The sequence below is a fragment of the Populus alba genome, chromosome 17 (genome assembly GCF_005239225.2).
Source record: "Populus alba chromosome 17, ASM523922v2, whole genome shotgun sequence".
NCBI lineage: Eukaryota > Viridiplantae > Streptophyta > Magnoliopsida > Malpighiales > Salicaceae > Populus > Populus alba.
In genome coordinates, this window is record NC_133300.1 from 14,699,548 (window position 1) to 14,840,113 (window position 140,566).

A 140,566-nucleotide genomic window follows, 5' to 3' on the forward strand; every position below is an offset into this window, starting at 1 on the left:
TAATTTTTTTAAATAAAAAAATATAATTTTACATTTTTCATTTATTGATTCTTTGAATAAAATATTGGGATTTTGATACATAGTAACTTTTTTAAAAAAAATTTATTTAAAAGTATATTAAAATAATTTTTCAAAAAAATTTTGTATTGGTATATCAAAATCATTAAAAATATGAAAAAATATGTCAATAAAAGTAAAAATTATACCAAACATCTCATAAATTCTTTCCAACTGCTTATACATTTTTTCACGAGCAAACAAAAAATGTTGTTATTGCAATGTCTTCTTACTACTATGATATGAACAATAGGTTACAAAACTACTCAAACAAATTCTATGAAAAATCTAATAAATATATTTATATACTAGAGAAATAAATTGATCTTTGGATTAGGCTCATTTTTTTCCAAGAAATTTTAGAGGCACTGTTTCCACTTAATGTGTTTAGAAGTATAATTGTGGTTGTTTTTTAAAGTGTTTTTATTCAAAAAAATATCAAAATAATATTTTTTTTTTTATTTTTTTAAAATTATTTTTGATATCAGCACATCAAAATGATCTAAAAACATTAAAAATATAATTTAAAATAAAAAAAAAATTAATTTTTTTTCAAAAACACTTTTAAAACTCAAAAATAAACACAAAAAATTAGTAAGGTTTCAAATAAAGTTTAAAACATGTTTTTCTTTAAAATGACATTTTACTTTTTTCCTTAAATATTTTCAAATATATAATAAAAAAATATAGTTCTTAATTAATTAATTTATTTTTAAATTGTAATTGGTATTCATGTTTCACTTTAATATAATTTAGTTTGATAGCGTTGAGTTGACTAAATTTTCTAAATATATGATGAATTTTTATCGAATCTTGATTTAAAATATATATATATATATATATTCTGTAACTTTTACTTGACGTCATCGGGACCCTCTCACTATTCCCTTTGTCCGCTGCCAAACAACGAGATCTGACCGCTGACGTTGACCAGTGACCTTCCCATTAATTTTTAGGAAAACTGTTGTCCTCAACTTATTAGATATATTTTAATTAGCTCCATATACTAGCTGTTCCTCACCCATCCATTTAAGTCTGGTAGAAATTTATTTTATTTAAAAATATATTAAAATATTTATTTTATTTTTAAATTTTAATTTTTATGATCTTAAACCTTCAATTTTGATCTATACATGTTCTAAAGTTATTCTAAATTTGCTACTAAGTGTATTAAGAGAAAATAAAAGTTTTTTAGATAATTGTTATTTGGTTATAAAATAATTATTAGAATTAAGAATAAAATAGAGTAGATAAGATTTAACAGATTAGAAGGGAAGGAATGAAGGGCACGTGACCTCCTCGTGTGATTATGGATGGAGAAAAAAAATTAAGAACGGGGCTTTTCCAGGAGAATGTGCTTTGTAACAATTGTTATGAAGAGCAATTGTTCATCTTCACTATAGACAGCAAACACTTGCGGTATTCACAAAGAACTCTATACAATCTTCTTTTGTTTTCTTCTCGTCTTGTAGCTTGTTTCATCCATGACAGTAACCTTTGAAGCCAGATCAAGTCGTTTCATCGAATACCATCACCTATAGGACCCAACCAAGAGACATTGTCAAGTCAAAATTGAAAAGATTTTGGGAAAAAAACCACAATATTAAACTTCAATTTTCTTTTTTCATGTTAATAAAAGCATGCACCAATCATTTTCATAGTTAAATGTTGAAGTTGCATGCAAGTAGTTATGGTGAAGCCGGAAAGTGTCCAAATAATGCTTTCAAAATGGATTCACCAAGAGAGTGCAGCTTATATGGCTGATTTGATGTTCCAGACTAATCTCTGAATATTCAACTTCGTATCGGACATGGTGGTATCTTCAGATAGAATCAATGAAACATTTTTTGACCATCCAGTAATCCATGGATTCCAAGCATAAACAAATACAAGCAGTAAACAAGATGGACATTTCAGCCAAACTATCGAGACTTAATGGCTTCAGTGGACATGATAAGTGATCACTCAAAGTAAAATCATGTGAGAAATGAATCTTCTTTAAATTGTGGCTTCTCGAGGCCCCATGGCTGGCAAACCAACTTGTGGCACAGCTGCCTTTCATGGCTCGTAAGCAATTTGTAAGCCCCTTCAGTTTACTAAGGTATGCATTAGAATACATCACATCCTAAATCTCACTTTTGTTAATTAGTTTTTTGCTTTAAAGCATAAACGTTGGCTAACCCCTCACACCCCACAAATTCCTCCCACCTGTTGCTGCCTATGCCACTTGAGCAAAAGGCCAATGGCAAGAAAGAAAATTTCTATTCACCTGTTCTGGCTTGCCTCACATCAAACTGTGTGTAAGCATACGTATATTTGAGGGTAAAAGAAAAAAACAACCTAAAGTTTTTCTCAAAACTTAATGAGCCAAAAGGGACAAAAAACTTAGGTTTTCTGTAAACCTCTCAAGTCTCAACTTCATAAAAATGATTCCAATACCCAGGAGGAGAGGTGAGGCAATATTGAAATATTTCCAGAATTCGGAAATGTACTGATTGGTATATTTTCAGAATGAATACTGAAAATTGAATGAGCAAGTTTGAAGAAAATAAAGCAACAATAGTTACCTTTCCACAGACTGGGCAGCTATCACTTCTTTCCATCCACTCATAAATGCAACCAAGGTGGAAATGGTGAGAGCATTTTGTCATTATCTTTGGATTCTCAGGAGTATATTCTGCATGTGTAAAGTAAGTGGGTAAAAACAATGACATTGTTAATACACCTAGTCCATAAGAGCAAAATTTCAAGCATCTTTAAAACATTAACAAAAAGGAGTCACTCCCCATCAGCACGCAGGCTTTGATCCAAGATTTCACTTTTTTGCCATTGATGGCCAAGGTTGCATGTTTGTAGAAGCAGCTTCTTAACTACCAGACTTTTGCTTCTAAGGTTGGATCCAATTTTTTTTCTGAGAGTAGGACTAGTTGGAAATCTACAGTGATAAAAAAAAAATTGTCACATGCTCATAGCTCCCCCTTTTTTCTGAAGTTCATAGCATCTTCCAACATGGTTTTAACAGAATTTCAAACTTCCAAATTACGAGAGTTTGCTTCTAAGGTTGGAACCAATTGAGGTGGAAGGTAAACATGGAATGGAAGAACAGCTACAAAATGGTGGAACAAAATTCTGACATGCTCAAAGCTTCCATCTTTTTTGGTTCAGACTCGTACCATCTCCCACTATAGTTTTGATAAAATCAGCTAAAAATGGAGATAGCTAGCTTAGCTTTTAAACTAGAAAGACTAGCCAATGTCTTTTACCACTAAAAGCAGCTTTGGTATAGGGTGTTGGGAAGGTGGGGTTCTCAATATGGCTATATGGTAATAATATCACTATTTAAATGATGGATGCTATTCCCACCTAAGACAGAGATATCGAAAGACAAACAAGTAAAAAGAATACAAGGTGGGTTGCCTTGTGCTAGGAGATGTATGAAATACTTATTCAACAAGCTAGCAAGAAAGGAGAGAAAAAAAATTGTTCAAGAAATGTTAGACTAACAATATCAACAGAAACATAGTTATCATAGAATGTAATAATGGATGCAACACCTATTAAAGCTAAATCAAGAATTATACCATCAAGACATGTAGGACAGACATCCTCTTCTTCCGAGGAAGAATAAACATATCCAATTCCAACTGTTGCTCTTGCTGATGAGAGCTTTAATGAGGATCTAGAACGCTGTTCCTTGCCTCCTTCACAAGCAGATGCATTCCATTTGTCTCCTGTGCTGAAGGATTCAGAATCAGCATCATTATCACTTCTCAAGGGTTCTGATTCCTCGTGTGAATGGCTGGAACCCTTCTCTCGTCTTGAAACCAGACCATCACGCTGCAAGCGCGAGCATCTGGGGTCAGCATCATAGGGCAAGGGCCGCGGAGGAGATCGGTACATTTCAGCAAGAGAGTTGTCAAGAGATGAAGAAGTCAGAGATGCTGCCCCTTGAATGGATGAAGGGAGAGAATGCACTTGCCCTCTACGAAATATTGAGGTATACTACAAACATTGAGGGAAAAGAAAGAAGAAAGACAATATTTAGAACTCCATTAGAAGGAATATGAACTAATATTGAATTGCATTTCTAATTCCATGCAAATCAACTTGGAAGTTCTGAATAAACACTTTTTCATATAAACATGATACTCGTACAAATAAAATCAAACAAATGCATTGCAATCAAAAATTCACTTTAGCTAAAACTAATGATCTGGAGGACTATCCATGGTAAGAAGCACACCAACCAATATGCTTTCATTTCTTTCCAACTTCTACCACCCATTGCATTACCATGGTGGTAGATACCAATAGCAATATAGAGGAGTCATGTGCTCAAAAGTGGCAGCAACAACGTTACATGTAAAAAAAAATAGTACCTTAACCAGCTAATGTCCTTTAGATCTCTAAGATATCTATGCCTAATCATTAATTTGTCAACCATTAAGAACCAACATTCAAGAGCAAAACAATGCAGATGCCTTTCATCTTTAGGCATCATTCTTTCCTTCACACTCTTTCACTCATCCATTTTATACCTCACAGGTTAAACAACAAACCCAGTCAACAGCCATAAAAAATATAGTAATATATGATACACCGCATACGACCTCTAATCCTATTGCCATGAGGAAATGCAGGAGGGGAAGCATACCACATGTAGGAAATTCTGGGCAAAGCAGCCGAGGCACAAGCAGTTTCTATATACAGAAGTCTCAGGATTCATATAATCCTCAAAATCATCAACATGCAAACAGCAACAAACAGAACCCATTGTGTCAGTTCCAATCTCACTCGCTACAGCAGTTCTCCAATATCACCAACAAAGATTAATGCCACTGGCCATAAGCATCAAGAAGTATTCTCTTGCACATTATATAGAGAATGAGAGAGGACTCTAAGCTCGTAGGAGTTCAATAGCCTCCACGAACCAGTATCCTCATTGTCTTAGTTACCAAATGACAATTGCCTCCTCTTTTTTTCCTTTTGTTGAACAACTCGTGGGGCTTAATACTTTTCTGCCTGTAAATCAGGAGAGAATCATGTTAAAAAGATCGTGTCACTAATAAAAATCAGAAAGATTCACTAAAATGATATCACTAGAGCAAATTGGAGAGCTAAATTAAGCAGTTTGATTTCTTCAATTAATTCAGCTTTACAAACAGATACCCCATCATAGACATTAAAAAAACGACTTTCTCCACGAATAAAAAATGACTTAAATTGATAGCTATATTCAAGTTGTACGAGCATGATCAGTACAAAGAATCTTCAATTAACTACCAGATTAACTAAAAAGGTAATGGTGAAAAAAATTGGTTTGATAAGTTGCTGAGAAAACCGAGGATTGTCAGTCAGGAATTTTCTTTCTTTTTCCAGGAAGAAAAATGGCAATCATTGCTTGCTCTTTACAAAACTTCCTATCAAAATCAGATGAAGGGTTCTTTCCTTTAATAGAAAGAAACAATTTTGAACAATCAAAAACTGAAATTGAGAAACCAAGAGACAGACCTCCACAAACATCCCCCATAAACGATCACCAAGAAAAAAAAAACTTTCTCAATTACGTCCAAAACCCATCAAAAAACCAAGTGAAAACAAAAGGGTCAACACAAAAACAGACATGGATCATTAAAATGAAAGACAACCCGTTGAGATTTTCACATGTTTAAGACAAATTTGACGTCTTAAAAGAAAAAGAAATTGAGAATGATGTAAATAAGAAAGCACCTTGTAAGAGCTGAGACAAGTTGTCGAAAAGAACAGAGAATAGATATATCGATATCAGTTTCGACGAGAAAAGCTATGAATTTGCGGGATTAAAGGTGAGTCTTTGTCTGTCCTCTGTGCGTGGTGGGTGGTGGAATCAATCCACTTCCAGCTTGTTAATTACACAATAATAGTACTTTAACCTATACTAATACAATTTCGTGTCATCTTATCATTTATGATCCTCGTTATGGTTGCTCTTTACTTTATTTTGTCTTTTATTATTTCATGAATTTATTTAATTGTGGGGCATCCTTCTTCTTCTTTTTTACGTTTCCTTTTGGTTTGATCGATACCAAGTATATATTTGGCATTTCGTGAAAAAAAATAGGTTTTAACAGATAATTATAAATTATATTTTTTTTATACTGAAGGTTTTGAGAAAAAAAATTAAATAGAATTCATGTAAAATTATAAAATTATAGTATACATTAATTAATTATATATTCTTAAAATTAAAATTACAGCAAAACACAGTTTTGACTTAACTCAATACACTGTAAAATGAATCCTACGGTTACATGAGATAACTATTATATATTTTTCCTTAAAAAATTATATATTTTTTTTATCTTTTCAAGCATAATAAAATAACTTAATTATTTCTAAAATAAAAAATTAATTATAAAATTAGCAAAAAGGATATAAATGTCTTCATCAGTTCATGTGCAGCAAATGGACAAGTATACCCTTAGAATTAAAATTACAATCGGCATGCTATAATTGATTCATCTATTATGCAAGTATAATAGAATGTGAAATTTTGGACTTGGGTAAGAATCTAATTATGATAATTTGCTGGACCAGCATGCTATAATTAAAGTGTGCTACTTTGTTACTAACTAAGATTCTCTTGCTATAAAGTGGTAGGGATTCACTTGCCTTTTTTCATTAAACAATTGTTACGAGTGGTGCCACCACGAGAGCATCTTGACCTTCCATGACCTATTTAATTTTGTATTGAGTTGTAATATTAAAAATTATGCTTCAAATTTCAAGCCTGACATTTTCCTTATTTTCCTTCCTTGAAATGGATTGGGCATATTTTAAAAAATAATATGTTACTTATTCTAGTATATTTTTTTTAAATAAAAAAAAAAACATTATGCACCATTTTTAATCTTAAACAATCATCAAGAAAAAGATCAAAATCAGTGGGAGGAAATGGAGAAATCCAATTCATTGAAGGGGGTAAGGTTGTTTTCCAGTGTAATTTACTCAGGCTTGGAGTGTGTGGTAGCCATGGTCATAGTCATTAATTAGTCAAACTTGTATGGTTAAATATTCCATCAGACGACACGTATTTTGATCCTTTCCTTTAAAACCTTTTCTTCTTACAGACGATGAGCCATTTCAGTCCGATCGGTGACTTCCCTCCGGTGGGTTCAGTCTACAGAAATACTTGAAGTTTTTGGGGTTGAAGAGGATGAAATAAGGGGAGATATCTGTCTGTAGATATACTCTCTTTAATCACCCAGACTCATTTATACTGTATAGTAGAATAGTATAATGACGTCTTCTCCCTTCCAAGAAAAAATAATATTCTTTCTGGGTAATTTAGTTTTTTTACAAGATTTATTAAATATTAAAGCTTTAATCAGACTAAAATGACCATATTATTCTTTATATCAAAATTTTTGAATTGGCAATAAGAGATATCAAAGTCTTTTCATGTTTTCAAACACAGTGAAATAATAATTTTTCCTTTATAACCAAAAAAATTAAATCATACGTTTTGGGGTCTTTTTACCACAATTTTTTTGTTATTACATGATTTATGAAGGGAATATGATTTTTTTGCAAAGATTAAATATTATTTGAATAAAAAAATATAAAGATGCAATTAGTGCAAGTATCAATATTTGGGTGACACTTGAGCATTTTGGATGACATGAGCAACATCTTTTAATAGCCAAAAATCTCCTTGGACCATGTCATTTGAAATGCCATTACATTTTCTTCCTATAGTGCTCCTCATGTTGGTGTTAGTGGTTTTGTCAATTGACCTTTTTTTCTTCTTTTATGCCTCAAATATTATCGTATAATTTTTTTTTGTTATTAGTATTTCAATTTCAGTTTTTATTTTTTTTATTTAAATTTTTATTCTTGGCCCTTTGTAAATATTTTTTTTTTTTCAATTTTATCATACAATCATAATTTGTAATATATTTTTTCTAATTTGATCATCATTCTTTTGATTTTTCTTGGGATTTTTATTGAATTTAATTTTTTTTCAATTTCACCCATAAATAAAAAAAATTATTTGTATTTTTTATTTCAGTTTTGATTCTCATTCTTTTTTTTTTCTTTTGTTAAATTGATTTTTCTTTTCAATTTCAACATTCAATAAAAGATAAAATTTACTCAGTATTTCAATTTTGATCCTCATTCTTTTAATTCTTTATATTTTTTTTTTTTTAAATCATTTTGTATAATTGAAATTATTTTTCAATTTAATCTTTCAGCATTTGATTGATTAAGAATTAAATTTCATAATTTTTTTAGATATGATACTTCTAGTTTAATGATGTAGGTTACAGGTTTGAAAAGTTAATGAAAATGAATATTGTTTTTTAAAAGAAAATGCTTTATGATTATCATCGCTTTTTTTTTTTTTTATCTACCTATCCTAATTTAATAACCTGTGCTGTGAGTTTAATGAGATAACACGGGTTGACTTGACCTTAATTATTGAGGTTACAAGCTTAATTTGTTAGCTCGAGCTGACTCAAATTAGTTTTTTAGGTATATTTTTTACTCAATTTTGCTTTTCGTATTTAGAGAGGGTCTGGTTCTTTATGATGATCTAGTAGTTATAATAACCAATATTGCAAATTTAACGATGTATTGGTAGATATGGGAGTGAGGCCAAATGCCTTGTATTTTGATTATTTTGATCCCATGAAATTGGGAGTAGAAAATCGATAATGTTTATTGTGTGTTCAGGTGTGGTTGTGGTTGTTTTTTAAAGTGTTTTTTACTTTAGAAAAATAAACCAATAATATTTTTTTTTTATTTTTTAAAATTATTTTTAGATCAACACATCAAAATAATTTGAAAACATTAAAAATATATTAATTTTAAAAAAAAAAAAATAAAATTTTTTAAAATTATTTTTAAAACACAATGCTAAATGCATTTTTAGTGTTCTTCTGCATGGTTTCATAGACAATTCCCCACATTAGCGTATAGTTTGGTTTAGCGTACAATGCTATTTGGGATGAAACAAATTATTTAAATGCATTAAAGTTGGTTTCATGGATTGCCCTAAATCAAACGATGTCGTCTAATAAAAGAGTTAAGAAAGAAGAAATCCTTTCTGGTAATCATCATTGATGTTTGACAGAGCGTCATAAATAGAAGACTTGCCCTAGCCATATATAATTCGATCTCGTCTCCATCGATGACTCCAATCTAAGCAAGAATGTAACTATCACAGTAGTAGGTTTGGAAGGTCAGGTCTGAAAGAAAATTAAGTGACATGTTGCGATGTTGAGTCCGTGAACCTGTTTTTTTATGGAATATTAACTTTTTTATTTTAAATTATTTTTTAATGTTTTTTATTATTTTGATATATTAATATAAAAAATAAATTTTAAAAATAAAAAAATAATATTTTTTTTTAAAAAACAACATAGTATTCTCAATCAGACTGCCTCTGAAAGCTACTCGAGAAAGAACATCAATATATTCATTTGGTCTCTAAAGAAATGTCAACCAGTTAAAGAGATGAAAGGACACTTTACTGAAGAAATGAAACAAGTGATTCGAGAAGAGCTGCGAAAACTAGTGAAGGCAGGATTTATTACAAAAGTAGATTTCCATGTCTAGTTTTGCAACCTGGTTTAGGTCATTAACCAATAAAAATGGTGAATGTGCATCAATTTCATAAACTCAGACAATGCGTATCTCAAGGTTGAATCGCGGCGCTCTAGGATTGACTACTTAGAGCCTTACAAAAAATATTTTGAATTTTTTTAAAAAAAAAAAATTTTTTAAAGTGTTTTTTTTATTGTTTTAATGTATTAATGTCAAAAAAAAATTTAAAAATAAAAAATATTATTTTGATATATTTTCAAGTTAAAAATATTTTAAAAAAAAACCACAACTATAATATTAAATGGACTATTATTGGACACAATCACATGACATGGGATTTTGAGCTTTTTAGAAGTGTTTTCATGGTGTCATCAAATATTGATAACATACTAAAAAATTGATAAATAAAAATAAAAATACTAACAGAATATTTTTATCGGTAAATTACAGTAAATTTTACCGACAGAAATATTCTCTCAGTTATGGGAATTACCGGTGGGAAATTTAAAACAAAGCAAAAAAAATACGATAACATGTCATTTATACCAACGAAATTAATTCCATTGGTAAAATTCATCAGTAAAATTGTTAGTAAATTGTTCACTTCTCCTTAACACTATTTATCATGTCAATTACAAAGAAAATCACCGATGGATTGAAAAGTCATCAGTGTTATTTGGCAGTTTTAAAAATTTTCTAGTAAATTGAAATTTTAAATTAAATATTACAAGCAGAATCACCGACGAATTGAAAAATCATCGGTAATATTTGATAGTTTTTGAAAATTTTTTATTAAATTAAAATTTTAAATTAAATATTACAGACGAAATCATTGACGAAATAGTTAGAATGTTAATATTTAATTATCTTTTGGTAAAACCATAAGGAAAATGCCCCAATAAATAGGAATCCTTATTTGACAACATACGAAGCCTGTTCTTCTTCTTCTTCTTTTTCTTCTCCTTATTCTTCTTCTTCTCCTTATGTAAAAAACATTAACATCTCTTTCTTTTCTTCTCTCCTCAACTCCTCTTTTCCTCCACTCTCATGTACGTCTTCTTTTTTTCTTTTCTTTTCTCTTTTTAGATTTTTTTTAATTAACATATTTTATGAATTTTTTTTTTTCTTAGCTTCACTCGCAACTTCATTAAGGTAACATTTTTCTTTCTTCTTCTTCTTTTTTTGTGTTTTTTCATTATATTTGTTTATTTTTTTTATTTTTTTTTTTTTTTAATAATTATATGAATATTGTTGCAGGATTGTTTTTCATATGAGATCAATGTTGTTGCTTGTTTATTTTTTTGTGTTATTTGTTTGTTGCAATTTTTTTTTAGTTGATTTTCTTCTTCTTCTTCTTTTTATAAGCAACTCAATTCTGAGTATTATGGAGTGCTGATTTATATTAATTTAATTATTTTCTAGCTTTGTTAAATAGGTTTTTTAAAAATATTTTTAAATAATCACCGAATGAAATTGCATGTGATATATTTTTTTTGTTATATGACAATTTTCTCGAGGAAACATCAACAGAATGAAGGGAATTTTTTTGGTGCACATTTTCCATTTTTCATATGTAAAACCATTGATTTTTTATTTTTTATTTTTACAGACAGAAATTAGCGACAAATGATGAATTACCGATGAACAAACATTATTTTGATGAATGTATTCCATCAGATGAATTAGTCAGGTAAAATTTTTATAGATAAAATGGTAATTTCATGCCGACAAAAAAACGTCGGGCAAACTGTTAAATGTTGGAGTGTAAATTAGGATGATGAAGAGAAGACCTCGTTTGCCAATAATCTAGGGACTTGCTGCTATAGATTCATGTTGCTAGTAAAGTTCTAGGGTTTTATCATCATCTAAAAGAAAAATTAAAGTTGCTTGGTGGAGGGGACGATCGAGCTTTCACCCTGATCTAACCTCGTGGACGCAGATTGAACTACACTTGTATAAGCAAGTAGCCTAATAAAGCAACTCAAATACAACCTAGTATCAAAATGTTATAAGATTATTTTTTCTAATCATTAAAATTGAGAATTAATTCAAATAAAAAACAAGAAGTAAATAGAAATTGGATTTCTTAAAATTCTAATTACTCTATTAATTTTTTTGAAGTGATTATTTCATTGGTAGATAATATTTAAAAGGAAATGTACTGCGCGCACCAGTTATTTTCCAAAAAAAAAAATTTTGGTGATTAGCGATGATTATAAAAAGTAAAATTTGAATATCCCGGAGGAAAATCTTGTAATTTTAAAAGAAAATATAAATACAAAACCAAAATTTAACACAATCATTTGTGTAAAAAAAGAATATTTTGATCGATTTAAGTAATAAAAACAAATTACGGACGAACAAATTATTGAAGGAGAATAACATCATTCATATTTAATTTCACTTAAAGTTAATTTCATAATATAATCTTTGTCGTGGATCAGTACAAATTGTAGAGATCAAAGACACAAATAAGATTAATTTACATGATCAAATCAAAACCACTTTCATTTATTATTAAATCGAGGAAAGACACAACATATCCCTTTAGTGTTCTGTACGTTTGGCTTTTGAGAGATAATTGCTCCATAACTGTGTGCAAGGTAAATAAAAAATAAATAAAATTGTAACTAAACTAGAAGCATCGAACACTCGACCTCCCATGCCATATCTAGCTACTTATTTCCAGCATATTTATTTATCAAACAACTCGATGAAGCAAACCACCATACTGCCATTGCCCAAGGTTCACCACTTGACTTTTGCTGGGAAATACTGCAGAAGAAGAAGAAGAAGAAGAAGAAGAAGAAGAAAGGAAGAAATTTAGAGAAAATGATACGTTACGAGGCTAGAAATCATTGATTGAGAAATTGAAGAATGATGCGCACCTTATCGATGAGGGAAAGATAGTATGGCTTTACTTTTTCAACATCAACTGGGACCTTGCTCTTGCTATACAGATCATACTTGCTGTCCAATTATAGTATATAATGTATAAAAAAAAATAGTTTTAGTGATGGAAATCACTTAGAATTAATGTAATTAAAGAAGAAAAAATCGACGAGAAAAAAAGGCAAGAATTTATCATAATTACAAGGAAGGAGAAAGGGAGTCAGAATCTCACTTGAATATCTGAAGCCACTCCAGGTTCTCCACATCCTCCTCATTCATCAGATGCTTGTATGCTCCACATGAGTGTAATGCTACAAAATAAATAATTCAAATGATCAATTATTATATTGATTAAACTAATCATTTATAACAGCATAAAACCCACAACAAAAAATAGGATTTTTAATCGTAGTTCTTACGATAAAATGAGTGGTAGCGGATAACAAACAAGGCAGCAGAAGGCAGGGTCGTGCCATTTTCCTTTGCAACCTACAGTCAACATATATAGATCAATATAGTCTTTAATTAGTATTGTTTTTTAATTGGCAATTTGGCCCTATAAATATGCTTAGAAATTAATTAATTAATCTCTTATCTTAATATATCTTTCACCAAGTACATGTAGTCATCGTGCCCAAATGACATCAACACGTTACTCATTCCACATCCTTCAGAGTAAACTCCGTTCTTGGTGTTGTATTTTGGATTGTTGAAATCTGGGTTTTCCTTGAAAAACTGTCATGTGTAGTTTACTTGTCATTAATCACAAATTTGACTATGTTTATATATATATCTCCTTCGTAATCAGGATTAATTATCAAGTTATATACGTTAATTAGATAATGGAGCCTTTCGACATTAATTTAATACCTGATAATGGACGTTGGATTCATCAAAAGCACAACCAACAGGGAATATATCACCTGCAGATTGAATAATATTGAGATTCATAAGTCAAAAAAGCAAAAATAAATTGAAGGCACTCATATTTTAACAAGTAGCTCACCTACAGCAGACCATTGAGGCAATCCTCCAAATTGAGGAAGTAGCAGGATTTTTCCAAGATCTGCATGTGCAAGCAAATTAATATAGTAATATATATATATATATATATATATACATTTATTGTAATCTAGCACCAGAGGGAAATCATGCGAGGAATTGTGTATTATATACCATGGATAAGTGCAGTCAAGTGCAACCAATCTTCGTCAGGATAGTCTTTTCTGATTGCTTCAGCTGACTGCAGCAAGTGCATGATTTGAGGCTCATCCAAGTCAGGATCACTTTCGTCCACAACGTCATTGAGAAGCTCACAGCATTCCCATATGCTCATCTCTGCCTTGTCCAGTCTGCTATATTCTTCCCTCATCTTCTTGACCTGCATCGATTTCCATTCCAACAGTGCATTTACAACATGGATTATATTTATAAAATGTTCTTATACAGCAGTATATGTCAATATTTTCTCACGTAATCATATGTTTGGTTACTGTGTTGCAGCCTGTATGTTTGTTCAACAATCTGGTGCCTTTCATTCTCTGCATTTTCATAGTCCCTGCAATCACAATCTGTGTAAGATATTCAGGCATGCCCTTTATGAACAAGATCGGAATTAATCAAAACTTTTGAAAATCCAGAAAACATTAGAGCATGTTTTGACCTAAATGATTGACCAAATGCATTACTATCTGGCATCGTGAATCCACCATCAGACACCACCTCATCGGGGTCGAAATGGATTTCCTTCTTCTGTTCTTCTTGCAAGCAAGGGTAACAATCATAATTAGAAGAAGAAATCTTAGCACGCCAAAAGCATCCATGGAGAGGGGAAGAAAAAAAAAACTCAGAAGATAATCAAGGTGGCAGGAAAAAGAAAAGGAGAAGATCGATACATACCAAATAGCTCTATATCCTCAACAGGATTCTCAACAATGACAGTCATCTTTGAAGGATTGAAGCAAGGTTAATTAGGAGACGAGAGAACTGCTGCATGCCTAGGTATAAGAGAGGTGTTCTTTATAAGGGATAATTAAAAAGCCCTTCGCCATAAAATACGAGACTTTGGAGTCCTCATAATTAATTAAAATTCTTGATAAATTTGGATTAATCTTGAATCCCATGTGTGGTCGTGTTGGATTTCTAAATTAGTAAATAAATAACTTGGAATATTAAGCTGTTTGCCTTCATGTTAATGATAATTGCTGACTCAGTCCTACGTGCTCATATCGTTATCTAATTTTGGATTAACTATGGAATTAGGAAAAACTAATTAATCAGGCTTGGAATTTTATCTATTATTTCTGTTGAATATCTCTGAACGATTGAATTCAAACTAATGACTAGATTCCCATGTAATTCTCACGTAAGACATTCCTTCCATGGTTATCTCAAATCTATATAAAAGTGATCAGAAGGAAGGAATTTTTGTATTTACTTCTCTATGATTCTCTTCTGTTTAAAACATTAACACCCTTACATGTTTTATTTATTTTTTAATTATGGATTATTACTGAATCATTAAACATGTTAATTATCATTTAGAAAAAAAATTACCCTCGCAAAATTAAAATAAACTTTTTTGATATTTTTTAAAATTTTTTTTAAAAAAATTTATTTTAATATCAATATATTAGAATAATTTAAAAAAATTAAAAAAACTAAAATTTTTTAAAAAAATATAAAAACAAACATGTTTCATATTTACTTAATTATCATAACACAGTGAAGTGCTCAAAAAAAAGGATATCTTCCGTCGTTTTGTGTTGTTTTGATTGTATATCAAGCTATGAACTTGAAGTCAAAGATCCAAGTAATTTTTTATAAAGATACATAATTCAAACTCTTAAAAGAAAGATGGCACTGTTTCTAGTTTTGATTTCGATATAAACATGATGATAATCTTTTCTATGTTTCATAGAGTTGTACACTCCCTATTCTTCTTACCCAAAAGAAAAATATGTTAGATGGACGGTGCCAAAAGCCACAAGCAACTTATTTTTTTTTAAAATGTGTTCTTCAAAAACTAAGTTCATGGATGTCATGTTGCATAGATTTTACATTTACATGCCAAATTGTCTCCACAAAATTTACTTCAAACACAAACAAATCCCTGCCCCTTTTGCATTTTTTTTTAATTTGATAGTAAAGGGTAATCTTGAATTATTACATTGAGCGTCAGCTGAAATTAAAAAATTTCTTTTTTAATAAAAAAATATTTATTATTTATATTAAAAAATGTACTTTTTGTTTAAAAATATATTAAAATAATATTTTTTTTTATTTTTTTTTAAAAATTATTTTAACATCGACACATAAAAAAATATAAAAATATATATGAAAAATTAAATTATAAAATATAAAAACAAACAAACTAATATCATTTCTCCCTAGAATTTGGGTGTGAAAAAAAAATCATAAAATTGTAAGATCTTACAAATTAGAGTACCATGAAAATAAAAGATACATGGTAATTATAAAAAGCATTCCAATGATAATTACAAAAGAAAAATGTCCTTGCCGGCCACATCCAATTGATCTTCATAACAAAATGAAAAGAACACAATAATAAAAAAAAAGGGAGTAATTCTCACAGATAATTAAACGGACACTTTGTGTATATAACAAGAGAGAAATAAATCATGAGGGAGAAGCTACAAAATAAAATATAAAATTAGTAAAATCAATAGACATTCCTTAAGATTATAAGAGTTAATTAACATGTAATTAATTGGAAATAACAAACCCTAGCCGTTTTCTCTCCCTCTTCTCTCTAATAAAACCTCATCTCCCCGTTCATTTTTTTATTGGAATTTTTAGAAACAAAAAACATGTAAATATAATAATTAGTTGATTACCGTGTTGAAAAAGAGAGAGAAACAAATTTTTTTTTAATTCTGCCATTGTATAGTTCGGTTCATTGGATGCTCGCTCCATTATAATTTAGAAAATTATATTTTATTTTATATTTTAGATCAGCCTAAGAAGATAGGTAAAGATATTTAAAAAAAAAAATTAAATCAAAAATTATAGGAAAAAATTCAATAATTATCAGAGTTTGTTTCTTTTAAATCATAGTTTCAGTTTTATAAATTTTAAAATTACTGAAAATTTAAATAATTATTAATTTTAAAATATATAAAATTAATTAAAATTACATACAAATTACCAACACCAAATTAATAAATAAAAACATTTCAATAATAATTATATAAAAAAAGTCTTAAACAGTACTCAAAAACTGATAATAATACATCAATGATACAAATCACTCCCCACATATCTTAACAGTTACTCAAAAACACCCCCCACCAAATCCAAGTAGAAATGAACTATAGAGCGGGACCTCCATTTTTAAATTCTTCCAATCTAACACCCTAAAATAATTATAAACAAACAAAAAAACCCCGAAGCTCTCTCTCTCTCTCTCTGCAATTCTTTTGGTTTACTTCTCCTGGTTGTCAGATCTAGTTGCGTGTAATTGAAATTAGGGTTTTGTTTCAATTCTCAATTGGAAGAATGCTGCTGTCTTCCTAGTAGAATTTGGTGTTGAAGGTATCGAAATATTGTGTAGAATGCAGGGGTCATCGAGCGCAGTAGCGCAACCAGAGGCCATACTAGAGTGGTTGCACAAGGAGATGGGGTACAGGCCATTAGGGCCACAGAGTGCGGCCACTAGCAAATCTCAATTGCCCTCAATTGATGCCATAAGGAAGATTTGTCGTGGAAATATGATACCCATTTGGGGGTTTCTGATAAAGAGAGTGAAATCGGAGAAAACAGTGGAGAATATAAGGAAGAATATACTGGTACATGGTGGTGGTGGTGGGGAGAGTGGCGGTTTGGTAAATGTTGGGAAAGACGAGGGGAGGAGTAAAGGAGGGAGGAGGAAGGAGAAGGTGGGTGGGGAGGGTGGGGGTGGGTCGAGTACTGCGGAGAGTAGGGAGGTGGCATTGCAAGAGAGGGAAATAGAAGCGAAAGAGGTTGAGAGGTTGAGGAGTATTGTTAGGAGGCAGAGGAAGGATTTGAGGGCTAGAATGATTGAGGTTTCGAGGGAGGAGGCCGAGAGGAAGCGTATGCTTGATGAGCGTGCTAAGAATAGGTTTGTTTAACATGTTTTTTTTTTATGCATACATAGTGAAGAATGCAAGATTTTTGTTTGTTTATCCTGCTCGAAATCACCGTGAAACCTCTCGTTTCTAGATACATGGGCACTGTAAAATTTGTGCTACAAAAATCTATGTTTCAGTTCTGGAAGTAAAAAGTTCAAGAGGGCGTGTTAGCGACAATATCAACTAGGATTACGTGAATTCTGTCGCTATTGATGATTCGTAATTATGTATACCTATATTGACGGTTGGCATCAGTTTATTGTTGTTCCTTTGTTCGTCATACATATTTGGTTGAAGTCTTATATTGAACTGTAGGATTATTAATGCATCATTTTCAGTTGCTTCTTATTGCACTGCTATGGACCATGTTGTTCCTCTGAAATTGAAATATTTCTCACTTCATTCTATAAATTCTTTAGGAGAAATTTGGTGTACTTGGATATAAAGTACATGGCCATTTCAATGACATGACAGTTCTTGGTTGAAAGTAGAAGTCAACATTTTGCTGCTTTGCATAAAGGCCTTTCCTTCCTGATGATAATAGTTTTAAGCGCATTTGTAAAACTTGATATTGAACTTTAATTATTTTGGAAAGGGATAGCAATTCACAGTCTGACATGATTATATTCATTGGAGATCTAATGATGTCTGGATGCTGCAAACCCCGCCTTATGATGAGACAGGACAATTAGGCAGTGACAGTGATTTATTTTGTTTTATTGCGTAACAATGTTAAGAAGGGTTCCTTTTGACAAGGATGTAATCCATCCCAACTCTTGTGATGTGTCCTGTACTAATGTGCGCTCACCTGTGCTGCAGGCACAAGCAGGTCATGCTGGAGGCTTATGACCAACAATGTGATGAGGCAGCAAAAATATTTGCAGAGTACCACAAACGTCTTCATCAATATGTTAATCAAGCAAGGGATGCTCAGAGGTTTAGCGTTGACAGTTCTCTTGAAGAAGTTAGCAGCTTCAGTGCAAACAGTATTAAGGAAGCTGTTTATTCAACTGTTAAGGGAACCAAATCTGCTGATGATGTCATTCTTATTGAAACAACTTGGGAAAGAAATGTCCGGAAGGCATGTGAATCTCTTGCAGTTTATATGGTTGAGAGAATACGCAACTCCTTTCCTGCTTATGAAGGAAGTGGTATTCATTTGAATCCTCAATCAGAAGCAGCCAAGTTGGGCATGGATTTTGATGGAGATATACCTGATGATGTAAGAACTGTTATTGTGAATTGCTTGAAGAACCCTCCTCACTTACTTCGGGCAATTACTGCATACACTTTACGGCTGAAAACGTTGGTTTCTAGAGAAATTGAAAAAATTGATGTTAGAGCTGATGCAGAACTCTTAAGGTATGCTAATATTGTCTTTCCATTTCATGTTGGTTCATGCAAGTACAATTTCTGCTCATTATTTCTTCAGATTGTTGGAGTGTCCATCTACCCTGCTCACACCAAAATTTCTTGTTACTGTAGTTTAATAATTTCTTGGTTGCCGTAATTCGTTTGATCATTGTGTTCGTGTTAAATGTGCACTGATGCATAATTGCTTATAGACTGAATTGGAATTTGGTCTTCTAGTGCATATGATGGAGATAAGACACAATGAATTGCAAGATAAATGTTTTTTTTGTGGCCATTACAAAATTTGCAAAATGGCCTAAGGCCAATCACATGCTTGCTTTGCTCCTTCATATAACCAAAGCTGTACTTTCTTAGTAATGTATGTATGTGTAGCTAGTAGATTGTGAATCGACAAAGGATATTATGTAAGACGTAGTCTGTTTTGGAGTTGTTTCTGACGAGGCATTAGTCAGAATATTGACTTGCTGCATCAAAGTGATTATTTTTATTCTCTTCAAATTGATGAGGGCCATCACACATTCATGTTGCATTTACATGCAAAAGACTATGAGTTTTGTTACATGTAGATGTTATAGTTGATATTTGTTATTGTTGTTTCCATAGTACATGGAAGGTACATTAAAAGAATATGTAATCTGTTTCGTGATGCTTCCTTACTGGATTTCTGTTGTTTATTCCTGTAAATGTCAGTAGTATAAATTTACAGTTGCTTTGTTGACATTAATGTTCCTTTTACTAGATCAATAATTTTAAATTGCTTGATCAGATACAAATATGAAAACAACAGAGTTATGGATGTTTCTTCTACTGACACAAACTCACCGTTGCACCATCAACTTTATGGCAATGGGACAATTGGAATAGACATGCCTTACAAAGGATCTCAAAATCAGCTTCTGGAAAGACAGGTTTTCTTCCTTTGTAGATGGTAGCTTTTGTTACTCAATTTTACCTTTTAGTTTTCATATAAAGCAGTAGCATAAATTTGTTTGATTTTTTTTAACAGGTTAAAATGTTTTATTGATAAAATCTGTTTTCTATAAATTCATCCTTTTTATTTGATTTTTTCGTACCTCCTCTTCTTTCAAGTTATTATTGCATTGTGATTAAGGGGTTTGGGTGCAAAACTGATACCCTTGTAAAAAGATATATAGTGGGCGCTTGAGCATTTAATAGTTTTGTTTTTGCCCTTATTTTATGTTACTGCTTTAATATCTGCTCTCTTGCATCTGGAGCGTTTCATTTGACATTGTTTTGTGTGGTTGTCAACAGAAAGCCCATGTGCAGCAATTTTTAGCCACTGAAGATGCACTTAATAAAGCTGCAGAAGCCAGGGACTTGGGTCAGAATCTCTTAAAACGATTGCATGGAACTGGTGATGTAGTTTCTTCCCACTCAATTGGTATTGGAGTTACAACACAGAACATGGGCAGTCTGCGGCAATTTGAGGTAATTGCTCTCTTTGTTTTGCAGTTAATGGTTACCAAGGTTCCTTAAATCATGCTACGCTGAAATGTTGGATTGCACCCTTGCTTTTGCTACTAGTCTGTTGTCAGTGCTTGGTTATGGAAGTTTGAGTATTTCATCAAGCAGTTCCGTCACTTTGTCCTACAGATTGTGATTTTTAGATATACTTGACATGCAAAAGTGCTGGTTTCCAATTGTACCATATCTAGAACCATTCTTTCTTTCTTGCTCGGAAAATATCACATCAACCATAGTGCTTCTAACTATTGATGCGACAGGTCATTCATGCGCATGAACTTATTTTCTTGAAGGAGACAACATAACAAAGCTTATGCTCAACCCACAAACAATCCATACTGGTTGCACTTGATCTCAGCACCATCACATTGAAGTTCATTTACGTGGTTCTTTAGTGTGATCTCAAGGCATTGACTTCACAGAAGCTTAAAAAACACTAGTTAATGCCGCTGTACCTTCAATTAAACGCGCCATAAATTTACATCCAAGACATCATAATGCAAATGTGCCATATATTTTTATCATCCAATACACTTGTAATTCGTTCATCATGCTAAAGATACATGTTAAAATTGTGGACTCTCCAATATTTTCTGTGCAGCTGGAGGTTTGGGCCAAGGAGAGAGAAGCTGCTGGACTGAGGGCAAGCTTGAATACATTAATGTCTGAAATAGAACGCTTAAATAAATTGTGTGCAGAGAGGAAAGAGGCTGAAGATTCTTTGAGAAAGAAGTGGAAGAAGATTGAAGAGTTTGATGCACGAAGATCTGAACTTGAAGCAATATATACTGCTCTACTGAAGGTTATCATGGAGGTATTTGATCTTGAAATTTTCCGAAGAACTCAAAGCAGTAGTTTGTTACACTATATTAACCATCGCATGACTGTAGTTATTATTAATTCATGAGTCGGAATTAATAATGAAGCCTTGCAGGTCAAATGTTTTTTCACGGAGATCACTACTGCGAGTGTGTGTTTATCTGCATGCTTTTGTAGCATAACTCAATATATCCTTTTTTATGCTGTTATTCAACAATGCCAATAATTTTAATGTCTCAGCCAATTAAGTTTTCAATGTTTCGCAAGAATGGGACTCAATGTATCCCTTTTTTATGCTGTTATTCAACAATGCCAATAATTTTAATGTCTTAGCCAATTAAATTTTCAATTATTCACAAGAATGAGTGAGTGCACTTAAACATATGTAATTGTTTTTGGCTGTCTGTGCAACTCGAGAGTAGAAACTCCTTTTGTATGCTAAAACTCAAATTTGTGGATAATTCCACTGTTTCAGCCAATAAGTTATCCATGTTTAACTAGAAATGGATGTGAGCAGTGGGGATGTGTTACATTTTATTGTTAATTTTTGGGTTGCTTCCATGCCATTTATGTTAACCATTGCATTTCAGCCTATATCAACTCTAAGAAACATGTGGTCATTGGATAAATTAACACTTATAATAATTTCATTTGTCTTTTAGTATGCGGCTGCATTCTGGAAACAGCAACCACTGGTTGCAAGGGAGTATGCATCAACTACTATCATTCCAGCATGTACAATTGTTGCAGAGATTGCAAACAGTGCAAAAGATCTTATTGATAAAGAAGTTAATGCTTTCTTGCGAAGTCCTGATAATAGTCTTTACATGCTTCCTTCAACTCCACAGGTTTATGAAATTGCAGCAACATGTTTTCTGGTATCAAATATTGCAGTAAATTAGCTGTACATTCATGTTAAAATAAAGTTATTTCTTGATTGAACTCTATCAGGCATTGCTGGAGTCCATGGGTTCTAATGGATCTACAGGACCTGAAGCTGTTGCTGCTGCGGAGAAGAATGCTGCTTTATTGACAGCAAGAGCTGGCGCTAGGGATCCATCAGCAATTCCATCAATATGCCGTGTGTCTGCTGCCCTTCAGTATCCTGCTGGTAAGTTCTTACTTGTCTGTAGAAGTTTTGAAGCTTGTCATAGTATATATCCTTTTGGATAGCTTTTGGGCAGGGTGTCAGGTGTGATATCTGATGTTGGGAGTTGGGACACTCGTTTGTCAAGGATCCACTTGAAGGATTCCTGCCGTGCAAAAGATTTTTTTTAAATAAAAATAAAATAGATTCATCTAACAAGTTGGAAGATTTGCATAGACTATCTCTTACTGAAGTAAAAGAGCAATAATTTTGAAGAATCTTTGAATAGTAAAAAATCCATTTGGGTTAAGAGCTGGACATGTCATAGCATGACATAATTGTGCCTTTTCTATGATATCCTAATATCAACTTTTCAAGAAAAAGAAGTTCATAGGGTGTTTTTTGCAGTGAATGTTCATTAAAGCTTGGTTGATTACATTCAAAGTTAAGATTTTTGTCATACTATTCAAGCATAATAATTGTTGAAGTCAAAGATAAATAATTCCATCAAGAATGCATAACAGCAACCATCCTTTGAGCATTAGTTGTTTAAAATAAGAACTATTGTGCCTTGGTCTCTACTATAATGATAAATTGAATGTTTATGTGGATACCCATCATTTAGTTTGAGCACTGGCAATATATTTAGTAGAAATGAGTGTCTGAGTTGATTACTTCTTCCATTTAGTTGCAATCTGGTCTGTTCTACATGCATTTCTGAGTACTGAGCATGCTAAAGGTTGCTTCACATGTTATTTTATGCCCACAATTTTGTCGACTATAACTTGGTTTAACTTTGTAAACTGAAAGGAAATTGGAAATGCATTCAGTGACCTGACATCCCAAGTATGAGCTTTGTTTTATTTCCTTATGTTCAAATCAAATGACTTGCAATGGACAAATAGGTTTGGAGGGTTCAGATGCTGGTTTAGCATCAGTTTTAGAGTCCCTTGAGTTCTGTTTAAAACTTCGTGGTTCTGAGGCAAGTGTGTTGGAGGACTTGGCAAAGGCAATCAATCTGGTCCATATTCGGCATGATCTTGTTGAAAGTGGTCATGCATTGTTGAACCATGCATACCGTTCTCAACAAGAATATGAAAGGTACAGCTGAACTTGTGCATGTTTGTTTTACTGTGATATTGTAGTTATCCAAACGGTCTGCATTTTGAGTAAAGATTTTCTATGCTGTCACTTTTCTTCTTTAATGACAACAAAAGTTTATTCTAAATTGCGCAGTTGTTGACATTGAACTGCTCTATTAGACTTGGACTTCAAAAACCTTTCCCTTAGTTTCTAGTTTCTATCATTTTATGTCAGCTGACTAACTTGTCCTGATTTTTATCCTTGATAAAATTAACTTCTAAGCCATGAATATGTTTTGTGTTCCATGTGCTCATGCTCTGTCCCTCTCTCTCTTTTTCTCTGACCAGGGCTGCAAATGAGCCGAGCCAAGCTGAGATTTGATGTGTTTGAGCTCATCTTGTCTAATTTTAGCAAGGCTCAAGCTCTAGTCATGTTCATGGCTCAATCTCGGCTCGTTTAAAATTTGCTCGGCTCAAGCTCGTCTCAAATTAGGCTTATTTATCTGCTTAATGAGCCTATAAATGAGCTAGGCTTAAACTTTGACATGCTTATAAAATTTTTATATAATTTCTATATCATGAAAGATCTTATAAATATAATTTATTTCATGGATTTTTAAACAAAATATATCTACATTTCTCAACTCCTGCTATAACACACACGTATAATTGATAAATCTTTTTATTCATTTTTTTTTTCATAAAGATAATGTTTTTGATTACTTATTAAATTAGATTATATTATGAAATCTTATACAAGTTGTTTATTGTTTTAAATTTTAACATGCATATAAATGAGCCTATTTTCAAGCTTTTAAACAAACTTGCTTAGAGTCTAATTCACAATTGAGCCTACTCATGAGCCTTAATTAGCTAAGCTTAACTAAGCTCATTTATATAGCGAGCTTTAAAAATAGGCTTGAATAAGCTCATTATACCTAAACAAACAAGTTCAAACCGAGCCCTTAGCAAGCCAAACTTCAAGCGACTTATGTGTGGCTTGGCTCATTTGCATCCCTATTTCTAACACACATACATGCAAACAATCATTTAGATCACATGGACATGCATGTGGTTTCTCTTTACTTTCTTTGGGAAAAGCTAACAGGTGTCCTTTAGGCACTTTTTAAGGTAACTATGATAACTAATGCTACTCTTAATTGTTGTGATGACTGGAAAAATTTAATTTCTGAATTTTTTAGGAATAACCATCACCCAACCTATGAATTATCTGAAATAAGATACCTTTTTTGAATTTGTAACGATATTGGATAAAGAAAAGTTTGAAATTCTAAATTATCTAATTATTACAATTAGATCACTAGTAAATAATCTCTTAAAGGGTGCCTTAAGGACATCTGTTAGCCAGACCCTATTTCCTTTCCTACCATAACTTCTTTTTTTTAACATTACGAGATGTTTCACATTTGCTGGTGTCATGCAGGACAACAAATTTATGCTTGAATTTGGCCACTGAGCAAGACAAGATTGTCTCGGAGAAATGGTTACCTGAGCTTAAGACTACAGTTTTGAATGCCCAAAAGTGTTTGGAAGATTGCAAATACGTGAGAGGTTTGGTGAGTAACAACTGTAGCTGAAAATTAATTGATTTTTCATTGCATTCCCTGCAGGTTGTTCAAGAGAGAGAGTGAGATTTTGGGTTGGGATGAAGATAGTTATGTCTTGAATATCCATTTAATCTCTTGATTCTTGATTTGAAATTGTAGGGACTTTGACTAGAGTATTGATGTCATTTAAGCAAAATTTGAAAATGTCTGCAGAAGCATGTTTGCTTTGTATTGTGTTGTCGCTGTAGCTGTTGAGATTGGTAGGCTCTTTTATTTTGTAATGGGTTAGTGGGACTGCTGAGGTATTTAGTATATATGACTCTCTAATGAAGTGAATTTCTGGAGTTTCTAGCTCACACTTGACCTGTGACCTTGTTGGGATCCCTTAAACATACTTAGATTGTCTTTCATAGTAGCTTTGGGATTGGATGGAGTGTTAATTCGTTGGATGATATCTCATGTCTTTTCATGGTTTTCCCATAGGAGGAACCCCCTTTTTTCTTTCTTTCTTTCGGTTGTTCAGAAAGTTGAGATAGTGAGAAAAGGAGAGTCCTGTGTCATTGCATTAGGAAAAGCACCTGTTCCTGGCCATTTCTTTTGGTGAATCAAATGTGGAAGGCTAAGGTTGCTTCTAAGGGCAAGAAAAAGCTGTTAGTTAGCTGTTTTTAACAAGATAAGATATTGGAGGTGCAGTGGCCATATAAAACATCTCCTTTGGATACTGGTGTTACATGCCTGTTGTGTTGCCACCTTTTCATTGTATTATTTTATTGCGTGAGATATGCAGGTCTTTCTTGCTGGTTTTGGTGGATATAGGAAAGGAATGTGTCAAATATTAAGGATTTACTATTCATTCACATCTTGGGCGTGGGGGGAGGAATTATGAAAGGCTTCTTAGAGATGCCTGGAGTTGACTACTATTTGGCATGTTTGTATAGGAAGGAGTTCCAGGATTTTGAAATCACTATTCATCTCAGTAATTACTTTGGCGTGGAGTCATAATTTTTTTTATGTTGTTTAATTTGCCTACCGAGCTCGTAGGAGAAAATTTTTAGTGAAACATCCCAAGTGATAGGAGAGCACCTTTTATTGATATATTATGCTGTTTTTGAGGATGCTATGGCTCAACTTTGCATATGTTTTTCTTCTCTCTTCATCAAAAGTTCTTTTTGTTTTTTTTTTCCATAAAAAAGGATGCATAAAAGAAGATTAGAACTTGCAAAATATCTATATGATGAAGTTTCCACCAAAGGGTACTATTTTGTTATAAAAGAATCAAAAGTGAGGAGCAGCAGGTATAACAATGTTAAAGTCAAGATAGAGAAAAGTGGATGGACTGGTTTGTGTGTCTATTCACTGGCACTAGTATTTGCTCTATTTCATCTTAAACCTTAAATAAATATGGACAGGGGCAACATTTTTTTTCTCCAAGAGCTAACCAGCTGGACCCTCGAGAGGCAAATTTTAGAAGAGGTTAGGAATCCAGAAATAATTGCCTAACACAATGCTTAGGCAAACATAAATGTTGTTTGTATCTGTATTTTAAATCAAAGGATGAAATTCTTTATTTTGTTCTAAAAGAAGGATCTTGCCCATCAATGATCACTCACAAGGCTGGGTTAACAATTCCGACTTTGCTTAAAAGTGCTTGCTGTGTTTGGACTCAACTGTTGTTTTGTGTCGCAATAAGGTTCATATCCTAATGTCTAGGTTTGTGGTAATGTTTTTTTCTGCCCCTTCCTGTGCAACTTGTCATTCATTCCTATTTTTTCACCCTTTTCTTTTGATACTCATTTTAAAAGTGATAGAAAGAATCAATCAATTCTGTTAATTGTGGTTATCTGTCAAATGTATGCTTTTAACTGCAGAAGTTTGTCGCCTATAATTCCATAATTGTAATTTTGGCTGTTTAATTCTGTTCTAAATCTAGCTATAAATCCTTGACATTGTTCTGCAGCTTGACGAGTGGTGGGAGCAACCAGCGTCTACTGTTGTTGACTGGGTTACAGTTGATGGACAAAATGTTGCTGCTTGGCATAATCACGTCAAGCAACTTCTTGCATTTTACGATAAAGAGCTCTTGTGAATAAGATCAATGTGCATTTTTTCCTTGTTTGGTTGTATTTTTTACCACATGCATGTCAACATGGAAGATCACATTTGGGCCAGTTTGGAGCAGGGATACACTTGGCAATGTGAAGAGATCTTCAGGGATGTCCTTTGATTTTGTTTGCAGGTGTGTGGGTGGTGGTGGTTGGATCTGGTATGCGAGATGAGAGCTTCATACATGGAGGTGGTCAGAGGTAGTCAAGCATCATCGATTTGGAAAACTAATCAAGGGATCCTCCATTGGCTTAGAACATTTTAGGGAGGCGGTAGCGGGTTTCTGTACTGTTTTTTGATTGCGGAATTCTCTTTTTCCCACTAATTTTGTACAGGATGGTTAGTGTATGATAGGGCATCTGTTGTTATTGAGTTATGGGTCGGTTCACTTATTTTCACCGGTGTCTTGCTTGAACACTGCCATTGAAAAAAGTGTTGTAGTGTTGCTATTTGAAGTAAAAGGAAGCTTTTAAGTTTGCAGGCTGATTTGCCTGATGTACTCCAATGTTAATGTTTGTTTCTGTAGACAGCTGTAATTTTATTTGTTTCTGGTTTCATGCGTGATTCTTTCCAATTTAAATTGATGGACTATTAATCGTATCATCTGCCTTGTTTTATTCGGTATATTATCAAAGTATAAACGATGAACAAGCTTGATATATTATTTTAGAAGAAAAACAAAATTTAAAAAGGAAATCGAAAGCTTTTAGAAATAATGGCCATCCTAGTTTTTCTCTCTCCATCAATGCAAATTATTAGACTTTATATAAAGAAATTGTGATTTACTCTTGTTAAATAATTATTTCCCACGATCCACCCAATCCTTGGCGAGCACACAAAATCTTAGCATGCTCACTAGCATCTGTTCATCTTCCTCCATGTGTTTACATGATGAAGAATGCAATGCTGCTTCCAATCTTTTCTCCAAGGATTTACCCAAATAAACTAGGGTTTATCATGGATCATCTATGCAAATGCTTTCGGCCTCAACAGCACTACCAAAGTGTTGGGTAAACCAGATGACAGCTCCCCACCAAGCTACTGTTGGGGTTCGCAAGGTCGAGAAAAATTATAAATCATAATAGGATTTATATATATAATGATCAACTAAATATATAATTAAGGCAAGAGCATCGAACAGAGCTGAAGTTGAAGAAACACTCTTTCGAAACTCGCTCCATAAGATCCCAACAATGAAGCTGCTAAATGCCATACATAAAACCAGATCCATGAAACTTCTCTGCTGTGATTTTGTCAACACGGTTTATCATCTCAGGAGTTAAGTAGTTCTTGTGATCTCCCGTCCCTCCTTGTCTAAAGAAAGAACTGAGTGGAAATTTAAGCCAGCCGACATGGCCATCATCGGACTTATTGGCCTCATAGGTACTCATTTTCTCAAAGCTACAACAGCTAACAATCTCATCCAGAACATCCTCTTCTTTACCAGATCCGTCAAATGGACACCCCAAGAACTCAGCCAGCCTCTTGACATGGGTCTTGGTGTCACTTTTCAGTTCTTCATAAGTGATAAAGAAGACTTTGTTAGGCCTCTCCAAGCTCTCTTTCCAGTAACCTAAAACATGATCATAATAAGGTCCACAGTTGTCAACACCATTACAGAACTTCTCCACTGCATCCTCTAGAGACCATGGATCTTTAACCTCCTTTGATTTTGGATAAAAATGCCACGATGATACCAAGGTGTCCTTCGGATTTCTTGTGATGTAAACAACCCGACAATCTGTTGAATTGACAGTGCCAGAAATGACCTGGTAAGGCAGATGAGTAGCCAAAATCCTGGCTGAGGAATTAGCAGTGCCAGCAAAAGAATCAAAAGACCCTGTTTTTGGCCCGTATAGCTGTATCTCTAGTGTGGGAACAAGCATATGGGGATGGTTGGTGAGGATGGAATCCCTTGAAGAGCGATTGATGATGGAATATAGCAAAGCTTTGAGCCATGTTGTGCCTGTTTTGGGGTAAGAAGCTAAGACTGTGTCGGTGGGGAGGGGCTTGTAGCGATTCAAGACCTGGTGGGCTGCTTCCAGGAACGGCTGCCTGAACCAGAAACCATTCCATTGGCATAGATAGTCATCTCCTCGGAATTTTTCTTTTGGGAGGAAAGAATAATCAATTTTCTCTGGATTGGCACTCTCCATTACTGGTATGGTACAAGGCTTTAGCGGGGTTGATGGGATGGGAGAATTGTGATTGTTTTTTTTGTTAATTGCAACAAATTCTTCTTATTGGAAATTCACAGATGTCTCCATCATCTTTTCAAAGGTTCATGTCTCTAATTTTGGTCACTTTCGTATCTTTTTACTAAAATACTTGGACACATAAATCCTTATACTTCCGATTCATGATTTGTTTCGTCCCTCCTTCCATTTATATGCAGACATGATTGCCATTTAGATCTTGTTTTCCATTGTAGTTCACTCATTTTTTTTTAAATTAATTTTTTCAATATTTTTTTAATATATTTTTAAACAAAAATACTCTTAAAATAATCTGTTGAACATGCTTGAATGAATTATAAATAGAACACAAACAATTATGAACTCGAAGAGGTGTCAGATACTTTAATAAAGGTGTAACTTGACAGCAACATAAAATTTGAAAGACCACTTTAGTAATTTACCTTCTTTTGTAAAGTAACATCAACAAGCTTCTCAGAGTGGATTCCAGCTAATAAAAGTACGGGTATGGATTTCATTTTTATTAGTCACTGTTTGGGATTGACCTAATGTTTTTCAATTCTAATTACAGTACTGTTTCTTTTGATTAATAATTTGAGGAATATCGATCTGTTCTGTTATTGAACACATGTATAGCCGTGTAATGTCGCTATAGCTATATAAGTTGTCGTGGTAAAACATTGTACCTAGCTCTACTAAATACTCCTCTAGCAACTTTTTTTTTTTTTTCAAGTATTGAAAGGAGTATTTTAATCTAAAAACTTAAATTTTTAAGTAAGATTTTATAATATAATTTATATTATTCTCTAACATATCTTTTAAAGTAAAAAAAATTTTAGATTTAAAACTTTCACAGGTCTATACTACTATATATTTAATTTTTTTATTAAATAAATAAGGATGATGAGATTTAAACTCATAACAGCTTGGTTATAAAGCTCTGTTATTATATTAAAGAATCATATTAATTCAAAAATTTAAGTTTTTAGATGAGATTCTATAATATAATTTATATATTATATATATATATATATATTTTGGATTCGAGGAAACTTCACCCTCCCGGAAAGCGCACTTTGTGGGTCCAGATGAGCGAGTAAAAATCCCGGCTGTCCCAGGCTTTTACAAGAAATGTACGTCCTGACTCGAACTCGAGACCTGTTGTGCAGATTTCAAGCTCTTTGTCACCACGCTACACTCTTGGGGACAATTTATATTATTATTTAACATGAAAAAATAAAAATACATGCGTTAGATGAAAAGAAGAGATGGAAGGAGTCGGGGATCATCTGGCTTGTTTAGAGTGTGATAGATGGGTTTGTTTAGAGGAAGGGAGGGGAAATAAAGGGGCCTGTCGGATTTGATCTTGAGAGATAATTATGGGTTGTCGGTTTTTGCTTATGTTATCTATTAATTGTTTTACCCATGAAGATTTTCATGACATATTTTACGTTGTTAATATTAAGAATCAACAAGAGAAATCGATAGTGATTCTTTGAGAAAATATTGATAGAAATCATCTTCCATTAATGGGACTTGGAATTCTCCATTAACTGATCATGGTGGTTTTAACTCTTATGTGAAAAGAAACGATATAATATGAAGTACTTATCGGAAGAGGCTTATTTGCCTTCTCATCGGAATTCTAAAATTCCGATGGAATGCTAATTCATTCCATACATGAAACCTGACTCGTGAAATTTCTCAGCAGTAATGGTGTCAATGCGTTCCACCATTTCGCCGTTCAGATAATTCCTATGATCCCCGACATCTCCTTTCCTAAAGAAGGAACTAAAAGGCAACTTCATCCATTGTGAATGCTCACTGGACTTGTTGACCTCATAGTTGCTCAGTTTCTCAAAGCTACAGCCTGTCACTATCTCTTCCAGGACCTCTTCCTCACCATCACCATTAAAGGGACACCCCAAGAAATCTGCTAGTCTCTTGACATGAGTCCTGGTGTCATCTTTGAGTTCTTCATAAGTAATGAAAAACACCTTCTCTGGCCTCTCCAAGCTCTCCTTCCAGTACCCCAGGACATGATCATAGTAAGGTCCAAAAGGAACCACCCCACTACAAAACTTCTCGACAGCCACCTCCAAAGGCCATGGCTCTTCATAACTCCTAGACTTCAACACAAATTGCCAGAATGATGCGAGGGTGTCCTTGGGGTTTCGAGTAACATAAACCATGCGACAATCTGATGGTTTGACAGTGTCGGCCAAGAGTTGGTGAGGCAGATGAGTTGCCAAAATCCTGGCTGGTGAACTAGTGCTGGCAAAGGTACTAGGAGATTGTTGCTGTGCTCCATATAATTGTACTTCTAATGTTGGTACAAGCATGTGAGGATGAGTGGTTCTCAAACAGGCTCTAGAGGAGCGATTGATGATGGAATATAAGAGAGCTTTGAGCCAAGTTGTTCCAGTTTTTGGGAAAGAACCTAAGATAACATCACTAGGAAGAGGCTTGAAGTTGTCAAGAACCTGTCGAGTTCCTGGCAGGTATTGGAGTCTGAACCAAAAGCCCTTCCATTGATACAGTTGTTCATCTCCGCACCATTTTTCCGCTGGTAGTGATGGATCATAGTCCTCGTTTGAATCTCCATTATTCTCCATCAAAACTACACGAATACTGCAGGATATATTTATATAGTTAGCATAACATTTATTGATTATTAGTTTGTCAAAAAGATTTTGAAGCTAGTAAATACATGAACAAGAATTCACGTTACTGATACAAGAATCTCTCACCAAGAAACAATAAATGGTTTTGCTCTTGAAAGGAGTTTACTGCTCAAACAGATTAGATATGACCCATATATATATATATATATGTTGTCCGCTGATCGGTGGAACAGATACTACCACTCTAATTACAGTGACAGTGAACGGGAGAGGAAAGGAAAATATGGGCATTTATTCCTGGGAATCTAATCTTTGAGAAAAGGTAATGCAAGGTAAAACTATTTTTTGTAGGCAAACAAATACTGGACCTGGTTGATTAGGGCTTAATTTAGAACTCAACAAGTCATGAATCATCGATCGTCGTTTTCATTAGATGCCATGATACTAAATTGAGTAATAAATCTAGAAATAATATTCAATATTGCCTTTTGAGTCGTTTTAAAAGGCATGACTGCAGATCACCATGTTATTCGATATTCTTTGATCTTGGCCATCCAGCAAAGTTGGATGTCAAAAAGATTCTAACAAAGCAAAAAAAAAAAATATATATATATATATGACTGGAACAAGAAACTCTGGAACGATTCCTTTGATGCTGTCAGAGACAATTATCGTCGAAGCTTTTTCTTTGATGCTGTCTTAGGAACTCCCATTCCTTTCATTATGAAGGTTAATTGCGAATTATATAATTAATGACAGAACATAACGTTATTTTTCATGCAATTCGAGAATAACAGGGATTCCTCTTACAACAATATGAGATTAACGAAGATCGATGAAGCGACCTCAATTCACGATTAGTAACGGGATAGGAAGCATTTCACCCCAGTACTCATCTTCTTATTTGGATTCGATTCTCAGAAATGATTGATGGATTCTCTGCATGTTCATGAAGGGATAGGAAGCATTTCACCCCACACATCTTCTTATTTGGATTCGATTCTCAGAAATGATTGATGGATTCTCTGCATGTTCATGCTTCTTTACTTGATTTCATCAATATTTTTTGATAAGCTCACGTACACTCGGCCTTGAGAAACTGGCGAGTGCTCGTCAGGCATTGCCATAGTTTTTGCTTGGAAATAATTAGTTCTTCTAATTAATCGTCATAGACATCTTTAATTTACATAATGAGAAAAAAACTTTAAATTAATTTTAGCTAATTTGATGATAATATACAATGAGTAAAGTACCTGTAAGATGTAAGTCATAAACAGTGACTTCAATAATTGAATAAGGGTGATGAAGGTATTAAATCGTCTAATTTATTGGCAATTCAAAAAACATTAAGATTCAAGTCACTTGTTAATCAAAGATTTCAGAAAAACATATTCTAATAGTCTATGATTAATAATTTATTAATAATTTTTTTACCGATGACATCATTGATAAAAATTATCTAACCGCTTTTCTTTTATCAATAATATCTTATTTCATCACTACATAATCAATAATAAATTCTTGTGAAAAAGGAGTCTGATTGTTATAAATAATAAGGTATTTTTGAAAGTATAATTGTGATTGTTTTTTAAAGTGTTTTTTGCTTTAAAATATATTAAAATAATATTTTTTTTATTTTTAAAATTTATTTAAAAACAATCTAAAATTATAAAAAAAATGAATTTTAGATTAAAAAAAAATTGAATTTTAAAAAATATCTATTTAAACTACAGTTCTAAACGAGCACAAACATGAAGGAAGCCAAAAACACATGACTAAGCACAAGATAAATCGATATAATTATAAATGAACCCGGGAATTATTGCGTCTGATTTTAATGCACCCGTGAAGATAAAGACATGGAGATGACTCTTTTATATAAGAACAATTCTTTCACTCTCACAAGACATTTGTGTCCTGTAGATTTGAGCACGAGTACGATTCTCAAGATCACATGCTCAAGCATTTTAGGCTGTCATTGTCGTAACTGCGCAGTGTATAGTTTTTTATTTAAAATAATATATATTTTTAATTTTTTTTAATTTATTTTTAATTTAAATATATTAAAACACACTAAAATAATTCAAATTTTATAAAAATATAGTTGGATCACGGAAACAAACAGTCTCTACCACTACCGAAGCAAATGTTTGATGGGTGGAGAAGAAACCATCCAACATAAATTTGCTTTTTTTTTTTTTTTTTTTTGTTAATTGTAACGGATCTTGGTTATGTTTTTTATTTTTTTTATTTTTAAAATTAATGTTGAAAATTAATGTTCGGGGTATTTATTAATGTATTTGATATTTTATTTGAATTTTATTGCGATATATAAATTGAGAATTTAGTTATGATCTCCAATATTTATGTGGATTTCTTTACGATAAAGCTTTTGTAATATTGCGTGAATTATTGGTTATATGATTGGTTAATTATTTATTTTGCTGTTAAATATATTTGATTAAATAACTTAATGACTAAGTAAAAGATAGTCTAATTATATTATTTTCTTAGCCATGAATATTTTTTAAGGATGATTATAAAATTCTTTACATATATATATATAAAAAGTTGAGAAGTAGGGATGAATAAAAAAAACCGAAAAATCGATTAAACCTAGTCAAACTAGAAAAAAACTAAGCTTAAACTGGTTTTTTTTAAAAAAAACCAAACCTAACCGAAATCGATCGGTTTGAACTGGTTTGGTTTGGTTTTTGGTTGTTTTTTTTTGTTTTAAATTTCGGTTTGATTGTTTTTTATATATATAAAAACCGAATAAAAAAATGATTATCCCTATTTAAAAATTACCATTTTAAACTAATTAATTTCTTTAATACTTAATTATAAGCTAAAATGAAAAAAAAAATATCTAATTTGTGTTTCAAATATGTCAAATTTGAAGATAATATGGATTAAATGTAGAATAAAATCTTTAATATGTTATTACAACTTATTGACCATAAACCATATAAAATTAGATGATCATAATCAATCATCCCTTGTATACCACTATCAAAATACAACTTAATCTTCATCTCTTTTTCTCTTTATCATAAGTATTTTTATTAGAAAATGAGACAGTTTCAAACGCTAGAAGACTTCTCTATATTTTGCTGGTTGAATTCAAGCTCATGGAGGCCGATAATGTCAAGAACATCCAATCTCGTAAAACGACGTCTGTCCATACATTTTGATGGAAAGGTGAATGGCATTTACTCAACAATATTCAATCTACATCCTCGAATTTGGTGGTATTAGGTAGAGTACTGTATAGGCACGAAATCTGTGTCTACTCTGCATGTCTCGTGAACCAACAGGGACCCAACCATCTATGATTGGTATTTTGAAACCATCCAAGGAACAAACTCAATAAATGCAATAGGGTTAATATTATTTTTTTTAAAATATAAAAAAAATATTACAAGAATAAAAAATATTTTAAGTGTTTTAAGTCTGATAATTATATCAGATCCAAGCAACTTGGATCTAACAATCATACCTAACCCAAAAAACTTGAATATGAAGTATAAAAAGTATTTTAAGTGTTTTAAATTTAACAATTATAACAAATTCAAGCGACTTGAATTTAGTAATCATACCCGACTCAAAAGACTTGGGTCTGGAATCAATATTAGACCCAAGTATGAGAATGTAATAATTAAAATATTATGACTTATAGTTTTTTTATTTTTTATAAGAAAAAACATTTAAATTATCTTAAATAAAAATTAAGTTCAGAAATTATTTATAAATAACAAATTATCACAAAAAATTTAATTTAATGTTTTAGATATAAAAATTCAAATCATAACTTCCTATTAAAATAATTTATTTTTTATATTTATGAATTTGTTATTCATTCAATAGAAATTCTATAACCTCTCTTTTTCTCTTTTTGTTTTTTATAAATTTTTATTTTTTTATATTTTTTTAAATCAAACTCAATGCAAACAAACATTTATTTAATGGGTGGTCCTTTGTGATTCTTCACCGAAACCAACATTATTTTATATTTTTTTTTAACAATACTGGATTATATATTTTAGTTTCATATATAGTCCACAATACACACAAATTTTTTTATTTTTGAAAAACTTGAAATAAATAACTTAGAACTCAACATTTTATTCCATTCTTTCCTTTTTGAATATAACAAATTTATAAAATAAGTTGTACAAACAAAAAATAATTTGCAACTAAATTCTATTATATATGAATGAAAATCCATGCTTGATAAGACAATGTTTGTTTTTGCAGTCCAATTATGTGTTTTTTTAAAAATAAATTTTTTAATCTAAACACTTGAGTTTGGCATGGTTGTTAGGCAGAAGCGCACATGTCTGACAGAACTATGCCAGATCCAAGACGCTTGGACCTGAAATAGTTATCAGAGCCAAGTATCTTGGGTTCGGTGTGGTTGTGGCAACCAAGCCAGACCCAAGACGTTAAAGTGGTAGAGAAGAAGCAATAAATGAGAAGAAAAAAATAACTAAAAAAATATGGTGTGAAAAAATAAAAAGTAAAAAATAAAATTATTATTACAATTCACAATAAAATATCTTTTAATTTATAATAATTTTTCCATATACTATTTAGCTTTTGTTATATGAAGTAAGAAATCAATGAAGAGTAGAGCTAGAGTCTTTCCTTGTCTACCTTCCAATTTACCTTCCTTTTGAGCTGTTAGATGGTAGGATATGTACATACCCTCATTCACTGCTGCTGGTTTGTAGTTGACTGGTTTTTGCATGAATGGCTTTAAGACGCCTGGTGGGTAAGGCCATGAAAGATTGGAAGTTGATAAGACTATATAATATATCTTTATATCTCAAACAACTATAAGGAGACAAAAGACATGGTGTAATACAGAGAACAAGTGTCGATCTTAGCCCAATTGATAAAAAGCAGACTCTTCCAGCTCTTATTCTTCTCTGAATCCGGAGGTCATAGAGAGCGAAGAACACTTAAATGCCTTGGTTTCTCATAATATTCCTTCTTAGTTGCACATTTAATAACCTCTCAGCAGAAGCTAGCCATGGAAGGAAGCTTCCATCTGCAGTTGTTGTTGGCACTGTCTTCTGTGACACATGTTTCCAAGAGGATTTCTCGAGGAACAGTCACTTCATTTCAGGTTCTTTCAGACAACCTCGACTAACATTCATTCAATGGGTTCTGTTTTGCAGTACGATATAGGTATATGTTTTTGTGGGGTATTGTGTGCAGGTGCATCTGTGGCGGTAGAATGCAAAGATGAGGAATCAAGGATAGGTTTTCGAGAAGAAGTGAAAACAGATGAGCATGGGGAATTCAAAGTTCATCTGCCTTTCTCAGTGAGCAAACATGAAAAGAAAATCAAGAGATGTTCAGTGAAGTTGGTGAGCAGCAGCGAGCCTTATTGTGCTGTGGCGTCATCGGCAACTTCATCATCGCTCCATCTCAGGTCAAGAAGGCAAGGAACACATGTATTTTCAGCTGGTTTTTTCACTTTCAAGCCTGAAAAACAGCCAATCTTATGCAATCAAAAACCAAGTATTGAAAATTCCAGGGAATTCAGTTCCAGAGAAGCCTCTCTACCTTCTATTGATAACCCAACATTCCCACCTCCACTTCAAGACCCAGCAACACCTGATCTCCCTCCTTTGAACCAGAACTATCTTCCTCCTCTTCCTGTACTTCCAAAATTGCCACCATTACCACAACTCCCTCCTCTTCCACCTCTTCCAGGACTACCTTTACTTCCACCTATTATTCCAGGAAATACCAAAAAGACCAAAACTTCAGAATCTTTTGAAAGCACAACATTACCAGATCAGAAAGCAGTGCACCATCCTAATCAGTTTTCCTTTCCAACACCTCCACTATTTCCTCCTAACCCATTCCAGCCTCCTCCACTATTTCCTCCTAACCCATTCCAGCCTCCTCCACTATTTCCTCCTAACCCATTCCAGCCTCCTCCATCACCATTGTTTCCATTCCCACCAATCCCTGGCCTAACTCCTCCTCCTTATCCTCCTCCACTATTTCCTCCTAACCCAATCCAGCCTCCTCCATCACCATTGTTTCCATTCCCGCCAATCCCTGGCCTAACTCCTCATCCTCCTCCACCACCACCTCCCTTCTGGCTTATTCCTCCTTTACCTCCTCTCCCTCCTTTACCTCCTCTCATCCCAGGAATCCCCCCAGCCTCTTCATCTTCACAGAAAACTTCTCCTTGACGGAATACTATCTAGCTATATCGCTGTAAAACTTCCAATAATAGTTATGTCTTTTAAACCCAAAATTTACCTGTTCCTTATTATTTTTCTTTCTAGTGGAGTTCTGTTTATTTAGTAGCAAGTATTGTATTTCTCTTCTATTGTCAATAAATGATCACAAAAATTATTGTACTATAATACAATAAGCTTTTTCAATCATCTGCCTCAGCCATGTTTTCTTTACAATGTAAACTTCCATGACATAATCTGAAATGTTTGTCAGAAGAGCTTCTTTGGTTAAATCATTCGCATATTGTAAGTTGTAATCCTTGAACACTGACATAACTATACTTAACCTATTGCCATGACATTAATCAATTTTTTATCCAATATAGGCTGTGTCATCGGATCGGTTTAACAAGTTGCAGGGATATCTGTTTTCAAGACAGAATAGAGAACGCTCCTATTTAACTTTTTTTTAGCAATCTAGTCCTCCATGCGAGAGAAAATTGGCCTAGAGCTATTTTGACCACCTAACCACAGGTGTTCAGGTGAAAAAGTGCATCCTTACATAACCTGAGTAATTTAGCAGGACCCGATGGAAAAATGTTTCAGCATAACAACACTAGAGATGGTTTCAAAGCCAACTCTAATGACCTACTGGCTATGAAGCCAAGTAAAAAATAAAGATAGTTTTATACAAATTCCATCAACTCTGATTTCTCTCCCTGGCCACAGACTTGGTCTGTCTTTTAGCCACAGGCATAGTTTCTTCAGAATTCATTCCAGCCCTGTCCTCTGAGATTGATTTTGTTTTCTTTTCATTTTACGAAATTCGGCCACATTCATTGACGATAGAGTAAAGAGTTAATATCTAGAAAAGAAAAACGAGAGACTTTAAGAATTATAAAACCAAGCTAGAAAACAGTCATGCTATCATAAGGTAATTCGTCAATGAGCTTAATTTGTTAATCTTGAGAACTCTAAATAGCAAAACATTGAGCTTCAAGTTGATAAAACTAAATCCCCCCTCCTCCTTCTCTCTCTGTTTTAATTCACGCTAATAACGGCTACTAGTGGTTCGCTAGGAAAGCTCAAAATGAACTGTAAGAAGTTTAAAGTTCAAAGATGCCAATTGAGCCAATCATTGTTTCCTTTACTCATTGATTCAAAGCTTAAAATATTTCTTTTCCATCTAATGCAAGTGAGATAAGTGCCGTAGCCTCTTCCAACACAGACTCTAGTCTGCTAGTGACAAACCGAGTCTTGCTGAAAGAAATTGAAAAGGGGTCAAATTTTGTGTCTTCTCCTTTGTCATTCCATGTAGTTTTGAGCCTTGTTGCGGCAGGATCAACAGGCAACACCTTAGAGCAGCTTCTTTCTTTTCTGGGGTCAAAAAGCATTGAGGAACTCAATTATCAGTTGTCATCGCATATTGCCAGGCTTATTCTGCCCGTCGAGGAAGGTAATTTGTGAAGTAGCCAGATGCTATTGATTTTTTAGGTTCCAAAGTATTTTATCTTCGTAGGTGTTTAGCTAACACTAATTCATTTGCAGAAAAAAACTGGAAAGAAACGTGCCAGAACATCACACCCAACATTGTTGTTCATTAATGGTGTTTGGGTCGATCAACTTGGCAGATTGAATCCGTCTTTCGAAGGAATTGTAAGAGACGTCTGTAAGAGAGGAATTGTAAGGAATTATGCCATGCTGAATCCGTCTTTAAAGGAGAATGGAATCAAAAGCTTGATGTGTCCAAGACACAGTTTCGAGACTTTCACCTTCTCAATGGGAAAATTGTTCGAGTTCCCTCCATGACTGGTGTTGGATATGAAGAACATATTTGTCGAGCCTTTGAAGGTCACGAAATACTTAAGTTGCCCTACGAAAGTTGTCTAGGCACGAGGCAATTTTCCATGTATTTCTTTCTTCCAGAAAAGAATAACGGCTTGCCAGATCTGGTCAAAATGTTCGAGATTCTAAACCTGCCTTTAATCAAGAATTCGAGCTGAGGAAAGTAGAACTTCCTAAATTCTCTTTCGAGTTTGAGGCCAAAGAAACCATGAAAGAAATGGGACGCGATCGGCCATTCAAACCTGGGGAGCTCACGAAAATGGTGGATTCTCCCGGTAGTGAGGACCTTTGTCTTTATAAATTATTTCAGAAATCACGCATTGAAATAATTTATTGAATTCTCACAAAGCTTGAATCTAAAAAATAAGCAAACCTTCTTCGTTATTTTTTATATTTGAATTTGAAATAATATGGGATTGATTAGGATTTTTTTTTTTAGTTTAAATATTTTTTTTTGTTTTCTGTCATATTTTAATAATAATTTTTTGAAATATTTTTTATTTAAAAATATATTAAAATAATATTTTTAAAAACATTATTTTTAATATCAATATATTAAAATCATCCCAAAATATAAATAAATAATTTAAAATAAAAAAATAAAAATAATAATTAAAAAAAAAGGTTAAAAGGCACAAATCTTTAGCATTAATAGTACTTTAGTTCTTGTTTTAATATATTTTTTCGGTCTTGATTGATTTCTTATATGAGCACGCAATTAATTCCAAAAATAAACAATACTCGGATATTATTGAATTTTTTTTTATATGTCACTAATTAATTCTATTTTTTTTAACAATTCTTACTATCAATTTAGTTGCATGTCTTAGGCCCTTTTTGTTTGCTAGAAAATAGTTTTTTTTGTAAAGTGAATTTCAAGAAAAGTATATTCCGAAAAAGTATTTTTTGATGTTTGCTAGTGTAATATAAAATAAGTTGGAAAATATTTTTTAATGTTTGGTTATGTCATGAAAAAATAACTTATTAATATTTTATTTTTCTCAAGTTTATTAAAATAATGGGAAATAAATTTTGCAAATTAATAAGTTGAATGTCAATGAAATTGAAAAAAAAATATAATTTCATAAATTATCTCAAATAAAATAAATAATAATCAAAATAATAAAGATCAAATCTAATTTTTTTTAAAAAAAATGAAAGATGAAGAAATTAAAATAATAATAATCAACATTTAATACATTATTTCAAATAAAATAAGTAACAATCAAAAGAATAAGAACCAAATTTGATAGATAAAAGATTTCAATAAAAAAATAATAGCAATTTTAAAAATAAGGACCAAAGTTAATATAAAAATAAATTTTTAAGAGATGAAATTAAAAAATAAATATTCAAAACAAAATATATATAGCACTCAAAAGTTTGAGAATTAAATTTGATATAATTAACAAATAATAACATTTCTAAATTTTTCACAACTTTCGGAAAGTGTTTTCCGTCCAAATTTTTCAGGAAAACACTTTCCTGAAAACTAAACCAAATTTTTCTTTTACTGGAAAGTATTTTTCATTGACCAACTTTTATAATGACAAACAAACACAAGAAAGTTTGGAAAGTGTTTCCCGAAAATCACTTTTTGAAAAACAAACAAAGTTAAAAGGAAAAACATTTTTCTGAAAACCAAGTCAAATTTTTCTTTGATTTAAAAGTGTTTTTTATTTACCGGAAAGTGTTTTTTGTTGATTAGAAAATATTTTTTGTTAATCAAATTTTTTAATGACAAACAAACACAAAAAAAAAATTAAAAATTAATTTTTCAAAAATTATTTTATAGGAAAGAAACACCGTCTAAAGATTTTAGTTTACTAGAGCCAAATAATTTCAGCACGCGGCAGTTCAGTGTGATTTTGAGAATTTTTTAATTTTAAATAAAATATTTTAATATATTTTTAAACAAAAACATTTTAAAAATTATTCTCTACCGCAGCATACTCGTACCACCCTCTACAGCCATATAACATAAGGAAAATAAAACCCTAATTATAAAACCAGCCCTAATTATAAAACCAGCCGCTTCAGCTGTCCTCCTAAGCTGTCTCCCTTCCTCAACAAGCACATCTGCCAGGGTTTCTTTCGATCTCCTCTTCCACATGGTACGATATTTACTTCACTTCTCTCATCCTCATTTCATGCTCTCATCCATATGATGTGTTTTTTGTTTTTGTCTGGTTTCATTTGTTTGGGATACAATTGCTTCGTTCATGATGGTTTGTTGATTTTCGACTGAGTGGAGACTCTATCGGTTTGCCTCTCCATTTGGGGCTGTTATTTTAAGTGACCCAGATAGCTTAAAAACTTGCTGGAGTGAAGGAACTTTGGTGCTTTGGTTTTTTATGTTAAATTGAAGTCTTAATATAACTTTATATTTAGGGTTCCTTATAGAAGTAATGATTTGGTGAATGGTGACCAATTTATTGATGATAATTCTGCAATTGATAGTTGCCCCTGAAAGCAACGACTATATGCTTTAAGCTTTATTAAAAGTGCGGCAGTAGAAGTTAAAGATGGACTATGAGAAAATGCAGTGTCCTGGTTAGAAGTTAACCTAGAAACCCTCGCTCACTATTTTCGTTATTTAGACGGATTTTCAATAAGTTCCTGACCATTAAGTAGTTTTTGAGAAGTTGGGATTCTGGTTGTCGCATGGAATAGTTATATTTACTGACTGGACATAGAACAAATATTAGGTCCTGCTGCTTTTCTATGTGTTTTTTGAATTAGTACTGTTGGTGTCTCATTTTTTTTAAAAAAGTTTCTTTTCCCAATTTTCATTTATCAGCTTGTTTTTGTATTGATGACAGGCTCCCAAAAGAGGTGTGAAGGCCCCGCTAGCAGCAAAGAAAAAACCTGTATGCTCTCTGTCTCTCTCTACTGTATGCACACACGCGCACGCACACACAAAATAAGCATGTGTTAGTGAAACAATCAATTCTTGGGAGTTGAAAATGCAGATGCTTATAGATTATGCCCAGTTCTTAGGACTCACATGTGATGGATCATTATTCTGCCCCCTGTCACTTTTGGGCTTTGTGTGCTTTCCTTTTGCAACTAAAGTCTTAGTGCATTTATGTTGATTAACTACAGGAAAAGGTCGTCAATCCTCTGTTTGAGAAGCGACCAAAGCAGTTTGGAATTGGTGGTGCCCTTCCACCCAAGAAAGATTTGACTAGATTTGTCAAGTGGCCACATGTTGTTCGTATTCAGAGGCAAAGAAGGATTCTTAAACAGCGTTTGAAGGTTCCTCCTGCTGTTAACCAGTTCACAAAAACACTTGACAAGAACCTTGGTAAGTTTTTCTTCCCTGTTCTAGAAAAGTTAGCAAACTCTGTTCCCGAGGATCCTGGATGTCCAGGATCACATTTAGCATGCATCGTTCTTATAAACAAGTTACCAAAACTGCAGATGATTTGTCTCCTGTGAATTTGTGGTTTTATTTTCTTCATTTTGTATTACAGCCACACAACTTTTTAAGTTGTTGCTAAAATATAGACCTGAGGACAAGGTTGCTAAGAAGGAAAGGCTTCTTAAAAGAGCACAAGCTGCTGAAGAGGGGAAGACTGTGGAATCAAAGAAGCCTATTGTCGTTAAATATGGTCTTAACCATGTAACCTACCTCATTGAACAGGTACGGATGTTGGTTTCTATGGCATACTTTGTTAAATAATTAGGTAGCAATTTTAGTTTGGATGATCTGGTACTTTGTTTAGGTAGCTTGATTGATCTATATAAGAAGAGTTCACTCATAAATGAGCTATAACCATAATTATCAAAATTGGCCCTACCTAGTGAGTTGACCCTCTAGTACTCAAGGGTTGAGGCTTCACCTCGGCCGGGTTTGCAATTAAACCAAATGAGGAGTCCCAGTCCATTGGTCGAGTCAACTCCTAATTTGTAAAAAAGATTTCAAAACAATGTCTTTTTAGTGCTTCATTAAAAGTAAAAAGAATGACAGATTTGATGCATTATTGTCTAAGGTTATCTTATATTTTTCCTAATACTATACTTGATGCATGTAGAACAAGGCCCAGTTGGTTGTTATAGCTCATGATGTGGATCCAATTGAGCTTGTTGTCTGGTTGCCAGCTTTGTGCCGGAAAATGGAGGTTCCTTATGCAATTGTGAAGGGCAAATCACGTCTTGGAGCGGTAGTTTTTCCTAATCTTGTCCTGTGCATTAAAAGATCTGCTTTTTTTGGAAAACGAACCCTATGGTATCTATATATTTATTTGAATCTTCTATGTTTTTAAAATAGATTGTCCACAAGAAAACAGCATCCGTTTTGTGCCTTACATCAGTGAAGAATGAGGATAAATTGGAGTTTAGCAAGGTTTTGGAGGCAGTCAAGGTAATATTTTTAATGAGCAATGACTACACTATGATAGCATATCATATTATGATTGTGTCCCTGCTCTTCATCCAGAAGTTATCTCTGAAATGTTCTTTTCAAGTCACAACCCTCTCAAAGAAAAAAAAAGTGTTTTTTAATTGGTAATCCTCCTAGAAGATAGCTTTTTGTGATCAGGCTGAGGCAATCCATACTTGATTTCCTCATCCCACAGTGAACTGAGTTTGTCTAACAGTAACGCTTATGATGTTTTTTTTGTGGTTTACTGAATGGAGTGATTTTTTTCCTTGGATTCAATATATGTAATCTTGTTACCTTTTTCTCGAATTTCTGTTTTCTTTGCATATTTCAGTTTTGTTCCCTTAAACTGCAGGCTAACTTCAATGACAAGTTTGATGAGCACCGTAAGAAATGGGGGGGTGGCATCATGGGTTCCAAATCTCTGGCTAAGACCAAAGCTAAGGAGAGAGTCTTAGCCAAGGAGGCTGCACAAAGAATGACATGAGCTTCTTCTAGCAAGCTATTGGACAGAAGTTATAGTCGAGAGGAACTTCCATAGATGCTCTTAAGCTCATGCATTTCCCCTTTGATTGCACTTTATGTTGTGGCAGACAAGTTTTGTATTGATTCGGTAGTAGAAGTATTTTATCATGAGCAATATTTAGGTATTCAATGGAGAGAATGAAAACCAACAACCTCAGTTTCTCGTAAACTGATTGAATTTTTATTTGGTATTTTAGCATTTTGGTTTTGCAGTTCCGGAAAATTTTTGTGGTCGTGGTTCAGGAAGCGCAAGGGCAGTTATTGTCACAGAAAAATAATCGAGTCTGTAACCTTGCCCCTTGAAAACAATGTTTTTGGTTCTGGGACCTCCTCTTTTTCACTGAGAATGCTCTCGTCGAAGAATTTATTTTTCATAACCTGCTATTCGATTTTATGTCATTTATCTAGTAGTCAATATATATAATCATTAGCAAGATATTAGTAGTAATGCATAATTTACTGTGAAGATAATTGTAATTTACTCGTATCAGATGCAGATATACAGCAGGTTTAATTTACTCGTATCAGATCGCAACAGCATGTATCTATATTTCTTTCATGTTTCAAGTATAATCATGAGAAGCCAATAGCTGACATTCGATGCTTTCTCTTGAAGGATAATCAAGTTTCAGATTGAAAAGATCTCATAAAAAAGCTCCTTCCAAAGTAGTGTCAGGGCAATGATACAGCTTTGGTCCTTGCAAATGCATTCTCCTTCAAAGGTGCATGGGATCGAAAACTCAATACATCAAAAACCGAGTACTATACTTCCACTTTCTCAATATATAGATTTTTCGAGTTCTTTCCACGACCAGGAAGGCAAACCAGCGACATCTACAAGGGTCCTTTGACGGCTGTAAGTTCCCCAAATTCCAACCAAAACGGTCAAGACACCAAGCAAAGTCAATCACATTCATAGCTGTTGTTCAAAGGAGCATAGGGTTTCATTGGGGTTCCTTCCTCGTTCCTTTTAATTCCTGCCTTCTGTTTTTATGTTTTTATTGTATATGTGTTTGTTTGTTAGATTGCTTTGTTGCCACGGCCAAACAGAACACTAACTGCATCACAATGTTCATATCAGGCCAGCTCCTATATCATTTGATTTTTAGCTGGGATTAGACAAGGAACCGGATAAAAAAAAAATATTAACATATTCGAGATTAATAATGATATCAAATGATTTCTTATAGCATGGACATTTTTTTGTTAACTTAAAAGAAAAATTCAGTTCTATAAACTAGTGAAGGGCTGAATGAAGTCATTTCATGGGTTGAGACTAAACCAGAGGACTTATCAAAAACCTCCTCCCCAGTCCCCACAAGAGTGTCTGAGCGATGACACAGCTCTTGTCCTTGCAAATGAACTCTACTTTAAAGGAGCATGGGATCGAACATTTGATGCAACAAAAACTGAATACAAAGACTTCCATCTTCTTAACGGACAGATTGCTCAAGTTCCTCTCATGTCCAGCAAAGCATAGCAGACACGTCTTTATGGATGCTTTGATGGTTATAAAATTCTCAAAATTGCCTCACAAAAAGGTCAAGAGTCCACGCAATTCTCAATGTATTTCTCACTTCAGATGCTAGAGATGGCTTGTAAATTCTAATACAAATATTCAGGTCCAGTCCTGAATTCTATGAAAAACACAATTTGCAAGAAGAGGATCTACCGAGCTTCTGGACTCCAAGATTTAAGTTCCCATTCAAGTTTGAAGCCTCGGGTACCATGAAGGAACGGGGAAAGGTGCTGCCATTTAGTCTTGTTGGAGGATTTTCTGAGATGGTTGATTCCCCTGGGTCACTTGTGTTGTCTAAGGTATTTCATGAGTCCTCTACTCAAGTGAATGAGAAAGGAACAGAAGCTGCAGCTAGTACTGCTCCAAGATTTATTAATTATGTGGCAGGCTGCATCCTCCAAACTTCGTAGTAGACCATCCTTTCATGTTCATAATCAAGGATGAGAAATCAGGAATGATTTTATTCATTGTAGCTTTGTTCAACCCTCTCTTGGTTTCTTGAACTTCATCTATGCCAACGCTTAAAAGATCAAAAATCTACTTCAGCGGAAGAACGTGGAAGAAAAAAAAATTCACCAAAGATGAATTTTCTTTTGCAGAGGTTTTCACAGAAGAAGCAATAGTAGGAGGCAGGACAAGAAATACATTTATTAATTTATATGCAATGAATCTCTATAGACATCAAGACATCTTTTTTTCATAGCCCTGTTGCTAAAGGTGACTGGCTTAAACAGCGAGGGTTTTAGATGGATGTTTTCAACTCTTTTTCTGTGCTCAACTGCTTAAAAGATGTGTATATCTCAATTTCTTAGATACTCATTGATAGACAAGAATGTTTTATAGCAGTTCCAGCAGTGCTAAAACATGTGGTTAAATGAGCAGATTCAGATAATAAAAGAAATCTAGGAAAGAAATTTCTACTAAGATCATCCATATTTAGAGTGTGTTTCTTTAAGAGGAAAAGCATGAAAGCGCAGCGCACCTCACAAACAAACATGCTCTTATATGTGCATTTGTCTGCTTTGTTGACACGGCAAAACATCAGGAATTGCATCAACTCGTGCTAACGACTATGTCGTTAAATAAACACACTTTGTAAGCTCCGTTACAATGTACCTACCAATTGTATGTTTAAACATATGTAAAAGAAATTGTTGTTAACTTGATACTTTGGACATAACAATGGAGGGCCAACTACAGATCCCATCAGGAAATGTTGATACTAGCTTCTGCTTGGATATGGCATTCCATATTTTTCTGAAAGAAGCTGACGACTCGTCAAACTTTGTGTTCTCGCCTTTTTCGTTCCATTGTATGTTGAGCCTTGTTGCTGTAGGCTCAAGTGGGTCTACCCTGGAGCAGCTGCTTTCATTTCTAAAACTGAAAAGCCTCGATGAGCTGAAATCTTTGGATTCGCAGGCTATCACTTCTGTATTATTGCCATCAAACTGGAGCGAGGACCAAACCGGAAGTCCAATCGTGTCATTTGTCAATGGTGCTTGGGTTGATCTAAGTTATCGTTTGAAGCCTTACTTTCAGGAGGTGGCGAGAGGCGTTTACTGTGGTACAACCAAAGAGATTGACTTTGTAAATGAGGTAATGTTGCAATCTCTTTCATGCTCCTTTATGCTATTCTAGTATTGATTGTGGTATGTCTTTGATTTCGTCAAACCATTGAAGATCATAAAGAATAGCACTTTGATAGAATTGAAACTTCAGAATCCACATTTTGATAGTGTATCCTTGTGAGACATGGCAATTTTGGATTTCTGGCAACTTAGATGCTAGCTGATTGAAACTTGTATCCATCCAACTGACAAGTTAATTCAGGAGCTTTGTCAAATCTGGAGGTGATTTTACAAAGTTCTAAATTTTGGCCATGGATAGCAACATTTTTCTTTCCGCGGATACTGGCAATTGACACTAGATCATTTTCTTTGAAGGCTAATCAAGTGTTGAATGACATTAATTCGTGGGTGGAGACTGAAACCAGAGGAATCATCAAAAACGTTCTCCCTTCGAAGTGTTTGGGTGATGATACAGCTTTAGTCCTTGCAAATGCACTCTACTTCAAAGGAACATGGGATCGGAAATTCGATGCATCAAAAACTAAATATAATGACTTCCATCTTCTTGGTGGACAGATTGTTCAAGTTCCTTTCATGACCAGCAAGAGATACCAGAGACATCTTTATGGATGCTTCGATGGCTATAAGATTCTCAAAATTCCCTACCAAAATGATCAAGACACCAGGCAATTCTCCATGTACTTCTTTCTTCCAGAAGCAACAGATGACCTGCACAGTCTGATTCAAGTATTCAAATCCAGCCCTGAACTCTATACTATGCAATTCAAGTTACGGGAAGAGGATCTTCCTGAGTTTTGGATTCCAAGATTTAAGTTCTCATTCAAGTTTGAAGCCTCAAAAACTATGAAGGAATTGGGACTGGAACTACCTTTCAAAGCTGTTGGAGAACTGTCGGGGATGGTTGATTCTGCTAAGTCCCTGTTCTTGTCAAATGTATTTCATGCGTCCTGTATTGAGGCTAATGAAGGCACGGAAGCAGCAGCTAGTACTGCTCCAAGATTGATTAGACAAAGTCGCCGGTTGAATCCTCCAAGTTTTGTAGCTGACCATCCTTTCTTATTCTTGATCAGGGAGGAGAAGTCGGGAATGACATTCTTCATCGGAGCTGTGAATTGTGATCAACCCTCTCTTGGTGTCCTGAAATGTAGCCAGGACAACGCTTCAGAAAAGAAGCTTCACCACTCTAAGATGGTAAAAATAGTAGATGGATCTTGCTTTTCTATCAATTGCAGTAAACGGGTATGGCGCAATCTGTGAACTCATTTCAATTTCTGAATGCTGCCAGATGCATTGCCTTGTTGTGGATGGAAATATTACTTTGTTGAACCTCAATTTCTTTGTAGATAATTCAGTAGTCTATGAGAACAGCTTGTCTGATAAACAGGTCACTTGAGCTCTCCATTTTTTGTTTTCAATTATCAGAGGTTTCGGAAATACGAGTCTAGAGGTTCTACATAAAACACAATACATATGAGAAAATGTTCTTTACATCTCATAAACGAAACAACAACAACAACCCAACCTATACTATTTTAAGGTACATGAAAACCCTTTCTAGATTGGTAACATCAAAACTAATGCCATAACAGTCTCTGATATCTTGCCTTCCGCACTTCAATTGTAGAGAATCAACAAATCTTATCGGTACGTTTGATGTGTAGGGAATTCTAATCGGTGATGTTCTGATAGTTATTCATTAGAGGTTAAGTACACTGACACAATATATAACATGGTTTGACAAATCGTTTATATCCACAGGAAAAGTTCATATTATTAGAGATAGATAGAGAAAGAGTTACAACACACATGAAAGAGGAGGATTACTTCACTTAAACTTTACTCACATTGCTTATACACTACTCACAAGGCAGCAGGGCTGCTGCCCTTGGCAGCCACTTTACTTTCTCTCCTCTTCTCTTTTTTGTTCCATTGCACTCTTCGCTCTTTCTCTCAATCTTTGATGCTCTCTCTCGATGCCTATTTATAGGCAAGAATGGTGCCACCAACTCCAACTCTTCTTCAACAATGGTGGCTGTCAAAGTTAGGGTGTTCACAGTCCGGTTTGGTCCGGTTTTAACTCAAAAATACAACCAAACCGAAAAATAATATTCTTTATTAATACAACCCGGACCAAACTGAGAACTGGTTCAAATCAAACTGGTTTTGTTCGGTTCGAGTCGGTTTTTTAGCAAAAAAAACCAAAAAAACCGGATTGTTCTATGGTAACAATGATAACCATTGTTCACTCGCTTCCCCTTCCCCTTCCTCTTCTCCTTTCCCTTCCCCTTCCCCTTCCCCTTCCCCTTTCAGATGATGTTAAGAAATATTTGTATATTAATAATCAAACTATATAATTTTGACACAATAAAATAACTTCTAGAAGTTCTCCTTGCCTATGGGCTTACAATCTGCAGGGAGAGCTTGGATAACAATTGTTCACTTGCTTTTGGGGGAAGGGGAAGGAGAAAGCCCAAAAACTAGGAGAGGAGGCCAATTCATTTGGCTATTCTGTCACTTCAAAAAAGGCAGAAGGAATAGCTGCAAAGGAACTCATTTCATCACTACATTCTATCCCATCTAGTGAATCTCTCTTTCCTTATCATTGGATTGTCGAAGGCAGCCCTTTTCAAGTCCTGGAAAAGGTTATGAAACTGAGGAGGGGAAGGGGAAAAGAAAGGCTAGGAAGGGGAAGAGGGTGGGAAGGGTGGAAAGGAAAAGGGGAGGGGGGTGGCAGCTGGAAAGGAGAAAAGTGATTTAGGGTTAGGGATGGTTTTTTTTATACCTTTTTTTAAACTGGTCCGATTTGGTTCAATTTAAGCTCTTTTAAACAGGAATTGAACCGGACCAGGTGGTTTTTTTTTTGTTTTTTTAATTGGTTTATTCGGTTTTTTTATCGGTTCGGTTTTTTCAGTTAATTTTTTCTCGATTTTTTCAGTTTAATAGGTTGATGTGTTTTTTTGAACACCCCTAATCAAAGCCAATGGACGATGTCGTTCATTAATGGTTGTTGCACATTAATAGCAACAAACCCAACATGATGCTCATCCAGGAATCTATTCCAAAGGATGATATGCCTTGATATGCAAGGGTCCTGAAACTTCTCTGCACTTCCTAAAGGATCTCTAATGTCTGCTGAAGCTCTTCTACTACTAAATCAATACTTCTGTAATCAGTCATAAGAACATATTCCAAAAAGATTAAGAAAAAAGAATGTGTTATCAAAGAACCATCTCGATCCAATAACTTAAGATGTTAAGTGAGATCCCAAGATATGATTTATATTATTTTCCAACATACCCCTTCAAGTGAAGGCCTTTTAGACTCGAAACTTGTATAAACTCGCATTACTTTGTACTTGATTTTTATATAAAAAAATAAGGGTGGTGAGTGATAAGTGTAAAATATACATATGTTTTTATTCCTTTTACACTATGCTTTTTAAGGTATTTTAAATTTTTCTGAGTTGATTGGAAGTTATTTTTATAAGTTTGGCACACAAAAGAGATTTCGTGAATTAATTGCTACAAAATAAGAAATTCTACGTTTTACGTTTTGGACTTAGCTTCTTGTGACAGGTTTTTTTTTTTTTTTTTTTGCCAAGTTAGAATTCCAAAAAGAGAATATGGGCTTAATCTAAGTTGAAGTACACATGTCAAGCTTTCCAAGAAGGTATTATGGGCAAAAATCCGATCTCATTTAGACCTTGAATCAGACCTGAAAACTCAAGTCATAATCCTTTTCGCAGCAGAATTTTCTTTTTTCACACTAAATATTCAAACGAAAATATCTTAAGCTTCTGATATCAAACTCAGGCTATTCAAAAATATAAATTCATCCACACATCAAGTATCACAACTTTCATGAAGGGCTCAAAGTCAAATAAAATCGTTTTGAAGGACAAAATCAGAACACAATTTGGTTGGTTGAAATGGGTCCCTGGTTTGATTTGGAAACTAACAATGTCGAGCATCCCAACATGACTGAGAGTCTGATATAAGAACAGTAGGCCTTAGGACCCGATAAATGTTCAAATCAATCCTTTAACATGTCATGAATGAAAAACTATAGTTGGGATGGTTGAATAGTGCAAGAAACCAAGTCAGAATCAAAGTCTAAATTGCAACAAAGTTGGTATTACAGCAGAATTGTGATAGCAACAGAATCAGTTTTCAACAAAAATTCTGAGAGATTTATCCAACTATAAAGACCAGATAAAGAATGAATGAATTTAGCATCATGAAGACTCCTAATTAGCTTAAGAATATTGAAGATTTCCATAGCAAATAGAGAGGATAAAGAGAACAGAACACAGTTGAAACAGGGGTCAAGAATAATTCATTTCGTCTATGCTTTTGTCAATTTTTCAGCAACTTTAAACTAAACTCATGAATTTAGTTCAAGAGGCATATACACCATCTCTATTAACACACTGTGAGAAGTAACGATGCCATTGTAATTTTTTCAAATTCAATTATTTATTTTTTCTTATTCAGAATTATGTTGTTGATTGTTATTCAAGCTTACTGAAATATTTTGAGATGGCATGTAAGCTTTCTAGTTTCTTTCAATCCGTAATTATTGTTAGGAACTAGAGTAAGAAGCAAAACAATTAATTTGATTACTGCAACTCTCATTTTGATTTATTAAGGAAGAATAAATTAAGTTAAAATTGTCTAGCTTTTGAATATTTGCTTAGAATAAATGCATAGATTTTATTTCTAAGACTACTACCGAATGAATGAAAATTGCTTTCAATATTACTGGTAAGAAATTGATCGGAGAACTTTTTCTAATTAATGTACTTGTAATCTCATCAATTTCCCTCAGTTTTAAGCGATATCGAATTTATTTGCTTAACGTGAAAAAATATTTATTTTACTTTGACGATCAATAGATTTATAGGAATGGATGTGTGGACCCTTGAATTGTTTAACGATATATCAATTTATTATTTTCAGAATTATTGTTTCTTGAATTTTTCATTCAAACCCCTTATTCTTTCTCATTTCAGTATATTATCGGAAGATTAAACGAAATTTCTCTTGGGTTTGACCTGATTTTCACGATCATATTACAAATTTATCTTGTTTGTGATATAGTTAAGTCAAAATTATTTTGGTGGTTCCAACGACTGATCAGTGAGATTTAAACTCGTGACCATAATCATCAAGATTTTGATACTATGTCAAAGAATCATCTCAATTCAATAGTTTAAATTGTTAGTTGAGATCCTAAGATATGATTTATATTATTCTCTAACACGCGCACTAAAAGACAATAAAGATCCTGTAAAGGCTTCATGACATGATAGGTACCAAAACGTGAAGAAATTTGTGTGCAATGCAAAGTTGCAAATGGTTTCCCGAGGGATGTATCAAGATTAATGGCTTATATGTCAGTCCCAATTCTCTACTGCAAGTAGTCTTTTAATTATATGAAGGAAATTTGAATTGGAGAGGGCAGAGTGAGTGGACACAAGGAGCAATTCCACAGAAGTCTGACGATTTTGAGCTCTTGAAAATTGAAATTCTCACAAGAACACCAGAATATTCAAAGTGAAAATTGTTAAAAGTTAACCTCTATCACCTGTAAACGGCTCTTTACTTTCGCCAGGCCTACAACCTTCATTACGTCTTTAATAGTCCGTTTAAAAATGTTGTTTAGACTGTGTGTTTTTTTAATGTTAAAAATTATTTTTTTATATTTTTATATCATTTTTTATGTATTAATTTTAAAAATATTATTTTAATATATTTTTAAATAAAAAATATTTTAAATGATTAACACAATCTTAAACATCCAATAGCGCCACTTCAAAAGGAAACAAGACAAAATTATCCCATTGTCATCCTTCCTAATTGAAAGGAGACTATACTTAAAACTACATGACGAAACAAGAACAGCAACGATATTCTTCCATTGCATAAAATGTTTTAGATATAAATTTGAAAGAATTCTTACTCTTGATTTTTTTTTAAATAGAAATATTTTTTTATATATAGAATATAATTGGGAACTTATGAAACTGGTATAAAAATGATTTGATATAAACGATATTCTTCCATTGCATAAAATCAATAAAAGAAAAACAAAAGATAAAAGTATAGTTTTTAGATCCGGCTCGATCTAACGCTTAGGTTTCGGGTTTTAACCGGGTCACCAAGTTATTCGGGTCAATTTTTTTAAAAAAAAATCAAAATAACATCGTTTTAATTTTTTTAAAAAAAAATTAAATGGATTGCAACCAGGTTAACCTGTTAGATTACACCTAATTTTTTATTTTTTTTTTCTTCAGTTCTATCTGGTTTCAATCTCAAGTCAATTAGGTTTTTAGTCAACCCGTCAAGCCGGGCCGAACCTATCACTGGAAGTTTGGGGCTGCAAAATAAAAACAAGTAGAAAATACGACTAAACTTTGGTAAGCAAACAGCAAAGATGACCCGATTAGAAAAAGAAATTAGGGCTTGGGAGGTCTATGGGCTTACCTTCTTCAGTCCCACATAACATGGAGAAAATAAAAACCCTAATTACCAAGCCAGCCGCTTCCGCTACGCTCCAGAGAGCCCTCACCCTTCCTCCACAAACACATCTGCCAGGGTTCTTCCGATCTCCTCTTCCACATGGTATGATATCCACTTCACTTCTTGCAACCCCATTTCATATTCTCGTCCATATAATGTGTTTTTTTTTTTTACTGTTTGGTTTCTTTTGTTTGGGATATAGTTTGCTATTTTCATGATGGGTCTGTTGATTTCTTAGTGAATGGAGGACTCTATCTGTTTTCTTCTTCATTCGGGATTTTTATTTTAAGTTACCCATATAGCATATACTCTTTATAGTGGCAATGATTTGATGAACGATGACCAATTTATTGATGATAACTTGCAATTGATAGTTGCCCCTGAAAAGCAATGAGTATATGCTTGAAGTTATATTAAAAGTTGAGCAGTAGAAGTTTCAAAGTGGGCTGTGAGAAAATGCATTTTACTGTTTATAAGTTAAGCTAAAAGTCCTAGCTCACTAACTTTGTTATTTAGATGGATTTTCAATAAATTCATTATGTGGTTTTTGAGAAGTTGGAATTATGTATGTGTAGAATAGTTATATTTACAGACACTTGATATATGTTAGGTTCTGCTGCTTTTTTCTGTGTTGTTTGAATTAGTACTTTTAATGCCCCTTATATATTGAAATGGTGTGTCTATGAAATTTTCACTGAAAAGTTTGTGATCTTGGAGTTTCTTTTTCCAGTTTTGATTCACTAGCTTGTTTTTATGTTGACGACAGGCTCCCAAAAGAGGTGTGAAGGCCCCGCTAGCAGCAAAGAAAAAACCTGTATGTCTCTCTCTCTCTCTCTCTGGTATGCGCACACACAAAATAAGCTTGTGTTAGTGAAACAATAAATTCTTGGGAATCAAGGATTCAAATGTGTATAGATTATGCCTACTTCTTAGATCTTGCATGTGATGGATCATAATTCTCCTCCTGTCAAGTTTGGCCTTTGTGTGCTTTCCTTTTTCCACTAAAGTTCTGTGCATTTATGTTGATTAATTACAGGAAAAGGTTGTGAATCCTTTGTTTGAGAAGCGACCAAAGCAGTTTGGAATTGGTGGTGCCCTTCCACCCAAGAAGGATTTGACCAGATTTGTAAAGTGGCCACATGTTGTTCGTATTCAGAGGCAAAGAAGGATTCTGAAACAGCGTTTGAAGGTCCCTCCTGCTGTTAACCAGTTCACAAAAACCCTTGACAAGAACCTTGGTAAGTTTTTCATCCCTATTTTAGAAAAGCTAGCAAACTTTGTACCCAAGGATCATGGATGTGCAAGCTTAAATTTAACATGCGTCATTCCCATCAATGCCTAGCCATAACTGCAGATGATTCGCCCCATGTTAATGCGTGGTTATACTTTCTTCATTTTGTATTACAGCCACACAACTTTTTAAGTTGTTGCTAAAATATAGACCCGAGGACAAGGTTGCTAAGAAGGAAAGGCTTCTTAAAAGAGCACAAGCTGCTGAAGAGGGAAAGATTGTGGAATCAAAGAAGCCTATTGTCGTTAAATATGGTCTTAACCATGTCACTTACCTCATTGAGCAGGTACGGATGTTGGTTTCCATGGCGTTGGTGGTCAACTCTGTAAATTATTTAGGTTGCAATAAGATGATGGATGATTTGGTACCTTGTTTAGCTAGTTTGATCAATCTATGTAGGAGTTCTGTTGTAATTATGGCTGTGTAGGAGAAGATGGCTTTCAATTTGTTTACTTTGACGTTCTCGTCTCCCACTCTTATTCCTCTCATTTCTTTCCATCACTTGGCTGGTTTCTCTGTGTTGCATTTTGTCCCTCTGTTTTTTTTTTTTTTTGGTTGTCATAAGATGTGGATGCTAACAACATGCATGCCAGATTTAATACCTTCTTGTTTAAGGTTATCTTATATTTTTCCTAAGACTCTACTTGATTCATGTAGAACAAGGCCCAGTTGGTGGTCATTGCACATGATGTGGATCCAATTGAGCTTGTTGTCTGGTTGCCAGCATTGTGCCGGAAAATGGAGGTTCCTTATGCAATCGTGAAGGGCAAGTCACGTCTTGGAGCGGTGATTTTTTCTACTCTCATCCTATGCATTAAAAGATCCATTGATTTTTTTGGAAAACAAACCCTATGGTATCAATATAGTTTTTTTTTACTCTTCTATGTTTTAAATCAGATTGTCCACAAGAAAACAGCATCAGTTTTGTGCCTTACATCAGTGAAGAACGAGGATAAATTAGAATTTAGCAAGGTTTTGGAGGCAGTCAAGGTAATATCTATATTCACAAAGATTACAGTGTGATTGCCTTTCATGTTTACTATCTTACACCTGCTCTTTATCTAGGGTATCTCTAAAGTGTTTTTTATTTAGAGTCACAACCCTCTGAAAGAAGTGAATGAGTATCTCAGTTTTTTTGTAATCCTCCTTGGAGTAGCCTTTTGTTATCAGGCTTAGGCAATTGATACTTGATTTGATTATCTGACAGTGAACTGAGTCTGTCCAACAGTCATGCTTTTGATGTTTGTTACTGATTAAAGTGGCTCTTTCTTTGATTTGATATCCTGTAATTTGTTTACCTAATTCTCAAATTTTCTTTCTTTTCATCTTCCACTTTTTATCCCTCCAATTGCAGGCTAACTTCAACGACAAATTTGACGAGCACCGAAAGAAATGGGGTGGTGGCATCATGGGTTCCAAATCTCTGGCTAAGACCAAAGCTAAGGAGAGAGTCTTAGCCAAGGAGGCTGCACAGAGAATGTCATGAGCTTCTTCTAGCAAGCTATTGGAGTTTGGACAGAAGCTTTAGTCGAAAGGAATTTTCTTAGATTATTTTAGCTTTTGCTGTTCCCCTTTGATTTCACTATTGTTTTTGCGATCAAGTTTTGGATTGATTGGGTAGTTGAAATATTTTATCATGGATAACATGCCTGATTTTGATGGAGATTGAAAACCTGCACCTGCATGCTTTTATTTTTTATTTTGTTTTTAAATTTTTTGTTGTGAATAACTTTCCGGAAAATGGGCTGTATGATCCATGCAGCAGTTCAAGGGGCGGTGGTGATTTGTGGAGTATTGGCCACGCTTACCACTCACTGTTGAACAGAAACATCCTTCTGGAATTGATTGATCAAGTACTTTTCCGGTATGTCTTTGGGAACTGTGATGACAGCCAACCTTCTGTTGTGGTAATGGCAACTTTTGGGTAGTGTTTTGTTGTCTTGGAATTAAAAAATAATAATCTTAGAATAAAAGGAAATAAAGTTAATGGTGATAAAAGTTTGTTTGGTTGAAGAAAAATAAATATAAAATAAATTTGTTTTTCAAATAATTTTAGAGAATTTTAATATTTATAAAATAAATAATACAAAGAAGACATAATTTTAGTAGATAATCCTTGTTGTATGGCATCGGCTCTTAACATCACCAAATTAAGATTTAATTAGATTGCATCTAACTAGCTAAGTGCTATCCTTCTAGAATTTTTAGAGAAGAATGTGAACGCGTTGATGTCTATGTTTAATAAAATAAATTGAATAATGTATGAATTGATAAATTGTAAAAAAGTTGTTAAGGCAAACTAAATACTAAAGTAATAAACTTATACCTCTTTTAAAGAGCAAAAGATAAATGCACATGAAGATAATTAATATCTTTATGTATAGTGTCTTTCATTTTTTTTATTTAATTATATGTTAATAAGAATATATTTTTATTATAAGAAAAGCAATAATTTAAATCATGTAGAAAATTGTTATTTTTTAGTATAAATTCTTCTTTTCATATTGATGTATTTCTTTAACCGAAAAACATATCTTTTTTAGCTATGTTGTTTATTGCATAAAACTAAAAGCAATTAAAATAAATATTCAAAAACAATTAATTACTATTTGAAATAATATATATATACACACACACGTACCATTTTCCTTATTGAAGCGTTCCTTTTTTTACCAAACATTTTTTTTATCAAAAGTATTTTTTTAAAATAAAAACTTATCATAATCTTAGAAGCAAGTTTCTATAATAAAAAAATATAAAAATAATAAATTGATAATTTTAAGGCACGTATATTAACAAGTATAAAAATAATAAATTTGAAAAAAAAATTATATAAAACTTTCATAATAAAAAAATAAAAAAAGATTGATATCTCAATCGCATTCAATGTTATGAGTAAAGTTTTTAGAAAATTTTGCATAAACTCACATATAATGGGTTAATAATATTATAAAAGACACTAATATTATTTGAAATATATCATTTTAACAAATCTATTTTAAAAAAAATCTAATTTAATAAGAAAATTGAAGGGATAAAAGTGCATAATTGGGAAAATGGGTTTGTGCTTTCCGCTTATAATTAAAAACCTACGGGTACATTCTTGTACCTTGAAGGCCATGCTTTTGTGCATCTGTTTCTTTAAAACTTTTAAAGATGGGTAGTATATATAACTTAATTGATTAAATTATGAATTATTTTTTTAATAATTATAAATTTGATTTTTTTTAATGTCATTGAAGGTTTGTTGATTTTAAAATTTATGATATTAATCAAGATATATGTAAACTAATTCGAATATTTATATTAATAATAAAAAAAAATAAGTAGCATATCATATGTTCCTATTATTTTTTAAAGTGAACTAACAACATGTCATTGGAATATAGATCAAGTTAGCCATTATAGACTATGTTATTATGACTTTGTAAAAGAAAAGGCATACTAGCTATGTCGAGGGAATATACTTTTAGCTTTAGGATTGGCAAGAAAATATCAAATCCGTTTTGTTTTTTATAAAATATTGTTTTTTTAGTATTTATGAATTCTTAAGTCTATCATAAACTTTAGGTTTTCCATTGCAGTCATATTCCTAACAACATGACAAGTTATTCTCATTTTTTTCAAGGAAAAAAGAACAGAAAAATTGCATGGAATTACATTTACCTTTAAAAGACTGTACTATAAAGAGAATAGAGGTGACAGCGATTATGAGCTGAGCATGATACCTTGCTTTAGTGTCTAAAGGACGAAGGGGTCCAAACTCATCCTCTTACAAAACTTCTCAGGATCTCTCGTAAGTGAAATTTGTCTATTTCGAAGACTCGAGATCTTAATTCAAGTAACAAAAAAAGGAAATTAAGTTAAATTGATTGATGCAAAATGCCGTATTGAAGAGTGGGATCAATTTTTTTTTTTTAATGTAAAACAATAATATCTAGAAAACTTTTTATCATTATTATTATGAAATTCAGGATAATGATTTAAATTTGAAAAATCCTATCTCAATTATTTGTTAAACTTAAATTTTAAATTAAATTATGTGAGAACTGTCTCGATAGGATCTTGTTTAATAAGTTTAAAGAAAAAAATTAACCTAATATTTAAAAATAAAAATAAATAAAACCCGAAAATAAAAAAAGACAAGAGATAACAAGAAAAAAAAAGTCTAAGAACCCACATGAAATAAAAAATTTATATTAAATGATAAAATTATAAAAAAAATTTGATTTTTTTTATCACACGATAAATATTTATATTAAAAAATAAAATTAGTCTCGTTTGGGGTTTGTGATTGCTCCTTTTAATAATGTGTTTTTAAAAAAATTAAATTTATGTTATTATTCTTATAGAAATATAGCAATATCTTAACCCTAAACCAACATTTAATTGGTGGGTTACTCGTTTATGTAATGAAAATGATCATGCTTCAAGTATGGATGAATTCGCAACCTTGCCTCTTGCTGTGATTGAGTTTGTATAAGTAATAGTAGTTTAAAATAATTTTTATTCATAAATATGTTAAAATAAATTTTTTAATTTTTTTTAATATTAATATATAAAAATATTTGAATTTTTTTTTATTTTAAATAAAAAATATATTTAAAATTTCAAGAAACCCGATTTGCACAGCACACCATTAATCAACATATGTTAACCATTGAATTGCAACATGAACTTGGTAACTAAACGATTAAAATATTTCTGAAAGGTGAAATTTAGTCTGTTTTGAATGGGACTACAGTTCTTGGTTGGAACCAAACTACGAACATTGTTTGGATTTTGGAGTAACTCCTCTTGTAATTCTACTTTTTTTTTTTCTTGCAATTGTTTTGATAAATTTATTTATGACCCATGTATAATGTTGTGTAATCTTGTAATCATGTTCACCCCCCTAATATTATATATAAAAAATATTGTAAAAAAATGATTTACCACTATTTTCCTTCCCGTGATAAATGAACAACAATATTTGTTGGTGTGTGTGTATATATATATACTGTTCTAATTACTTGATATTAAATTATATAAGAAGTAAAATTCATATAAATTGTATAAAAAATTACAAAAGAAAATCCCAAGAGTTATTTGAATGTAGTAATCACCTTCCTTTACAATTAAATCACAAAAAATAAATAAAAATAGTCACAACTTTTTTCTTGGATTTTAATTAAGGTGTGTTTAAGGTTTTTAAAAATTTATCCTCATCATAATCTATATATTTATAAAAATAAAATTATTTTTTATGTTGTTTTTAAATTTAGAATCTCAAATTATAGTTTTAAAAACTCGGTTCAACTTAACAAATTGACCTAAAACTCGGGTTCGATTAAAAAAAAAAATAAGAAAATATAAATTAATTTGGGCCATATTTGTTTTCTAGAAAGTAATTTTTGGGAAATCATTTTCCAAACTTTCCTGTGTTTGTTTGTCATTAGAAAAGTTGGTCAACGGAAAACACTTTCCGGTCAATGAAAAATACTTTCTAGTCAACAGAAAACACTTTCCAGTCAATTTCAATTAAAGAAAAATTTAACTTAGTTTACAGGAAATTGTTTTCCCTTTAGTTGTGTTTGTTTTTCGGAAAGTGGTTTCCAGAAAATCACTTTCCAAACTTTCTTGTGTTTGTTTGCCAATAGAAAAGTTGGTAAATGGAAAACACTTTCCAGTAAAAGGAAAATTTGGCTTGGTTTTCTGGAAAGTGTTTTCCTGAAAAATTTGGGGAAAAAACACTTTCCGGAAATTGTGAAAAATTTAGAAATGTCATTATTTGCTGATTATATTAAATTTGATCATCAAACTTTTGATTGCTATATATATTTTATTTTGAATATTTACTTTTCAATTTCATCTCTTAAAATTTTATTTTTATATTAACTTTGGTCCTTAATTTTATAATTGCTATTTGCTTTTTCCTTATCATATTTTTATTGAAAATTTTTATCTATCAAATTTGATCCTCATTCTTTTGATTGTTACTTATTTTATTTGAAATAATTTATGAGATGTTGATTATTATTATTTTAATTTCTTCATCTTTTATGTTTTTTAATTTTTTAGATTTGATCTCTATTATTTTTGATTATTATTTATTTTATTTGAGATAATTTATGAAATTATATTTTTTTTCAATTTCATCCTCATTCAACTTTTTAATTTGTAAGATTTGTTCATCATTATTTTAATAAACTTGAAAAAAATAAAATATTAATAAGTTATTTTCCAGCTCATTTTCCATGATATAACCAAACACTGAAAAATGTTTTCCGACTTATTTTTTATTATACTACCAAATATCGAAAAATACTTTCTCGGAATTCACTTTCCTGAAATTCATTTTTTTTGAAATTCACTTTCCAAAAAGAAATTACTTTCCAGCAAACAAACAGAGCATTGATCAAAAATTCAGTTGCAACTTATTGATTTTTTAATTTTTTTACTTAAATAATATTATTTTAATTTTTTTAAAAAATAACTCAAATAACTTGATGAAAACTCAAAATTCGAATACCGGACGAGCCACCGAGTCTAAAAACGATGCCTAATCTATTGCTTTTAAAAAATCCAAAAAGTAAGAAAGAGAAAGAGAAAGAGAAAGTACCCTACAGAAGAATAACTTTTTTCTTGCTAAGTAAGAAATCCCTAAACACAATACGAAGCATATAACAGCATTTATAAAATTAAAAAATAAATAATAATAAAAAGATTCCACCCTCACACAGCCTTTTACAAAACCCATTTCCTCACTCTTCTCCTCACAAAAAGTTATAAACCTCACTCTTTCTTTCTCCTTTCCTCTTCTCCGAACATCCCAAACGCAAACTCTCTCTCTCTCTCTCTCTCTCTCTCATGCACTGATCTCCATAATTTCTTCACTCTCTGATCATGGAAGCAGACGACTTGTCAGTCCTTCACAAATCACTCTTCGAAGACAAACTCTCTGCCACCGATCTCTTCTTACAAAAACTCCGTTCTGATACTTCCATCAAGTCAGCCCTCCAACGATTCTACTCGATTCTAAAACGCGGCGTTTCACTGATCGATGATGATGCTAATAATAGTGAACGCAAGTTAGGGTTTCAATTATGGACCGATTCGCAAATTCAATCTGTCGTTTCACTCGGTATTGCCATCGTTTCGTCTTCTAGATCTCTGTCAGGTAGTCTTTTTTACTCGATTTCCACTTTTATTTATTGATAATTTCTTTTAATTCATTTTTCTGTATGGTTGAATTTTAATTAGCAGTTCAGTAGTTAACTTGCTAATAATTTCGATTTTCTTTTATTTATTGATAATTTTTTAATTCGCTTTTTTTTTTGTATGGTTGAATTTTAATTAGCAGTTTAGTAGTTAACTTGTTGAGTTCTTTTTTCTTTCTTTTTTTAATTTTATCTAAATATTTTTTTTTTTTGCATAAATAGTAGAGCAAGCAGAGCCGATAGTAGTTGCTGTTGTGAACCAATTGGTGGAATTTGCTGTTTGTTATCTGGAGAAATCTGAGTTCAGTGGCAATGATTTCAGTATCCAGGTATGTGAATTTTCGTCAAGTTATGCTGTGTGCCTTCATTGATTGCGTTTGGTTTATTTCTGTTGTTCTTTTATGTGAACAGAAAATGGAACCATATTACTAAAAAGGAATATCCATATCCAATCATCTTTCTTTGATGATATTGTAATGACCTTATAGTCTTTTGTGAAGTAGGAATTTGACTTCCAGCATACCATTTCTGCTTCTTGAGGAAGTTATCTTGTTCTTGCTATGAGGGCTTAGAGCCTGTTTATTTCTACGTTTCAAAAGCGCTTTTGAAAAAATTAGAATTTTTTTTTATTTTTTTATTAACTTCAAATTAATATGTTTTTAGTGTTTTCAAATCATTTTGTTGTGTTGATGTTAAAAATGATTTTTAAAAAATAAAAAAACATCATTGGCATACATTTTGGCACGAAAAGTTATTTGAAAAACAACCTCAACCACACTGCCAAACAAGCTCGTAGTCTTTTAATATATCAATGTGGTTGCTGTAAGCAAATAGGGAAATGTATTTATATATATATAAAAAGGCTTCTTAGCTCTGGCATTTCATAATCTCTCTTTCCTGACTTTGAATGGTGCATGGTGCATGTTGCTACTCTTTGTTGCCTAGTTTGGAAGTTATTGGTATTTACTGGTGTGTTTGATCACAAGCTGAAGCGATTAACTTTATGTTATATATTAATTGGAATAAAAATGTCATTGAACTTGAACCATGATTTATGATTCGTCTTTTTTTTTGGGTGGTGAGGTATTAACCAGGTGAAAGAATGTCTCTTGTAACCAATTTATTTTCCAAACCCAAGTTTGAAAAAACCCAGGAATGCCAAAAGAACTCAACCAAGTGCTTAGTCAATATGGCTTACAATATTTATATATAGTTTGCTAAAATCCCAAAGATAAAGTTAAAAAAATCTGTTTCGCTAACTGCTTATTGTACTAAATAATTTTGTATTTAGAGGACATCAATAAGAAGAGAAACTAAATTCTTCATTCTAAGTTAATTGTTGTTTAGATCTCACATGGAAAGAGAGATGCTGGTCAATAATCTTTGAAGTAACGGGGAAGAAATTCTATCCCATTCGAAGAGTGATTGGTTTAAGAAATAGTAAAAAATAGGAAGTCCCAAAAAGTCTCGAAAACCTGCACCCAGTTTAAAGAATTACTCAATCCAATGTAGGATATATTGTTGTCTCAAGGGAATTTTTTTTTGAAGAAAAACCAATCATAAAACTAAGTTGCCTCATGGAGAAAGAAGACGTGATGTTGAAGGGGCTCACTTATTATTGGAAATATATAATATTTGGATGGATACAAGCATAAGAAGTATTAGGAAGGGGAATAACAATTATAAATTAAAGGATCATGGATTCTCAATCTCATGAAAGAAATGAAAAGTTCAAATGCCATTCCCATTAAAAACCCATTATAGACACTCCTTGAAAACCGAGAACCAAGACATTTTAAGAAATGCAAGAACTAGCATCACACAACAATTGTTTTGATAGGATGCAAATTTTGAGGATTTGGTGAATTTTTCTCCTTTCAAATACTCTTAACTACGTAAGATACCATATATACTTAAGATTTTTTTTATTCTTGCCTCTCTTGAAACCTATTAAGTACATAAACCGAACTCTCTAACCTTTCTCGTGACAACATACGAGTCTTGGCAAAATCCAAAGGAGTTTGTTCCACGTGTTCTAGTTCATTGGAAAGACAATGTAGAAAGAGAGGACTATCTGAATGCAAGTCTCCTCACTGCGCATGGCAAGAGTTAAAAATCCAGGGATTATCTTTGCAAGATTTTGCACAAGTTCATTAAGCACTTGTTAACTAAGAAATTATAGTGGCCTCCATGTTGTTGATTGCAAGATCTTTATCCATGCTTGAAAGAACACTATATTCTTCAACTTGACTTCATAAGACTGAAATTGTTTTTCAGCTCCCTCCTTGACCATGTGATCTTCAATGTGATCAATAACTTTGTAATTTTTCGTTTACCAAAATCCATCACATAGTCAAGTGATTGTCTATAACTTTGTAATTTTTTAGGAATAGGTCTAGGGTTAGGCCGACCTCAAGATAAGTCTCCAGGCACATTCCCCCCACTTCGCAATTCCTGTTTGCGTCTCCCATTAGCCAAATTAGATCTATTATGGCTTGATCCAAGTGACCAAACCTCTATTTCCAATGATCTAGTTTCTGCTCCTACACGACTCCCCAGAAGGCCTCTACTTCTACATCGTGGAATGGTCCATCAAAGAGGCTAATCTACTTTGATACCAACTAACACCGCTTATAGCGTGGATAAAACTAAGGTTTTCAAGCTCTAAGTTTACAACCCTAACACTTTACAACCCTAACACTTTGATACCAACAAGGTTTATTTATTCATCTTGCTGCATATATACTTATAAAAAGTTATAAACAAAGTTGGAAAAATAATAAAAGATTTCTAATCTAACTATGTAAAAAATCCTAAATCAACCAAGAAAATATAACAAGTCCCAAACAATAACTTCTAGGCCTTGTTGATCTTTGATCATCATGAAATTTAACTCATAAGAGAATAAGGCCTTCAGATTTTTCTTTCAAAATTTTAGCTCGATCTAATGGTCGGATTAAGAATTATGCTTGTTTTACTAAACTATGTCTTGGACTCTTATCAAATTCTTCAAAACCTAGAAATCTTAACAATCAAGGAAATGATAAAATAAACATTGTTATGCCAGGAATAATGAAGAAACTGCCCCATGTCAACATGTGAGAAAATGTTAGCATCTAAAGAGGTAGAAGGTATAGTGTATTCCCCCCTCATTTAGGTTCTGAAAGAAATGGAAACTTCAAGAGCTAAACTCCATCCATATCATAAAGCCAAGGAACCAATCCTCTCCCCTTCAATTGTCAATGCAAAAAATGGATCAAAGATACAGTACCAAGGTTTTATTTTATTGAAGGGGAAAATGAGGAAATCAGCTTTATGAATTTCCAAGGAATTGCATTAGTGGCAGAAGATCCAAGCTTGGCTTCTTAGCTATTCAGATGAAGATTGCACTTAACTTTGGAGAACCTTGTGCCCCAATGCATCGGGCTCTAGAAGAAAACACACAATTTACCCGTAGGAATATTCTTTTGAACAATATCCATACGCTTCTTGATGTATGTTTTCCATACAACTTCAGGCTAACCAACAAAACCCTGTTGTTTGGGTTTTGTAGAACCTTGTCTTGGTGGGAACATTATGGAACCAACCATGGCCTGCTAGTTGAGCTTAATTTGTTGAGATGCTTTCCATGTCATGATTCTTGCAAGCACTATGCAAGGAGTGAGAATGGATCAGCATTCAGGTTGATCTATGCACCAAAGGAGATAGACATGAAATCTAATGCTTTAAATTTACTATAGTTGTTTGCCAAAGGTTTAAGGATTGTCTTTAATGCTGTGTAAGAAAAAGTCCTGCAATAATTAATGCTATGGTGATCCAGACCTAGTTCATAGGGAATATATATAAAAAAACTTTGCAAAAAAGAAATCAAGAAAAACGGAGATATTGAACTGGTTATTCCTAGAATTCCTTTTGGCAAGCATTAGTTCTCCTTGCATCCCTGTCTTGCCACACGTCCGGTGATGGGGAATTCTTGGGTGATATTCAAAGGGAATGGAGGTGCACTTCGAAATATTGTCTGTTTTGTTGCTGTATTTAGTAGGATGATTTATTCTCTGTACTTACTTTGTGACCTTTAGCATTTTCATAAACATATAAAAATTTCCTATTATCAAAGGATAGGATATTGTATGCTTGTCATTTTGTACTCGGTGAATTGGGTGGAGAATCATCTTGCCCATTTTGGCTGAGTCGTTGAAGATATAGATTTATTTTTGTTTTTTCTGTCTCACATGTACTTTAGATATACATTTAGAATGACTATTGATGCTGTAGTGATATTTAGCTATAACACTCTGTATCATCTCTTTTAGATAATTTGTTTGGATGTTGTGTTGTTTGTTTTTCTTTCTTTTTCAGGTAGTGGTTTTGTGTGCGCTCCAGCCTTCCTGCCCCCCTCTTGATTTGTTGTGCTTTTGGGATTCCTTTACCTTTATTACATATAAGCTTCTTTAACTGATGTTTGGTTGATTTGTCTTTTCCAGAACAATATGGCTGTGCTTATGGAGTTGGCATTGGTTGATGGAGTAGATAAAGTCACAAATACATTGCAGTCTTGCTCTGAGAATAGCATTCTGGAATTGCCGATGCTTTCTGGTGATTGTTGTGGTATTGAGTTAGATGATCACATAAAATGTAGTCTTCAAGGTATTCTGAGCTCAATGCAGTTCTATATATATATATATATATTGATTTTGTTTGATGCTTTGATTTTGTACTGAAGACAAGCTCTCTTTTGCTGTTTTCTCTGTTTGAGAAGGAGTTGGTTGCTCAATAGGGGAGAAACCAGTGGACCGGCTGTTAATGAAATTAAAATCCGAGTGCATTCAGCCTGAGTGGCAGGCTTCTGGGATCAGCGGGCATGACAAAGATTTGAACAATTTGATCTTCCTGTCTCAGCACTGGGCTGTTGTTCACGTGGATTGCGTCCGACGTCTAATGTCATGCTGTCACAAACTGATAGAGTTGCCAGATATGCCTGGTGAAAAAATTGCAGGTCCAGATTTCTGCAACAGACTATCCGTTGGTTTGAGGATATTGAAGCTGCTCAGAAATTTGATAAAGGACGTCCCTTACATTGAATATGATGCTTCAATGTTACAAGAGGCTGCTTCATGTGCTGATGCATTCCCTAAATTGTTTAGACTTCAATTTGACTTTGTAAATAGTCACACTGCTGTTGAGGGTAATTTGGAGAGTATTATCCTGTCTCTGTTGGAAGAGTTTCTTCATGTGGTCCAAGTTATTTTCTGCAACACCAGTGCTTTTCAGAATATCCAAGCATGTGTGGTTGCTTCTATATTGGACAACTTGGATTCTTCTATATGGAGAGATGACAAATCTGCTACTACTATAAAGCCTCCTCTGGTATACTTTCCTCGAACTGTCCTTTATGTAATAAATCTTATTCTGGATATCAAGAGACAAGCACATCAGGCTCTTGATTTGAAGGAGTTTGACACGGATCTTGTTGGTAGCTCTGCTGAATTTCTACATGATTGCCCTTCATGCCTTGCTCATTTTGAGCGTGTCCCTTTGCTTAAAAGGTTCACAGCCGATGAATTGTTGAGAATTATATTTTCTCCATCAACTCAGTGGATGGACAATTTGATGGATCTTATTTCTTTTCTTCACTCTGAAGGAGTAAAATTAAGGCCAAAGGTGGAGAGATCTCATTCCAGTTGTTCAAAAGCTAATTGCTCCGCAGAACTGGAAAATGCAGTTTGCCATGAAGATGAAGCCCTTTTTGGGAACCTTTTCTCTGAAGGTGGTCGGTCGGTGGGATCCGTGGATGGGTATGAGCAACCAGTAGCAGCCATCAACTCTTTCTCCAGCAATTGCAATCTGCCAATGCAAGCTGCTACTGAAACATTGAGCTTTCTTAAGGATTCTGTCTTTTTTCATGAATGGTCTCCATCTATTTTTGAGGATGGGTGCAAAAGGCTACAAGAGAACCATATTGATACATTGCTTTCTATACTTAACTGTCAGGGCTGTTGTTTTTTGGAAGATAATTCTTCTGACAGTTGTGCTAATTTGCATGAACAGAGAAAAACGAGGCACATCCATGAACTTTGCTTCGAACTATTGCGGAATCTTCTTACTCACCATGCTTTGTCTGATTCTCTTGAAGAGTACCTTGTTGAGCAAATTCTGAAAGTTGAAAATGATGCATTTGCTTACAATGATCAGACCCTCACCTTACTAGCTCACACTCTTTTCTCCAGAGTGGGTGTGGTTGGTAGCCAGTTGAGGACCAAACTTTATGAAGGCTTTGCAGGTTTCATTGTTGATAAGGCAAAAGTTGTTGGTTCAAAATGTCCTAGCTTTAAGGAACTCATTGCGAATCTTCCATCGGTGTTTCATGTTGAGATTCTTCTAATGGCATTCCACTTATCATCCACAGGGGAAAAGGCAGCCCATGCAAACTTAATATTTTCTTCCCTTCGAGCAGTTGATGCTCCATCTGTGGGTTTTAGTAGCACACAATTGTCATGTTGGGCTCTACTTGTTTCAAGGTTGATCTTGCTGCTTCACCATATGATGTTTTATCCACGTAATTGCCCTTCATCATTTCTTCTTGATTTGCGTTCAAAGTTGAGGGAAGCACCAATTTGTGGTTCACTTCTGCCAAATAGGGTTAATGATCAGTTGTTGTCTTGGGTGTCGATTGCCATGAAGAATTTATTGGGTGCATGTGCTGAGGAAGAGCCTTTTGTCAATACCTTGATCAATCAATTGGTTGACATTTCTGCTCTTCCTCCTTCACTTTGCAGAGATGAGCTGGCCATTGAATCCTTATGCCTGAGTTGGAATGATATATATGCCACCTTCTCATGGATTCTGGGATTCTGGAAAGGTAAAAGAGCTTCATCTGTAGAAGACCTTATAATTGAAAGATACATTTTCTCACTTTGCTCAGATATTCCTGCCATGAGTTCTGCAGCAGACGATCAACTTTCACCTGGGAGTGAGCCTTTAGCTCATGACATATCTAATATGGCATATTTCTTTTGCTTCAGTCGCTCACTTTTGGGCCATGGCAATAATATTGGCAAGGGTTCAAACCTTACAGATGCTGTAGTTGGTGTTCTGCACGAAATCTGTGCCTTGAACATACCCGAGGACATCAAGGAACTAGGATGGGATTTTTTAAGAACTGGGTCATGGTTGTCTCTAGTACTTTCCTTGTTCAATGTTGGCCTCTGCAGATATTGCATGAAGATTAAAGTCCCTGGAGTGGCTCCATTCTGGATTGAAAACACTGCAATTGACAATCAGTTTGTCGCTGTTGCAGAAGGTCTGACTTCCTGCTTAATTGAAGCTGGCCAAGTCTCAATGCTGGTTAGGATGTTATCAACCTTGCTAAACAGATATTTACTGGCCTATCAGAAAGCTTTCCTTGCAATTATTGATAATGACCAGCATGATGTGAAAAGCTTCCCGTCTCTCCTGCTTCTCAAACATTCCAGCTTTGACAAATGCCTGCAGGATGAAGTCTTCAAGAATGGAACCAGTTTTTGCAATCTTGATTATGTTTTTGATCTCCTATCAAAGTTGGATGTGGTTGTCGACAAAAGGGCTCCAAGTATTCAATGTAAGGTGTTTTGGGAGTGTATGCTGCATGGTTTTCCCTCTCATCTTCGAACTCCAAGTGCAGTCTTTCTCTCTTGTACTCTCAGCATAAGAGGCATCATTTTCCTTCTAGATAAGTTGTTCAGAGTAGAAGATCTGAGAGAAAAAGTTAGCCTGGAGACTGAGGTAATGCGCCAGATTCTAGATTCAGTGATGACTGTCAAGTTCGATAGAATCTTTGAGAGCCTTCAAGGGAAATGTGAAGACATTGTTCGTAACCTTGGTACTGGATCAGAACTGTCAGATTATACTGACCTGTATCTGATGAAGCACATGGAAGGGTTTTTAAGAGAAATCAATGGCAGAGGAGTGAGTGACAGCAGTATCTATGAATGGATTATTACTAAGATCATCAATACCGCAGATAGCCTTAAAAAAGATCCTATAAAATCTGTCATCTTCAAGTTTTATCTCGGTGCAGAGGATATGCCTGAAATGCTCAAGGATTTCTGTGGGTTGCAACGTGGTGATTTGTTAGTTCTGATTGATTCACTGGATGATTGTTGCTCTGAATCAGTAAATGGGAAGGTGCTTAGTTTCTTATTTGATATCTTATCTGGAGATTTTTGTCCAGATCTCAAACAGAAGATAAGGGAAAAATTCTTTGGAATGGATTTGCATGATTTGTCAAAATGGTTGGAGAAGCGGTTATTAGGTTGTGTGGTGGAAGCTTCAGAGGGTGGCAACTGTGCAAAAGGGAATTCTGTTTCTTTCAGAGAAACAACCATGAGTTTTATTCTTTCTCTTGTATCCTCACCCTCTGAGGCACATTTGATGGAACACAGTCATTTATTTGAAGCGGTGCTGGCTTCACTTGATACTGCATTTATGCTATTTGATGTTCATATTGCAAAGTCCTACTTCCATTTTGTTATTCAACTATCGAGAGGGGAATATTCAATGAAGCTTCTTTTGAAGAGGACCATAATGCTGATGGAGAAGCTTGCTGGCGATGAACATCTGCTTCCAGGACTGAAATTTCTGTTTGGCTTTCTTGGATCTCTCTTGAGTGATTTTGGATCCACTACGAGCAGTTTGGAGAAGTCTTTAGGCAAGCCTATATTGAGTGGTAGTCTTGGAGCAGGTTCTGTTGCTTTTAAATCACTCGGATCAAGAAAGAATTCTGACACTTTGGTTCTTTCTGCAAATCAAGAAGGGGGATCCTCGGCCCTTGAATGTGATGCAAATTCTGTAGATGATGAGGAGGATGATGGAACATCCGATGGTGAGGTAGCTAGCATAGACAAAGATGAGGAGGAGGACACCAACAGTGAAAGGGCCCTGGCCTCTAAAGTATGTACATTTACATCCAGTGGCAGCAATTTTATGGAACAACACTGGTATTTTTGTTATACTTGTGACCTGACAGGATCAAAAGGCTGTTGTTCTGTCTGTGCAAAAGTTTGTCACCGTGGTCATCGTGTTGTTTATTCTCGCTCAAGTCGTTTTTTCTGTGACTGTGGAGCTGGTGGTGTTAGGGGTAGCAGCTGTCAATGCTTGAAAGCTCGAAAATTCACTGGAAGTGACAGTGCACCTATTCGTAATACAACCAATTTTCAGTCTTTTCTGCCCTTTACTGCAGATGCAGATCATTTGCCAGAGAGTGATTCTGAGCTAGATGAGGATGCAGCTATAGATGCAGATAATTCACTCAGGTTATCTATTCCGAGAGAGCTTCAGGATAGGATGCCGATGCTACTTGAAGAAGTTGATGTTGAAGGTCAGGTGCTTCAAATTTGCTCTTCATTGTTGTCTTCTATAACCAGCAAAAGAGATCCAAATCTGTCTGTGGATAAAAAAGTTATTTTAGGGAAAGACAAGGTGCTTTCATATGGTGTTGAACTGTTGCAGTTGAAGAAGGCATATAAAAGCGGGTCTTTGGACTTGAAAATAAAGGCTGATTATTCAAATGCCAAGGAACTCAGATCACATTTAGCCAGTGGTTCTCTTTTCAAATCTTTGCTCAGTGTCAACAATCGAGGTCGACTTGCTGTTGGAGAAGGTGACAAAGTTGCTATATTTGATGTTGGGCAATTAATTGGACAAGCCACCACTGCACCAGTAACGGCAGATAAGACTAATGTCAAGCCTCTCTCAAGAAATGTTGTTCGCTTTGAAATTGTACATCTTGCTTTCAATTCAGTGGTGGAGAATTATCTTGCTGTGGCAGGATATGAAGATTGCCATGTCCTCACTTTGAATCCTCGTGGTGAAGTAACTGACCGGCTTGCCATTGAACTTGCTCTACAAGGTGCATACATTAGACGGGTTGATTGGGTTCCAGGTTCTCAGGTTAGATTAATGGTGGTAACTAATAGGTTTATTAAAATATATGACCTAGCCCAGGACAACATAAGTCCAGTGCACTATTTCACACTGCCAAATGAGATGATTGTGGATGCAACCCTTATTATGGCTTCTCAGGGAAGGATGTTTCTCATTGTACTCTCAGAACAAGGGAACTTGTTCAGGCTGCAATTATCTGTGGAAGGTAATGTTGGGGCCACGCCATTGAAGGAAATTATTGCAATTCAGGACAGGGAAATCAATGCAAAGGGCTCATCTTTGTACTTCTCTTCTACATATAAGTTACTCATGTTATCCTATCAAGATGGCACTACTTTGATGGGCCGGCTAAGCCCTGATGCAACATCTCTCACTGAAATCTCTTTTGTTTATGAGGATGAACAAGATGGTAGGAAGTCACCAGCAGGTCTGCATCGATGGAAAGAGTTGCTAGTTGGAAGTGGATTATTTGTTTGCTTCTCCAGCATGAAATCAAATGCTGCACTTGCTGTATCTTTGGGGCCTCATGAGCTACATTCCCAGAACATGCGTCATACAGTGGGATCAACCTTGCTTTTAGTTGGATTAACTGCTTATAAGCCATTGTCAAAAGACAAAGTTCACTGTCTTGTTTTACATGATGACGGAAGCCTTCAGATATACTCACATGTCCCTGCAGGAGCTGATATTACTGCAAGTGTGACAGCTGAGAAAGTAAAAAAGTTGGGTTCTGGTATTCTCAATAAAGCTTATGCTGGTGTGAAGCCAGAATTCCCCCTTGATTTCTTTGAGAAAACAGTCTGCATCACAGCAGATGTTAAATTGGGTGGTGATGCCATCAGAAATGGTGATGCTGAAGCAGCCAAGCACACCTTGGCTTCAGAGGATGGCTTTTTAGAAAGCCCCAGTCCTGCAGGATTTAAGGTATTGCTCATGAAGTTATGGTTATTGGATTTAATTACCTTTTTTAGTGGCACCAAATATTTATACCTATGTCCTTATATTTTTCTCTTTTGTTTCCCCCAAATCATGTTTTTGTCTGGACTATTATTTGAAAGTTAGCTTTTAACCATGTAGCAGTGTTGGAAGATTTGATGATATGTTGGTGGGATTTTTTTTTATTGGAATGGACGATATGGTGCTAAAATTTGCTGGGTAATGATGCACATGGGGAATTGGTTTTATCAATAGCAAGTCTAGTTAGCCTTTTAAAGTCAAGATTATAGTGTTGGTGTTCATATTTTGTAATTAGCATTGGATTTTGGACAGCAAATTTTTCAAGTGGTGGCAAATAGCACCTTTTCTAAGTGTACTTTTGTTTTGACATTTTGCTTGACACAACGGCAAGTGTTTGTGATAATGCTGAATGTCACTTGTCAAACAAGGGAAAAGAGAAACTTGATATTACTTTATATGATTATTGATGATTATTCAGAATGGTGTTTCTGTTGAAAGAAGCATATTCCAAGTCTAAAGTGGGATCTATATATTCTGTTACTTGTGCAGACTTAATATTAGCTTGTACTTTTCTTGGTTATCAGCTTTTAAAGTATTATTTCTGTTATAGTTTCTGCTTGGCATCTATATCATATTATTTTTGCAGGTCATTGGTGATCAATGTCACTGCTGTTTATCCTAGTTCACAATTCAAAATTTATAATCATTATTTCTTTTGAAATTTATTTTTTTAGTTTTTTCAGATCTTATAATTGCCATTTTCTTTCATAACATGCTCCTTGTTTTTTCAGTTATCTGTATGCAATTCAAACCCTGATATTGTTATGGTTGGCTTTCGAGTGTATGTGGGGAATACATCAGCGAGTCATATACCCTCTGATATTACCATTTTCCAGAGAGCAATTAAATTAGATGAGGGCATGCGATCCTGGTATGATATACCATTTACTGTTGCCGAATCACTCCTTGCTGATGAAGAATTTACGATCTCTGTTGGGCCAACCTTCAATGGCACTGCACTTCCTAGAATTGACTCGCTTGAAGTATATGGCCGAGCCAAAGATGAATTTGGATGGAAGGAGAAAATGGATGCAGTGCTGGACATGGAAGCTCGTGTGCTTGGCTCCAATTCATTGCTCGCAGGGTCTGGAAAGAAGTGTCGGTCGCTGCAGTCTACTTCTGTTCAAGAGCAGGCTGTATCAGATGGTCTGAAGCTTCTATCAAGAGTATATTCACTGCGTAGATCACAAGAAGATGAAGTAAAACTGGAGCTTAGTGAACTCAAGTGCAAGTCGCTGTTAGAAACTATATTTGAAAGTGACAGAGAACCGTTGTTGCAAGCCGCTGCTTGCTGTGTCTTGCAGGCTGTTTTCCCCAAGAACGAGAGATATTACCAGGTAATCTCATAACTTGATTATTCCATGTAACATTGTTTACACCTTTCCCTCTATTTGTGTGCACACTCCAAGTACTCATGAATATAAATACATCGGTATTAGGTCAAGGATGCGATGCGGCTTCATGGGGTGGTGAAATCAACCTCTGCTCTTTCTTCAAGATTAGGAGTTGGAGGAAATACTGGAGGATGGATTATTGAAGAGTTCACTGCTCAGATGCGTGCTGTATCTAAGATTGCATTGCACCGTCGATCAAATTTAGCCTTTTTTCTGGAGATGAATGGTATCACAAACCCCTTTTTATATCTGTCTGAACCCGTGGCATGCAACCATGGACAAGCATGATGTCATAAATTAGATTCAGACTGCACTTTATACAGATGCTGTACCAATTCCAAATTCGTTCTACCAAGCACCATTAACATTTTTGAAGTGTCATACATGTAACACAACAGTTTTTTACATGCTATTTGACAAACCTAGTTAGCCTGGTATTTGTTCTCAACGGATTTCTTACAAATTCCATGTATATTGTCGTAATTGGTGGGGTTCATTGTTCAAGTTGCATACCCCTGCCAATGAAAATAATGCTTTCTCATATCTAGATTCCACAGGCCTTCTTGTGTTGCATGATCTTTCAATCCCCAGAAAATTTACTTTTCAGTGTTCCTCAAGCCTTGTTCCAGTGGGCTAGGAGAGTGGGTTGTGTGTGCACATAGTAGTGATTGGACGCACTATTACATTATAAATTGATACAAACTACGTTTGCTTTTTGTAACTGTTGTAGGTTCTGAAGTGGTGGATGGGCTTATGCAAGTTCTTTGGGGAATTTTGGACTTGGAGCAGCCTGACACTCAAACTCTGAACAACATTGTTATCTCTTCTGTAGAACTCATTTACTGTTATGCTGAATGTCTGGCTTTACATGGAAAAGACGCAACAGGGCGCTCTGTTGCCCCTGCTGTCCTATTGTTCAAGAAACTTCTGTTCTCCCCCAATGAAGCAGTTCGAACTTCCAGCAGGTTGAAGTTCTTGTTTTTTTTTTTTTGCCCATTTTTTTTATTAAGTTTTATTCTTCAGGTATTCAAGTCATCATGTGTATCTTTTTGTTTGCTTTTCCAGCCTTGCTATATCATCAAGATTGCTCCAGGTTCCATTCCCAAAGCAAACTATGTTAGCAACAGATGATGTTGTGGATAGCATGGTCTCTGCATCTGGACCGGCTGAGACAGCTGGGGGAAATGCACAAGTAATGATTGAAGAAGATTCTATTACGTCATCAGTTCAATATTGTTGTGATGGCTGTTCCACTGTGCCTATTCTCAGGAGAAGATGGCATTGCACTGTTTGTCCTGATTTTGATTTGTGTGAGAATTGCTATCAGGTTCTGGATGCAGATCGGCTTCCTCCACCCCATTCTAGAGATCATCTTATGACTGCTATTCCAATTGAAATGGAGTCTTTGGGAGGAGATGGCAATGAAATACACTTTTCCACTGATGATGCAAGTGACTCGAGCTTGTTGCCAGCCACTACAGATGTAAGCATGCAGAGTTCCACTCCTTCAATTCATGTCTTAGAACCCAATGAATCTGGAGACTTTTCTGCGTCAGTGACTGATACTGTCTCAATTTCTGCTTCAAAACGAGCTGTGAATTCCTTGCTTCTCTCTGAATTTCTTGACCAGCTGAAAGGATGGATGGAGACAACCTCTGGTGTTCGGGCAATCCCTGTCATGCAACTGTTCTATAGATTGTCATCTGCAGCTGGAGGACCTTTTGTGAACAGCTCCAAGCCTGAGACCTTAGATCTAGAGAAACTAATTAGGTGGTTCTTGGATGAAATTGATCTCGACAAGCCTTTTGTTGCCAGAACCCGTTCCACTTTTGGAGAGGTTGCAATCCTTGTCTTCATGTTCTTCACCTTGATGCTTCGGAACTGGCACCAGCCTGGGAGTGATGCCTCTGTTCCGAAATCAAGTGGAAACATAGACACTCATGATAAGAACATTATGCAGGCAGCTCCTGTTGCTTCTCAGTATACCTTGGATGGTCAAGAGAAAAATGACTTTGCATCTCAGCTGCTACAAGCCTGCAGTTCTCTCAGGAACCAAAATTTTGTCAATTATCTTATGGACATACTGCAGCAGCTGGTTCATGTTTTTAAGTCCTCTACTGCTAATTTTGAGGCCACCCATGGTGTGAACACTAGTTCTGGATGTGGGGCTCTATTAACAGTGCGGAGAGATTTACCAGCGGGTAATTTCGCTCCATTCTTCTCGGATTCGTATGCAAAAGCTCACCGTAGTGATATTTTTATGGACTACCATAGGCTATTATTGGAGAATGCTTTTCGATTGGTGTACACCCTGGTTAGACCAGAGAAGCAAGACAAGACTGGTGAGAAGGAGAAGGTTTACAAGATATCATCTGCAAAGGATTTGAAGCTAGATGGATATCAAGATGTCCTTTGCAATTACATCAATAATCCTCATACTGCATTTGTGAGAAGATATGCAAGGAGGCTTTTTCTGCATCTGTGTGGTAGCAAAACCCACTATTACAGTGTTCGAGATTCATGGCAGTTCTCAAGTGAAGTGAAAAAATTCTACAAGCACATAAACAAATCTGGTGGCCTTCAAAGTCCCATCTCTTATGAGCGAAGTGTGAAAATTGTGAAGTGCTTGTCTACAATGGCTGAGGTGGCTGCTGCAAGACCTCGAAATTGGCAGAAGTACTGTTTGAAGCATGGCGATGTTCTATCATTTCTCATGAATGGAGTGTTCTATTTTGGTGAAGAGTTTGTCATTCAGACTCTCAAACTGTTAAATCTGGCCTTTTATTCAGGAAAAGACATGAGCCACTCCTTGCAGAAAGCTGAATCAGGGGACTCTGGAACAAGTACAAATAAATCAGTGGCACAGGCTCTGGATTCTAAGAAGAAGAAGAAGGGTGAAGATGGAACTGAGTCTGGGTTGGAGAAGTCCTTTTTGGATATGGAGGCAGTTGTAGATATCTTTTCTGACAAGGGTGGAGATGTCTTGGGGCAATTTGTTGACTGCTTTTTACTGGAATGGAACACAAGCTCTGTGCGTACAGAGGCTAAGTCTGTTCTTTATGGTGCATGGCATCATGGGAAACAACCATTCAAGGAAAAGATGTTAATGGCCCTCTTGCAGAAGGTAAAAAATCTGCCAATGTATGGTCAGAACATTGTTGAGTTCACTGAACTGGTCACTTGGTTGCTGGGGAAGGCCCCCGATAACAGTTCAAAGCAACAGAGCACTGGACTTATTGACCGATGTTTAACCCCTGATGTCATTAGGTGCATCTTTGAGACACTTCATTCGCAAAATGAGCTCATAGCTAACCATCCAAATTCTCGCATATATAATACTTTAAGTGGTCTGGTAGAATTTGATGGTTACTATCTTGAGAGTGAGCCTTGTGTTGCCTGCAGTTCTCCTGAGGTACCATATAGTAGAATGAAGCTGGAGAGCTTGAAATCTGAAACAAAGTTTACTGATAATCGTATCATAGTTAAATGCACTGGAAGCTACACCATCCAAACTGTGACGATGAATGTTCACGATGCACGCAAGTCTAAATCAGTGAAAGTGTTGAACCTGTACTACAACAATCGGCCTGTGGCTGACTTGTCGGAGTTGAAAAATAATTGGTCCCTGTGGAAGCGTGCAAAGAGCTGTCATCTTGCTTTCAACCAGACTGAATTGAAAGTGGAATTTCCCATTCCAATCACTGCTTGTAACTTCATGATTGAACTGGATTCTTTCTATGAAAATCTTCAGGCTTTATCCCTTGAACCACTGCAATGCCCACGTTGCAGTCGACCTGTCACTGATAAGCATGGAATTTGCGGCAATTGCCATGAAAATGCATATCAGTGCAGGCAATGTCGCAACATAAATTATGAGAATTTGGATTCATTTTTGTGCAATGAGTGTGGATACAGCAAATATGGTCGTTTTGAGTTCAACTTCATGGCAAAGCCAAGTTTTACATTTGATAGCATGGAGAATGATGACGATATGAAGAGGGGGTTGGCAGCCATTGAATTAGAATCAGAAAATGCTCACAGAAGATACCAGCAACTTCTGGGCTTCAAAAAGCCCCTCCTTAAGATTGTTTCAAGCATTGGTGAGAATGAAATGGATTCACAACAGAAGGACTCTGTTCAGCAAATGATGGTATCTCTGCCTGGACCGTCATGTAAGATAAATCGTAAGATTGCTCTTCTTGGTGTCTTGTATGGTGAAAAATGCAAAGCTGCTTTTGACTCTGTCAGCAAAAGTGTTCAGACACTGCAGGGGCTTCGTCGGGTTTTGATGAGTTACCTGCACCAAAAACATTCTGATGGTGCAGTTGCGGCATCAAGGTTTGTGATTTCAAGGTCTCCAAATAATTGCTATGGCTGCGCAACTACATTTGTTACACAGTGTTTGGAGATATTACAGGTGCTATCAAAGCATCCTAATTTGAAGAAACAACTTGTTACAGCTGGCATCTTATCTGAGTTGTTTGAGAATAATATTCATCAAGGTCCAAAAGCAGCTCGTGTCCAAGCTAGAGCTGTACTTTGTGCTTTCTCTGAAGGTGATATCAATGCAGTAACTGAATTAAATAGTTTAATACAGAAGAAAGTCATGTACTGTCTTGAACATCATCGCTCCATGGACATTGCCTTGGCTACTCGTGAAGAGTTGCTATTACTTTCAGAAGTATGTTCACTGGCTGATGAATTTTGGGAATCAAGATTACGTGTTGTTTTCCAGCTGTTATTTTCATCAATTAAATTAGGTGCCAAGCATCCTGCAATAGCTGAGCATATTATTCTCCCTTGTCTGAGAATTATATCTCAGGCTTGTACTCCTCCAAAACCTGATACTGTAGACAAAGAGCAAGGAACAGGGAAGTCTGTTTCTGCAGCACAGCTGAAGGATGAAAATAACTCAAGTGGTTCTGGATCTTTGAGTGGGTTTGTGAGTGGTAACAAGTCTGCACCCGAACATACAGAAAAAAATTGGGATGCTTCTAAAAAGACTCAGGATATTCAGTTACTAAGTTATTCAGAGTGGGAAAAAGGAGCATCATATCTTGATTTTGTCAGAAGGCAGTACAAGGTGTCTCAAGCAGTTAAAGGTTTAGGCCAGAGATCTAGGACCCAGAGAAATGAGTATCTGGCTCTCAAATATGGCCTTAGGTGGAAGCGCCGTGCTAGTAAGACCTCTAAAGGTGGTTTATTTGCGTTTGAGCTGGGTTCCTGGGTGACTGAACTTGTTCTGAGTGCTTGTTCACAATCTATTCGATCAGAGATGTGCATGCTCATTAATTTACTTTGTGCTCAGAGTTCCTCAAGACGATTCCGGCTGTTAAACCTGCTGATGGCTTTGCTACCAGCTACTCTTGCTGCTGGGGAAAGTGCAGCAGAGTACTTTGAATTGCTTTTCAAGATGGTCGATTCTGAAGATGCTCGTCTGTTCTTGACTGTGCGTGGATGTTTAACTAGCATTTGTAAATTGATAACCCAAGAAGTGGGTAATGTTGAATCTCTGGAAAGAAGTTTGCACATAGACATTTCACAGGGATTCATTCTCCACAAGCTCATAGAACTACTTGGAAAATTTTTGGAGGTTCCGAATATCAGATCCAGGTATTAATGCTTGCTTGCCTATTCTATTCACTGATTATACTGTTTGTTTTATCTTTTAAATAATTTGATCTTGATGGCAGTTTTATGCGAAATAATCTGCTGTCTGATGTCCTTGAGGCTCTTATAGTCATCCGTGGCTTGATAGTGCAAAAGACAAAGTTGATCAGTGATTGCAATCGCCTTCTGAAAGATCTTCTAGATAGTCTGCTTCTGGAAAGCAGTGAAAATAAACGACAATTTATCCACGCTTGTATCTGTGGTCTGCAAATCCATGGAGAAGAGAGGAAAGGACGAGCTTGTTTGGTATGGATTAATGAGTTGCATTAACTTGTCTTGTTGACTCATAAATGTGCTGCTCTGTCACTTTGCATAATTTGTTTATCCAGTTACATATAACTTCAATCCCAGGGTGTAACTGATCACTATTTTGCAAGTATATAGTTAATTATACTCCATATCAGTTGCCATTTCTTCTTCATTTGCAAGTATATAGTTTAACATGTGTGGGTCGTTAAAAATCCTCATTTCCATTTGAATATCTTCTGTTTGTACAGTTTATCCTGGAGCAGCTTTGCAATTTGATATGCCCTTCGAAACCAGAGTCTCTTTATCTGTTGGTTCTAAACAAGGCACACACACAAGAAGAGTTCATCAGGGGATCCATGACTAAGAATCCATATTCCAGCACTGAAGTTGGTCCGCTGATGCGTGATGTTAAAAATAAAATTTGCAACCAATTGGATTTGCTAGCCCTTCTTGAAGATGACTATGCGATGGAGTTGCTGGTTGCTGGGAATATCATATCTCTTGATTTGAGCGTTGCTCAAGTTTATGAGCAAGTTTGGAAGAAGTCAAATAGTCAATCTTCAAATGCCGTGGCTAATTCTACTTTGTTATCTGCAAGTGCTGTTACGTCAGCCCGAGATTGCCCACCCATGACTGTGACTTATAGGCTTCAGGTTTGTTAATACCATCTTGATTGATGACTGTTCATATTTGATATTTTTTTATTGATGAGAGATGCGAGATGCGAGGGTGTGCCATTGAAAATAATAAGCAACCATTGCATTATGTCATTGATAACTGTGGTTTGCCTTGGCATGGTTTTTTCTTATGGAATTTGTATCTTGAAATTGGTCCAACAAGTATGTCTCCAACACTTGGACCCATAATTGGTGCTATGATGAGGAATTTGAGGATAAGATGCATTGAAACCTTGAAATCCCTTCCTCATCTTATTTTGATTGAGTTCTTATGTCCTTGCTGAGAGCAAAAGTTTAGTATGTATTATGACTTTGATCTCGTGGATATTATAATCAACCCATCCTTTTTCTTGTATATCTGATAGGGATTAGATGGTGAGGCAACTGAACCTATGATTAAAGAACTGGAGGAAGATAGAGAGGAATCTCAAGATCCAGAAGTTGAGTTTGCAATAGCAGGTGCAGTTCGAGATTGTGGTGGACTAGAAATTCTGTTGGGCATGATCAAGGTGAGCATGAATGTGCCATAGATTGGAACATCTACAGTTTGAACTCTATCTGTACGACTCAGTGAAAAAAAAAACAGGGGTTTTAAACAGCATGAATCCGCTACTGAAATGCTAGTTGCTTTATTAAATAGGGAAAAACATCGCCAATAATTTCATTTGGGAAATGATGTTGATGACTTTTGTCATACGAAGAACTCAAGCATGAATTCAGTATTTCAAAAGTTTTTTCTTTTGATTCCTTGTATGCTTTTCTAGGTTATGAGGTAGGTGTAAAATCAAGTTATGTGACTTGCTATATCTGTCTTTAATCAGTTTTTTTTTTTCCTTTTCCTTTTATTTCCTGATGTATGCCTTATGCACAGCGCAAATTTTTCAAACAGCTTCTATTTACAAGCACATCTGGATCAAAGTACATGACTTTCATGCTGATCTTGAAATTCTCATGTTCTTAGCTGCTTGTTTATTGTTTGTTTGTCAAAATTAAAGTCTTAATGTTTGGCTGAATTACAACGCGACTATTATTCTGTATTATCGTGGATATACAAAGACATGCAAAGACATGTGAGGGATGTATGGTTGTGTAAGATATAATCTTTCTTAATCAGACCATAATTATCTGATGCGAGTCTGACTTTGATTGCATTCTTTATTTGTTGTTTCAAGGAAATGTATATAGGCTTTTAATTATAAAAGTTAGCAAAGTTTGTTCAAAAGTTAACAAAGTTCGTTCAAATTTCTTTTCATTGGGTTGTGCCCAAGGATTCCGTAAGCAAACATTATTGAGATGTCTGACTTCTAAGTTAACTGTACAGCGTTTGCGAGATGATTTCAAATCCAATCAGGAGCAATTGGTTGCAGTTCTTAATCTCCTAATGCATTGCTGCAAAATACGAGAGAATAGACGAGCTTTGTTAAGGCTAGGAGCTTTGGGCCTTCTTCTTGAAACAGCAAGGCGTGCCTTTTCTGTGGATGCCATGGAGCCAGCTGAAGGCATCCTTTTGATTGTGGAGAGCTTGACATTGGAGGCTAATGAGAGTGATAATATTAACATTGCACAGAGTGCTCTTACTGTTTCTAGCGAGGAAACTGGGACAGGAGAACAGGCCAAAAAAATAGTTGTCATGTTCCTTGAAAGATTGTGCCACCCTTCAGGACTAAAAAAGTCAAACAAGCAGCAGAGGAACACAGAAATGGTTGCAAGAATCTTGCCGTATCTGACATATGGTGAACCTGCTGCAATGGAAGCCCTCATTCAGCATTTCAATCCAAATTTACAGGACTGGAGGGAATTTGACCAGTTGCAGAAACAGCATCAAGAAAACCCAAAAGATGAGAACATCGCTCAAAAAGCAGCCAAGCAGAGGTTTACTGTGGAAAATTTTGTTAGAGTATCTGAATCACTGAAGACAAGTTCCTGTGGAGAGCGCCTAAAGGATATTATCCTTGAGAAAGGTATCATAGATGTTGCTGTTAGACATCTTAGGGACAGTTTTGCAGTTACTGGGCAGGCTGGGTTCAAATCTAGTGCTGAATGGTCATTGGGTTTAAAACTGCCATCTGTCCCTCATATATTGTCCATGCTGAGGGGATTGTCAATGGGGCACTTGGCTACACAAAGGAGTATTGATGAGGGAGGGATCTTACCACTGCTTCATGCTCTGGAAGGAGTCGCTGGGGAGAATGAGATTGGGGCGAGAGCTGAAAACTTATTAGATACATTATCTAATAAGGAGGGAGAAGGATATGGATTCTTGGAGGAGAAGGTCTGTAAGTTGCGCCATGCCACTAGAGATGAAATGAGGCGCCGAGCTTTGAGGAGGAGAGAAGAGTTGCTTCAGGTAATGTCCTGCCCCACCAACTGCTATGCTATGTTGTATTGTTTTTCAGATGGCTGTGTTTCATTATAAAGAAAAGGAAAATGGGACTCAAAATCTACAGCAGATTACCAGTGTTCCCTGTATTGCTAGTCATAATAACATGAAAGAATCTAACATTAATTGTTCTCCTTGTGTTCTTTTGTTAATTCTAACAGGGACTTGGCATGAGACAAGAGCTGGCTTCGGATGGTGGTGAGCGAATTGTTGTTGCTAGACCAATCCTGGAAGGTCTGGAAGATGTAGAGGAGGAAGAAGATGGGTTGGCATGCATGGTGTGTCGAGAAGGATACAGTTTGAGGCCCACTGATTTGATGGGTGTTTACTCTTTCAGCAAACGAGTGAACCTGGGTGTTGGCAGTTCAGGAAGTGCTCGTGGGGAGTGTGTTTACACCACTGTCAGTTACTTTAACATTATTCATTTCCAATGTCATCAGGAGGCAAAAAGAGCAGATGCAGCTCTGAAGAATCCAAAGAAAGAGTGGGAGGGGGCTACCCTCAGAAATAATGAATCTCTTTGCAATTCTTTATTTCCTGTTAATGGGCCATCTGTACCACCAGCACAATATATCCGCTATGTAGACCAGTATTGGGATAACCTTAATGCTCTAGGACGTGCTGATGGAAGCCGGCTGCGGCTATTGACCTATGACATTGTTCTGGTAAGGAACCATCATTTATCTTCTCCCCTTCCATTATGTTTTATATTCATCCTGTATATCAAAGTTTGAAAGAAAAAAAAATCATGAACTATTCATAATCAGAGCTCATGCTTATAATGGTTTTACTTATTATTCTGTAGATGCTAGCTCGGTTTGCCACAGGAGCATCATTCAGTGCAGAATGTAGAGGTGGTGGAAGGGAAAGCAATTCTCGATTTTTGCCTTTCATGATCCAAATGGCTCGTCACCTTCTTGAACAGGGAAGCCCATCCCAGCGCCATAGCATGGGAAAATCTGTGTCATCATATATAGCATCTTCCTCTTTGGATTTCAGACCTTCTACTCCTGTAGCACAACCTGCTCTAGGAACTGAGGAAACCGTCCAATTTATGATGGTGAATTCCCTTCTCTCAGAGTCCTACGAATCATGGTTGCAACACCGCCGTTCCTTCTTGCAACGTGGAATATACCATGCTTACATGCAGCACACTCATGGCCGTCCATCGAGTCGTGCATCACCCACATCATCAAGCACAGTCAGAATAGAATCTGGAAGTCCCAGTGGAAGCCCTGCAACTGAAAAAGGTGGAGCTGATGAGTTATTTTCTATTGTTCGACCTATGCTTGTCTACGCAGGCGTGATTGAGCAGCTGCAGCACTTTTTCAAGGTCAAAAGGTCATCAAATGTGGCACCTGCTGGGGCTGAAGGAACTTCTACAGGATCAGAAGGGGAAGATGAGGGTGGAAGTTTGGAGGGTTGGGAGATCATAATGAAAGAACGGCTGCTAAATGTGAGAGAAATGGTGGGGTTCTCCAAGGAGCTGCTGTCATGGCTAGATGAGATGAATTCGGCCACTGATTTGCAGGAAGCCTTTGATATTATCGGTGTTCTAGCTGATGTATTATCTGGCGGGATTGCACGATGTGAGGACTTTGTGCATGCTGCAATTAACGCGGGGAAAAGCTAAGGTGCAGTGATAATCAGGAGCATGCTATGTGTTGTAAGCTTTGTCCTCTCTGCTATTACCAATATTCTTCTTGTATCTGTATGCGAATGTCATCTCTCTTTTTTTTCTTTTTCTTTTTTTTTCTAAATCCTACGAACTTGGGTGTTTCCAGCATCTTCATAAGATAATGGACAATGAATATATGGTGAACACATATTGCTCTTGTTAATGAAATTGTTTTTCCCCGAAGACTACTGGTCTCGTTTTTACGTTATTGATTCTTACCAGTCTCTCCTTTTTCCATGATGTCGAACTCAACTCACTCATAGCTGATTCCCTCTAATTTTCTCTTGTACGTTATACAGCATCGGCTAATCCCTCTCATGCTTAAGTCTTGGATTTCCATATGTTTTTGCGATTTGAAAATATTTAAAAATGTTTTATTTTTTTTATTTTAAATTAATATTTTTTTAATATTTTTAGATGAATTTAATACATAATATTTAAAAAATAAAAAAATATATTTTTATATATTTCTGAATGATATTTAAGTAAAACATTTTAAAAAACAACTAAAATATACTACCTTGTATAAATTTTATGCATTTAAACTTTAACTCCCAACTGGGATTGTGATTTTTAAAAATTAAAATTATTATATTTTTATATATTTTTTAAATTGTTTTAATATACAAATATCAAAATTAAATTTAAAAAATAAAAAATATATATTAATTTAATACATTTATGTATAAAAAGCAATTATGTTGTGTATAGAATACGGAGAGAATGTCGCTAATAAGATTTCACAAGCACAAAATAAGTGTACATTGTCACACCAGAAACTCTTGATCTTAGCACTAGAGTAAAAGTAGCTCTGAGATGCAAGCCTTGCACCGTGTTGTTATCATGTATGCCCAACATTTAGCGCTTATATCATAAAACCCACAGACATAAGACATTATAAAAAAATTGCGCAACAATTTCATGGCTCTCTCAGTTCATTGCATCATAATCATCCACCTTCTCGTTATATTCAAGCACCTTTCTCTTGATCTTAGATGTATCTACCCAAGTAACAAAGTCTTCCGTGTTCCTCGTTACTAGGAACGCTGGGTCGGTAACTGTCTCAGGACCTACACGAATATGCCCCTGCTCGATGTAAGTTACAGCTTCTTTCAAGTGTTCGGCAAACTTCAATCTCATCAAAACAGTTGAAAGCCTACGTCTGCGAGCAACAAAACACACTCATTAACAAAACAATTATGCAAGTAGTTGAGCGTAGCAACAAGACAATTACAGAATAGGTGCATGCAAAAAAGTTCACCATTCACAAGGAATTGAAAGAACAAAATCCCAAGCAACCAGTAAGGGCAAAAGCATCATCAGATTGTTATGGGGAACGCTAAATTCCAGTGGAAGTTTGGGATTTCTCTTCACACTATAAATATTGAATTGCAAAACATTTTCTACCAGGTACATTTTCTGTACACATCCTCTCTGGAGAATGAGGAAAGAAGGGGGGAGGGCTGTGAACAAATGGGTCTCATTGCATAGCAAATGAGTTCACTTCAGGAAGCCTTATCCTACCTGCAAAAGGATGACACCGACAAGCGATCACACAACGCCAGGCTTTTCCTACTTGGTATCACACCCATGTTGTAGCTGTCATTCACAAAGAAACAACCAGAATATCAGCTGAGCAATAACTGTGAAAGAAAAGGGAGCAACAAAACGAACTGCTTCGAACATCACTTGCAAGACCAGCCTAAGAAGACAATCTTTGTAGGTTTTGACCTTTTATTGTCTTATGTTCAAACCTTAAAACCATGAAGCAAAACATGAACTTGAACACGATACATATTGCCGTTAGAAGAGCGAAGCTTAAAAATCAAGGACTCGAAAAGGGTGACATCAATTTGCTACTAGTTAAATCAAGAGCAGCCCAATTACTTTGTTTCCACCAAGATTAAGATGCTTATCGAACAATTTTGACCCCGTGAGCTATCATACTTTTACCATATCAAAGTCTCAACAATCAATTAGCTCAAATTATCACTAACAAACATAACATTTTCCACTAATGACAAGATTAAAAAAAGACGAACGAACTTACAGCTTCTCCAAAAGCACGTCAGTCATTTCAACACGAAAAGGGTCTCTAGGGTCCATCTGCTTCAGTATATTTGTCAGCTTCTGCACCATCCGGCACACACTAGAATACCTGCATTTTCACAATTTTACCAAGAATTAGAGAAAAACTAAATAAGCTCATTTCAAGAAGCACGGGAAACTTAAACAGTCACAGTTCAAGAAACACAAAAAAGAGCATTTTTTTTTAATAAGAAATTAGAGAGAACTAAAAGAAACACGGGTCAGGAAACAACACAAAAGAGCCTTTTTCAATGCACACAACATACTTCTTGTAATCGTCGCGTTCAACGATGTGGTAACGTTGCATAACATGGGCTTCTCTATGGTTGTTCTCTCTTTTCCAGTCCAAGAAATTTACTTTCTTGAGCAGCTTTTTCTCGTGAAACTTTAGCTTCCTCATTTTTTATGAATCTGTTGCTGTAACAAAACAGAACGAATCTGCAAAGAGAGACCGGTTGTAAACCCTAAAGAAACTGTTTGCTTTTGCTTTTTCGGAGGGGAGCAGATGGGAAGTTGTCTTGGTGACCTCTTAAAATCTTGATTTCGAAGAAGGGTATTTCTGGATGTATGCGTTAAACCCTAAAATGACAAGTACTGGGCGCATCACGCTATCTCCAACTGACGGCTTTATGGCTAGGCCCCTTGCTCACTGCCTTCTAGGCTTAGGAGTAGGAGTGCAAATAGGAGTTAAGCTTTAATCAAGGGCTTGGGCTTTTTTAGGAGCCCCAACATATTTTTATTTAATATCCAATAAAAAGTCTGATTATATCCTTACACTTAATTAATTCTTTTATTTTTATCCAAATTGACTTTATAACTTAGGTTCATCAATAGTTAGATTAAGTCTCCAAACATAATTACTTCGCAACTCTTCCTCAATCTTCAATATTGTTTTAATTTAATCCTAAATTCTCATTGTTTTCTTCAATTAGACCCTTCATTGTTGCAATTGAGCTCCTAATCTCGGCTATTCGGTTCAATTTGATCTTTCAACCTTTGATTAAGTCTTCTTATCCATTTTTTTAAAAAAATTTGGATAATCTTGGAAAATCTAAAATTGAATTATGACAATATCAATATATAAAAAAAAAAAAAAAACATGTTATTCTAGACTAAGTGACAATAGAATTAAGAAAAAATCACAACATTCTAGAAAACAAAAAGCTAAATTATATCTAAAAGCATGCATTTTAACATATATGTGTGTATAGACAGATAGATAGAAATACAAAAGTTCAATAATTTCTTATAATAACCTATGCTCCACCTGCACTATTTTACTCTAAATATAAGAATTGTTCAGAAGTGGTGGACTGGGTTCACTTAATTTCAAGAAAAAAAAACCTCCTTAACAATGCTGCAAGAAAAGTTTTAACAAACTAGATGAAGAAATTAACGGCCGGTTTTATATTTTATCCTTTTACTCCATTAATTTACTGAAGATCCCAAAAGAAAAGGTCCAGAATATGGATAATTAAGACCATTAGGGTGGTGTTCTTGCATTTGCCTGGCCAGCTTTCTTTCTCTTTTTAGCAAACTTCCACATGGTAGCTCCTAGAGCAGCAGCAGCAGCTAGCAGTAATATTTTTCATTTTCCTGAGGGAGATTGGACTTCAGATTGTTTACTTTCTTCTCCAAAATCCCAATTCAGGGCTGGGATCCTGGGAGCTCCAAAACATCTCCAGGCCATAACTAATGGCTGCCTACATCATTCTCCACTGAGCAAAATTACCCGGATTTATCCTCTTTTTAACCTACTTTGAAAAAGCTAGCAGAAATATTTTTCATTTTCCTGAGGGAGACTGGACATCAGATTGTTTAGTACTTTCTCTTCCAAAATCCCAATTCAGGGTCGGACTCTAAGCAGCTCCAAAACATCTCCAGGTCATAAGTAATGGCCGCCTACATCATTATCCACTGAGCAAAATTACCAGGATGCATCATCTTTTTAACCTAATTTGAAAAAAGGGGGTGAAGAATGCCATCACCACGGAATAAAGAACCTTGGTAGGTGTGAATTACAACACCCGCATTCAATTCAATTCAATAATAATAAAGAGAGTGACAGCCTGTGCTTAACATGGAGGCTCCTTGCCAACACAGAAGCTGTACCTCTCGTAGATCTCTGCAAGGAACAAATTAAAGGCCATGTGAGAGCACTCAAGAAAGCCATTGAAGTCTCACTACTTATTCCAGTTCTTCCTTCGCCATCAATCAAATCTTACACGCAGATCAAGGGATCCCACACAGATACATACGAACCAATTACAAAGGAATGTCACCTTCACTTCCTTGTAGATGAGGTAAACTCGCACTTCCATGATTGCATACAGAAGCTATAAGTGCTCCTCTTGATTTAAGTAACGACTCCCTCGCTTTGCACTATCCTTTGCCTCTTCTCTTTACGGCGACTGCTGATTTCCGTAACTTTACTAGGGTTTGGTTTGGGTCGGCGGCCTCTCGTTTATTCTGAAACAGCAAATGTGCCCACGCGTTTAATGTCTTTAGATTCTTTATGAATTAATTATGGTAAACTTATATTAAATTAAATATTGTTCTTGAAAACATTGATTTTTCAATATCGAATAAACAATCTAAAAACTCATCATACTGATAGCTATTAAAAAGCCAAACGATGGCCTCACGGATAGCAAAGACATTCGTATCCAATAATTGAATTATCCGAGCATAATTCTTTATTCCCTGTTTTATTTTTCTTAATTTGAGCATGGAATCAAAGTGATTTAGTATCTAATAGATTATCCGAGTATAAATCATCACTTCTGTGTTATTCATGGAGAAATCTCATCCGAGTATAACGTTCACATGTCGAGATTCAATCTGGAGTAGATTAAAAGGATATTTGAAAATATAATACTAATTATTTTTTAAAATATTTTTTATTTAAAAATATATCAAAACAATTAAATAATATGATATTTGCTATGTAAATGACGCATTACATAAATCAGTAGATTTTTATCCCAAAACTGGCTTTAATTATGATCATTTTTCAGCAATAAAAGCATATACCCATTCATCCAAGCAATCTGCACTAACCCATCTTAGACATAAAAGTCCATTTTTATTCAATTTTAAAGAACAAATGTTCAAATCACTTTTGAACTCTCATTTCCAATTCGTAGCCCCCTTTCCTGCCCTCTTTGCGACCCTAAACATCTCCGTTGACCTCCGAAGGCTTAGTTTTTTCAGATGGTGGTTGAGATTGCTTCCCAGTTGGCCGGAAAACATAGACCCGGTTGCTCTCTATTTCTCCTACCACCTCCCTTTCTCCTTATAGGCCCTTTTATGTGTAGATATTGAAACAAAAATCATAAAAAAAAAAAAAAAAAAAAATCACAGCATTAAGGACGTTGTTTCACTTTATAACTGCTCATTCAACATAAACTCATTTATTTCTTAGAGAACAACATCGTTTTGCAAGACATGGCAGAGCATTGTAGAATTCTATAGTGAATGCACACTATACAAGGAAGTCAACTATATATAATACCCTAAGCTTTAGCCTTCATATCACAAGTTAACTATATACAGAAGGGAGAGATAAAAAAAAACAAAAAACTTGATGACGTGTCATTTTTAATTTATAACCCACCGACAGATTCTCCTCTCTTTCTCTTCCATTTCTTCTTCTTTTTTTTTTCCTTTTTTTTTTTCTATGCAACAAATACCATCCTCCAAATTTTATCACAAATCAACATCTCATTTATTATAAATCCGCCCATCCAGCACTTGGTTTTAAAAATACTGATAGAAATACTAACGAAATAAACTAAGTAAATTTTTTTAATATAATTTTATTGTTAATAAATTCATCAATAAAATTATTACGTATATACTAAAAATTATTAACTAGAGTTTTTTTAACGTGAGGTTGTAGGTAAAATTCATGCCAATAAACTGAAAATATAAGTATTAACAAAAAAAAATAAATCTAAAAATTCCCGTGTAGACAAAAAAAACTCACGGTTGCTAGAAATTATGTCACTGTGTTATAAAGTCTTATAGAGTGTCAATCACAATAAAAACACTGACGATTCAACACATTTATAATTTCAAGAGTGAAGGATAATCTACATTTCTCAACCTCCGAGCACTGTTTGCTTGTAATTAACTGGATATTGTTCCTTGCTATATATATATATATATATATCAATTAATGAATAAACTAGTTAGCTAATTAAACAGCTTTTCAATGTACTGAAAGATCTTTGCTGGAGATGACACTGCACAAGAATCCCAGGCATTTGTAGCAATTGTAAGGTAAAGTGTACAGCATTTTGTATTTTCTATCACAATTTATGATTCCACCTGCAGACATCAATTAATATGGGATTAGGACCATCTCTTCTGTTTTTTAGGACCTCCATTTATTTCATAATAATGATGCTGCACCACAGTTTTCTTCTCTGGTGGGAGTGATAACACCCGCTGTTATTACCGTAGGATCAAGACCTCACGCGCTCACATATCCACACACGTGTTTAAGAAAAAAAATATAATATTTGTTTGGAATTTAAATTTTTTAAAAATAAAAAAGGGAAGAATTTTACTTCATGCCCAAACCAATCATTAAATTAAGAGAAATAAATGCATCAAAATGTGTTTTCCTAGAGTACTCTTTGGATTCTTAAATTTGATTTAGATTTGTTCTGCCACAATCAACAAGTAGTAAATTTCATCCATTATCTTTGTTGTATTTCCATCCATTCATCATCAGCATTATTTTATATATAATGCTCACCGAGTAAGTATGGATATTTAAATTAAATATGAAATTCACTAGAAATAATATATATATATATATATATATTGTCAAAAGTATGTATAAATAGTTACTCCAGTAGTGCTATAAAAATTATTGTACTTCATGTAGCTAAGAAGAAAAAGACCTGTTTGGGTATTTAGTCATCTAAAAGAAAAGGAAATTTAGTTGGTAGATGGAGACAAATTTAATCTCAGGTAACTTGTTCACGTGGGTACTAGTTGGAGTTGCATCTCATGAAAATTTAATATTTTTATATAATTTTAAATAAAAAAATATTTTAAAAAAAAATTATCATCATATTTCTAAAAACTTTTTTCTTTAAAAAAATACGGACACTAATAAATACGGCACTTCAATTTTTTTCTAAATTAAATCTAATTTAATTTTATGCAGTGTCAAACCCAATCCCAAGGTAGTAGTGCACCTCTATCAGTCATGGCCAGCCATTACAAAAGCTACAGCATAACCCAATAATTTGCTGACGTGTTGTCCAATGCTTCCAACCTTAATGAAAATCAACTTCTCTTTTGGTGGGCCCTTCCTCCCAAAGCCACTTGCTTTCTCCAGCTTTCACCTTCCTAATCTACCCCCGTTTTAGGGGTTTTATTACCAAGAACAAAAAGAAAAGAAACTGCACTGTAAGTCTGTAATTCTGTCCCCCCCTTCCTGTTAAGGAAATGTATACGGAAAGCACTGTGGTTACATACGTGGTCAGCTGTCACGTGTACCCTTCACAGTGGATTCATCGTCTCGGTCTGAGAGAGAGAGAGAGAGAGAGAGAGAGAGAGAGAGTGAAATGTAGCGAGGAATTTATATTCATTATATCCATAATTTGATAAATTCTTCAGGTTTTTAACCTACATTTTGCATTTACTCACAGTGTAAATGCTATTCATTTCAAATTAGTTTTTCAAATAATATTAATTAATTATCGATGGAGGGAAGCCATCTAATACAATTTCAAGGGGTGATTTATAACTTGCTTGGTATTGTAATAATGATTGTTTTTTAAAGTATTTGTTTTATAAATATATTAAAATAATATATTTTTTTAATTTTTAAAATTTTATTTTTGATATTAATAAATTAAAATGATATAAAAATATTAAAAATTTTAATTTAAAAAAAAAGAATGATGAACTTAATGAATTAGTTTAGAATAATCAAGAAAGTTAAAACAAAATTATTTTAAATTTTTTAAATAAACAAGTTTTGATTTGACGAAAGAGGCAGTTAAGAGAAACCTAAACCTCATCGTGTTTAATAACATATATTTATTTTTTTAACAAGTGAAATTAAGAAAGTTTTGATTTGTTTTTTTTTTTTTTTTTTTTTTTGAAGAAAAGAGAGTCATAACTTATTCTGACAGACAAAGACAAAATGAATGATGAAGTAAAAGAAAATGCTAATGGATACGGTTTCAACATTGACATAACAGTAGATCAGAGCAGTTAAAAACCTCAACACTCACCCCTCCTCCTTAATTACCGGCTCTCTCCTCTCTTTCCATTTCCCATTACAGCATCGCCTCTCTCTCTCTCTCTCTCACACACACACACACATATTCTCCGACAAGTTTCTCTGGCAAATCGCCGGGAATCTCGTCGGGAAATAATAACAACAAATCTCTCTCCCTGTCTCCAAATCATTCAATCTTCAAAACCCACATTTTCTTTTTCAAGTCAAATCACATCTCATTGCCGGATCAGCGAGCTTTTTATGAGAGACTGTCAATATTGAGCTCAAACTGGGATTTTTATTTGTCAAGTTTTTGTTCAAATCCTTGCATATCATTTCTGGGATTTCTTTGGATAGTGTAGTTACTTGCTTAGGAGTTCTGTGAGCTGACGGAGTTCGGTTTTTCTGGAGATTAAAGTAATGAAAGAACATGAAGCTCGTGTCTTTGGTTATTTTTAGACCTTCAAGGTTTTTTGTTTTCATCATCTTAATCAAGTTCAAAGAATCCCTCCGTTTCCTTTAGAGTTAGCAATATCCGACAATACATTTAAATACAAAAGATCAAGTAAGGAGAGAGAGAGAGAGAGAGAGCATCTATCTTGTTAAATCTTTAATTTGACACGTATCGAGGGAGTTGTTAAAGTGGGTTTGGTGATATTGGAGGGAAAGAAATGTTAAAAATGTGGAAGACAGAGGACTCTGTTGAGGAATGGGAGGTGAAAGTGAAGTTATTCGGTGGTGGAAAGGTTGATAAGTTGAAAACTTCTGTGGTTTCAAGGTCTTCAATGAAGCTGTGGATGATAAGGGCAATCACAACTGTCTTGTTATGGACTTGCGTGGTCCATTTACTGGCCTTGGGAGAGATTTGGGGGCCGAGATTGTTAAAGAGTTGGCCTTCTTGTTTTAGTAATCAAGATGTTGAGCTAACTTCTGTTCCTGCCAAAGTTGTTCTGCCTCCGAAGAGTAAGTTCATAATTTCACCATTCTCAGCTTAATTATTGTTGAGAAATGACACAGTTTTAAAAAGTTGCTGATGTTCACTAAAGTAGAGGTGTCAGGTGCTTTGCTTTATATATTCCCTTATTTTCATCGTTTGTACTAAATATTCATCGGATAAAATTGCTTTATTGAGTTATTGCTCTTTCATTCTGCTTATACATTTTTTCTTCGGACATGGATTGATTTCCTGATCATGACTATAATTAATGTTTCTGCACCATTGTTGATTTACCTGTAACTAAAATCAAGATTTTTAATTTGTTCATCTTATAGATCATTTCTAACTTTGTTGTTTTAGTTTCCCTTTAAATTTCTGAAATTTCTTTTTCTAGTTCTAAATTTGGTAATTGTTGCTTTGCAGGAATCTACAAGAATAATGGATATCTCATGGTTTCCTGCAATGGAGGACTCAACCAAATGCGAGCAGCAGTGAGTTGACTGCTACTTATCATAAATTATCTATATTGAAATCGCCTTTGATTCTGAATGGTCTCTATAATTTGCTGCTATAACCATTTGCGTTGTTGACACTTCTGAACATGCTGCGCAGATATGTGACATGGTCGCTATTGCAAGATATCTAAATGTTACTCTTGTTGTGCCAGAGTTGGATAAATCCTCATTTTGGAATGACCCAAGGTAATGTTTACTAGTATAAAGTCTTGAAAAACACTTGATTTTTTCTTTCTTTGAAATATCTGTCAAATTCAATTCAGAAATGTTTGTAATCTATCTGATCAATCCATTGATTTCACTGTGAGGCAGTGAGTTTCAAGACATATTTGATGTTGATCATTTCATCACTTCCTTGAGGGATGAAGTTCGTATATTGAAAGAGCTACCGCCTAGGCTTAAAACACGAGTAAAATTGGGATTGTTCTACTCATTACCTCCTGTTAGCTGGTCAAACATTTCTTACTACACCCATCAGGTCAGTTCACTAGAATTCTAAAGCGAGCATTAGCCTTTTCATTTTGCTATGTATTTGGACTAGTGCGACTAATTTTAGAATGTTGTTGCCAACAGATTCTTCCTCTGCTGCAAAAGTACAAAGTTGTACATTTGAACAAGACAGATGCTCGTCTTGCAAATAATGGACTTCCTATTGAGATTCAAAAGTTGCGCTGCCGTGTAAATTTTAATGCTTTGAAGTTTACATCACAGATAGAAGAACTGGGTAGAAGGGTTGTTAGGATATTGAGGGAGAGAGGCCCTTTCCTGGTGCTTCATCTCAGATATGAAATGGACATGTTGGCTTTCTCTGGCTGCACTCACGGTTGCAATGATGAGGAAACAGAACAACTGACAAGAATGAGGTAATTTTCTCTTTATTATTTTCTTAATATGTTGTTAATTTCAAACACAACTAACTTTCGCAAACTTCACTTGGTCAGATATGCTTATCCCTGGTGGAAGGAAAAAGATATTAGTTCTGAAATGAAAAGGAAAGAAGGTTTGTGTCCTTTGACACCTGAGGAAACTGCCCTTGTGCTAAGTGCACTTGGAATTGATCGTAATGTTCAAATTTATATTGCTGCTGGAGAAATATATGGTGGAAAAAGAAGGATGAAGGCTTTGGCAGCCGCTTTTCCTAATTTGGTTAGTAGAAGGAAGCAACAAATTCTTCTAACGTCTGTATGAATGAATGCCTTAATCCATTTTTTTAACCTGAAACAGGTCAGGAAAGAAACTCTGTTGGGACCATCAGATTTGAAGTTTTTCCAGAATCATTCATCTCAAATGGCAGCACTAGATTATCTGGTGTCCTTGGAGAGTGACATATTTGTTCCTACATATAATGGCAATATGGCTAAAGTTGTTGAAGGTCATCGCAGGTAATTCATTGCTGCTGTGTCTAATACATATTCTCAACTGAACTGAGAGCTTGGCTATAAAGAATGAACTAAAATGTCCTAAATGAACATCTGTTGTAACCATTATACCTTGTACAGCATAACAGTCCTTGCCACTAATTCAGGTATAATCTGAACAATAGAAGACTGCTAGCTGTAACTAAAGGAGGACTTATTGGTGTCAAATAATCTTTAGTTTGTAGTTGATAGATTTAATTTACTTCGTAGTGTCTAGAGTTCCAAAAACAAAGTGAGTGAATGAAAGAAAAGAAAACATCAATTGAAGATAGTTAATTTCCGTTGTCTTTTGATGACTTTCAGATTCTTAGGATTCAAGAAGACTATTTCATTGGACAGAAAGCTTCTGGTTGGTTTAATTGATCAATTCAACAAAGGCTCATTGAGCTGGGATGAATTCTCCTCTACTGTGAAGGAAGCTCATGCTGATGGGATGGGTAGTCCAAAGACGCGAATTGTTATACCAGATAAACCAAAGGAAGAAGATTATTTCTATGCCAATCCACAAGAGTGTTTGCAACTGTTAGATGAACCATTGAGAAGTTCATGAACCTAGTCATGCCAATGAGATGGTCATCCTTAATAATACCTGGTGCTAGTGCATATCCATCAAAGGAGATGCCCTAATTTATATTCCATGGAGATTGCAGACTTATATGCAGAGGCTTGCGTCGAGTTGGGTTCAAGGAGAACTAGGGACTTCATCCATGAGTTTCTTCAGCAGTCTCCCTAAAATATTTATAATGGTTCATTTTTGAATGACCAGATTGTATATAGAGGGGAAAATTGTGCCATTGGAGGGCTGATGTCCAATTAGCTGGATTATAGAGGGGTTAGTACAAAATTTCCTGTGGGAGAGTTTCTGGGATGTATAGTCCATCCTCAGTTCCCTCATATCCCCTGTCATAATTTTTTCAGCTTCAAATATGCAATAAAGTCACATTCTTCTTTTCCCTTCTCATAAAACTTTGATCATCTAGTCTGGTGCATAATGACACTTCACCTCTCTCTCTCTCTGCCTACATGCATAGCTCCATATGTTGAACATGGGATGCATGCCAACTACTTAATCATGTCTCTTGCATGGTGCTACCCACATGAAAAAAGTGCATCTCTTGCCAAACCATTCAAAATTAGGTAACTGAAAATGAATCCCTTCCTGCTACCAGATTTCCTTGTGGGATTCTTACATGCCTGAAAAAGATTTTAGGTTTCTCTGGGAGACACTTGTAATAAAACTAGTCATGTGCCTGCAGATATGAACAGCATTTATGACGATTAATTATATTGCTAACACATTTCGGTGGCATCTATAATAATCATTTTAATGCCTTGGTTGCCGTATCTTGAAGAAACCGAACAAATAATTGATATTCCTTGGACATTGTTTCCAATATCTTCATCCATCTAGAGATTCTGCAAGAGAACTTCTATGAAATGTATAAAGTATAAGTAGAGTATGCTTCCTTCATCTGCCATGCTCAACTTGTCAAAAGGATTATACTCAAAGGGATTAGACATCATGATATATGATTGTAAAATGATTGCCACATATGTACTCAAAAGATCAGAAGATTTTTCATTTTGTATTCAAGTCATGATTCGAGATCCCAAGAAGGCTCTTTAAAGCATACAATAGGGCTGAGAGACAGAGAGAGGTGACAAGAAAACAGAAAAAATGTCTTATTTGGAGAGGCAATGGAGGTGGTGGATGATCCAAGAGAGTAACTATTTACTGATCCTAGGAATTTCTTAATCTTTGTGGATGATCCAAGAAATCACCATTCACAATGAATCTGTCTTGGTCATACCTGGACGGGTACTTAAGAGCCCTCAAGTTCCACTAACAACAGTGCCTGAATGAGTATTCAGGCACTTCAGACATAGCTTTCGAACCACACCAGCCAGTGCCGAAAGTGGGCAATGATTCATTATTTCAAGGGCCTCATTGAAATTTATCAGAGAAAACAAATTGTTAGAAGTGCTTAAAAATTGCATTTGTTGAATAAGAAAAAAAAGTACAATGATCCCTTTCAAGCTTAAAATCATGAACATGGTGAAGGCTTTCCTATCTAAATTTAAAAAAGGTAAAACGTGATCATTTAATCCTTTCCTTGAAAAAAAAAACCCTGAATAAGAAACTTTCATGCCAAAACGTATGGAAAATTCATGGAAATGGGTCATCCTTGTAAAAAAGTGATCAACACTCAATTTTTTTTTTCTAGGGTTGAAAGATTTTCACCGTTTACTCTACAAAATCAATCCCTATTCCAAACAGCTTCCCTCAGCTTGAGGAATTGGATTTGGGCTTCGAATTCGGCTGCTCATGATGGGCTAGCTTTGCCCATTTATTTTTAAAAAATAAGTTTTGTTTCTCGAAAAATAATTTTTGAAAAATTACTTTTTAAATTTTTCTGTGTTTGTTTGTCATTAAAAAATTTAGTCAATGCAAAAACACTTTCCGGTTAAAAAAAAATTTGGCTTGGTTTTCAGGAAAAGTGTTTTTCTTTTATTTTTGAACGAAAACACTTTCTAGAAGTTGTAAAAAAATTAGAAATATCATATTATTTGCTGATTATATCAAATTTAGTCCTCAAACTTTTAATTGCTATATATATTTTATTTTGAATATTTTTTTCAATTTCATCCCTTAAAATTTAATTTTTATATTAACTTTGATTTTTATTTTTATAATTGCTATTTGATTTTACCTTAACATTTTTTATTTAAAGTTTTTTATCTATCAAATTTGGTCGTTATTCTTTTGATTATTATTTATTTTATTTGAAATAATTTATGAAATTTTAATTATTATTATTTTAATTTCTTTATCTTTCAATTTTTTTTATTTTTTAGATTTGATCTCTATTATTTTGAGTATTATTTATTTTATTTGAGAAATTTATAAAATTATATTTTTTTCAATTTTATTCTTATTCAACTTTTTAATTTGTAAGATTTGTTTCTTATTATTTTAATAAATTTATTAAAAAATAAAATATTAATAAGTTATAATTTTAATTCCCAAAATTGCTCTACCACTGAAAAATAAAAGTTGAAACGATCAACTTCCTTTAGGCCATGTTTGTTTCCCGGAAAGTAGTTTCCGGGAAACCATTTTTCAAACTTTCATGTGTTTGTTTGTCATTAGGAAAGTTGGTCAACGGAAAACACTTTCTCATCAACGAAAAATACTTTTTGGTCAACGGAAAACACTTTCCAGTCAATTTCAGTCAAAGAAAAATTTGACTTGGTTTTCAAGAAAGTGTTTTCCCTTTAACTGTGTTTGTTTTCCGGAAAGTGGTTTCCGGGAAATCACTTTCCAAACTTTCTTGTGTTTGTTTGCCAGTTGAAAAGTTGGTCAATGGAAAACACTTTCCAGTAAAAGGAAAATTTGGCTTGGTTTTCAGGAAAGTGTTTTCCTGAAAAATTTGGGGGGAAAACACTTTCCGAAAGTTGTGAAAAAATTAGAAATGTCATTATTTGCTGATTATATTAAATTTAATCCCCAAACTTTTGATTGGTATATATATTTTGTTTTGAATATTTATTTTATTTTTATATTAACTTTGGTCCTTATTTTTATAATTGCTATTTGCTTTTTCCTTATCATATTTTTATTAAAAAAATTTATCTATCAAATTTGGTTCTCATTCTTTTGATTGTTACTTATTTTATTTGAAATAATTTATGAAATGTTGATTATTATTATTTTAATTTCTTCATCTTTTATTTTTTTAAAAAAATTTAGATTTGATCTCTATTATTTTGATTATTATTTATTTTATTTGAGATAATTTATGAAATTATATTTTTTTTTTCAATTTCATTCTCATTCAACTTTTTAATTTGTAAGATTTGTTCATCATTATTTTAATAAGCTATGTATGAATATAGGATATAATAAAAAAAATTCATCATTATAAATACTTTTTAGATTTCATTTTTTTATTGTAAGTGATTAAATATTTTATATTAAATATTTTATATATATTAGATAAACTTGAAAAAAAAATTAATTCATTAATAAATTATTTTCCAGATTCATTTTCCATAACACAACCAAACACTGGAAAGTGTTTTTCAGTTTATTTTCTATAATACTGTCAAATATCATGGAAAATACTTTTTTAAAATTCACTTTTAAAGAATTTATATTTTCTAAAAATTTACTTTTCAAAAAAAAAAACTCCTTTCCTGCAAACAAACGGAGTCTTAATTTCTATCAAATCTCTTTGGGCTAATGGGCGGCGGAAATCTAACTCCATGCCTGCCCACGCTTTACGTTTAGGATAGTATCGAAATTGGAAGATGATAAAGTCGTAGAAAACCTCAAACAATTGATGAGCTTATAAAACAAGTTTTTTTTAATGAAATGAAGAACACTCTGTGCTTAAAATCAATCTTAAATGTTTGTTGATTTAAGGATAAATAAAAAAAATTATAAAAAAAAAATGTTTTCTTCCTCTTTCTAGTAGTTTTTAAGATACCTGGTCTTTTCTCACTTGCCTCTAAAGATTAATTCTTATAAAAAATTTCTATAATCACATTTTTCAAGATGATAGTTCTAGCGATTAGTTTTTCAAAAATAAAATTATAAACGATAAAATATAGCTATTAAGAGTTTTGATTGGTTTAGAGAATGAAGCTTGATTCATTATATTTTTCTCTCGATAAAAGTTTTGGGACAAACAAATAGAATTTATGAAATTGTACAAAAGAAAACAAAAGAATTTATGATATTGTGTATAAAAAAATAAAAAATAATATTTGCACAGTAAAAAATGTAGTAGGAGAAAATATGTATAAAAATATGCATAAAAAAATACACAAAAAAAAAAATTTTGGGTTTTTCCCAGGTTACTCCATTGAGGCAGCCCAGCTTGCCTAAGTTGACCCAGAAAAGTTGAATCAACCCTTTTGGCTTCTATTTTTTTTTTTTGGCACATCATTTGCTCCCAAACCTTTCAAGCAAGATGTTTGAAAGGCTTAACTTAGCTGACAAAAGATTAAAAAAAAACCTTACAAATTTTATTTATTTTTGTATTTCTTCATGTAAATTTTTCAATATTTTTTAAAAAGTATCCTTGATACTTTTAGAAATAATTAGTTTACAAGATGAGTTTCTCTTTTGGCTCAAAACTTGGACTGAAGAAAATTTACTTCATAATCGTTAATTTCAGAAATGATAACTTCTTCCAAAATTAGGCCTATGAAACTGTCCAAACTAAAGACAATTAAGATGCTTCCAAATGCTTTATGTATGTGTTCGTTTCCATGTTTTAATTTGTGTGTTCTATTCATTCAGTCAAGTAGCTCAGAAAGATAAACTTACTGACACCATAGCAGTCTACACATATTAATTCAGCTCATGTTCTTCACCTCAGAAGCTCGTAGAAGCTTTAAGATATTAACATTTGAAACACACTTTCAAATCTGTTGTTCAAAACCTTGAAACAACATATCCCTTTTCAACAATGGTGTTCGAATTCGATGTTTTCTATGCTTGTAGTGAGACGCGAGGGAAATGCTGTCTCTAGTGAATCTCCACAGGTCCACCAGGCTAGCTGCTGTCTGATGGAACACGCCAAACTTTAAGCTGGCACCATGCAAGGCGTTTTACTCAGAGCCAGGGTTTTCCACTGAACCATTGTCTGTGAGGAACAAGGAAGCAAATTGCAGGTCCAGAATTCTCAAACACCTATACACCTGCCTGTGATAAGATTCCTCGCATAAGCATTAAGAACATCATGATGTTGCCGGGCGGCGAGCGGGAATCGGTCTGGCAGCCGATTTCCACAGAACTTGCGTACAAAAATAAGATATAAAAGCATTTATTTATATCTCACACCTACCAAAGATGCCATTTTCTGTTTTTATTGATCTCCTTCGTGCTCAGTCTCCTGAGAAGTAGTAATAAAATATCCCACTTTTTTTTTTAATTAAATATAAGAATATAATAGATAAAAAAAAATATGCCAAGAAATGAACACGGTCATATATACACATATACAAAATCAAAAGTTCATTCATCCAAAAAAAAAACAGGAGACAGTTATTTAAAAAAAAAAATTAAAAGTATCACATCAGTTAGCTAAGAAACTCAAGATCCAGCGGGCGTTAAAAATAACAAACTAAAAAAAATACCAATAAAAATATATCCAACAACTAACATAATTTTCAATTGAAACATAAGAGAATCACCAACAACTACTGAAACAAACAAGAGCTATTAATTGCAACTCCAACAACAAAAACAAAATAAACTCAGTCAATATCCAGATAAGAGTGGTCCATAGCATGAAAATGAAGTATTATGTAGAATAAAATTAGAAATCTCCTTTTCATTCGAATATCCACTTGTGTTTTTTAATATCCATATAAGATAGACACCGATACATAAAATAGACGAATGCCTTGTTTACCACAAGTAGTTTCCTGGAACAAGAAATGGGCAAAGATCATCGAATTGTAAGCTTCACAAATGGGCCATGATAAAGTCATAGTGGTTCTCGTCGATGCTTCGCCGGCTTTGACAGCTAATACTATAGTGATTGAAAACATAAGATTAGAAAGAGTCCACAACGCGCATTTGGTTTCACCACAAACTAATCAAATGAGAAATTTAGAAATCATGGTATGATAAGAAATTAAAATTAAAAAATTCAAGCTATGTAGTTGTTGATAGCTATTAAAAATTTATATGATCATTAATTTTAAGATTCATAGGAATTAATCAAGATTACACAAGCTGGCTTGAATACCCATGTTAATTATATATAAAAAAAATTATAATTGTGTTCCAGCGTTTCATAAAAAATTTAAATTTATTTTTATATATATATATATTTTTTATTATTTTGATTTATTTGTGTCAAAAATAATTTTTAAAAAATATAAAAATAAATTATTTTAATATATTTTCAAACGAAAAATATTTTAAAACATAACTATTATTACACTCTCAAACACCCCTAAACATTAATTTATATCCTTTCTTTATCATAACGTGTATACATACAAAGATACAAGTTTTCTGTGCGAGAGACTTTCTATTATTCTTTCTTGGATTATTAGGGTAAAATTGATTGTCAAAATTAGAATATTTATTGAAGTATTTTGTAAACTACCAAACCTTTACTTATAAAACTTGAAAAATTACAAGATACGTGAATAAAATTATCATACTATATCTTTTTACCTCTTTATGTTTTAAAACAAAAAATTAATTATCAATACAATTACAAAATTCCAGGTGAAAACATTGTTTATATAAACAATTAATAACTTTTGATTTTTTTTGTTATTTTTATTTTTTTTTACTTGATTTTTTTTAATTTAATCCTAATATAAATTAATTTAAGGTTGGGTTTGGTGATTTACTTAAGTTGGCTTGGTATGAGGTCTTTGTAATGTTGGAAAACAAATCTGATGCTTGAATTATGATCGATTTGGCAAGATTAAAGTCAATTTTGTTGATTTTTCCAAATGATTTTTTCTAGGTTATTTTTTTCATTTGATTTTTTTTCTAGTCATTTGACTTTTTTTTTTCAATTTGATTATTTTATATTAAATTAATTTAAGATTGGGCTTGAGGATTTATTTTTGTTGGTTCTGTATGGCATCCTCTCAATCTTGAGAAACAAATTCAAACTACGGTTGGTGCTCATTCGGTAAAATTAAGTTTAATTTTGTTGATTTTTCAGTCTCTAAGATGAGAGAAAAAAAAAAATCTTATTGGAAAACAGTGAAGGGAAGATAAAGTTATCAATTGATCATATTTTGACAATAAATAGGACAATCATGGTGTTGATGACTTATATTTATTCTAATTATTTTTGTTTTTTTTATCAAATTAAAAAATCCAATACAAAAAAAAAAGATATGTTTTTCTTTTCAATGGAGTTTACATTATTTCTTTTCTAGAAAAAAAAAACAAATTTATTGTTGTATAATTAAATAAAAAAATATTCAAAGAGTTATCCGCAACATGAAATTAGATAACTTAATACACGTATTTATCCCAGCTTATTGATTCAATCTTTAATTGGAATTAACGAATTTTTTATTATTTCTTTATATATATAATTTTTTATTTATTTTATTAAATACATGTATAAACTTTTTACTTTGCAATTTAATTTTTCTATGGTGAAAACAATGTTATAATCAAATTAACCCATTCGCCTGAACTCAATTAGCCGGAGGGATATTAGGATTGATTAATTTAGTTGAAAATATTTCTCAACTTTGCATCGATTTCTAATCCCAAACACAGCACACACACGAAAGAAATACAATAAAATAAAACATTGCTATAATCAAATTAACCCATTCGTTAAATTATATATATATATATATATAAAAATAAAAACTGAGATCTTCAACACCAGTCTAAAGAACACCTAAATTGAACGAAAAAAAAAATCATAGATAACAATAAAGATTTTAATTACTGTTTCTTAAATGTTTTCTCTTACCATTGACCGAGTCCATTGATATATTGGAATTGACCGATCCATAGTATTAAATCCATTCATTACAAATTATGAGATCTTTTAAAAAATAAAATTCAATATAAAGGATAATTATAAAACAAAATATTTTTCTTAATCAATTGGCTCAAAAGTCAAAACTTGAGGAGACACCCACTCTCAATAATCTAAAAAAATATATAAAAAATTGATTGAAAACGTTGTTGTATCTGTGTTTTTAAAAAAATATTTTTTTTATTAAAAATTATTTTTTATATATTTTAGATTGTTTTAATGTATTAATCTTAAAAATAATTTTAAAAAAATAAAAAATATATAATTTTAATGTATTTCAGTACAAAAAATATTTTAAAAAACAACCTAAAACTACACTCTCAAACACTTTAATACTTGCATGATGAGAAGAAAAGTATAATATATATATATATATATATATATATATATATATATATATATATATATATATATATATATATATATATATATATATAGTCGTTGATTTGTTAAACGGAGCCATAAATATTTACGAATAAGGACGAATAAAAGTAGCACCAAAAGACAAGAATGAAACAGCACAAAAAGTTGGGAAAGTGACGGAAAGGCCTAAAAGCATTATGAAGCCACAACCAATAAGACCCGCCATCGGCCGGCTAAGGCCTACAAGGTTTCCTTTTTCGAGTAAGTTATTGTTTAGTACATATATTTTTATTAAGTTACAACATGGGCCTTTATATTTGCTATAACCTATAACTTAATCCCTTCACCCTCTTTGAACACTGCCTTATTAAAATTAAAACATAGTTAATTTTATGTTTTTCTATTTCTATTTTTCTATTCTCGATAATTAGGTCTTTCTAGTTTATTTTTCATATTCATTATTATCAGTATCTTGTTCTTTTTATATGGTTGTAATACATTTTTAGTAAAAGAAAATATGATTACATAAAAATTAAACATTTTGGGTCTCTTAATAATTATGATGATGTTGATCTTTTAGGGTTCTTGACGTGTGACAAACACTTTTATTCTTCATTTTTATTTATGTCAATTGATATAAGAGTTCATTGATTTTAATTGGTTTGTTTGGAGGTTATGCGTCTAAGAGCTTTATAGTTCCTCATAGTTAATTGTTATGTGCTATTAGATAATTATGGCTGAAAAAAATTGCAAAATACAATGCATTTATATAAGAGGGGATATGGATGTTCGAGAAAAAATGTTTTCATAAAAATAAATATTTTTTTTAGTTAATTGAATATTTTTCTATTTTATATTATTACGCTTTTTTAATTTATTTTTATTTATTTAGTATTACTAGGGTTTTCTAGATTTTTTATTTATAAAAAGTTGTAATAGCTTCTATGACAAATAAAGAGATAGTTAGATAAAAAAAATAAATATTTTAGGTGTCTCCCTTAGTTATGATGTCATTGGTCTTTAAAGCTTTTAATATATAACAAACTTTTTATTATTTGCTTTCATTTATAGAGATGTTTGAAAGTGTGATAGCTATTTTTTTTTACTTAAAAATATATCAAAATATATATTTTTTTAAATAAAAATATAAACAAAAAAATTAAACAAAAATAATTCTTTTTTTAAACGCTGTTTGGAATGTCGCCTATGCCAGAAACAAATATAGCATATGTTTTAATAAAACAAGGGTCATAGTAAAGGGACTGAGTTATAATTTTTCAAACATAAAGGACTATACTATAATACTGTTCAAAACTAAGAGCTAAAGAATGATTTACTCCTCTCTTTATTCCTTTTTGCCTTTTGGACCTAAACCAACAGCCCAACATTTATTCACTAACCAAATTTCTCTGGCCTCCTTTTATTTCCAATTCAAGCCACCATTGAGGACACTTCCTTTTCAGCTGTCCTTGGTCTCCGGTCTTTACATTTTCTATCTGTAACCAGGTCATAGTTTTATGGCCTTTGCTCTTGACGTTTCATTGAAAAATAGAGAACAAAATTATCAAACATGTGTGTTGTTTTGCACAGACAGTGATCAGCTGTTTTGTAAGGTATGTTGAGGTACTTTCATTTTATTAAGGTTCTTGATTTTGTTTTCTTGGGTTGGTTTCGATCATCGACTTCTTGCTGCTTTTTAGTGTTTTTGATGGATTTTGACTCCTGGGGTGAAGCTTTAGAGAGAACCCATTTTATAGTTTTGATGAAGAAGTTTTAGCGGTAGAAAAACATGAGGTTTTGTGCGTATTGGATGTTTTCATGACTTGTTTCATCAGTATATACGAGTGATCCATGTTGGGATTTGCTAGCTTTGAGTCTGAACTTAATATAAGGTTCTATGAGATACATGGAACTGTAGTTACTATATGAGCAGACACCGAGTATATAAAGTAAAGATAGGCAGTGCATTGGTGAGGTTTCTTGATTGCATTTATTTCCTAAATTGGTTCTTGTGCATATTTTGTGGCTTTATCTTGACTGATGCAAGGGAACACAGTTTACTGAAATTTGGAAGTAATGGATGCCTTCTATTTTGTTATAAGTTGTAATTATCAAATGTGTTGTTGCTCTTGTTTATTGCATTTGAATGATGAAGGCAACGGATTCGTATTCTTGAGTTTTTGCTAAATCACACACCAACCAGATGAATAGGAAAAGCTAGATGTACACATCCTTGAAACATAGTTGAAAACTTCTGTTTTGAAAAGTAGCTGTTAAGCAGCAGAGTTTTGTCTGGTCATCTTCCTTGTTTTTCCAACCTTTTCAATTCTCTCTTTGATGCCCATCCTGTTAATTGATAACATCTGAAATTTTTGTTTCAAATGTCAAACTGTATATTTTCCTTTTGGACTTTGTTTTTGCCTCTGGTTCATTGTATAAGCATGCGTATTCTTAGGTTTATCTTGATTAGGCATCTTTACCTTTTCATACTTGGAAAACAAATGCTTTTATACGATAAAATGTTCTGTTTAAGGCTGCTTTTCAGCTCCTTAAATTCAGTGCCTAAAATCATGCTTTCCAACCGTAATACTAGCAAGCATGAGAAAGGCATAGAGCGAAATCATAATTATTATTTTTGATATTGTTGGTGAACTGTGTGCTTTTTGGCATGACTACTACTTTCCTGGGGAAAATTCTCTCATTTTACCTGATATTTTTGTTTGTTTATGGCAGTGAGCCTTCTGGACTTCTCAACTCAAGATGTATTCATTGTCTGAATTTCAAAAGAGACCAGAGAATGGTTTATAAAGGTGATTTCGTTGCTATTGGAATCTCTGTTGGTTTGGCCCTTGGTATCTTGATAGCTTCACTTGTATTTTTCGGCATAAGGTGGTACAAGAGGCGCGCTTATCTCAGACGGTGTTCAAATGATCGTAGCCTTCCAACTCTTCCAATACGCATGAATGGCCTGGGTACAAGCAATGACTTTAGTGCCTCTCTTGCAAATTCCATCACCATCCAGGGAACAGAACACCCTCAGAAGAGCTCTCAGGTTTCTTCTTGGTGGAATCATCACAGTAAAGATCGGTTTGCTTCTGCATCAGGCATACTTAGATATTCTTACAGGTACGGAAATCTCTAAAAGGGAAGCAAAGTTTTGTTTTTGCGCTGCATTACAATCAACTTATGATTTGTGTACCAACTCTTTTTTTCTTTTTTTTCTGAATACTTCATTGACCATATAAAAGTTTATTTCTAAACATATTTCTTGATAAAGAAAAAGAATCCACCCCTCTTACTCTATTGAAAGATACACCTATTGAGAAGATATTGATCCTACACAATAGTCTTTTCTTGGTAGATTCTCTCCAATTCGTTTCTTTTCTATTCAAATCTCCTTAATCAAGATATTAAATTACATGTAGATTTGATTTTGGGTCTGGGGTATAGTACCCCATTCAACTTTGTTATAGTAAACCTAAATAGACATTACATTTAGGCTTCCGAAATCCATCATCCAATTTGTAAGGCTTAAGTTGATGTCTTAATTTATTGGTTTTATTTTTCCAGGGATATTCAGAAAGCTACTCAAAATTTCACAACAGTTTTGGGACAAGGTTCATTTGGTCCTGTATACAAAGCAGTTATGCCTACTGGAGAAATATTAGCTGTAAAGGTGCTTGCATCTAACTCAAAGCAGGGGGAGAAAGAGTTCCAAACAGAGGTACTCCATTGCAACACTTATACTCGAGTATATGTAGAACATAGAATCGCTGCAAGAGATGCTTCTGTGGCATGATTAGGACAGCTTTCTCATTCGAAACTGACAAATTTGACTCTACTGAGCCCCTCCTTTTTTTCTTCTAAATACTATAATACAATTTATAAATTTTGAAGACACTGTCTAAGATAAGAAGGATCTACAATGCAACAATGATATTTCATCTTTTCTAGTAGTGGCTTACATTTTTTTTTAATATAACCAGGAAAAACTCTCAAAAATAGTAAAAGAATATCAATCACCATAGGGGAACATTCTGGGGAAGCAAGGTCTGTTTGACTATTTATTCATAAATGTTAATAAACTCAGTGATGTTCAAAAATCAGTTACACTAATCCAAAGAAAGATTGCTGCTTCCAGAAGATACTCCCTGCAAATTTCTGGGAAAATGAGGAACTAAATACATAAAGGCAGCCATATGGAGCATTCTTGCTACCCAATTGTTACAAATTTTGCATTTATATCTTCGAATATTTGCAAAACTTCTTGCATTTAATGCTCTGAAGTTCATAGAAAGCATATCGAGTAGTCATTTTTTAGCCTGGTCATTTTGCAGGTATCTCTATTAGGAAGGCTGCACCACCGGAATCTTGTGAATTTGTTAGGGTATTGCATAGATAAAGGAAACCACATGTTGATCTATGAGTTCATGAGTAATGGGAGCTTAGCAAACCACCTTTATAGTAAGCTAAAAGGCCTCCACTTATTTTATTCTTTATATTTTGTGATGAGCTATCTGTTGGTATGTAACCATCTATTATGAAAAGAGCACATATAGAAACTGCATTGAACATTATGGTATAGGGCTGCTATTCTTTTTTCTGGTTGTGCTAATTTGAGTGATAGCTATCTTACAATTCTCTTTAACCTGTGCAAATGTTGTTGGTTCACTAGCTAATAATTTTTAGACTACTTTTTCTACAAAAGGGTGACTACCGATGAGGAAATGGGATTTTATGATGCCAGAGTTCCTAAATGACTTTTGAACAATGCATTAATGTTTGCTACATGTGGGTGCGGATCATCTATGTTTGCCTGTTTGTTAGCATTAATGTTTTGCTTTTGGACTTGTATGGTTAATTCCATCCAGTCAAATATGGTTGTTTGCTTTTTCTAGTCCGAAGTAAAGACAACCAAAATCTGCAATTCACCCTTGGCTCTAGTGGTGGAGTAACATACTGTGTTCAAATCCCCATTCCCTCTTCCCCAAGACCATGTCTCCTTTTGTAGCAATAAAAAAGAAGTGAAACAGTTATCAATTTTATAGCAAAACAGTTAACTGATATTATTTATCTGCTTTTGGTGATTGTGGTAACTGCTGAATACTACGTATAGGCTTACACTGATGCATGAAGTTCATGAAGTGTGCGGGAAGATATTTTTTTAGATATTATGTTTGTTTCTTGCAACTTTATTTGAATGTTGAGTGGATAGTAATTTTCCAACTAGATTTGAAACTAGGTCCATATTGCCTCTTTCATGAATAAAATGAAATTATGTTTTTCTTTTCTCTTTTTAATTCCTTGATACTGAACACTCCGGTTGGGCATGTTTCAGATGATGAAGAACAATTTTTGAGTTGGGAAGAAAGAATTCAAATTGCTCTTGATATTTCACATGGAATTGAATATCTTCATGAAGGGGTAGGTTGAATACAGAATCTCTTTGTTGTCTTGGTGGAATGCTGGATTTTCTTGTTCCATTAATATGACCATTATTCTGGCACAGGCAGTCCCACCTGTCATACATCGTGATTTGAAGTCTGCAAACATATTGCTGGACCATTCAATGAGAGCTAAAGTAAGCAAGCTATCATACTAACATTAACTTATTTTTAATGCACTATAATATTGCCAATCTATCCCTAGACCAACAAATCAAATGACTGCCACCTCGGGATTTGAAACTTGAACCTCTGCATACAAAGTGGAGCTCTTTGGTAATTGAAATTTGAGATGCTGCTGATTAAAGCTTCAGATTAAAGCTTTTGCAGCTAGCGTACTGCTGTTTGATTGATATTTTCTGGAGTATAAATGCTAGAAATATTAATTAGTAAAAACTCAGGTAAAGTTTCATGTTGTGTATTTCTGTGATTGACCTCTGCTGGTGCCTTATACGTAGGTTGCTGATTTTGGACTTTCAAAGGAAGAGGTCTTTGATGAGCGCAGCTCTGGCTTGAAGGGCACATATGGCTACATAGATCCAGTGTACATATCCACAAACAAGTTCACCATGAAGAGTGACATCTACAGTTTTGGTATTATCATCTTCGAACTTATTACAGCCATCCACCCACATCAAAACCTAATGGAATATGTTAATCTTGTAAGTCCTGCGCTCTCTTCTAACTAGCAGATTTGTTCATTTAATAATTTAAAATTATGTGAACCCCAAAATGTCTTCTTTTTTTCCCTCTCGGAAGGCTGGTATGAGCCCAGATGGTGTTGACGAAATACTAGACAAGAGGCTGGTTGGAGAATGCAACATAGCAGACGTGAGGGACCTAGCTACCGTTGCCCACAAATGCTTGCAAAAATTCCAAAGGAAGCGACCCTCGATAGGAGAAGTTTCACAGGCTATACTGAAGATAAAACAAAGGTGCCTTGCCAAGGAAGACACCATGTCTATAGAAGTTTCACGAGTTCTAACCAGGATAGAGGATCAACAGGTGGAGTTGAGTAGGATGGCCAGCAAAAAAGATGTGGAGTGAATTCTTAGAGGATCCTCTTGCAATTCTGCTTCTTCTCTGTTTAATCTCTCCATGTTCCACTCTCATCAAACTAGCATGATATACCAGATAGACACCGATGAGTTCCTTTTGCATACTCGAGTTAAAGGTCCCTTCAAGATTCAAGGCGGTCATTAGCTCGACCATGCTCTAATTAATTTTCTTTTGTTTCACAATGTTTATATACCTGACCGCATAGAATGAGACTGAAAGATGGGTATAATTCTCGTCCTAGTCTTTGCATCAACAGTTCACACTATAAATTTTGTAGATATTTCATCTTTTATGCCTTGAGGAACTCTTTTGAAGAAGATGCGTCGAGGAAATGTTGTGGTTTCGAAAGTTGCAATTGCTATCTACACACACACTCGCACACAATTTTATCAATCTCAACATTTGTTGCAAGTTTCATGTATTCAGTGCCATTTGAGTTTTGAAAAAGATACACCCTCATGATATTTTGGTTCTTCAAGCTTGTGGGTGTATGATTAGGTACTAAACCACCAGAAACTGAAATCATCTTATCTTTCTATTTATCTTTTTTTCCCTAATGGCAGGACCTAGAAAATATTTTAAGAGCATGTTGATCTCTGAGTTAAGGTGTAATGGGATCCAAACAAACCTAGATACAATAATGGAAGCCGCCTGCATTAAATAAAATTTTATAAGAAATAGTATTGCACATTAAGTGCGCGATTGGCATTGCAGTAAAAGAGATACGCACTTGTTAATTTTATTTTCTTAAAATTATTATTTTTTAGTATGTCCTTTTGATTTTGATGTGTTATTATTAAAAATAAAATTTTTAAAAAAAAATAATAAAATATTATTCTAAGATATTTATAAAAAATATAATATATATTATACTCTTATACAAACTTTAAAAGGCTTGCTAGCTAAAGTTGATCCAGGGATGGACCATTGCGCAAGTGAGATTAATTAATTTTTTCTAAGAGTTTGATCCATAAAACTTTATGCAGAGGTGATGATGATTTTTTATTTCAAGCAAAATATTACATTGCATTGCATTACAATAACGGACTTTTTTTTTTATGTGCTCTGTGGAATAGATTAATTTTTTTTTAATATAAAAAAAAATATTCAAATGATAATAATTTAAATAAATTTGAATTAACTTGATTAAACAGCAATTCATAATAACAATGGCCTTAAATTAGTCAAGAAAACAAAAATCAAACCAAATTTTAAAAAACTTTACATATTATGATCTACTTTTTTTTATGAATAAAGGACAACATGACATCCATTGAATTATTTTATCCGAGATAAATATATTGACACCATGATTAGCTTTTTTATAGTTAAAATAAGGTCGGCCAAACATTTCTCCGTCTTCTTTTTCCTGCCATTTTTCTTTCTTTTCTCAACATTTAAAGACTGAAACATGATAAAAATAAAATTAAGGATTAAAATGTAAAAATCTAAAAGGACAAGGACCAAAAATGCAAAATTTAAAACTTGAAAGACCAAATTGAATTTTTCCAATAATTGATGTTCCAAAATCCAAATACTTAGAAATAAGGTTTTTTTTATGGTCGGATTATGGATTAATCAAGTGTTCATTCAATTAAATTCACTCTCTATAGTTAAGGAAGACGATCTCTTGATGAAAGAATGATAATACCTACAAACACGGAAAGTCCTTTTTAGATGGATTTAAAGATCTTAGATGCTTAAGTTAGTATTTTTGTAAAGAAAAATAGTATTAAATTTAAGAACAGTATTTTTTGTTCTTTTTTATATAAAATTAATGTCATGTAAGAAAATAATATATATGTGTTGATAATAGAAATTATAAACCTTTTATCTGAGTAATTTAAAGGGCTCAGATACCACATGTGAGCCCATGGATACCAATATGTATCCAAAATTACATTTTAGGTCAAAAATATGTTTTTAAAAATAAGGCTTATGATAAAGATTTTTAACGAGTTCCGTGTCTTTTGGGATTTAGGGTTCTTTGTTATTCCAGGTAATTTCTTCAAAAATTAGAAAATTAATCAATTGTTACTTGTTAATCTATATAATTTCTTCAAAAATTGGAATATTAATCAATCTGAGTTGTTCAATTCTCATACATTAACCGGGGTTTCTTATATTTGATGGAACCCTGAATTATGTACTCCACTTCATGGAGAATTCTAGTATAATAAAATCTCACCCTTGGCTTTTTCCACATTAAAAAAAAAAAGAGAAAGAAATTAGTATACACAATCAAACATGGTGTCTATATATAATAATAATAAGTTGTTTCAATTAAACTATTAACTTAAATTATGGTATGACATATGTAGTGACGATAAAGATAGGCCCCAAATTGTCTATATACATAGTATCAATACAAGTCCAATTGGCATATATGACACAAGAGAACATCATTTGAGAAATTCTATGGTTATTTAATGTTATTAAATCCCAATAAAAAATGGAGGAGTTTCCTTCATTTTTTGTTGTTCTCCCAAAAAAAAAAAAACAATATACCCATAAATAAATAAATAAAAACACTTGCATTTATAAAAGAAAATAGTAAACTATGCATGTATTTAAGTAATAGTAGATATATTGTTTGGAAACACAGTGCAAACCGTATTTTTAAAAAAAATTATTTTTTAAATTTAAAATTAATTTTTTTTATGTTTTGAATCGTTTTGATGTCTTGATCTTAAAAATAATTTTTTAAAAATAAAAATTTTTTATTTTAACACATTTCAACTCGAAAAATATTTTAAAAAATAACCATAACTATACTTCCAACCATGTTATAATCAGGAGTGATAGCTTTATATATTTATTATATTAAATATTGTTCGTTGTGATGGCTAGTATAATGAGCGCACATGATCTTCACGCTGTCTAATAAATTAAGAAATAAGAATCCAGTATATAATAAGAAGAAATCTAAAAAGTGTCTTGGTTACATTCTTCATGCATTCACAAGTAATTATGTGTTCACGACTTGTTTTTTTGACTTTTTATTTTTTTAATGTTTAATGTTTTTTTTCTTACTTCACTCAAACACAGATATTAGTCTTAGATCATAAATTTTGATTTATTTTATATAATATTATTATGATCTAGCGAAAAATAATATGTGCTTGCTTAATTTTATATATATAAAAATTGATAATAAATTAAAAATTAGAGGAATGGAATTAATAATAAAAAAAAAACACAGAAATGACAGTCTTTTTTAAGCTTTGTGTTATTAGCGTTTTTTAGGAGTTTTCTCTCTTGGAACTTGGAAAAAAAATTTGGTCCCTTTACTTCTTTAATTAAGTATTTTAGTTTAAAATTTTATTTTATTTATTTTTCAATTCTTGTTTTAAAAGGAGAGAGAAAAAATTTGATTTGTCAATTTTCATTAACAAAAAAGCATATTTGTGTCAAAGTTCTATTTACTAAAAGAATATCATTGAAGTATTTTTAAATTTTTATATTGTAAGAAAAAAGTAATTCAGGGTTGAAAGAGTTTTTTTTCCATTTAATTTTGTGCTTTTAAAGTTTTTGGGGTTTATAAATTGATTTTGAAAGGTTGTTTATGAAGAGTTTTTAGGTGAAAATGAGTTGGGAAAATATATTTTTAGTCAACCTCCTCTTGATTTTGCGACCATTGTATATGGTGGTCAAAATCTGGACAGCACAACAATGTATTATTTATTGCAACAAGCTATTAGTTTTATTCTTTTAAAAAAATATTAGATGGACAACGCATCGTCCTCTCAACTTCAAAAAAAAAAAAGTTTTAAAAGGCCCAATGGTCCTTGTGCCTAGGCTTATTTTAAAGGCTCAATTGTTGTACTACACAGACAGCATGACTTTTTTATATTTTATATTTTTTTTAATAATTTAGATGTCATATTTTTAATAATTAATTAAAAATATACTTTATATATTATTTTATTAAAATTTTAAATTAATTAATAGTATATTTAAATATTATTTAATGTAATTTCGTTTAATTTCTACTATGTTTTTTAATAATTTCTACTATTATTAAAAAGAATACTTTTTTATTTTTTTTAAAAAAATAAAAATTTTTCTTTTCATATAAGCCATAATAATTGATTTTATTTTATTTATTTATTTTATCTATTATTAGCATAATTTTTTTTGTCATATGATTAAATAAAAATATTTTTTTAAAAAAAGTTATTAAACCTAGTTATATTTATAATTCAAGTTATAAATTTGATAATTTAATTCAGGTTAATTTAATTTGCTTCAAATTTTTCAAAAAAAATGATGAGTTTTTTAAATGTTTTTTAAGTTAACCATATTTTTAATAAGTCATCTTACTTGTATTTAGATTTGGATTGATTATATTTATTTACGTATTTCTCACAACTTGACAACATAATATTTGGGTAATCTTTGAATTCCTTTTTAACATTTATTTGAAAATAAATTCCTTAATCAATTTTATTAAATATATACATTATATTTGTGAGTATATGGTTCAATTTTGTTCTTTTTGCTAAAACAACACGTTAGCAAGCTACTTATTTGCTTTGACTTCTAGCTTAGCATGCGCCATAATCTAGTATATACTAAATGTCATGCCCGTGTATTGAAACATTGTAATGTAATGGTGTCTTTATATATATAAAAACAATTGGCGAGTATAACATACATACATGTGGAAGGTATTTGCACCCTTCGAGTTACATGTGCAGCATATTCAATGGCTAAAGTCTCCTTTCCATCATGTTGTTGGAAGATTTGTGATATCCTATTCTTTTTAAGGTGGTATGTGTTGTTGATGGTGACATGGTTTGTCACCAATGTCATTTTTTTTTTCCTTTCCTTGATTTTTATGTTGGCCATGTAAAATTTCAAATTTATCCTCTAATTTATTAGGATTTGCACTTTGGTCCTTTTCATATTGTTTTTTTTCTTAGCTCTTTTTAAAATTTTTGATCTATTTTTTATTTTATTCTTCAATCTCAACATGTGATATGATACTTTTTTTGGTGAAATGACATTTTTTTCTATTTGGTTCTTAATTTTTTTATAGTTATTTTTTAGGTTATTTTGTTAAATTGACTTTTCTTTTTATTTTCACCACTCAATCAAAGATTCATTTTTTATTTTTATTTTTATGTTAGTTTAGATCCTTAAATTCTTGTCCTTATTTTTATTTTATATTTTTTATTACTATTTTTTAAATCCTTTTGTATAATTGAAATTTTTTTTTACTAATTTTATCCTTCAATATTTGTTTGATTTAAAATTCAATTTCATGAATTTTTCTAGATAAGATAACTCAGGTCTAATAACTGAAGTCAGGGTTTTGAAAAAGAATTAACACTATTTGTTTTGTTTAAATTATATTTGGTTATCCTCATTTCAAGACAAAGATCACATATTTGGTAATATAATCACAATTAACTTGGTTCAACCCTAATTAGTAGGATCGTAAGTCTATCATACTAATTCATGTTAACCAGAGCCATTTTATTTAGATATTTTTTTTACTTCATTTCATCCTTCCACAATTAATCCAGGTTATGTTATTTTGTCTTTTTGAAAAAATATTTTTTCTTACGTAACTATGACTTCAAAAAAAAAAAAAAATATATAATAAGTTCATTTGAAATGGTTTTTTTTTTTTAATTAAAATAAAATAAATTATTTAACTTTAGTCATGTTTCTCACTTGAGTCATGAATTTTTTTTTAAAAAAAAAAAGTCTAACCCCGCGGGAAAGGACGGGGCCACACCCAGTATAGTTCTATCTGCGAATACTTATTGCTCCCTAAACTCCACGTATGGCGTTTTCTTTATTACCTGAGTGCAAAGGAGAGATTTTTTGACCTTGAAACAAATGGTGTGCAAGCCTCCAAAAATCAAATCTAGCTAATCACATGCTTCACAGGCATTACGTTCTCCTCTTCAATAGCAAGTCAATACCATATCGCAGGGACAGTATAACAATAAGCACTCACAAGGGCCACAACCATGCCTAAACAAGTGCCTTATTCTCCCCGCACTCTATTATATTTCATTCAACACTCAAAACAGTGGCTGAAAGCGGAGCAGTTCAGCCACAAAAGAAAATAAGAGGAGGGAGCACCGTAGTGGGAGATAAAAAATACTTATGCAGATGAAGAAAGTGATGTTCTCACCTCCGGCAGCTGATGATGGGATGTTATCATCAACGAAGTTTTGACAATCCCAACTCGCAAGCAAAGTCTATCGTCCTCAGGATCCACTTTTGGACACCACACCTTTCCAACATCTTTAATATATCCAGTGACTCACTTCTCAAAACTGGCAGGAAGTTCCAAGCCTCTGTCTTTGCCTCTGACCTGCACTTCCAGATTCACAATTAATGAAAGCTGGATATAAAAGTTTCTTAAAGTTCTCAAGAAACAGAACCCACTCCCCTTCATCCAGATCAGCTAGCGTCACAAAACTCATGCTTGAAGGAAGCTGCTCATTAACACTCCTGTTTCCGGAAGAAGAACCAGCCAGGTAACCACTTCTCCGTATCTCACCCTCGTGCCGCCAGCTGTTCTCACCGCCACTTATTTTCTTTAATAACATGGACATCCTTGAAATGTTTGTAATCTTGTCCTCTGTAGGGCCAGCGTATTCATCTCTGCTTAAATTCAACTCCTCCTCCTCAATGTCTGCCTCTCCCTCCTCCTCCTCCGCACTCTCCTCTAGCTTGGAAAGTGGATTTAGCACATTTTTGGATTTGGACATGAAACAATGAGGTCTCATTTCTAATTTATCTCCTATATTTGAAGTCAAACGTAATTCCTCACAGTCAATGTCAAACTGAAACTCCTCATTGTCTTCCAGTTTCACCTCATCAACAAGATATTTCATCTCCCCGAGCAGACTCCTTGCCTTAATGCATATAAGCTCAAGCTCACTGGGCTCCTCTCCATGGCTTCGAAACTCTCTGCTCATCACCTCACCAATCTCAGCAAGACATAAGCCAAAAGCTGCTGCTTCCTTTAGGAAAATTGTACAAACAACCAAGACTCTGAGGCATGCCTCTCGAATCATTGGTAGTTCCCTCCGAAGCATATCAGAATCTTGGAAAGGGTCAAGATTATTTATATACTCAAGTTCATCCTCAGAGAATGGAATCGATGCTTGTGGCCAATGGATCCACTCAAAGTATGGATCCTCCAAACTTTCAGGAAGGCAAAGGCCATGATCAATGGGAATGAGCTCCACCTGACCAAACCTCCCAATCCCATCAACCTTCTTGACCAGAAGGTTCCCAGCATGTCTGTCAGTGTTAAGGATCCGTATATCTAAAATTCCTATCCTATGCACAGCAGTGACAGGAAAGCTCGAAGTCCCATAGTCACTGGCATCAAAATCATGAGGTATGAACTGCTGCAACGATGCAATCTTGCTAACATGGTTTCTCTGTTGATTTTTATTTCCATCAACACCATCATTGACATTGAAAATCGAGTGTGTCACCTTCACAAGGGCAGTTGAGGGCACATTGGCAAAGTGATTATAGTCCAGAAGGTAAGCTGCCACTTCTCTGAACCCAGTCTCTCCAACACGCACTGAACGTTTGAGGCCTGGCTGCCCTAGAGCTTTTCCAACGAAACCTTTTGGATTGTTAGGGGCATAAGGTTCCTCATCTGTGGGCTTCACAATAGCAATATTTTCACCATGGCAATTCTTGAAATAGTATGTACCACCAAGGCCACTATGAATAGGAATTGGATCAACCCCAATCCTCAATGCTTTCACAATATCATTTACCATTTGTTTTACTTTAGCAAAGTGCTCTGAAAATCCTAGTATCTCAATTGGGCCACTCCAATCACTGCTGAAGATCCTTCCCAGAGGACGAGAGACATGGTGTAGATGAGCTTCTGTGCATAGAATTCTTGGTAAGAAGAAGTGGAGAATCATTTCTACCTGCACCAAGGTCGTTTTTTAACACCTTGTCCCCAATTATCAATGACCTCTCCTCAGTTGGGACATTGAGGGCAAGCTGTAATTTCCTCTTAACAGTATGGGCATTGTCACTCCTGTCTAATTCCATACCCAAAACAATGCCAGTTTTGGTCTGAACAAATACACGCCCCCTTCCAGAAGGCTTTCTTTCCATTCTTTTATTCACACAACACTCACCACTGAGGGGTCCTTCTAAATTTGCAACTGCCACATCTATATGTACAGGATGGTCCAGATCAGGACACATGGAAGGAAGAGGAGAAACTGTAAAATTCAAAGCCGGCAGCAGAGATGGCAGCAGCAGGGAGCTTCTCTCTCAAGCAGATGCCAATCTGAAATGCCAACAATGAACACGGGGAGAGTTTTGCGCCTTGCACAACCATAATCAAGGGAGTTGATTTCAAAGTGATTCTGTAGTTATCACATTGGAACAGTTGATGGTAAAAGGAAGAGACCTGGTGGAACTGCTAGATTGAAGAAGCCATCTGATAATACCGGCTAAAGGAAACATAAAATACGAATCAGGAATATTAAACTAAGAGATGACTAAAACTCACAGAAATGAAAAATAAGAACAGAGTAACTTAAACAAATTCACATATTCTGCTCTTCTTCAAGACAAGACTTGAAGACCCAGAAACCTTAAGGGAACAGAGGTTGGTCAACCATAGAACACTTTAGAAATCAATAAAAAATAAATAAATCTGCATGTGGGATGTAGTTAATGGTGAAAAGGGCTTCCTAAATATTGATCCATTCTGGCATCCACATCCTTTAAGTTATAATCTTACATTTTTCCAAAAGCAATCCCCCCACATCAATAAGAAAACAAGGAACAACTACATTTGGCCATCATTAAAATTTAATGCAATCACATTGATAACCCTTCAACCAGGGATAACGTGTTTCTTTCTAGTAGAAGATAAATCATGCTAAACATCCTCAATTTTTTTTTGGTTAAACAATTTGCAGTTCAAGGATGCACGCCCTATGCATGCAGAGGAATTTAATAAATTCCTTCCGGCGCCAGTCTCAGAGTTTGAACCCGGAAGTCAAGAATGGAGCTTACTTCCTTAGCTATCAGGCCTTGAGGTTACCATCCTCAAATTTTATACTAAAGAAGTCACTGTACAATAAGCGAACAAAAAATAGGAATGAGCATTGTAATCTAAGGAACAAGAGAAGACGCTAGTGTTTCAGATATGTCAACGACATTCACAAGTCTTTCGAGCATGAAATCTAAAAGGTTCTCTATTACATTCAAATGTGCTTTACATGTTATTCTGTAGTAGTAGCAGTAATAATATATATATATCACTCATAACTGCCCCAATAAGATTTCACTCGGGAAAAAACATTATAAAATTCATAAAAGAAGTAAATTTCGCAGTCAAGTCGATAAATTATTAAGAAATTAAGTCCATCACTCATGCAATAAAAAAGGCATCTAATTTAACCATCTAGGTGGTTAAAAGAAGTAAATTTCGCAGTCAAATGATAAATTATTAAGAAATTAAGTCCATCACTCATGCAATAAAAAAGGCATTCAATTTAACCATCTGGTGACTAGTGGTAAGAGCTTGGAATTAAAAAGTTTGCTCTTTTTATGGTCTTAAGTTTAAGTTTTAGATTGCTCATAGCTCGTTGAATTAATTAAGATACGCGCGTTACACTAAAAAATAAAAAAAAAAAACATCCAATTTTCAATTTAGACGTTATATACATTCTTTACAAAATTTCAAGGAACTTTCCGATTTTCAGAAACTGAATCTCCTCTTCCTTTACTGGTGGGAAACAAAAAGACAGAAGGAAGAAAAAAAAATTCGAAGAGAAAACCTCACCGGAGATCGGCGAGGCAACGCCTTTGATTGGACGTACGATCTGGATTAGATATTGGAAGGAGAGAATCACGGCTGTGATGATCCGATGAATCTTCTCTCTCAATCTCTGTCAGTATACTCTCCCGCTTAGGAGATTTTCTAACCTTCCAAGAGAATCGGAAATGGTATTTTTATAGCGGATGAATAAATTAAATTAAATTTACTAATTTATAACTTATATATTTAATTAAATAATATTTTTTATTCTTTTTCCAAAACTCGACGACCAAATAAGACTTCATTTGCATGCAGATTGGGGCACGTAAGGATAGGGACCCACCATGGATGGTAATCGGTCACCACGTGGCAGGAACCAAGATATTGGGTGTTTTAGTTTTAGTTTTTTTTGTTAAGATTATGATTGGGTATAACTTATTTATGCATAAAACTCAACCATAAAAAATTAATTTTTTTTTTGTTTTTTAATTTGTTTTAGTAGATCTCACACCCAAATCTCAACCTCCATCTCTAATATAAAAACACATATTATGCGGTTGACGGTATTTTCATCTTCTTTTATATATATATATATATATATATATATATATATAAAGAGTATTTTTTTAAAAAAAAAATTGTTATTTATCACACTTACTTTTTCTTTAAATATATGAGACAGAGGGGGGGGAGTCAATCTTGAAAGCAAAACTCAATTTTTTTTGATCAACCATGCAACGATCTCATAACTAATATATAAATGCTTTTATATATATATATATATATATATATATATATATGCATCAAACCAAATAAAAAAAAATAAGAAGTGTAAAATAAGAAAATCTAACAAGTCTTAATCCAATAAGAAATTAAAATACCAATTGACTACTAATAATAAATATTAATATTCCTAACTAATAGAATAATCACACAATATTAAAACTCTTAAATAAATAAAAACCACTTTTCATTATTGTCTTTCATTCTTTAAATATTAATAAATATTTTAAAACCAATATATATTATATTTTTTATTTAATGAAAGGATGTATTTGCTCTCATAAATTAAGGTGTTAAGGAAGCCTTAAATTAATATGTAAGCACTTGTTAGGTAAAATGTATATTTAACTGTATCGCATGAAAATTTTATATGAAAGATCATCTATATCTACAGGAAGGCTCGTGTGAGAGTTGTGCAAATGAATTCTTAAATTTGAGATTGCTAAGTTATCTTATATAGAGAATTTATGATATGATCTGATTACACGTTGTTTTGGTAAAGAATAACAAATAAGCACATGTTAGTATAATATAAATTATATAAAGGTATTCAAGTAATCAATAGAGAATTCATCATCCAGGTGAATTAGGGATAATCTTTTATATATTCTCAAATAGTATTGATTGTGAAATTCTTGATTAAGATGGAATGAGATTTGAAAACAATTTCAAATTTTATTTAAATAATCAATGATTATAGTGTTAAGAACAAAGAGTGATTTAATAAAGTAAATATATTTCATGATATAATGTCTAAATAAGAACATTCTTAATGAAAGGATAATAATTATATTAAGAAACTAATCACTAAAAACTTAAGTCAAACCATTTATAACTTTTATAATATCTGGGAATCATGACATGTTGTTAGATGTTGTACTTAATCTTCAAATATAAATCAATCAATTATTGAATTGATAATGAATTAAATTGTTAAATTTATCTAATCTTATTTTATTTAGGATTGTGATTTATATTTAAGTCAACTTATTAAAAAACTTAATAGGTCACACACATAAGAACCATTGGTCATTAGAATGACATGATTAATCAATTGTGATTTAATTGTAAATAAATTTCAGAAATTAAGGACTATAATGAAATTAATATAGGCGATTATAATTATAGACCTAAAAAAATCAAGTAAAAACTTGATTGAATGAATTTAAAAAATTATTCTGAATAATATATATGATATTATTTAATGCGCCAATTAATATTTTATCATTTTTTGAGTTTTTAGATTTTCCGAATAAATATAATATTATGCCTAAGTTATAACAATCATTATCTTCTAAAAGGGTTTATGAGATTTCTCATTGGTAATTCATGTAAATTATAGTTAGAGACTGGATATTTGAATAATTTGTAGTTTGCGACAATCAAAGATGACCTGTGGTTTACAACAACCCAACCTTAAAATAATTATTCAAAGTTGAAAAAAAAAATCTTGATCTTCAAGTAGTTTTTTTATAAATTTTAAATGACTTTATATCTATTTAACATGATCATTAATATTTTTTTTAAAAAATTAAATTAATAATTTTTGTTGCATATTTGAAAACTCAACTTCAGGAGAAAATCTTATTTATTTTTACGTTTCAAAAATGTTTTTGAAAAAAATTATTTATTTATTATTTTTTTTTTACTTCAAATTAATATTTTTTTGATGTTTATAAATTATTTTAATGCTAATTTTAAAATTATATAAAAAATATTATTTTAATATATTTTTAAATAAAAAATATTTTAAAACATAACTATAATCACACTTTCCAATAACCATACAGATTTATTCAGGGTGGAGTTGCACATATGCCAAGTGCCAAATCACTTTCTTCCATCATTACTAACTTCGAAGATTTGTGGAGGAGTTGCACACACGCCAAGTGCCAAGACACTCTCTTCCATCATTAATAACTTTGATACCCTCGATCCATCGTCTTGAAATAGAGTAATGCTGGATGAAAGTAGAAGTTAGGTATGGGTTTCACATGCCCAGTAAGCATGATGTTGTGCTTTTATATATTAATTAATTACACTTGTTTTTATATTTTAAAAAAAATTATTTATTTTTTTATTTTTTTTCTTCAATTTAATATATTTTTAATATTTTAGATTATGTTAACGTTAATATAAAAAATAATTTTATAAAAATAAAAAAAATAATTTTGATATATTTATAAATAAAAATACTTTAAAAAATAATCATAATTATATTTTAAAACAAGTTAGATTCGAGTTCCATGCAAGGGAGCCAGCCAACCAAACTTGTCACATGTTTTTCGACACATCATAATGTCCGAGCAAACCAAAATAGGAAAGCCAGATTAATTTACCGATGTGGAGTTAGTTTGGAACTTGAAACTCTGAAGGAGCTTCATCAACCAGTAGCCAGAAAGATGCACAGGCAACACAGGAGGCCGGCAAAGCAGCCAGGCGTGCCAATACCTACCTCCAACTGTGCGGCAAATAAATCAAACTTTCAAGGGGCAATACACATTCTCCACAAGGAAAAGGAAGGTGTAAAATAGCCTTATGGCTCTATGGTTGGTGCTTTCGTGTTAAGAAAGTAGGGCTTATAATTTTTTTTAATTAACATGCATATCGGTAAAGTTTAAATGCTCCTTAATTAATTCCACGACCTTAAAATTAATAACTATATAAAATTCAATGACTATTATATTAGCAACTACAGAACTTGAATTTAAAATCACATGAAGAATAAACTTTTTAATCTCAAGTTTTTATCATTTAACTACTTACTAAATGATTATAATTTTATGCAACATGGAAACTAACCAAACTCATTCAAATAAGTAGGAATTTGTAGACCCAATAAAGAAAGTTAGAGTGAAATAAAAAAATAAAAAATTTAGGTTTTAGGTTGGTATAAATACTATTCTACGGGACTAAAAAGAAATAAACTTGTACTAAATAATTATAAATTATAATATTTAAGATATAGTTATGGATGTACAAACTCCAATAAATCTCATTTACTGTAAATTTTTTTTTTTTTTTAAATTATACTAATATATTTTTAAATACAACGTTACTGTGAGAAAAACGTGCATGTGATTCCCACCTGAGTCAAGTCTTAGCTGTCCTTTTTCTCTTTCCCAATTAAAATGCACAGTGATTACCCTTCTCAGAAGTGAGCCCCACCTGCCTTCTGCCTTTCATTTTTGCTTCTTAGGTAACCTCCGCTCCAATCCCGGATTTTATTTGGGTAGTTTAAATGTATCAAACATTTGTTTATAAAGTATTTTTTATTTGAGAATATAATATAATATAATAATATTTTTTATTAAAAAAATTATTTTTAATATTAATATATTAAAATAATCTAAAAATACTAAAAAAATATTAATTTAAAATAAAAAATTAAAAAAAATCAATTAAAAAAATATATTTTAAAACACAAAAATAATATTGGCACGTGGGAGACAAACAACCCCCTAAAAACCCCACTTGCTCTCTCTAGTGTTTTTTTTAACTTATTTTTTGTTTAAAAAATATTAGATTAATGTGTTTTCAATATTTTTTTATAATTTTAATATATTTATAATTAAAAATTTACTTTATCTGCGATTGCACCGCTCAAATGGGTAAGAAAATGAATGAAAATATAAAAAAGTGGTTGTTTTTAAAAAATATATAAAAAAATAATTTTAAATAAAAAAATTATATTTTTAAAAAAACACAGCGTCCCAACTACCTCTAAAAACCTCTAAAACAAACACACACTAAACCCTGCTACTGTACCCTAAGGTGAGCGAGACTTCAGAAGAGTTTCTTCTGAAGTGATCATAACCTTAATCAAATTTAATTTGTTTAAATTAATTTTTTTTTTCCTTTAAAAAAATGGAAGGACCCAAATTGTACCAGACATCTCAATCATTTACACATTAAGCCAGTGGTACTAATTAGTAATTTAACATTCAATCAATATCTTTGTACTAATTAAAAAAATTATCTTTTTCTTGATTGATAAGAGAGTGGTTAAATCTTAAAAAATAAAAAAAACAATCCTTGTCTGAAATTTTCAACCAGACATATCTGTATTCTATAAGACACGTCACAGACGTGTCCATAAGGCTTAAACTCTCTCTCTCTCCGTGACTGTTGACTTCCTCTACTCTGCCCTCTCCACTGCTTCAAAGTGCCCTTTTTTTTTTCACTTCAAGTTTCTCTCCTTAGCACTCAAAACACGCAAAAACCAGAAAGCTGGGATCTTTACTGGTTAATAATATCTATGAAAGGAGAAGGGAAGATGGCGACTATGTCCAAGATGAAGTGGGTTGGTTTGGTTGGGCTAGTTCTGTCAGCCTTTTCTCTCTTTGTACATTTTTTGCTTGCTAGATACACTGAGGAAGGCATTTCTGATTTCCAGTCTTCAGTCACAATCTTTTCTTGGAGACCCATCTTTGAAAACTCTGACTTTGCCAAGAATGTATGCACCACCACCACCACTACTTATTAACAATTTCTTTCTCGTTTGCTTATATCATAATGTCTGTGTTGTTGAGATTTGGATTTGGTTTAGTGGGTTTTGAGATGCTTTCTTTCTTAGTTTGGCGGGTTGTGGGCATTTCTTTGTTTTCTCTGTGTTAGTATGTCAATGCAGTGATTTTTGAGTTTTGGCTTTATTGTTTAGTGTTTTAAGTTTTGTGTGGATCTAAACAGGGCTTTCCACGAAGATGCCATATTTTTTTTTTGCATTAGAGGAATTTTGTGTTCTTGACTTAGTTTGGATCCGTTTTCTAAATTTTTGAAATCATTTTTGGGTGGTACTGGTGAGATTTTTAGACTTACAGCATAAGGATCATATGGTCTCTGATTTATTTTTGCTTTTAATATGTGGCAGAGTCCCTTGTACAGAAGACTATGGGGTCAAGTAAGGCGGCTTGAATCCTTACATCCAGATGCAAATCCCAGAGGATATTATGCTGGTTAGCTTTCATGCCAAGGATTTTGTAATTAACAAAAATGTGATACTGCAATGTTATGACTTAAACTAGGTTGCCTGGGTTTTCTAATTACCAATACAATATAAATTCACTGCAATATCATATTGCTACTTCTAGTTTATCTCGGTTTTGTAACTCTTTCAGGACTGCAAAGTTATTATTGATATTGGTGCCATAACCTAAATTTGTTTCTGTGGAGATTTGGTAGGTTCTGCCTAGAAACACAGTCTGAGATCTTTCAAGTTTTTGAGAGTTTAAACTTTGGAGTAGGTTTCTATACACTGGAATCAGTATTATAAACCTAACTGGTAATGGAACTTAAAGAGCTTGTATGATCCTGGAGACGGGAATTGCTATCTGGTGGTTTTTGGAACTTAAACAGCTCGTAATGGAACAGGAACCAAGCTGTTTTCTTTTCTTTTGCACTTGGATATGAATTTGCAGTGGAGAAATGGCACAAGTGAAATTTGGCCAAGAACATGTTGTGTGTATGACTTAATTGCTTTACCTGGTTGTGGCTCCATGTACAATTCATTCTTTTTGTGTAATGGCAGTCAATCCTGTGTTGCTGTATATTGGATGCCCTTTAGTTTAATATTGAGTTGGGATTTCTTATGATGTGTCTATCCCTGCATTCGCCTTTCCATTTTTCTTTATATGGATAGACTTGGATTATATGATCTTCTAATCAGAATCTCTGATGTTGTGACATGACACAAAAGTTGTTGATGAGTAAACTAGGGAATTGTTGTTCTTAGTCAATTATTTTATGATATGATTTTTGTTTTGTTTGTTCAAGTTTATATCATTTGCCGCATGAGCTCCTAACTTTAATATGCATACAACAGATCCCCGATCAGAATCAAGTGGGTATGTGTTTGTTAGGATACAAGGTGGATTCCATGAAATAAGGAATTCGGTGAGGGTAACATGCACTAGTTGGTATTATTTCCTATCAATGTGTAACACAGTTAGTCTGACTTCTGAATCTTGTTGGTCTTTCAGATATGTGATGTGGTTGCCATTTCTAGGCTTCTTAATGCTACTTTAGTTATTCCTGAGATCCAATCAACGACAAGCAGCAAAGGAATCAGGTGACTCCTTTTCTGTTATTAACTCTCACAAAATTTGTATCTATGGAAAAATTAATTTAATCGTTAATAATTCATTTTATGTCAATTTAATGAAATGTTCATTGCAGCTCCGAGTTCAAGAGTTTTGCATACCTTTATAACGAGGATCAATTCATGGCAGCTTTGGTGAAAGATGTTAAAGTTGTGAAAACCCTTCCGCAAAATCTTAAAGGTGCAAGGAGGAAAAAAAAGATCCCATCATTCAGAGTGCCTAATTCAGCTTCACCATATTTTTATTTGCATCATGTTCTCCCAGTACTTAATAAGCATGCAGTGGTTGAACTAGTTGTTTCTGAAGGGGGGTGCTTGCAGGTACTTGATTTTCAATCATTGTTTTGTTATAGGTTTAGACATGTAGTTATATCTAAAACTTGATATTCAGAAATCATGTATAGATTTATGTATACTCTACTTTGCTTCATTTTTCTTACTTATTTCTTTCTTTTTCAACTCTTTCCTTTTCCAATCTATTTTGTAGTAGTTCATGATATTCTCACACCAGCATGAACTTGATACCTTTGGGCATTCTTGTTCTTGATCTATGCCATTGTGTCACCAAAGTGTAGACATGCTGGTGCTTGTTTATGACTGCTGGTGTAAATTGAAAATAATGCTCGGGTGTTTTCATTCTTATTTTATCTGTAAAGAAATAAAGCTCGACCAATCTTGTTGCTTAAACTGTTTTAAGTTTGCTTTTTTCCTAGTCGTATCTGCCTTTTGGACTACTTAGTAACATTCTTCTTTGCAGCTAATTTTTCCTGATGAGATGCTTTGCAGTCCTTCTGTATTTTTTTTGAAATTGGGATTTAGATTTTCTTTTCTGAATAAGATTACCATCTTTCTGTTACATCATGTGGCTAGGAATATTACCATCTTTCTGGTCCTGATGTAGGCTATACTTCCACCTCATCTTGAAGAATATCAAAGGCTGAGGTGCAGAGTTGGTTTTCATGCCTTACGGTTTCGGCAAGAGGTCCAGGAACTTGCAACTAAAATATTGCACAGGTCAATGACTGCTCATCATTTAATTGAAATATTTATCAGTCATATTCTTTGGTGATTTCTGAACTGTCCATGTATTTCAGGTTACGGGCTCCTGGTAGACCATTTATAGCCTTTGATCCTGGTATGACGAGAGATGCCTTAGCATACCATGGCTGTGCTGAACTCTTCCAGGTACCTGCACCTATTCCTGAATTCATGATTGATTTTGATTTTTGGAAACCTTGAACAGCAAAGCTTACCTTGCATTTAATTGTGTTGTGTCTTGGAGCTCTTCCCAAGGATGTGCACACTGAACTTATTCAGCACAAAAGAGCTTGGATGAAGAAACGTGGGATTGTTAAGGGGAAGCTTTCTGTAAATTCAGCCGAACAACGTCTTAATGGTTCGTGTCCATTAATGCCAGAAGAGGTAAGAGTGTGTGTATCAAATTCTCCTGTTTAATATTTGATGCATAGGAAATGAGCTTCTGATTCCTCCAAATGTCCATTTTAGGAAGCTTAATTTGTCTATTGTTTGTGCCCTGGAATTTTTTAAGAATGTAGAGGAAGACATTACATCTCGAGGTTATTGTAGTCACTTTACCTGTACAGGGAGTGGGGTCACCTCCAGATTTATCTCCTACAGAAGGGGCAACCTTTCATTGCCCAATCATTGATTGGGTGATGGAACAAGCTTATGATGATGGTCCTAATACCAAAAAATGGCTGTTCCAATTCTAACTCTTTCACTTTATAAAACAAGGAAGGATATCATATAAAAAGAAAATATTTAAATAAATTCTAAGTGCTATCTGGTCTAAACTAATTGGTTTTCTGCAGGTTGGTATTCTTCTACGTGCATATGGATATTCATGGGACACAATTTTATATATCTCCGGGGGAGAAGTTTTTGGTGGCCAGCGGACACTGATTCCTCTTCATGCCATGTTTGAAAATACTGTTGATAGAACTTCTCTCAGTGCTGCATGGGAGATGAGTAGAATTTATGGCCGTGAGGTTAACATTGTTGACACTAAATTAAGGGCTCCACCTTCTGTTGTGCAAGAAAAAAAGCTTGGAGCATGGAAAAATGCAGGCCCGCGTCCCCATCCACTTCCACCCCCTCCAGCTCGGCCTAAATATCCACACAACATTGAAGGTTGGTGGGGTTGGGTGGCTGAGAGTGATAACGAGCCTGAGAGTACAGTAATGGAGCTGAGGACCAATGCCCATAAGCTATTATGGGAAGCAATTGACTATTTGATTTGTGTTGAAGCTGATGTTTTCATCCCTGGGTTTGACCGTGATGGGAAAGGACGTCCAAATTTTGCCAGCTTGGTAATGGGGCATAGGCTCTATCAATCAGCTGCATCTAAAACATTCCGGCTAGACAGGTAATCATTCCTATTAACAGAAGTGTGCATGCTTATGAATAGTTAACCACGGGGGTAAATTTGAATTGCAAAAATACTTTCATGGAAAACACTCATCCTCAAACATGCCCAATGGGAGTGCCCATCTACTCTGGCCTCTTTCATGTTTTCTTGAATGTGTTCTAATTTCAGGTACTGGGATTAACTTGTTAAGTTGGTTTGTGTAGTCTCCTTTTGCATCTAATTCTTGTTGGTTGGACCATATGCCTTACAAATTCAGCTAAGCATGCTATACATTTTATCTATTCTTGTGTTTATAAAAGTCATTTTGTCATTCAGTCTGCACAAATCTAAGTGATGACACGTTCAAACATGGAGGGTCAGTGCACATCACCTCTTTTCTGTCTGTTAACAAGGATCTGTTTTTCTCCTGTATAATAGAAAGGAAGTTGTCAAGCTTTTGGAAGAAAACCGCGAACATTTGTACCAAGCAAATCATACCTGGCTGACTTCAATACGCAAACATCTTAGAAGAAGTTTAATCGATGGTGTAATAGAAGCATCCTCAAAATCAAAGCCATTGTCTTTTCTCTCCCATCCAGTGCCTGAATGTTCTTGCTTGAGATATGATCCTACCAAACCAGTTGAGGCTTCCCTTGGAGTTACGCATAGTTGCCCTAAGTGGATGGATAGTGAGATAAAAACAAAATCGAAGGATAGAGAAACTGAAGAGGATTCTGATGAAGATGTTTCCTCATCTTCTGGACTGTTTTTCAAGAACATTGGTGGAAATAATCAGAGTGGAGGTGGAGAATTGATCAAGGAAGAGTCTCAACTGGATGATCAAGAAGAACTTGAGGGCTCAGACTGATAAGAGCCCATGAGCTATAATAGTAGCTCTCGAGTGCCTTGGACATCATCCCTACCACCACCGCGTTTTCTGCAAGGGGTATTGAGTTTCATAACATGGAGGGAGAAAAGTTGTGAAGAGCAATTATTGGCTTCTGCCTTGATAGGAGAGGGAAAATGTTGAGAGATGGGAGTTGAAAAACTTGATGGCTCTCAAACTCAGAACAACTCCAAGATCTATAAGCTCAGGTTGAAGCCCTGTGACATTGACATATGCTAATGCAAGCTATTCAAGCTCCTTTGGGAAATATTTCAGCCATCATATTGGAAGCGAAAAGTCAATTTTGATGCACACAGATTGCTTCTGATGGGATAACCCAAAAGCAGACCATTTTTGTAGGAAGCTCTAATATTCCTAGGCATACTAATGCACACATCAATGTAACATGGTTGATAGCGGAACAATATAGATATTTAATCCATGACAGGATATATCGATTCTTTCTGTTGGATATTTGACTTTAATATTGGTTTACTGTTAATTGAGTTTTATATTTGTTTTTTATTTTTATTTTCATATGTGGTCTTATTACTTGTAAATTTTATAAGTTAATTATAATTGATATAGATTGATTTAATATGTTGTTTTTTAAATATTGTTAAGTATTAAAAAAAGAGTCCTCTAATATGCATTTTAAAAAAACAAAATAATATAGCATTGCTAGATTGCCTATACATCTAAAAGAACTGGGGTATTTAATAATGCTTCACTGTATGTATATATGGATAGTGAAGCATTTATCTTTTTTTTTTTTTTTTTAATTTTTAATTTCATCATTTAATTGCGATGAAACTAGTGTTGTAATTATTGTAAACATACTAAATCAAAAGAAAAAAAAGACTAAATTATAAAAACACAAAGAGTAATAAGTTTGATTTAAAATATTTATCACTGTTTATTTTGATTTATAAATTCACTTGCTAGAAAATAATGATATATAGAAAAAATAGTTGATTATCGTGATTTCAACCATAAAAATAATGAAGTTTGTTTATTTAATAAGAAAAGTTGGATAATAGCAGTTATTAGCATTCAAATTGTACAAAAAAATAAATTGAAACTTGGGAAAATTTGAGGTTTCAATTTGATTTTTTATTTTTTGATTGATTTTGGAAACTTTAAGGCTCAACTGGGCTTATTGAGTTGTGTATATTATATATTTTTTAATGTATTTCTAAGTTAGAACTTGGTTGAAAAATGAGCTATTTGATCCAAAAAAACAAAAGATCAGTTTATGCCCAGTTAAGCTATCAAAAACTGGGCAAGCAAAGGACTTGTCATCTATCATAACAAATGATATGTTATTCATTTTATTTTATTTTTTAAAATAACACAAAAGCAACTTGTCATCCGCCTACTTATTAAAAAAAATAAAAAGCAAGGCCAGAAACGTGAGTTCGGCCTCCAAGAAGCACCAACCTAGCATGCTACTGGAGGGCTATACGTTGGGTCCAAACCCTTGTCTTTTTTTTTTTTTTTTTTGGCACTTGTAAAAAATAAAATTATCAGATTTATTCACTTATTTTCTAGTTTTGACATAGTTCTTAAATAATATTATATTTTTTATTTTTATTTTTATTTTAATATTTTTTTAATTATTAATATCTAATATAAAAACAATAATAATAAATTATTTATAGAAATTCGATTAAAATTATTTGTTTTTATAAAAATAAATAGATTTTAAACATGATTTTAATATATTTATATATATATTTTTTTAACTTTCAATAACAAATAAAATATAGAAATAATATTTTGATATATCTTAATTTTTAACTTATTTTAACAATCATATTCTTTTTAACATAAAAAATCATTCTAGTTTAAAACTTTGTGTTAATTAAGATAAATAAAAGATAAGTTAATAAAAAAATTGATTTTAAACTTGATAAACATATGTTTTGTGATGATTTAAAATGACTTATATTTTTTAAAAAAAAAACAATTTAAAAAACTACATGCTTCCTGAGATTAGATATTTTAGTATATATTTTTATTTCAACTTCCTAACTTAATATTTGGTTTGGATTAACAAACTTATCATTATTTATTAACACATATAATTCTCTATTTATTTTTATTAAATACACATGTTATCTTTATTTTGCAATGAAAATATTTTACTAATAATATAAAAAAATTCTTCACATTCGTTAAAAAAAAAATCCGATCCTCCTCCGCCGCATACCGCGGAAATGCAAACTAGCGTGGACTATTTGTCTTGACTGCTTGCTTGAACAGTGAGCGCATATATATAACCTTAAAAATGGTAGCCATTTTCTTTATTTATTCGTTTGTATAAAAGAGTCACGTTTTGACTGATTAATCTGGGGAAGAAAGTTCCAAACAGGATCGTAGAAACTGCTGAGAAAGCAGCAGTTACATGGACCCTCCGGTGATCAGCTTGTGCCTTGGTCAACAAGAGAGCACGTAAATCTCTGCTGAAATGTTCCACCAGAAAACTCCTCAGACATCAGAATTCCTTTGAATATAAACGTGGCCACCAAGAATACTCCGCTTTATAAGTAGCAAAGCCATTGCTGTATGAAACCCAAAAGAAACGCAAACAAGCAAGCATTTATATATACATCTGCTTTTATCATTCGACTCGACTGTTCTTGATTGAGGGATAACATAGCAGTCTTTCTTGAACAAAATGGGCTACAGGGAGAGGAGCACAAGTCGGCGTGCCGCCTTTTTAAGGTGGTTGGTTTTCTTCTTCCATGACGCTGCAAGCTCTGATGTTGAGGCCGCCAGGTCTTCAAGAAACTCAGCACCCTTCAGGCCGGAGGAGGAAATGGTGGGAGCAGCTAGGCATTTCTCAACTGCTCATAAAGTCCGATTTGGCTAAACATCCGTGTGCGTAGTAATTGTGGTTGTGACCAAAACGATCAAGTCCAGATCTCCATGAAACTCGTTTGACGCTGTCAGCATGCATGGTGAGTCAAGATACAGAGAAGAGGATCCCAATCAATCCTTCGTGATGGATGTAGCTGGGCAATTCAGCTTTAATATTCAACTTCTCTGATTGAGAATTGCAATGGTGATAGGGGAAAACAAGAATAATGCTTGAAGATTCATTTGTACAAAGTTAATTGTTATTTCTATGAATATTTGATCTTTTAAAATTTTTAAAATATTTTGCTAGTTTAATTTCGTGTACAAGGAATTAATTTCCATTTGTCCTAAATTTTCTTTGGAATTCAGCATTGGTTTAATTAAGCCATTTTATTTTGAACTCATCAAGCAAGCTTTCATGTCAAGTTTCTTGTAGAACTCCCCGAATTCTCTAATGGTTCCTCCTTCTTCTTCTTCTTCTTGATAGATTTAATATTAAAAAATTGATAGAGGATGCAATTGAAAAAAAAATATTAATTCATTAAACTAATTCAAATAAAAAAAGGTAATTAAAAGAATAGGGATCAAATTCTATGAGAAAAAAATTGAAGGGTTGATATGAAATGTTGCAAGGATAGACATGAAGACATGAAAATTGAGAAAGAAAGAGAAGAAAAAAGAAGAAGAAAGTTGATCGCCACCAAACCATAGAGAATTAAGTCACGTGCGCCACATGGAGAGGTAGCCCTTGTCGTTGCGAATTGAAAAATACAAAGGAAGCTAGCTTTTACCTGTCATAAGTCACCAAACACACCTTCTAAAACAATAAAGTAGCGCCCTTGTTGGGCATGTTGCTCAAATGCACTAACAACTTTTCCCTTTTTATTATTTGTTTATTAATTAAATTACCAAATTACCTCTAAAATCACCTTATAATTAAAAAAAAAAAACAATATAAGAAAACCATCACGTCCCTAAAGCAAAGCTTAAGACTTTTTAATTCCAAGGGAAATACAGTAGTTACATTGTTCATGTCAAAAGAAAATTCCAAAACAATCCCTAAACCAAATTTAAATCTTTTTTGTTTTTAAGAGCAACAAAGAGTAATTTAAATATGTAGAAAATTATGGAAAGACTGAGATACCCAAATAATTTTAAAATAACAAATGAATCTAAAAAAATACCATTTTAATTTGTGTTTTATGAAGTTATCTTAGTCTCATAACTCGAGTTACGAGTTTGTTTAATTGACTGAGATATTTTTTTTTGTCTTTTTTTTATTTCATCTTTGAATATTGAATTGATTTTGAATTGAGTTTTATAATTTATTTTTATCTGCTTTTTATAGGGTTGTTCTGGTCTTATGATCCAGGTTTAAAAAGTTAATCTAGGTCGACTTAACTTATTTTTTAGTTGAATTTTGTTTTTAATATTATCTTTTAACATTTAATTTATTAAGAATTATGTTGAATATTTTTTTTTGTTTTCTATAAGGTTATCATGGTCTTATAATTTAAAAAGAAAATTTGACATGTTAACTTTAGTTGATTTGAGTTGATTTAATATATTGTGATTTCAATACTTAAAAAAACAATATTGTTATATTTTTTTGTTAAACTATATTTTTATTAATAATTTAAATTATCTTTGGATATGTTAAATTAACAAAATTACATCAAGTCAATCCTAATATAATTTTTTATATTTTTATTAAAAATATATTAACAAATACTGAATATTTTTTATATTAAATTATTTATTTATTTAATCCAACCATATGTCAGACAAAACAAATAGCAGACAACCGACAAAAAGAGAGTAACATTTAATTTCACTTTCATTCCATATTTTGACAAAAATAGAACCATAATTACGGTAGGTTAATCTTAAAGTACAAGTTTGGCCCATCAACATGATAAACGAGAAAGAAATGGTGGACAAATAAAACAAAGAAAACGACAAAGATTGGAGAGTTCGAGATAACATGGGGAAACGTTGTATCCGTGTTTTAAAAATAATAATTTTTTTTTATATTTTAAATTATTTTAATATATTAATCTTAAAAATAATTTTAAAAAAATAAAATAAAATTCTTTTAATACATTTCAACATAAAAAAACATCTTAAAAACCAATTACAATCACACTTCTAAACAAACTCACATTCTTAATCCTTCAACAAAACAAATATTTCCTATAATATTTTATTAATACATACATAAGTATAGTTTAATGATTATATATTTCACAAATATTTTTATTAAAATAAAATCTAATCTTAATAATCTCAATTTATTTAATTATTATATAATAAATTAAAAACCATATGTTGACATCTGGTTCAAGCTTAAGAAGTATATTATATAGTCTAGCATGAACCTATTGAAGAAAAAGATTGCTAATTATATTCAATAATAATCACCATCAGGTTTACGATGATACGATTTTAGGATCATATCAGATTTTTAATAATGACAATAATAACAAGGGTTACTCACCACGCGCACGTTAGCACCCTTTTAAGTAAATATACATAAACAGAAAAAAAACAAATTAATTTTCCTTGAGAAAAGAATAATGTGAATATCAATCATGTCATGTCATCATCTCCTATCCTTCCTAGGGCCTAGGGCTTCTGCTCCACATAAATGCACACACATAATTCCTCCCTCCTCCTCTCCTTTTCCGTTTCTGTGTAGTAGTAGTAATGGTGAAATCAACAAAGTCTCACCTCGACGAAGAAGATGAAGCTGAAGACTACGACTCTTCGTCCTACAAAGGTAACGTACACAACTTTTTTTTTTAAATTGTTTTTAATTTTGTTGATAATTAATTTCAGAAATAAATAATTATATACATATAGGAGAAGCAGCGAAAGCAGAGAGTAAAAGCAATGAGCTGAAGGCGAATGCGAACCGGTCCAAGCATTCGGAGACGGAGCAGCGTAGAAGGAGCAAGATTAACCAGAGGTAAAATTCTCTTTACTCTATAATAATAATAATAATAATAATAATAATAATAGTTTTATGTAATTATAAAATGGTACTTCTATTTGCATTGTTAAACGCTGAAAGAAATGGCGTCGTTTTAGGCTTAATTGGCGAAGAAATGAAATCAAAGTTCTTAATTTCTTTGTTTCAAAATGTTAAATTTATTTGAAAGAAAACAGTTTTGTATTTAATGCTTGTGTTTGAGCTTTCTCAGTATACTATTTTGCATTTGATTACTAATGCATAGCACATTATATATATATATATATATTGGAGTTTTGTTTTTGGCTCACCGATTAAATGATATTTTGTGAAGCAGGTTCCAGGCTTTGAGGAATCTTGTTCCTCAAAATGATCAGAAAAGAGATAAGGCGTCGTTCTTGTTAGAGGTGAACCGATCAACCTTTTTCTTTTTCTTTTTAAATTCCTGAATTTATTGATTTTTTTAAAATCATGTGCAGGTTATAGAGTACGTTCAGTTTTTACAGGATAAGTTGCAAATTTATGAGGGGTCGTATGAAGGTTGGAGTCAGGAGCCAGCTAAATTATTGCCATGGGTAAATTTTCGATCATGGACATTTGCGAGTGCATATTATTGCTTTTCATCAACATTACCCTGTTCAACACAAATATTTTAAAATAAATGATCATATATTACCAATCAACAACAATCTAGGGTATTGAATTAAACAACTTCAAGGTAGATGAACTTTGTTTGTGCATTTGAAGGATAGATGAATATAGTTTCTAATTATCGCACCTAACATGCTTGGCAAGCCATGCAAGGTGGGTTGCTTTGCCATGACTAGGAGAAGGATCATTGTTTGGAACTGAAGGAAATGCTCACAATTTACAACTTTATCACGTTTAGAACATGTTCATTGAAGTTCCTCGATTTTGATTAAGATACGCACATTTTAATGGGGTCTTGTGTGCATTTCCATACATAGTAGCCAAAATTGGATGGTGATAACCTCCTTGGTCCTTTGTTTATGTTTTTGTACATCTTGCATTGTAAAGTAAACAAAAAATGTGGAATGACCAAAATTTGTAAACATGTCAATAAATGTCTTCCTGTTTTCATTATCAGGCCTGTCTTACGACTTAGTCATGATATTTTAAGATTTTGATACCTTAGTTTTATAGCACGGGCTAGAGAGAGGTTCAGTACTTTGGATGATATGGAGTTTGGTGCGTTCTGTATGAACTTACACACTGGCATTTGAATGTATGCATTTTTAGGCTTGTAAAAATGATCTCTTTGGATCTAGTGGCCTAGGTTCTAAAGGTGTTCTCATATAAATGTTGAGGCATGCACTTGTTTAACTGAACTGTGCCCCTGCTGATTGCTTTCTGATTGAAAATTTTACTCTACATCCTGGTCACTATATGCACTTGATATGGTGTGTGTCATCAAGTTATGGGCCTCTTAGATTTTAAGTAATTTACTTCCTCTTGATTGTGTGGAATGACACACTTAAATTGTGAGGCAAGCACTTGATCGTTTTCTCGAAACTGTAGTCTAACTTCTTACAATTTTTATTGTTTTAAAACAGCATCTCAAATGCACTCATCCGTTTACTGTACATAAAATACCAATACTACCACCGAATTAATCTGTTTCCCATATCATAGCATGCAGAACACATTATCTTGCACAAGTGCCACAGAAGGTGATTGGGTAATAATGTGCATCAACTTTTCAATTTGTTCTCTTTGTTGAATATTTTCTAGACATGAATTGTAATCGCATCCACTATATATGTGATAGTGGGGCATATTGTTCCCTATATTGTTCTCCCTTCCAAATTGTTTTTGTTTTTTTTGAAACAGAAGAATTTTCGTGCTTCTGCTGAAAGCATACCGGGTCATACACAAGTTATGAAGAATGGTTCTGCTCATGAAAATACTGTAATGCTTGGAAATATACATAACTCAATAAAATCTGATGTGGACACTGCTGCAATGTATAAAACCTTGGATCATTCCCCTGGGCCAACCGACCCAGCAATTCCATTTGAAGTGCAAACACAGTCGGGTGTATTTGCTGCTGTTGGGAGGGGTGGTGTGCCTACAGAGTCTTTGCAGGAATCTGTTTCTGACGCTGAGAACATGGCTTACCAGCTTCAATCC

The 140,566-nt window shown here is 33.4% G+C and overlaps 14 protein-coding genes and 1 pseudogene across 26 annotated transcripts in view; 9 read left to right on the forward strand and 6 right to left on the reverse strand.

Moving 5' to 3' along the window:
• Positions 1-1,322: 1,322 nt before the first annotated feature.
• On the reverse strand, positions 1,323-5,982 carry LOC118042713 (E3 ubiquitin-protein ligase At3g02290). 2 transcript variants are annotated; one of them, XM_035050432.2, is made up of 5 exons: positions 5,788-5,982; positions 4,712-5,079; positions 3,639-4,059; positions 2,625-2,734; positions 1,323-1,592 (listed from the first exon to the last, which is right to left on the reverse strand). In XM_035050432.2, the coding sequence occupies exons 2-5, from the start codon at positions 4,829-4,831 to the stop codon at positions 1,566-1,568; spliced, it is 678 nt and encodes a 225-aa protein (XP_034906323.1). In that variant the 5' UTR covers positions 4,832-5,079; positions 5,788-5,982; the 3' UTR covers positions 1,323-1,565. The 2 variants fall into 2 exon arrangements, with proteins under 2 accessions (XP_034906323.1, XP_073261722.1); XM_073405621.1 differs by lacking the exon at positions 5,788-5,982 and adding an exon at positions 5,569-5,753.
• Positions 5,983-12,126: 6,144 nt separating this feature from the next.
• On the reverse strand, positions 12,127-14,647 carry LOC118042714 (inositol oxygenase 2). 3 transcript variants are annotated; one of them, XR_012168564.1, is made up of 11 exons: positions 14,437-14,647; positions 14,201-14,294; positions 14,011-14,095; positions 13,714-13,918; positions 13,544-13,603; positions 13,408-13,460; positions 13,157-13,272; positions 12,957-13,026; positions 12,770-12,848; positions 12,534-12,615; positions 12,127-12,420 (listed from the first exon to the last, which is right to left on the reverse strand). XR_012168564.1 is itself a non-coding variant. In XM_035050433.2 (11 exons), the coding sequence occupies exons 1-11, from the start codon at positions 14,480-14,482 to the stop codon at positions 12,394-12,396; spliced, it is 924 nt and encodes a 307-aa protein (XP_034906324.1). In that variant the 5' UTR covers positions 14,483-14,642; the 3' UTR covers positions 12,127-12,393. The 3 variants fall into 3 exon arrangements, 2 of the variants coding, with proteins under 2 accessions (XP_034906324.1, XP_073262131.1); XM_035050433.2 differs by having other exon boundaries at positions 13,150-13,272; positions 14,437-14,642; XM_073406030.1 differs by lacking the exon at positions 13,157-13,272 and having other exon boundaries at positions 14,437-14,646.
• Positions 14,648-16,858: 2,211 nt separating this feature from the next.
• On the forward strand, positions 16,859-27,666 carry LOC118042715 (AUGMIN subunit 5). The gene is made up of 10 exons (XM_035050434.2): positions 16,859-17,638; positions 18,468-19,010; positions 19,789-19,930; positions 20,295-20,471; positions 21,109-21,321; positions 21,989-22,174; positions 22,278-22,437; positions 23,319-23,514; positions 24,940-25,072; positions 27,021-27,666. The coding sequence occupies exons 1-10, from the start codon at positions 17,112-17,114 to the stop codon at positions 27,147-27,149; spliced, it is 2,406 nt and encodes an 801-aa protein (XP_034906325.1). The 5' UTR covers positions 16,859-17,111; the 3' UTR covers positions 27,150-27,666.
• Positions 27,667-28,368: 702 nt separating this feature from the next.
• LOC118042743 (cytosolic sulfotransferase 5) lies at positions 28,369-29,322 on the reverse strand. Its single transcript, XM_035050467.1, has one exon. The coding sequence runs from the start codon at positions 29,320-29,322 to the stop codon at positions 28,369-28,371; it is 954 nt and encodes a 317-aa protein (XP_034906358.1).
• A 1,606-nt stretch (positions 29,323-30,928) lies between these two features.
• LOC118042717 (cytosolic sulfotransferase 6) lies at positions 30,929-32,400 on the reverse strand. Its single transcript, XM_035050435.2, has 2 exons — positions 32,112-32,400; positions 30,929-31,992 (listed from the first exon to the last, which is right to left on the reverse strand). Exon 2 carries the CDS (start codon positions 31,974-31,976, stop codon positions 31,026-31,028), a length of 951 nt encoding a protein of 316 aa, XP_034906326.1. The 5' UTR covers positions 31,977-31,992; positions 32,112-32,400; the 3' UTR covers positions 30,929-31,025.
• Positions 32,401-36,828: 4,428 nt separating this feature from the next.
• On the forward strand, positions 36,829-38,395 carry LOC118042718 (uncharacterized). 2 transcript variants are annotated; one of them, XM_073405626.1, is made up of 3 exons: positions 36,829-37,116; positions 37,209-37,868; positions 37,902-38,395. In XM_073405626.1, the coding sequence occupies exons 1-3, from the start codon at positions 36,954-36,956 to the stop codon at positions 38,198-38,200; spliced, it is 1,122 nt and encodes a 373-aa protein (XP_073261727.1). In that variant the 5' UTR covers positions 36,829-36,953; the 3' UTR covers positions 38,201-38,395. The 2 variants fall into 2 exon arrangements, with proteins under 2 accessions (XP_073261727.1, XP_034906327.1); XM_035050436.2 differs by having other exon boundaries at positions 37,209-38,395.
• A 3,606-nt stretch (positions 38,396-42,001) lies between these two features.
• On the forward strand, positions 42,002-45,319 carry LOC118042719 (large ribosomal subunit protein eL8y). Its single transcript, XM_035050440.2, has 7 exons — positions 42,002-42,147; positions 42,856-42,903; positions 43,139-43,340; positions 43,510-43,679; positions 44,071-44,199; positions 44,307-44,399; positions 44,773-45,319. The coding sequence occupies exons 1-7, from the start codon at positions 42,145-42,147 to the stop codon at positions 44,902-44,904; spliced, it is 777 nt and encodes a 258-aa protein (XP_034906331.1). The 5' UTR covers positions 42,002-42,144; the 3' UTR covers positions 44,905-45,319.
• A 9,185-nt stretch (positions 45,320-54,504) lies between these two features.
• On the forward strand, positions 54,505-57,561 carry LOC118042720 (large ribosomal subunit protein eL8y-like). The gene is made up of 7 exons (XM_035050441.2): positions 54,505-54,673; positions 55,338-55,385; positions 55,608-55,809; positions 55,979-56,148; positions 56,520-56,648; positions 56,760-56,852; positions 57,217-57,561. Exons 1-7 carry the CDS (start codon positions 54,671-54,673, stop codon positions 57,346-57,348), a joined length of 777 nt encoding a protein of 258 aa, XP_034906332.1. The 5' UTR covers positions 54,505-54,670; the 3' UTR covers positions 57,349-57,561.
• Positions 57,562-62,595: 5,034 nt separating this feature from the next.
• Positions 62,596-86,230, forward strand: LOC118042721 (auxin transport protein BIG). Of its 2 annotated transcripts, XM_073405802.1 has the most exons (15): positions 62,596-63,021; positions 63,284-63,390; positions 67,546-67,708; positions 67,821-73,906; positions 74,731-75,336; positions 75,439-75,619; positions 76,124-76,358; positions 76,459-76,585; positions 76,721-81,006; positions 81,087-81,309; positions 81,561-81,965; positions 82,355-82,498; positions 83,311-84,336; positions 84,531-85,034; positions 85,175-86,230. In XM_073405802.1, the coding sequence occupies exons 1-15, from the start codon at positions 62,748-62,750 to the stop codon at positions 86,000-86,002; spliced, it is 15,195 nt and encodes a 5,064-aa protein (XP_073261903.1). In that variant the 5' UTR covers positions 62,596-62,747; the 3' UTR covers positions 86,003-86,230. The 2 variants fall into 2 exon arrangements, with proteins under 2 accessions (XP_073261903.1, XP_034906333.1); XM_035050442.2 differs by having other exon boundaries at positions 76,459-81,006.
• Positions 86,231-86,760: 530 nt separating this feature from the next.
• LOC118042722 (uncharacterized) lies at positions 86,761-88,766 on the reverse strand. The gene is made up of 4 exons (XM_035050444.2): positions 88,402-88,766; positions 88,098-88,205; positions 87,572-87,646; positions 86,761-87,209 (listed from the first exon to the last, which is right to left on the reverse strand). The coding sequence occupies exons 1-4, from the start codon at positions 88,533-88,535 to the stop codon at positions 86,978-86,980; spliced, it is 549 nt and encodes a 182-aa protein (XP_034906335.1). The 5' UTR covers positions 88,536-88,766; the 3' UTR covers positions 86,761-86,977.
• Positions 88,767-94,402: 5,636 nt separating this feature from the next.
• LOC118042723 (rhamnogalacturonan I rhamnosyltransferase 1) lies at positions 94,403-98,218 on the forward strand. Its single transcript, XM_035050445.2, has 8 exons — positions 94,403-95,345; positions 95,743-95,810; positions 95,932-96,020; positions 96,147-96,312; positions 96,408-96,697; positions 96,776-96,980; positions 97,059-97,216; positions 97,556-98,218. Exons 1-8 carry the CDS (start codon positions 95,054-95,056, stop codon positions 97,800-97,802), a joined length of 1,515 nt encoding a protein of 504 aa, XP_034906336.1. The 5' UTR covers positions 94,403-95,053; the 3' UTR covers positions 97,803-98,218.
• A 9,329-nt stretch (positions 98,219-107,547) lies between these two features.
• LOC118042724 (calcium/calmodulin-regulated receptor-like kinase 2) lies at positions 107,548-112,984 on the forward strand. The gene is made up of 8 exons (XM_035050446.2): positions 107,548-107,777; positions 108,898-109,290; positions 109,735-109,888; positions 110,502-110,628; positions 111,503-111,588; positions 111,674-111,745; positions 112,067-112,270; positions 112,368-112,984. Exons 2-8 carry the CDS (start codon positions 108,962-108,964, stop codon positions 112,653-112,655), a joined length of 1,260 nt encoding a protein of 419 aa, XP_034906337.1. The 5' UTR covers positions 107,548-107,777; positions 108,898-108,961; the 3' UTR covers positions 112,656-112,984.
• A 5,524-nt stretch (positions 112,985-118,508) lies between these two features.
• LOC118042726 (phosphatidylinositol 4-kinase gamma 5-like) lies at positions 118,509-122,656 on the reverse strand (annotated as a pseudogene).
• Positions 122,657-127,340: 4,684 nt separating this feature from the next.
• Positions 127,341-133,107, forward strand: LOC118042727 (O-fucosyltransferase 27). Its single transcript, XM_035050447.2, has 10 exons — positions 127,341-127,687; positions 128,102-128,186; positions 129,053-129,123; positions 129,210-129,298; positions 129,406-129,649; positions 130,230-130,342; positions 130,423-130,513; positions 130,622-130,750; positions 131,161-131,714; positions 132,135-133,107. The coding sequence occupies exons 1-10, from the start codon at positions 127,490-127,492 to the stop codon at positions 132,562-132,564; spliced, it is 2,004 nt and encodes a 667-aa protein (XP_034906338.1). The 5' UTR covers positions 127,341-127,489; the 3' UTR covers positions 132,565-133,107.
• A 4,900-nt stretch (positions 133,108-138,007) lies between these two features.
• The window catches only part of LOC118042728 (transcription factor BIM2), a 4,252-nt gene continuing 1,693 nt past the window's right edge, over positions 138,008-140,566 (forward strand). The window contains exons 1-5 of one of the 8 annotated variants that reach the window (XM_073405965.1): positions 138,008-138,223; positions 138,307-138,412; positions 138,750-138,822; positions 138,895-138,990; positions 140,267-140,566. The exon at positions 140,267-140,566 is cut by the window's right edge and continues 93 nt beyond it. In XM_073405965.1, the coding sequence (XP_073262066.1) occupies positions 138,151-138,223; positions 138,307-138,412; positions 138,750-138,822; positions 138,895-138,990; positions 140,267-140,566 (648 nt within the window). In that variant the 5' untranslated portion in view covers positions 138,008-138,150. The remainder of the gene's footprint in view (positions 138,224-138,306; positions 138,413-138,749; positions 138,823-138,894; positions 138,991-140,266) is intronic. The other 7 variants (XM_073405964.1, XM_073405963.1, XM_073405961.1 and 4 more) reach the window with 7 other exon arrangements.

Excerpts from the sequence above, each read along its gene's own strand:
- LOC118042713 (XM_035050432.2), bottom strand. The coding sequence starts at position 4,831 with ATGGGTTCTGTTTGTTGCTGTTTGCATGTTGATGATTTTGAGGATTAT. Across the intron at positions 2,735-3,638 it reads CTGTCCTACATGTCTTGATG|AATATACTCCTGAGAATCCA; the intron begins GTATAATTCTTG and ends TTACACATGCAG. Across the intron at positions 1,593-2,624 it reads GCTGCCCAGTCTGTGGAAAG|GTGATGGTATTCGATGAAAC; the intron begins GTAACTATTGTT and ends TGGGTCCTATAG.
- LOC118042714 (XM_035050433.2), bottom strand. The coding sequence starts at position 14,482 with ATGACTGTCATTGTTGAGAATCCTGTTGAGGATATAGAGCTATTTG. Across the intron at positions 13,919-14,010 it reads GTAACCAAACATATGATTAC|GTCAAGAAGATGAGGGAAGA; the intron begins GTGAGAAAATAT and ends AAATCGATGCAG. Across the intron at positions 13,461-13,543 it reads GCCTCAATGGTCTGCTGTAG|GTGATATATTCCCTGTTGGT; the intron begins GTGAGCTACTTG and ends TTCAATCTGCAG.
- LOC118042715 (XM_035050434.2), top strand. The coding sequence starts at position 17,112 with ATGCAGGGGTCATCGAGCGCAGTAGCGCAACCAGAGGCCATACTAGAG. Across the intron at positions 19,011-19,788 it reads GCTGATGCAGAACTCTTAAG|ATACAAATATGAAAACAACA; the intron begins GTATGCTAATAT and ends TTGCTTGATCAG. Across the intron at positions 25,073-27,020 it reads GCAAATACGTGAGAGGTTTG|CTTGACGAGTGGTGGGAGCA; the intron begins GTGAGTAACAAC and ends ATTGTTCTGCAG.
- LOC118042743 (XM_035050467.1), bottom strand. The coding sequence starts at position 29,322 with ATGGAGAGTGCCAATCCAGAGAAAATTGATTATTCTTTCCTCCCAAAA.
- LOC118042717 (XM_035050435.2), bottom strand. The coding sequence starts at position 31,976 with ATGGAGAATAATGGAGATTCAAACGAGGACTATGATCCATCACTACCA.
- LOC118042718 (XM_035050436.2), top strand. The coding sequence starts at position 36,954 with ATGCCTTGGTTTCTCATAATATTCCTTCTTAGTTGCACATTTAATAAC. Across the intron at positions 37,117-37,208 it reads GAACAGTCACTTCATTTCAG|GTGCATCTGTGGCGGTAGAA; the intron begins GTTCTTTCAGAC and ends TATTGTGTGCAG.
- LOC118042719 (XM_035050440.2), top strand. Across the intron at positions 42,904-43,138 it reads TAGCAGCAAAGAAAAAACCT|GAAAAGGTCGTCAATCCTCT; the intron begins GTATGCTCTCTG and ends GATTAACTACAG. Across the intron at positions 43,341-43,509 it reads AACACTTGACAAGAACCTTG|CCACACAACTTTTTAAGTTG; the intron begins GTAAGTTTTTCT and ends TTTGTATTACAG.
- LOC118042720 (XM_035050441.2), top strand. Across the intron at positions 55,810-55,978 it reads AACCCTTGACAAGAACCTTG|CCACACAACTTTTTAAGTTG; the intron begins GTAAGTTTTTCA and ends TTTGTATTACAG. Across the intron at positions 56,853-57,216 it reads AGGTTTTGGAGGCAGTCAAG|GCTAACTTCAACGACAAATT; the intron begins GTAATATCTATA and ends CTCCAATTGCAG.
- LOC118042721 (XM_035050442.2), top strand. The coding sequence starts at position 62,748 with ATGGAAGCAGACGACTTGTCAGTCCTTCACAAATCACTCTTCGAAGAC. Across the intron at positions 75,337-75,438 it reads AGAACGAGAGATATTACCAG|GTCAAGGATGCGATGCGGCT; the intron begins GTAATCTCATAA and ends CATCGGTATTAG. Across the intron at positions 76,359-76,458 it reads GCAGTTCGAACTTCCAGCAG|CCTTGCTATATCATCAAGAT; the intron begins GTTGAAGTTCTT and ends TTGCTTTTCCAG.
- LOC118042722 (XM_035050444.2), bottom strand. The coding sequence starts at position 88,535 with ATGAGGAAGCTAAAGTTTCACGAGAAAAAGCTGCTCAAGAAAGTAAAT. Across the intron at positions 87,647-88,097 it reads GACGTGCTTTTGGAGAAGCT|CTACAACATGGGTGTGATAC; the intron begins GTAAGTTCGTTC and ends TGTGAATGACAG. Across the intron at positions 87,210-87,571 it reads TCGGTGTCATCCTTTTGCAG|ACGTAGGCTTTCAACTGTTT; the intron begins GTAGGATAAGGC and ends TGTTGCTCGCAG.
- LOC118042723 (XM_035050445.2), top strand. The coding sequence starts at position 95,054 with ATGTTAAAAATGTGGAAGACAGAGGACTCTGTTGAGGAATGGGAGGTG. Across the intron at positions 96,313-96,407 it reads TTTCTTACTACACCCATCAG|ATTCTTCCTCTGCTGCAAAA; the intron begins GTCAGTTCACTA and ends TGTTGCCAACAG. Across the intron at positions 96,981-97,058 it reads CAGCCGCTTTTCCTAATTTG|GTCAGGAAAGAAACTCTGTT; the intron begins GTTAGTAGAAGG and ends AACCTGAAACAG.
- LOC118042724 (XM_035050446.2), top strand. The coding sequence starts at position 108,962 with ATGGTTTATAAAGGTGATTTCGTTGCTATTGGAATCTCTGTTGGTTTG. Across the intron at positions 109,291-109,734 it reads ATACTTAGATATTCTTACAG|GGATATTCAGAAAGCTACTC; the intron begins GTACGGAAATCT and ends TTATTTTTCCAG. Across the intron at positions 111,589-111,673 it reads TTGAATATCTTCATGAAGGG|GCAGTCCCACCTGTCATACA; the intron begins GTAGGTTGAATA and ends ATTCTGGCACAG.
- LOC118042727 (XM_035050447.2), top strand. The coding sequence starts at position 127,490 with ATGAAAGGAGAAGGGAAGATGGCGACTATGTCCAAGATGAAGTGGGTT. Across the intron at positions 128,187-129,052 it reads TCCCAGAGGATATTATGCTG|ATCCCCGATCAGAATCAAGT; the intron begins GTTAGCTTTCAT and ends TGCATACAACAG. Across the intron at positions 129,299-129,405 it reads ACAAGCAGCAAAGGAATCAG|CTCCGAGTTCAAGAGTTTTG; the intron begins GTGACTCCTTTT and ends TGTTCATTGCAG.